Below are 144,179 nucleotides of genomic sequence, written 5' to 3' on the forward strand. Positions count from 1 at the left end.
AGAGTGTTCAGATCTGCTCAATCAAAAGTATGGTTTAACTCTGTTAGCTGAATGCACAGATCAGAAAGAAGTTTCACAGAATTATTCTGTGTAGTTTATATTTGGAGACATTCCTTTTTCCACTATTACCCTCTTAGCGCTCCGAATCTCCACTTGCATTTTCTACAGAAAGAGTGTTCAGATCTGCTCAATCAAAAGTATGGTTTAACTCTGTTAGCTGAATGCACAGTTCAGAAAGAAGTTTCACAGAATGATTCTGTGTAGTTTATATTTGGAGACATTCCTTTTTCCACTATTACCCTCTTAGCGCTCCGTATCTCCACTTGCATTTTCTACAGAAAGAGTGTTTCAGAACGGCTCTATCAAAACTAAGGTTCAACTCTTTTAGTTGAACAAACAGAACAGAAAGAAGTTTCACACAATTCTTCTGTGTAGTTTTTATTTGTAGACATTCTTTTTCCCAATATAGGCCTCTTAGGGCTCAGAATGTCCAATTGCAGTTTCTACAGAAAGAGTGTTTCAGAACGGCTCAATCAAAAGTAAGGTTCAACTCTGTTAGTTGAATGCACAGAACAGAAAGAAGTTTCATACAATGCTTCTGTGTAGTTTATATTTGAACATATTCTTTTTTCCACTATTACCCACTTAGCGCTACGAATGTCCAGTTGCATTTTCTACAGACAGAGTGTTTCAAAACTGCTCAATCAAAAGTATGGTTTAACTCTGTTAGCTGAATGCTCAGATCAGAAAGAAGTTTCACAGAATGCTTCTGTGTAGTTTATATTTGAATATATTCCTTTTTCCACTACTACGCTCTTAGCGCTCCTAATGTCCAGTTGCATTTTCTACAGAAAGAGTGTTCAGATCTGCTCAATCAAAAGTATGGTTTAATTCTGTTAGCTGAATGCACAGATCAGAAATAAGTTTCACAGAATGATTCTGTGTAGTTTATATTTGGAGACATTCCTTTTTCCACTATTACCCTCTTAGCGCTCCGAATCTCCACTTGCATTTTCTAAAGAAAGAGTGTTTCAGAACGGCTCAATCAAAACAAAGGTTCAACTCTTTTAGTTTAACAAACAGAACAGAAAGAAGTTTCACACAATTCTTCTGTGTAGTTTTTATTTGTAGACATTCTTTTTCCCAATATAGGCCTCTTAGCGCTCAGAATGTCCAATTGCAGTTTCTACAGAAAGAGTGTTTCAGAACGTCTCAATCAAAAGTAAGGTTCAACTCTGTTAGTTGAATGCACAGAACAGAAAGAAGTTTCATACAATGCTTCTGTGTAGTTTATATTTGGACATATCATTTTTCCCCTATTACCCACTTAGTGCTACGAATGTCCAGTTGCATTTTCTACAGACAGAGTGTTTCAAAACTGCTCAATCAAAAGTATGGTTTAACTCTGTTAGCTGAATGCTCAGATCAGAAAGAAGTTTCACAGAATTATTCTGTGTAGTTTATATTTGGAGACATTCCTTTTTCCACTATTACCCTCTTAGCGCTCCGAATCTCCACTTGCATTTTCTACAGAAAGAGTGTTCAGATCTGCTCAATCAAAAGTATGGTTTAACTCTGTTAGCTGAATGCACAGTTCAGAAAGAATTTTCACAGAATGATTCTGTGTAGTTTATATTTGGAGACATTCCTTTTTCCACTATTACCGTCATAGCGCTCCGAATCTCCACTTGCATTTTCTACAGAAAGAGTGTTTCAGAACGGCTCAATCAAAAGTAAGGTTCAAATCTTTTATTTGAACAAACAGAACAGAAAGAAGTTTCACACAATTCTTCTGTGTAGTTTTTATTTGTAGACATTCTTTTTCCCAATATAGGCCTCTTAGCGCTCAGAATGTCCAATTGCAGTTTCTACAGAAAGAGTGTTTCAGAACGGCTCAATCAAAAGTAAGGTTCAACTCTGTTAGTTGAATGCACAGAACAGAAAGAAGTTTCATACAATGCTTCTGTGTAGTTTATATTTGAACATATCCTTTTTTCCACTATTACCCACTTAGCGCTACGAATGTCCAGTTGCATTTTCTACAGACAGAGTGTTTCAAAACTGCTCAATCAAAAGTATGGTTTAACTCTGTTAGCTGAATGCTCAGATCAGAAAGAAGTTTCACAGAATGCTTCTGTGTAGTTTATATTTGAATATATTCCTTTTTCCACTACTACGCTCTTAGCGCTCCTAATGTCCAGTTGCATTTTCTACAGAAAGAGTGTTCAGATCTGCTCAATCAAAAGTATGGTTTAACTCTGTTAGCTGAATGCACAGATCAGAAAGAAGTTTCACAGAATGATTCTGTGTAGTTTATATTTGGAGATATTCCTTTTTCCACTATTACCCTCTTAGCGCTCCGAATCTCCACTTGCATTTTCTAAAGAAAGAGTGTTTCAGAACGGCTCAATCAAAACTAAGGTTCAACTCTTTTAGTTGAACAAACAGAACAGAAAGAAGTTTCACACAATTCTTCTGTGTAGTTTTTATTTGTAGACATTCTTTTTCCCAATATAGGCCTCTTAGCGCTCAGAATGTCCAATTGCAGTTTCTACAGAAAGAGTGTTTCAGAACGGCTCAATCAAAAGTAAGGTTCAACTCTGTTAGTTGAATGCACAGAACAGAAAGAAGTTTCATACAATGCTTCTGTGTAGTTTATATTTGAACATATCCTTTTTTCCACTATTACCCACTTAGCGCTACGAATGTCCAGTTGCATTTTCTACAGACAGAGTGTTTCAAAACTGCTCAATCAAAAGTATGGTTTAACTCTGTTAGCTGAATGCTCAGATCAGAAAGAAGTTTCACAGAATGCTTCTGTGTAGTTTATATTTGAATATATTCCTTTTTCCACTACTACGCTCTTAGCGCTGCTAATGTCCAGTTGCATTTTCTACAGAAAGAGTGTTCAGATCTGCTCAATCAAAAGTATGTTTTAATTCTGTTAGCTGAATGCACAGATCAGAAAGATGTTTCACAGAATGATTCTGTGTAGTTTATATTTGGAGACATTCCTTTTTCCACTATTACCCTCTTAGCGCTCCGAATCTCCACTTGCATTTTCTAAAGAAAGAGTGTTTCAGAACGGCTCAATCAAAACTAAGGTTCAACTCTTTTAGTTGAACAAACAGAACAGAAAGAAGTTTCACACAATTCTTCTGTGTAGTTTTTATTTGTAGACATTCTTTTTTCCAATATAGGCCTCTTAGCGCTCAGAATGTCCAATTGCAGTTTCTACAGAAAGAGTGTTTCAGAACGGCTCAATCAAAAGTAAGGTTCAACTCTGTTAGTTGAATGCACAGAACAGAAAGAAGTTTCATACAATGCTTCTGTGTAGTTTATATTTGGACATATCCTTTTTTCCCCTATTACCCACTTAGTGCTACGAATGTCCAGTTGCATTTTCTACAGACAGAGTGTTTCAAAACTGCTCAATCAAAAGTATGGTTTAACTCTGTTAGCTGAATGCTCAGATCAGAAAGAAGTTTCACAGAATGCTTCTGTGTAGTTTATATTTGAATATATTCCTTTTTCCACTACTACTCTCTTAGCGCTCCAAATGTCCAGTTGCATTTTCTACAGAAAGAGTGTTCAGATCTGCTCAATCAAAAGTATGGTTTAACTCTGTTAGCTGAATGCACAGATCAGAAAGAAGTTTCACAGAATTATTCTGTGTAGTTTATATTTGGAGACATTCCTTTTTCCACTATTACCCTCTTAGCGCTCCGAATCTCCACTTGCATTTTCTACAGAAAGAGTGTTCAGATCTGCTCAATCAAAAGTATGGTTTAACCCTGTTAGCTGAATGCACAGTTCAGAAAGAAGTTTCACAGAATGATTCTGTGTAGTTTATATTTGGAGACATTCCTTTTTCCACTATTACCCTCTTAGCGCTCCGTATCTCCACTTGCATTTTCTACAGAAAGAGTGTTTCAGAACGGCTCAATCAAAACTAAGGTTCAACTCTTTTAGTTGAACAAACAGAACAGAAAGAAGTTTCACACAATTCTTCTGTGTAGTTTTTATTTGTAGACATTCTTTTTCCCAATATAGGCCTCTTAGCGCTCAGAATGTCCAATTGCAGTTTCTACAGAAAGAGTGTTTCAGAACGGCTCAATCAAAAGTAAGGTTCAACTCTGTTAGTTGAATGCACAGAACAGAAAGAAGTTTCATACAATGCTTCTGTGTAGTTTATATTTGAACATATCCTTTTTTCCACTATTACCCACTTAGCGCTACGAATGTCCAGTTGCATTTTCTACAGACAGAGTGTTTCAAAACTGCTCAATCAAAAGTATGGTTTAACTCTGTTAGCTGAATGCTCAGATCAGAAAGAAGTTTCACAGAATGCTTCTGTGTAGTTTATATTTGAATATATTCCTTTTTCCACTACTACGCTCTTAGCGCTCATAATGTCCAGTTGCATTTTCTACAGAAAGAGTGTTCAGATCTGCTCAATCAAAAGTATGGTTTAATTCTGTTAGCTGAATGCACAGATCAGAAATAAGTTTCACAGAATGATTCTGTGTAGTTTATATTTGGAGACATTCCTTTTTCCACTATTACCCTCTTAGCGCTCCGAATCTCCACTTGCATTTTCTAAAGAAAGAGTGTTTCAGAACGGCTCAATCAAAACTAAGGTTCAACTCTTTTAGTTGAACAAACAGAACAGAAAGAAGTTTCACACAATTCTTCTGTGTAGTTTTTATTTGTAGACATTCTTTTTCCCAATATAGGCCTCTTAGCGCTCAGAATGTCCAATTGCAGTTTCTACAGAAAGAGTGTTTCAGAACGGCTCAATCAAAAGTAAGGTTCAACTCTGTTAGTTGAATGCACAGAACAGAAAGAAGTTTCATACAATGCTTCTGTGTAGTTGATATTTGGACATATCCTTTTTTCCACTATTACCCACTTAGTGCTACGAATGTCCAGTTGCATTTTCTACAGACAGAGTGTTTCAAAACTGCTCAATCAAAAGTATGGTTTAACTCTGTTAGCTGAATGCTCAGATCAGAAAGAAGTTTCACAGAATGCTTCTGTGTAGTTTATATTTGAATATATTCCTTTTTCCACTACTACTCTCTTAGCGCTCCAAATGTCCAGTTGCATATTCTACAGAAAGAGTGTTCAGATCTGCTCAATCAAAAGTATGGTTTAACTCTGTTAGCTGAATGCCCAGATCAGAAAGAAGTTTCACAGAATGATTCTGTGTAGTTTATATTTGGAGACATTCCTTTTTCCACTATTACCCTCTTAGCGCTCCGAATCTCCACTTGCATTTTCTACAGAAAGAGTGTTCAGATCTGCTCAATCAAAAGTATGGTTTAACTCTGTTAGCTGAATGCACAGTTCAGAAAGAAGTTTCACAGAATGATTCTGTGTAGTTTATATTTGGAGACATTCCTTTTTCCACTATTACCCTCTTAGCGCTCCGAATCTCCACTTGCATTTTCTACAGAAAGAGTGTTTCAGAACGGCACAATCAAAACTAAGGTTCAACTCTTTTAGTTGAACAAACAGAACAGAAAGAAGTTTCACACAATTCTTCTGTGTAGTTTTTATTTGTAGACATTCTTTTTCCCAATATATGCCTCTTAGCGCTCAGAATGTCCAATTGCAGTTTCTACAGAAAGAGTGATTCAGAACGGCTCAATCAAATGTAAGGTTCAACTCTGTTAGTTGAATGCACAGAACAGAAAGAAGTTTCATACAATGCTTTTGTGTAGTTTATATTTGAACATATCCTTTTTTCCACTATTACCCACTTAGCGCTACGAATGTCCAGTTGCATTTTCTACAGACAGAGTGTTTCAAAACTGCTCAATCAAAAGTATGGTTTAACTCTGTTAGCTGAATGCTCAGATCAGAAAGAAGTTTCACAGAATGCTTCTGTGTAGTTTATATTTGAATATATTCCTTTTTCCACCACTACGCTCTTAGCGCTCCTAATGTCCAGTTGCATTTTCTACAGAAAGAGTGTTCAGATCTGCTCAATCAAAAGTATGTTTTAATTCTGTTAGCTGAATGCACAGATCAGAAAGAAGTTTCACAGAATGATTCTGTGTAGTTTATATTTGGAGACATTCCTTTTTCCACTATTACCCTCTTAGCGCTCCGAATCTCCACTTGCATTTTCTAAAGAAAGAGTGTTTCAGAACGGCTCAATCAAAACTAAGGTTCAACTCTTTTAGTTGAACAAACAGAACAGAAAGAAGTTTCACACAATTCTTCTGTGTAGTTTTTATTTGTAGACATTCTTTTTCCCAATATAGGCCTCTTAGCGCTCAGAATGTCCAATTGCAGTTTCTACAGAAAGAGTGTTTCAGAACGGCTCAATCAAAAGTAAGGTTCAACTCTGTTAGTTGAATGCACAGAACAGAAAGAAGTTTCATACAATGCTTCTGTGTAGTTTATATTTGGACAAATCCTTTTTTCCACTATTACCCACTTAGTGCTACGAATGTCCAGTTGCATTTTCTACAGACAGAGTGTTTCAAAACTGCTCAATCAAAAGTATGGTTTAACTCTGTTAGCTGAATGCTCAGATCAGAAAGAAGTTTCACAGAATGCTTCTGTGTAGTTTATATTTGAATATATTCCTTTTTCCACTACTAATCTCTTAGCGCTCCAAATGTCCAGTTGCATTTTCTACAGAAAGAGTGTTCAGATCTGCTCAATCAAAAGTATGGTTTAACTCTGTTAGCTGAATGCACAGATCAGAAAGTAGTTTCACAGAATTATTCTGTGTAGTTTATATTTGGAGACATTCCTTTTTCCACTATTACCCTCTTAGCGCTCCGAATCTCCACTTGCATTTTCTACAGAAAGAGTGTTCAGATCTGCTCAATCAAAAGTATGGTTTAACTCTGTTAGCTGAATGCACAGTTCAGAAAGAAGTTTCACAGAATGATTCTGTGTAGTTTATATTTGGAGACATTCCTTTTTCCACTATTACCCTCTTAGCGCTCCGAATCTCCACTTGCATTTTCTACAGAAAGAGTTTTTCAGAACGGCTCAATCAAAACTAAGGTTCAACCCTTTTAGTTGAACAAACAGAACAGAAAGAAGTTTCACACAATTCTTCTGTGTAGTTTTTATTTGTAGACATTCTTTTTCCCAATATAGGCCTCTTAGCGCTCAGAATGTCCAATTGCAGTTTCTACAGAAAGAGTGTTTCAGAACGGCTCAATCAAAAGTAAGGTTCAAATCTGTTAGTTGAATGCACAGAACAGAAAGAAGTTTCATACAATGCTTCTGTGTAGTTTATATTTGAATATATCATTTTTCCACTATTACCCACTTAGCGCTACGAATGTCCAGTTGCATTTTCTACAGACAGAGTGTTTCAAAACTGCTCAATCAAAAGTATGGTTTAACTCTGTTAGCTGAATGCTCAGATCAGAAAGAAGTTTCACAGAATGCTTCTGTGTAGTTTATATTTGAATATATTCCTTTTTCCACTACTACTCTCTTAGCGCTCCAAATGTCCAGTTGCATTTTCTACAGAAAGAGTGTTCAGATCTGCTCAATCAAAAGTATGGTTTAACTCTGTTAGCTGAATGCACAGATCAGAAAGAAGTTTCACAGAATTATTCTGTGTAGTTTATATTTGGAGACATTCCTTTTTCCACTATTACCCTCTTAGCGCTCCGAATCTCCACTTGCATTTTCTACAGAAAGAGTGTTCAGATCTGCTCAATCAAAAGTATGGTTTAACTCTGTTAGCTGAATGCACAGTTCAGAAAGAAGTTTCACAGAATGATTCTGTGTAGTTTATATTTGGAGACATTCCTTTTTCCACTATTACCCTCTTAGCGCTCCGAATCTCCACTTGCATTTTCTACAGAAAGAGTGTTTCAGAACGGCTCAATCAAAAGTAAGGTTCAACTCTTTTAGTTGAACAAACAGAACAGAAAGAAGTTTCACACAATTCTTCTGTGTAGTTTTTATTTGTAGACATTCTTTTTCCCAATATAGGCCTCTTAGCGCTCAGAATGTCCAATTGCAGTTTCTACAGAAAGAGTGTTTCAGAACGGCTCAATCAAAAGTAAGGTTCAACTCTGTTAGTTGAATGCACAGAACAGAAAGAAGTTTCATACAATGCTTCTGTGTAGTTTATATTTGGACAAATCCTTTTTTCCACTATTACCCACTTAGTGCTACGAATGTCCAGTTGCATTTTCTACAGACAGAGTGTTTCAAAACTGCTCAATCAAAAGTATGGTTTAACTCTGTTAGCTGAATGCTCAGATCAGAAAGAAGTTTCACAGAATGCTTCTGTGTAGTTTATATTTGAATATATTCCTTTTTCCACTACTAATCTCTTAGCGCTCCAAATGTCCAGTTGCATTTTCTACAGAAAGAGTGTTCAGATCTGCTCAATCAAAAGTATGGTTTAACTCTGTTAGCTGAATGCACAGATCAGAAAGTAGTTTCACAGAATTATTCTGTGTAGTTTATATTTGGAGACATTCCTTTTTCCACTATTACCCTCTTAGCGCTCCGAATCTCCACTTGCATTTTCTACAGAAAGAGTGTTCAGATCTGCTCAATCAAAAGTATGGTTTAACTCTGTTAGCTGAATGCACAGTTCAGAAAGAAGTTTCACAGAATGTTTCTGTGTAGTTTATATTTGGAGACATTCCTTTTTCCACTATTACCCTCTTAGCGCTCCGAATCTCCACTTGCATTTTCTACAGAAAGAGTGTTTCAGAACGGCTCAATCAAAACTAAGGTTCAACTCTTTTAGTTGAACAAACAGAACAGAAAGAAGTTTCACACAATTCTTCTGTGTAGTTTTTATTTGTAGACATTCTTTTTCCCAATATAGGCCTCTTAGCGCTCAGAATGTCCAATTGCAGTTTCTACAGAAAGAGTGTTTCAGAACGGCTCAATCAAAAGTAAGGTTCAAATCTGTTAGTTGAATGCACAGAACAGAAAGAAGTTTCATACAATGCTTCTGTGTAGTTTATATTTGAATATATCATTTTTCCACTATTACCCACTTAGCGCTACGAATGTCCAGTTGCATTTTCTACAGACAGAGTGTTTCAAAACTGCACAATCAAAAGTATGGTTTAACTCTGTTAGCTGAATGCTCAGATCAGAAAGAAGTTTCACAGAATGCTTCTGTGTAGTTTATATTTGAATATATTCCTTTTTCCACTATTACGCTCTTAGCGCTCCAAATGTCCAGTTGCATTTTCTACAGAAAGAGTGTTCAGATCTGCTCAATCAAAAGTATGGTTTAATTCTGTTAGCTGAATGCACAGATCAGAAAGAAGTTTCACAGAATGATTCTGTGTAGTTTATATTTGGAGACATTCCTTTTTCCACTATTACCCTCTTAGCGCTCCGAATCTCCACTTGCATTTTCTAAAGAAATAGTGTTTCAGAACGGCTCAATCAAAACTATGGTTCAACTCTTTTAGTTGAACAAACAGAAGAGAAAGAAGTTTCAAATAATTCTTCTGTGTAGTTTTTATTTGTAGACATTCTTTTTCCCAATATAGGCCTCTTAGCGCTCAGAATGTCCAATTGCAGTTTCTACAGAAAGAGTGTTTCAGAACGGCTCAATCAAAAGTAAGGTTCAACTCTGTTAGTTGAATGCACAGAACAGAAAGATGTTTCATACAATGCTTCTGTGTAGTTTATATTTGGACATATCCTTTTTTCCACTATTACCCACTTAGCGCTACGAATGTCCAGTTGCATTTTCTACAGACAGAGTGTTTCAAAACTGCCCAATCAAAAGTATGGTTTAACTCTGTTAGCTGAATGCTCAGATCAGAAAGAAGTTTCACAGAATGCTTCTGTGTAGTTTATATTTGAATATATTCCTTTTTCCACTGCTACGCTGTTAGCGCTCCAAATGTCCAGTTGCATTTTCTACAGAAAGAGTGTTCAGATCTGCTCAATCAAAAGTATGGTTTAACTCTGTTAGCTGAATGCTCAGTTCAGAAAGAAGTTTCACAGAATGCTTCTGTGTAGTTTATATTTGAGTATATTCCTTTTTCCACCACTACGCTCTTAGCGCTCCTAATGTCCAGTTGCATTTTCTACAGAAAGAGTGTTCAGATCTGCTCAATCAAAAGTATGTTTTAATTCTGTTAGCTGAATGCACAGATCAGAAAGAAGTTTCACAGAATGATTCTGTGTAGTTTATATTTGGAGACATTCCTTTTTCCACTATTACCCTCTTAGCGCTCCGAATCTCCACTTGCATTTTCTAAAGAAATAGTGTTTCAGAACGGCTCAATCAAAACTAAGGTTCAACTCTTTTAGTTGAACAAACAGAACAGAAAGAAGTTTCACACAATTCTTCTGTGTAGTTTTTATTTGTAGACATTCTTTTTCCCAATATAGGCCTCTTAGCGCTCAGAATGTCCAATTGCAGTTTCTACAGAAAGAGTGTTTCAGAACGGCTCAATCAAAAGTAAGGTTCAACTCTGTTAGTTGAATGCACAGAACAGAAAGAAGTTTCATACAATGCTTCTGTGTAGTTTATATTTGGACAAATCCTTTTTTCCACTATTACCCACTTAGTGCTACGAATGTCCAGTTGCATTTTCTACAGACAGAGTGTTTCAAAACTGCTCAATCAAAAGTATGGTTTAACTCTGTTAGCTGAATGCTCAGATCAGAAAGAAGTTTCACAGAATGCTTCTGTGTAGTTTATATTTGAATATATTCCTTTTTCCACTACTAATCTCTTAGCGCTCCAAATGTCCAGTTGCATTTTCTACAGAAAGAGTGTTCAGATCTGCTCAATCAAAAGTATGGTTTAACTCTGTTAGCTGAATGCACAGATCAGAAAGTAGTTTCACAGAATTATTCTGTGTAGTTTATATTTGGAGACATTCCTTTTTCCACTATTACCCTCTTAGCGCTCCGAATCTCCACTTGCATTTTCTACAGAAAGAGTGTTCAGATCTGCTCAATCAAAAGTATGGTTTAACTCTGTTAGCTGAATGCACAGTTCAGAAAGAAGTTTCACAGAATGATTCTGTGTAGTTTATATTTGGAGACATTCCTTTTTCCACTATTACCCTCTTAGCGCTCCGAATCTCCACTTGCATTTTCTACAGAAAGAGTGTTTCAGAACGGCTCAATCAAAACTAAGGTTCAACTCTTTTAGTTGAACAAACAGAACAGAAAGAAGTTTCACACAATTCTTCTGTGTAGTTTTTATTTGTAGACATTCTTTTTCCCAATATAGGCCTCTTAGCGCTTAGAATGTCCAATTGCAGTTTCTACAGAAAGAGTGTTTCAGAACGGCTCAATCAAAAGTAAGGTTCAAATCTGTTAGTTGAATGCACAGAACAGAAAGAAGTTTCATACAATGCTTCTGTGTAGTTTATATTTGAATATATCATTTTTCCACTATTACCCACTTAGCGCTACGAATGTCCAGTTGCATTTTCTACAGACAGAGTGTTTCAAAACTGCACAATCAAAAGTATGGTTTAACTCTGTTAGCTGAATGCTCAGATCAGAAAGAAGTTTCACAGAATGCTTCTGTGTAGTTTATATTTGAATATATTCCTTTTTCCACTACTACTCTCTTAGCGCTCCAAATGTCCAGTTGCATTTTCTACAGAAAGAGTGTTCAGATCTGCTCAATCAAAAGTATGGTTTAACTCTGTTAGCTGAATGCACAGATCAGAAAGAAGTTTCACAGAATTATTCTGTGTAGTTTATATTTGGAGACATTCCTTTTTCCACTATTACCCTCTTAGCGCTCCGAATCTCCACTTGCATTTTCTACAGAAAGAGTGTTCAGATCTGCTCAATCAAAAGTATGGTTTAACTCTGTTAGCTGAATGCACAGTTCAGAAAGAAGTTTCACAGAATGATTCTGTGTAGTTTATATTTGGAGACATTCCTTTTTCCACTATTACCCTCTTAGCGCTCCGAATCTCCACTTGCATTTTCTACAGAAAGAGTGTTTCAGAACGGCTCAATCAAAACTAAGGTTCAACTCTTTTAGTTGAACAAACAGAACAGAAAGAAGTTTCACACAATTCTTCTGTGTAGTTTTTATTTGTAGACATTCTTTTTCCCAATATAGGCCTCTTAGCGCTCAGAATGTCCAATTGCAGTTTCTACAGAAAGAGTGTTTCAGAACGGCTCAATCAAAAGTAAGGTTCAACTGTGTTAGTTGAATGCACAAAACAGAAAGAAGTTTCATACAATGCTTCTGTGTAGTTTATATTTGGACATATCCTTTTTTCCACTATTACCCACTTAGCGCTACGAATGTCCAGTTGCATTTTCTACAGACAGAGTGTTTCAAAACTGCCCAATCAAAAGTATGATTTAACTCTGTTAGCTGAATGCTCAGATCAGAAAGAAGTTTCACAGAATGCTTCTGTGTAGTTTATATTTGAATATATTCCTTTTTCCACTACTACGCTCTTAGCGCTCCAAATGTCCAGTTGCATTTTCTACAGAAAGAGTGTTCAGATCTGCTCAATCAAAAGTATGGTTTAACTCTGTTAGCTGAATGCACAGATCAGAAAGAAGTTTCACAGAATGATTCTGTGTAGTTTATATTTGGAGACATTCCTTTTTCCACTATTACCCTCTTAGCGCTCCGAATCTCCACTTGCATTTTCTACAGAAAGAGTGTTTCAGAACGGCTCAATCAAAACTAAGGTTCAACTCTTTTAGTTGAACAAACAGAACAGAAAGAAGTTTCACACAATTCTTCTGTGTCGTTTTTATTTGTAGACATTCTTTTTCCCAATATAGGGCTCTTAGCGCTCAGAATGTCCAATTGCAGTTTCTACAGAAAGAGTGTTTCAGAACGGCTCAATCAAAAGTAAGGTTCAACTCTGTTAGTTGAATGCACAGAACAGAAAGAAGTTTCATACAATGCTTCTGTGTAGTTTATATTTGAAAATATTCTTTTTTCCACTATTACCCACTTAGCGCTACGAATGTCCAGTTGCATTTTCTACAGACAGAGTGTTTCAAAACTGCTCAATCAAAAGTATGGTTTAACTCTGTTAGCTGAATGCTCAGATAAGAAAGAAGTTTCACAGATTGCTTCTGTGTAGTTTATATTTGAATATATTCCTTTATCCACTACTACGCTCTTAGCGCTCCAAATGTCCAGTGGCATTTTCTACAGAAAGAGTGTTCAGATCTGCTCAATCAAAAGTATGGTTTAACTCTGTTAGCTGAATGCACAGATCAGAAAGAAGTTTCCCCGAATGATTCTGTTTAGTTTATATTTGAAGATATTCCTTTTTCCACTATTAGCCTCTTAGCGCTCTGAATCTCCACTTGCATTTTCTACAAAAAGAGTGTTTCATAACTGCTCAATCAAAAGTATGTTTTATCTCTGTTAACTGAATTTACAGATCAGAAATAAGTTTCACAGAATGCATCTGTGTAGTTTTTATTTGAAGATATTCTTTTTCCCAATATAGGCCTCTTAGCGCTTAGCATGTCCAATTGCAGTTTCTACAGAAAGAGTGTTTCAGAACGGCTCAATCAAAAGTAAGGTTCAACTCTGTTAGTTGAATGCACAGAACAGAAAGAATTTTCACAGAATGCTACTGTGTAGTTTATATTTGAATATATTCCTTTTTCCACTATTACCCTCTTAGCGCTCCGAATGTCCACTTGCATTTTCTACAGAAAGAGTGTTCAGAACTGCGCAATCAAAAGTATGGTTTAACTCTGTTAGCTTAATGAACATATCAGAAATAAGTTTCACACAATGCTTCTGTGTAGTTTTTATTTGAAGATATTATTTTTCCCAATAGAGGCCTCTTAGCGCTCAGAATGTCCAATTGCAGTTTCTACAGAAAGAGTGTTTCAGAAAGGCTCAATCAAAAGTAAGGTTCAACTCTGTTAGTTGAATGCACAGAACAGAAAGAAGTTTCATACAATGATTCTGTGTAGTTTATATTTGAACATATTCTTTTTTCCACTATTACCCACTTAGCGCTACGAATGTCCAGTTGCATTTTCTACAGACAGAGTGTTTCAAAACTGCTCAATCAAAAGTATGGTTTAACTCTGTTAGCTGAATGCTCAGATCAGAAAGAAGTTTCACAGAATGCTTCTGTGTAGTTTATATTTGAATATATTCCTTTTTCCACTTCTACTCTCTTAGCGCTCCAAATGTCCAGTTGCATTTTCTACAGAAAGAGTGTTCAGATCTGCTCTATCCAAAGTATGGTTTAACTCTGTTAGCTGAATGCACAGATCAGAAAGAAGTTTCACAGAATGATTCTGTGTAGTTTATATTTGGAGACATTCCTTTTTCCACTATTACCCTCTTAGCGCTCCAAATCTCCACTTGCATTTTCTACAGAAAGAGTGTTTCAGAACGGCTCAATCAAAACTAAGGTTCAACTCTTTTAGTTGAACAAACAGAACAGAAAGAAGTTTCACACAATTCTTCTGTGTAGTTTTTATTTGTAGACATTCTTTTTCCCAATATAGGCCTCTTAGCGCTCAGAATGTCCAATTGCAGTTTCTACAGAAAGAGTGTTTCAGAACGGCTCAATCAAAAGTAAGGTTCAACTCTGTTAGTTGAATGCACAGAACAGAAAGAAGTTTCATACAATGCTTCTGTGTAGTTTATATTTGAACATATTCTTTTTTCCACTATTACCCACTTAGCGCTACGAATGTCCAGTTGCATTTTCTACAGACAGAGTGTTTCAAAACTGCTCAATCAAAAGTATGGTTTAACTCTGTTAGCTGAATGCTCAGATAAGAAAGAAGTTTCACAGATTGCTTCTGTGTAGTTTATATTTGAATATATTCCTTTTTCCACTACTACGCTCTTAGCGCTCCAAATGTCCAGTTGCATTTTCTACAGAAAGAGTGTTCAGATCTGCTCAATCAAAAGTATGGTTTAACTCTGTTAGCTGAATGCACAGATCAGAAAGAAGTTTCACAGAATGATTCTGTGTAGTTTATATTTGGAGACATTCCTTTTTCCACTATTACCCTCTTAGCGCTCCGAATCTCCACTTGCATTTTCTACAGAAAGAGTGTTTCAGAACGGCTCAATCAAAACTAAGGTTCAACTCTTTTAGTTGAACAAACAGAACAGAAAGAAGTTTCACACAATTCTTCTGTGTAGTTTTTATTTGTAGACATTCTTTTTCCCAATATAGGCCTCTTAGCGCTCAGAATGTCCAATTGCAGTTTCTACAGAAAGAGTGTTTCAGAACGGCTCAATCAAAAGTAAGGTTCAACTCTGTTAGTTGAATGCACAGAACAGAAAGAAGTTTCATACAATGCTTCTGTGTAGTTTATATTTGAAAATATTCTTTTTTCCACTATTACCCACTTAGCGCTACGAATGTCCAGTTGCATTTTCTACAGACAGAGTGTTTCAAAACTGCTCAATCAAAAGTATGGTTTAACTCTGTTAGCTGAATGCTCAGATAAGAAAGAAGTTTCACAGATTGCTTCTGTGTAGTTTATATTTGAATATATTCCTTTTTCCACTACTACGCTCTTAGCGCTCCAAATGTCCAGTTGCATTTTCTACAGAAAGAGTGTTCAGATCTGCTCAATCAAAAGTATGGTTTAACTCTGTTAGCTGAATGCACAGATCAGAAAGAAGTTTCCCCGAATGATTCTGTTTAGTTTATATTTGAAGATATTCCTTTTTCCACTATTAGCCCCTTAGCGCTCTGAATCTCCACTTGCATTTTCTACAAAAAGAGTGTTTCATAACTGCTCAATCAAAAATATGTTTTATCTCTGTTAACTGAATTTACAGATCAGAAATAAGTTTCACAGAATGCATCTGTGTAGTTTTTATTTGAAGATATTCTTTTTCCCAATATAGGCCTCTTAGCGCTTAGCATGTCCAATTGCAGTTTCTACAGAAAGAGTGTTTCAGAACGGCTCAATCAAAAGTAAGGTTCAACTCTGTTAGTTGAATGCACAGAACAGAAAGAATTTTCACAGAATGCTACTGTGTAGTTTATATTTGAATATATTCCTTTTTCCACTATTACACTCTTAGCGCTCCGAATGTCCACTTGCATTTTCTACCGAAAGAGTGTTCAGAACTGCGCAATCAAAAGTATGGTTTAACTCTGTTAGCTTAATGAACATATCAGAAATAAGTTTCACACAATGCTTCTGTGTAGTTTTTATTTGAAGATATTATTTTTCCCAATAGAGGCCTCTTAGCGCTCAGAATGTCCAATTGCAGTTTCTACAGAAAGAGTGTTTCAGAAAGGCTCAATCAAAAGTAAGGTTCAACTCTGTTAGTTGAATGCACAGAACAGAAAGAAGTTTCATACAATGCTTCTGTGTAGTTTATATTTGCACATATTCTTTTTTCCACTATTACCCACTTAGCGCTACGAATGTCCAGTTGCATTTTCTACAGACAGAGTGTTTCAAAACTGCTCAATCAAAAGTATGGTTTAACTCGGTTAGCTGAATGCTCAGATCAGAAAGAAGTTTCACAGAATGCTTCTGTGTAGTTTATATTTGAATATATTCCTTTTTCCACTTCTACTCTCTTAGCGCTCCAAATGTCCAGTTGCATTTTCTACAGAAAGAGTGTTCAGATCTGCTCTATCCAAAGTATGGTTTAACTCTGTTAGCTGAATGCACAGATCAGAAAGAAGTTTCACAGAATGATTCTGTGTAGTTTATATTTGGAGACATTCCTTTTTCCACTATTACCCTCTTAGCGCTCCAAATCTCCACTTGCATTTTCTACAGAAAGAGTGTTTCAGAACGGCTCAATCAAAACTAAGGTTCAACTCTTTTAGTTGAACAAACAGAACAGAAAGAAGTTTCACACAATTCTTCTGTGTAGTTTTTATTTGTAGACATTCTTTTTCCCAATATAGGCCTCTTAGCGCTCAGAATGTCCAATTGCAGTTTCTACAGAAAGAGTGTTTCAGAACGGCTCAATCAAAAGTAAGGTTCAACTCTGTTAGTTGAATGCACAGAACAGAAAGAAGTTTCATACAATGCTTCTGTGTAGTTTATATTTGAACATATTCTTTTTTCCACTATTACCCACTTAGCGCTACGAATGTCCAGTTGCATTTTCTACAGACAGAGTGTTTCAAAACTGCTCAATCAAAAGTATGGTTTAACTCTGTTAGCTGAATGCTCAGATAAGAAAGAAGTTTCACAGATTGCTTCTGTGTAGTTTATATTTGAATATATTCCTTTTTCCGCTACTACGCTCTTAGCGCTCCAAATGTCCAGTTGCATTTTCTACAGAAAGAGTGTTCAGATCTGCTCAATCAAAAGTATGGTTTAACTCTGTTAGCTGAATGCACAGATCAGAAAGAAGTTTCACAGAATGATTCTGTGTAGTTTATATTTGGAGACATTCCTTTTTCCACTATTACCCTCTTAGCGCTCCGAATCTCCACTTGCATTTTCTACAGAAAGAGTGTTTCAGAACGGCTCAATCAAAACTAAGGTTCAACTCTTTTAGTTGAACAAACAGAACAGAAAGAAGTTTCACACAATTCTTCTGTGTCGTTTTTATTTGTAGACATTCTTTTTCCCAATATAGGGCTCTTAGCGCTCAGAATGTCCAATTGCAGTTTCTACAGAAAGAGTGTTTCAGAACGGCTCAATCAAAAGTAAGGTTCAACTCTGTTAGTTGAATGCACAGAACAGAAAGAAGTTTCATACAATGCTTCTGTGTAGTTTATATTTGAAAATATTCTTTTTTCCACTATTACCCACTTAGCGCTACGAATGTCCAGTTGCATTTTCTACAGACAGAGTGTTTCAAAACTGCTCAATCAAAAGTATGGTTTAACTCTGTTAGCTGAATGCTCAGATAAGAAAGAAGTTTCACAGATTGCTTCTGTGTAGTTTATATTTGAATATATTCCTTTATCCACTACTACGCTCTTAGCGCTCCAAATGTCCAGTTGCATTTTCTACAGAAAGAGTGTTCAGATCTGCTCAATCAAAAGTATGGTTTAACTCTGTTAGCTGAATGCACAGATCAGAAAGAAGTTTCCCCGAATGATTCTGTTTAGTTTATATTTGAAGATATTCCTTTTTCCACTATTAGCCTCTTAGCGCTCTGAATCTCCACTTGCATTTTCTACAAAAAGAGTGTTTCATAACTGCTCAATCAAAAATATGTTTTATCTCTGTTAACTGAATTTACAGATCAGAAATAAGTTTCACAGAATGCATCTGTGTAGTTTTTATTTGAAGATAATCTTTTTCCCAATATAGGCCTCTTAGCGCTTAGCATGTCCAATTGCAGTTTCTACAGAAAGAGTGTTTCAGAACGGCTCAATCAAAAGTAAGGTTCAACTCTGTTAGTTGAATGCACAGAACAGAAAGAATTTTCACAGAATGCTACTGTGTAGTTTATATTTGAATATATTCCTTTTTCCACTATTACCCTCTTAGCGCTCCGAATGTCCACTTGCATTTTCTACAGAAAGAGTGTTCAGAACTGCGCAATCAAAAGTATGGTTTAACTCTGTTAGCTTAATGAACATATCAGAAATAAGTTTCACACAATGCTTCTGTGTAGTTTTTATTTGAAGATATTATTTTTCCCAATAGAGGCCTCTTAGCGCTCAGAATGTCCAATTGCAGTTTCTACAGAAAGAGTGTTTCAGAAAGGCTCAATCAAAAGTAAGGTTCAACTCTGTTAGTTGAATGCACAGAACAGAAAGAAGTTTCATACAATGATTCTGTGTAGTTTATATTTGAACATATTCTTTTTTCCACTATTACCCACTTAGCGCTACGAATGTCCAGTTGCATTTTCTACAGACAGAGTGTTTCAAAACTGCTCAATCAAAAGTATGGTTTAACTCTGTTAGCTGAATGCTCAGATCAGAAAGAAGTTTCACAGAATGCTTCTGTGTAGTTTATATTTGAATATATTCCTTTTTCCACTTCTACTCTCTTAGCGCTCCAAATGTCCAGTTGCATTTTCTACAGAAAGAGTGTTCAGATCTGCTCTATCCAAAGTATGGTTTAACTCTGTTAGCTGAATGCACAGATCAGAAAGAAGTTTCACAGAATGATTCTGTGTAGTTTATATTTGGAGACATTCCTTTTTCCACTATTACCCTCTTAGCGCTCCAAATCTCCACTTGCATTTTCTACAGAAAGAGTGTTTCAGAACGGCTCAATGAAAACTAAGGTTCAACTCTTTTAGTTGAACAAACAGAACAGAAAGAAGTTTCACACAATTCTTCTGTGTAGTTTTTATTTGTAGACATTCTTTTTCCCAATATAGGCCTCTTAGCGCTCAGAATGTCCAATTGCAGTTTCTACAGAAAGAGTGTTTCAGAACGGCTCAATCAAAAGTAAGGTTCAACTCTGTTAGTTGAATGCACAGAACAGAAAGAAGTTTCATACAATGCTTCTGTGTAGTTTATATTTGAACATATTCTTTTTTCCACTATTACCCACTTAGCGCTACGAATGTCCAGTTGCATTTTCTACAGACAGAGTGTTTCAAAACTGCTCAATCAAAAGTATGGTTTAACTCTGTTAGCTGAATGCTCAGATAAGAAAGAAGTTTCACAGATTGCTTCTGTGTAGTTTATATTTGAATATATTCCTTTTTCCACTACTACGCTCTTAGCGCTCCAAATGTCCAGTTGCATTTTCTACAGAAAGAGTGTTCAGATCTGCTCAATCAAAAGTATGGTTTAACTCTGTTAGCTGAATGCACAGATCAGAAAGAAGTTTCACAGAATGATTCTGTGTAGTTTATATTTGGAGACATTCCTTTTTCCACTATTACCCTCTTAGCGCTCCGAATCTCCACTTGCATTTTCTACAGAAAGAGTGTTTCAGAACGGCTCAATCAAAACTAAGGTTCAACTCTTTTAGTTGAACAAACAGAACAGAAAGAAGTTTCACACAATTCTTCTGTGTAGTTTTTATTTGTAGACATTCTTTTTCCCAATATAGGCCTCTTAGCGCTCAGAATGTCCAATTGCAGTTTCTACAGAAAGAGTGTTTCAGAACGGCTCAATCAAAAGTAAGGTTCAACTCTGTTAGTTGAATGCACAGAACAGAAAGAAGTTTCATACAATGCTTCTGTGTAGTTTATATTTGAAAATATTCTTTTTTCCACTATTACCCACTTAGCGCTACGAATGTCCAGTTGCATTTTCTACAGACAGAGTGTTTCAAAACTGCTCAATCAAAAGTATGGTTTAACTCTGTTAGCTGAATGCTCAGATAAGAAAGAAGTTTCACAGATTGCTTCTGTGTAGTTTATATTTGAATATATTCCTTTTTCCACTACTACGCTCTTAGCGCTCCAAATGTCCAGTTGCATTTTCTACAGAAAGAGTGTTCAGATCTGCTCAATCAAAAGTATGGTTTAACTCTGTTAGCTGAATGCACAGATCAGAAAGAAGTTTCCCCGAATGATTCTGTTTAGTTTATATTTGAAGATATTCCTTTTTCCACTATTAGCCTCTTAGCGCTCTGAATCTCCACTTGCATTTTCTACAAAAAGAGTGTTTCATAACTGCTCAATCAAAAATATGTTTTATCTCTGTTAACTGAATTTACAGATCAGAAATAAGTTTCACAGAATGCATCTGTGTAGTTTTTATTTGAAGATATTCTTTTTCCCAATATAGGCCTCTTAGCGCTTAGCATGTCCAATTGCAGTTTCTACAGAAAGAGTGTTTCAGAACGGCTCAATCAAAAGTAAGGTTCAACTCTGTTAGTTGAATGCACAGAACAGAAAGAATTTTCACAGAATGCTACTGTGTAGTTTATATTTGAATATATTCCTTTTTCCACTATTACACTCTTAGCGCTCCGAATGTCCACTTGCATTTTCTACCGAAAGAGTGTTCAGAACTGCGCAATCAAAAGTATGGTTTAACTCTGTTAGCTTAATGAACATATCAGAAATAAGTTTCACACAATGCTTCTGTGTAGTTTTTATTTGAAGATATTATTTTTCCCAATAGAGGCCTCTTAGCGCTCAGAATGTCCAATTGCAGTTTCTACAGAAAGAGTGTTTCAGAAAGGCTCAATCAAAAGTAAGGTTCAACTCTGTTAGTTGAATGCACAGAACAGAAAGAAGTTTCATACAATGCTTCTGTGTAGTTTATATTTGAACATATTCTTTTTTCCACTATTACCCACTTAGCGCTACGAATGTCCAGTTGCATTTTCTACAGACAGAGTGTTTCAAAACTGCTCAATCAAAAGTATGGTTTAACTCTGTTAGCTGAATGCTCAGATCAGAAAGAAGTTTCACAGAATGCTTCTGTGTAGTTTATATTTGAATATATTCCTTTTTCCACTTCTACTCTCTTAGCGCTCCAAATGTCCAGTTGCATTTTCTACAGAAAGAGTGTTCAGATCTGCTCTATCCAAAGTATGGTTTAACTCTGTTAGCTGAATGCACAGATCAGAAAGAAGTTTCACAGAATGATTCTGTGTAGTTTATATTTGGAGACATTCCTTTTTCCACTATTACCCTCTTAGCGCTCCAAATCTCCACTTGCATTTTCTACAGAAAGAGTGTTTCAGAACGGCTCAATCAAAACTAAGGTTCAACTCTTTTAGTTGAACAAACAGAACAGAAAGAAGTTTCACACAATTCTTCTGTGTAGTTTTTATTTGTAGACATTCTTTTTCCCAATATAGGCCTCTTAGCGCTCAGAATGTCCAATTGCAGTTTCTACAGAAAGAGTGTTTCAGAACGGCTCAATCAAAAGTAAGGTTCAACTCTGTTAGTTGAATGCACAGAACAGAAAGAAGTTTCATACAATGCTTCTGTGTAGTTTATATTTGAACATATTCTTTTTTCCACTATTACCCACTTAGCGCTACGAATGTCCAGTTGCATTTTCTACAGACAGAGTGTTTCAAAACTGCTCAATCAAAAGTATGGTTTAACTCTGTTAGCTGAATGCTCAGATAAGAAAGAAGTTTCACAGATTGCTTCTGTGTAGTTTATATTTGAATATATTCCTTTTTCCGCTACTACGCTCTTAGCGCTCCAAATGTCCAGTTGCATTTTCTACAGAAAGAGTGTTCAGATCTGCTCAATCAAAAGTATGGTTTAACTCTGTTAGCTGAATGCACAGATCAGAAAGAAGTTTCACAGAATGATTCTGTGTAGTTTATATTTGGAGACATTCCTTTTTCCACTATTACCCTCTTAGCGCTCCGAATCTCCACTTGCATTTTCTACAGAAAGAGTGTTTCAGAACGGCTCAATCAAAACTAAGGTTCAACTCTTTTAGTTGAACAAACAGAACAGAAAGGAGTTTCACACAATTCTTCTGTGTCGTTTTTATTTGTAGACATTCTTTTTCCCAATATAGGGCTCTTAGCGCTCAGAATGTCCAATTGCAGTTTCTACAGAAAGAGTGTTTCAGAACGGCTCAATCAAAAGTAAGGTTCAACTCTGTTAGTTGAATGCACAGAACAGAAAGAAGTTTCATACAATGCTTCTGTGTAGTTTATATTTGAACATATTCTTTTTTCCACTATTACCCACTTAGCGCTACGAATGTCCAGTTGCATTTTCTACAGACAGAGTGTTTCAAAACTGCTCAATCAAAAGTATGGTTTAACTCTGTTAGCTGAATGCTCAGATCAGAAAGAAGTTTCACAGAATGCTTCTGTGTAGTTTATATTTGAATATATTCCTTTTTCCACTTCTACTCTCTTAGCGCTCCAAATGTCCAGTTGCATTTTCTACAGAAAGAGTGTTCAGATCTGCTCTATCTAAAGTATGGTTTAACTCTGTTAGCTGAATGCACAGATCAGAAAGAAGTTTCACAGAATGATTCTGTGTAGTTTATATTTGGAGACATTCCTTTTTCCACTATTACCCTCTTAGCGCTCCAAATCTCCACTTGCATTTTCTACAGAAAGAGTGTTTCAGAACAGCTCAATCAAAACTAAGGTTCAACTCTTTTAGTTGAACAAACAGAACAGAAAGAAGTTTCACACAATTCTTCTGTGTAGTTTTTATTTGTAGACATTCTTTTTCCCAATATAGGCCTCTTAGCGCTCAGAATGTCCAATTGCAGTTTCTACAGAAAGAGTGTTTCAGAACGGCTCAATCAAAAGTAAGGTTCAACTCTGTTAGTTGAATGCACAGAACAGAAAGAAGTTTCATACAATGCTTCTGTGTAGTTTATATTTGAACATATTCTTTTTTCCACTATTACCCACTTAGCGCTACGAATGTCCAGTTGCATTTTCTACAGACAGAGTGTTTCAAAACTGCTCAATCAAAAGTATGGTTTAACTCTGTTAGCTGAATGCTCAGATAAGTAAGAAGTTTCACAGATTGCTTCTGTGTAGTTTATATTTGAATATATTCCTTTTTCCACTACTACGCTCTTAGCGCTCCAAATGTCCAGTTGCCTTTTCTACAGAAAGAGTGTTCAGATCTGCTCAATCAAAAGTATGGTTTAACTCTGTTAGCTGAATGCACAGATCAGAAAGAAGTTTCCCCGAATGATTCTGTTTAGTTTATATTTGAAGATATTCCTTTTTCCACTATTAGCCTCTTAGCGCTGTGAATCTCCACTTGCATTTTCTACAAAAAGAGTGTTTCATAACTGCTCAATCAAAAATATGTTTTATCTCTGTTAACTGAATTTACAGATCAGAAATAAGTTTCACAGAATGCATCTGTGTAGTTTTTATTTGAAGATATTCTTTTTCCCAATGTAGGCCTCTTAGCGCTTAGCATGTCCAATTGCAGTTTCTACAGAAAGAGTGTTTCAGAACGGCTCAATCAAAAGTAAGGTTCAACTCTGTTAGTTGAATGCACAGAACAGAAAGAATTTTCACAGAATGCTACTGTGTAGTTTATATTTGAATATATTCCTTTTTCCACTATTACCCTCTTAGCGCTCCGAATGTCCACTTGCATTTTCTACAGAAAGAGTGTTCAGAACTGCGCAATCAAAAGTATGGTTTAACTCTGTTAGCTTAATGAACATATCAGAAATAAGTTTCACACAATGCTTCTGTGTAGTTTTTATTTGAAGATATTATTTTTCCCAATAGAGGCCTCTTAGCGCTCAGAATGTCCAATTGCAGTTTCTACAGAAAGAGTGTTTCAGAAAGGCTCAATCAAAAGTAAGGTTCAACTCTGTTAGTTGAATGCACAGAAAAGAAAGAAGTTTCATACAATGCTTCTGTGTAGTTTATATTTGAACATATTCTTTTTTCCACTATTACCCACTTAGCGCTACGAATGTCCAGTTGCATTTTCTACAGACAGAGTGTTTCAAAACTGCTCAATCAAAAGTATGGTTTAACTCTGTTAGCTGAATGCTCAGATCAGAAAGAAGTTTCACAGAATGCTTCTGTGTAGTTTATATTTGAATATATTCCTTTTTCCACTTCTACTCTGTTAGCGCTCCAAATGTCCAGTTGCATTTTCTACAGAAAGAGTGTTCAGATCTGCTCTATCCAAAGTATGGTTTAACTCTGTTAGCTGAATGCACAGATCAGAAAGAAGTTTCACAGAATGATTCTGTGTAGTTTATATTTGGAGACATTCCTTTTTCCACTATTACCCTCTTAGCGCTCCGAATCTCCACTTGCATTTTCTACAGAAAGAGTGTTTCAGAACGGCTCAATCAAAACTAAGGTTCAACTCTTTTAGTTGAACAAACAGAACAGAAAGAAGTTTCACACAATTCTTCTGTGTCGTTTTTATTTGTAGACATTCTTTTTCCCAATATAGGGCTCTTAGCGCTCAGAATGTCCAATTGCAGTTTCTACAGAAAGAGTGTTTCAGAATGGCTCAATCAAAAGTAAGGTTCAACTCTGTTAGTTGAATGCACAGAACAGAAAGAAGTTTCATACAATGCTTCTGTGTAGTTTATATTTGAAAATATTCTTTTTTCCACTATTACCCACTTTGCGCTACGAATGTTCAGTTGCATTTTCTACAGACAGAGTGTTTCAAAACTGCTCAATCAAAAGTATGGTTTAACTCTGTTAGCTGAATGCTCAGATAAGAAAGAAGTTTCACAGATTGCTTCTGTGTAGTTTATATTTGAATATATTCCTTTTTCCACTACTACGCTCTTAGCGCTCCAAATGTCCAGTTGCATTTTCTACAGAAAGAGTGTTCAGATCTGCTCAATCAAAAGTATGGTTTAACTCTGTTAGCTGAATGCACAGATCAGAAAGAAGTTTCCCCGAATGATTCTGTTTAGTTTATATTTGAAGATATTCCTTTTTCCACTATTAGCCTCTTAGCGCTCTGAATCTCCACTTGCATTTTCTACAAAAAGAGTGTTTCATAACTGCTCAATCAAAAATATGTTTTATCTCTGTTAACTGAATTTACAGATCAGAAATAAGTTTCACAGAATGCATCTGTGTAGTTTTTATTTGAAGATATTCTTTTTCCCAATATAGGCCTCTTAGCGCTTAGCATGTCCAATTGCAGTTTCTACAGAAAGAGTGTTTCAGAACGGCTCAATCAAAAGTAAGGTTCAACTCTGTTAGTTGAATGCACAGAACAGAAAGAATTTTCACAGAATGCTACTGTGTAGTTTATATTTGAATATATTCCTTTTTCCACTATTACCCTCTTAGCGCTCCGAATGTCCACTTGCATTTTCTACAGAAAGAGTGTTCAGAACTGCGCAATCAAAAGTATGGTTTAACTCTGTTAGCTTAATGAACATATCAGAAATAAGTTTCACACAATGCTTCTGTGTAGTTTTTATTTGAAGATATTATTTTTCCCAATAGAGGCCTCTTAGCGCTCAGAATGTCCAATTGCAGTTTCTACAGAAAGAGTGTTTCAGAAAGGCTCAATCAAAAGTAAGGTTCAACTCTGTTAGTTGAATGCACAGAACAGAAAGAAGTTTCATACAATGCTTCTGTGTAGTTTATATTTGAACATATTCTTTTTTCCACTATTACCCACTTAGCGCTACGAATGTCCAGTTGCATTTTCTACAGACAGAGTGTTTCAAAACTGCTCAATCAAAAGTATGGTTTAACTCTGTTAGCTGAATGCTCAGATCAGAAAGAAGTTTCACAGAATGCTTCTGTGTAGTTTATATTTGAATATATTCCTTTTTCCACTTCTACTCTCTTAGCGCTCCAAATGTCCAGTTGCATTTTCTACAGAAAGAGTGTTCAGATCTGCTCTATCTAAAGTATGGTTTAACTCTGTTAGCTGAATGCACAGATCAGAAAGAAGTTTCACAGAATGATTCTGTGTAGTTTATATTTGGAGACATTCCTTTTTCCACTATTACCCTCTTAGCGCTCCAAATCTCCACTTGCATTTTCTACAGAAAGAGTGTTTCAGAACAGCTCAATCAAAACTAAGGTTCAACTCTTTTAGTTGAACAAACAGAACAGAAAGAAGTTTCACACAATTCTTCTGTGTAGTTTTTATTTGTAGACATTCTTTTTCCCAATATAGGCCTCTTAGCGCTCAGAATGTCCAATTGCAGTTTCTACAGAAAGAGTGTTTCAGAACGGCTCAATCAAAAGTAAGGTTCAACTCTGTTAGTTGAATGCACAGAACAGAAAGAAGTTTCATACAATGCTTCTGTGTAGTTTATATTTGAACATATTCTTTTTTCCACTATTACCCACTTAGCGCTACGAATGTCCAGTTGCATTTTCTACAGACAGAGTGTTTCAAAACTGCTCAATCAAAAGTATGGTTTAACTCTGTTAGCTGAATGCTCAGATAAGAAAGAAGTTTAACAGATTGCTTCTGTGTAGTTTATATTTGAATATATTCCTTTTTCCACTACTACGCTCTTAGCGCTCCAAATGTCCAGTTGCATTTTCTACAGAAAGAGTGTTCAGATCTGCTCAATCAAAAGTATGGTTTAACTCTGTTAGCTGAATGCACAGATCAGAAAGAAGTTTCCCCGAATGATTCTGTTTAGTTTATATTTGAAGATATTCCTTTTTCCACTATTAGCCTCTTAGCGCTGTTAATCTCCACTTGCATTTTCTACAAAAAGGGTGTTTCATAACTGCTCAATCAAAAATATGTTTTATCTCTGTTAACTGAATTTACAGATCAGAAATAAGTTTCACAGAATGCATCTGTGTAGTTTTTATTTGAGGATATTCTTTTTCCCAATGTAGGCCTCTTAGCGCTTAGCATGTCCAATTGCAGTTTCTACAGAAAGAGTGTTTCAGAACGGCTCAATCAAAAGTAAGGTTCAACTCTGTTAGTTGAATGCACAGAACAGAAAGAATTTTCACAGAATGCTACTGTGTAGTTTATATTTGAATATATTCCTTTTTCCACTATTACCCTCTTAGCGCTCCGAATGTCCACTTGCATTTTCTACAGAAAGAGTGTTCAGAACTGCGCAATCAAAAGTATGGTTTAACTCTGTTAGCTTAGTGAACATATCAGAAATAAGTTTCACACAATGCTTCTGTGTAGTTTTTATTTGAAGATATTATTTTTCCCAATAGAGGCCTCTTAGCGCTCAGAATGTCCAATTGCAGTTTCTACAGAAAGAGTGTTTCAGAAAGGCTCAATCAAAAGTAAGGTTCAACTCTGTTAGTTGAATGCACAGAAAAGAAAGAAGTTTCATACAATGCTTCTGTGTAGTTTATATTTGAACATATTCTTTTTTCCACTATTACCCACTTAGCGCTACGAATGTCCAGTTGCATTTTCTACAGACAGAGTGTTTCAAAACTGCTCAATCAAAAGTATGGTTTAACTCTGTTAGCTGAATGCTCAGATCAGAAAGAAGTTTCACAGAATGCTTCTGTGTAGTTTATATTTGAATATATTCCTTTTTCCACTTCTACTCTCTTAGCGCTCCAAATGTCCAGTTGCATTTTCTACAGAAAGAGTGTTCAGATCTGCTCTATCCAAAGTATGGTTTAACTCTGTTAGCTGAATGCACAGATCAGAAAGAAGTTTCACAGAATGATTCTGTGTAGTTTATATTTGGAGACATTCCTTTTTCCACTATTACCCTCTTAGCGCTCCAAATCTCCACTTGCATTTTCTACAGAAAGAGTGTTTCAGAATGGCTCAATCAAAACTAAGGTTCAACTCTTTTAGTTGAACAAACAGAACAGAAAGAAGTTTCACACAATTCTTCTGTGTAGTTTTTATTTGTAGACATTCTTTTTCCCAATATAGGCCTCTTAGCGCTCAGAATGTCCAATTGCAGTTTCTACAGAAAGAGTGTTTCAGAACGGCTCAATCAAAAGTAAGGTTCAACTCTGTTAGTTGAATGCACAGAACAGAAAGAAGTTTCATACAATGCTTCTGTGTAGTTTATATTTGAATATATTCTTTTTTCCACTATTACCCACTTAGCACTACGAATGTCCAGTTGCATTTTCTACAGACAGAGTGTTTCAAAACTGCTCAATCAAAAGTATGGTTTAACTCTGTTAGCTGAATGCTCAGATCAGAAAGGAGTTTCACAGAATGCTTCTGTGTAGTTTATATTTGAATATATTCCTTTTTCCACTACTACGCTCTTAGCGCTCCAAATGTCCAGTTGCATTTTCTACAGAAAGAGTGTTCAGATCTGCTCAATCAAAAGTATGGTTTAACTCTGTTAGCTGAATGCACAGATCAGAAAGAAGTTTCACCGAATGATTCCGTGTAGTTTATATTTGAAGACAGTCCTTTTTCCACTATTACCCTCTTAGCGCTCCGAATCACCACTTGCATTTTCTACAAAAAGAGTGTTTCATAACTGCTCAATCAAAAATATGTTTTATCTCTGTTAACTGAATTTACAGATCAGAAATACGTTTCACAGAATGCATCTGTGTAGTTTTTATTTGAAGATATTCTTTTTCCCAATGTAGGCCTCTTAGCGCTTAGCATGTCCAATTGCAGTTTCTACAGAAAGAGTGTTTCAGAACGGCTCAATCAAAATTAAGGTTCAACACTGTTAGTTGAATGCACAGAACAGAAAGAATTTTCACAGAATGCTACTGTGTAGTTTATATTTGAATATATTCCTTTTTCCACTATTACCCTCTTAGCGCTCCGAATGTCCACTTGCATTTTCTACAGAAAGAGTGTTCAGAACTGCGCAATCAAAAGTATGGTTTAACTCTGTTAGCTTAATGAACATATCAGAAATAAGTTTCACACAATGCTTCTGTGTAGTTTTTATTTGAAGATATTATTTTTCCCAATATAAGCCTCTTAGCGCTCAGAATGTCCAATTGCAGTTTCTACAGAAAGAGTGTTTCAGAAAGGCTCAGTCAAAAGTAAGGTTCAACTCTGTTAGTTGAATGCACAGAACAGAAAGAAGTTTCATACAATGCTTCTGTGTAGTTTATATTTGAACATATTCTTTTTTCCACTATTACCCACTTAGCGCTACGAATGTCCAGTTGCATTTTCTACAGACAGAGTGTTTCAAAACTGCTCAATCAAAAGTATGGTTTAACTCTGTTAGCTGAATGCTCAGATCAGAAAAAAGTTTCACAGAATGCTTCTGTGTAGTTTATATTTGAATATATTCCTTTTTCCACTACTACGCTCTTAGCGCTCCAAATGTCCAGTTGCATTTTCTACAGAAAGTGTGTTCAGATCTGCTCAATCAAAAGTATGGTTTAACTCTGTTAGCTGAATGCACAGATCAGAAAGAAGTTTCACAGAATTATTCTGTGTAGTTTATATTTGGAGACATTCCTTTTTCCACTATTACCCTCTTAGCGCTCCGAATCTCCACTTGAATTTTCTACAGAAAGAGTGTTTCAGAACGGCTCAATCAAAACTAAGGTTCAACTCTTTTAGTTGAACAAACAGAACAGAAAGAAGTTTCACACAATTCTTCTGTGTAGTTTTTATTTGTAGACATTCTTTTTCCCAATATAGGCCTCTTAGCGCTCAGAATGTCCAATTGCAGTTTCTACAGAAAGAGTGTTTCAGAACGGCTCAATCAAAAGTAAGGTTCAACTCTGTTAGTTGAATGCACAGAACAGAAAGATGTTTCATACAATGCTTCTGTGTAGTTTATATTTGAACATATTCTTTTTTCCACTATTACCCACTTAGCGCTACGAATGTCCAGTTGCATTTTCTACAGACAGAGTGTTTCAAAACTGCTCAATCAAAAGTATGGTTTAACTCTGTTAGCTGAATGCTCAGATCAGAAAGAAGTTTCACAGAATGCTTCTGTGTAGTTTATATTTGAATATATTCCTTTTTCCACTACTACGCTCTTAGCGCTCCAAATGTCCAGTTGCATTTTCTACAGAAAGAGTGTTCAGATCTGCTCAATCAAAAGTATGGTTTAACTCTGTTAGCTGAATGCACAGATCAGAAAGAAGTTTCACCGAATGATTCCGTGTCGTTTATATTTGAAGACATTCCTTTTTCCACTATTACCCACTTAGCGCTCCGAATCTCCACTTGCATTTTCTACAAAAAGAGTTTTTCATAACTGCTCAATCAAAAATATGTTTTATCTCTGTTAACTGAATTTACAGATCAGAAATATGTTTCACAGAATGCATCTGTGTAGTTTTTATTTGAAGATATTCTTTTTCCCAATGTAGGCCTCTTAGCGCTTAGCTTGTCCAATTGCAGTTTCTACAGAAAGAGTGTTTCAGAACGGCTCAATCAAAAGTAAGGTTCAACTCTGTTAGTTGAATGCACAGAACAGAAATAATTTTCACAGAATGCTACTGTGTAGTTTATATTTGAATATATTCCTTTTTCCACTATTACCCTATTAGCGCTCCGAATGTCCACTTGCATTTTCTACAGAAAGAGTGTTCAGAACTGCGCAATCAAAAGAATGGTTTAACTCTGTTAGCTTAATGAACATATCAGAAATAAGTTTCACACAATGCTTCTGTGTAGTTTTTATTTGAAGATATTATTTTTCCCAATAGAGGCGTCTTAGCGCACAGAATGCACAATTGCACTTTCTACAGAAAGAGTGTTTCAGAAAGGCTCAATCAAAAGTAAGGTTCAACTCTGTTAGTTGAATGCACAGAACAGAAAGAAGTTTCATACAATGCTTCTGTGTAGTTTATATTTGAACATATTCTTTTTTCCACTATTACCCACTTAGCGCTACGAATGTCCAGTTGCATTTTCTACAGACAGAGTGTTTCAAAACTGCTCAATCAAAAGTATGGTTTAACTCTGTTAGCTGAATGCTCAGATCAGAAAGAAGTTTCACAGAATGCTTCTGTGTAGTTTATATTTGAATATATTCCTTTTTCCACTACTACTCCCTTAGAGCTCCAAATGTCCAGTTGCATTTTCTACAGAAAGAGTGTTCAGATCTGCTCAATCAAAAGTATGGTTTAACTCTGTTAGCTGAATGCACAGATCAGAAAGAAGTTTCACAGAATGATTCTGTGTAGTTTATATTTGGAGACATTCCTTTTTCCACTATTACCCTCTTAGCGCTCCGAATCTCCACTTGCATTTTCTACAGAAAGAGTGTTTCAGAATGGCTCAATCAAAACTAATTTTCAACTCTTTTAGTTGAACAAACAGAACAGAAAGTAGTTTCACACAATTCTTCTGTGTAGTTTTTATTTGTAGACATTCTTTTTCCCAATATAGGCCTCTTAGCGCTCAGAATGTCCAATTGCAGTTTCTACAGAAAGTGTGTTTCAGAACGGCTCAACCAAAAGTAAGGTTCAACTCTGTTAGTTGAATGCACAGAACAGAAAGAAGTTTCATACAATGCTTCTGTGTAGTTTATATTTGAACATATTCTTTTTTCCACTATTACCCACTTAGTGCTGCGAATGTCCAGTTGCATTTTCTACAGACAGAGTGTTTCAAAACTGCTCAATCAAAAGTATGGTTTAACTCTGTTAGCTGAATGCTCAGATCAGAAAGAAGTTTCACAGAATGCTTCTGTGTAGTTTATATTTGAATATATTCCTTTTTCCACTACTACGCTCTTAGCGCTCCAAATGTCCAGTTGCATTTTCTACAGAAAGAGTGTTCAGATCTGCTCAATCAAAAGTATGGTTTAACTCTGTTAGCTGAATGCACAGATCAGAAAGAAGTTTCACAGAATGATTCTGTGTAGTTTATATTTGGAGACATTCCTTTTTCCACTATTACCCTCTTAGCGCTCCGAAAACCACTTGCATTTTCTACAGAAAGAGTGTTTCAGAACGGCTCAATCAAAACTAAGGTTCAACTCTTTTAGTTGAACAAACAGAACAGAAAGAAGTTTCACACAATTCTTCTGTGTAGTTTTTATTTGTAGACATTTTTTTCCCAATATAGGCCTCTTAGCGCTCAGAATGTCCAATTGCAGTTTCTACAGAAAGAGTGTTTCAGAACGGCTCAATCAAAAGTAAGGTTCAACTCTGTTAGTTGAATGCACAGAACAGAAAGGAGTTTCATACAATGCTTCTGTGTAGTTTATATTTGAACATATTCTTTTTTCCACTATTACCCACTTAGCGCTACGAATGTCCAGTTGCATTTTCTACAGACAGAGTTTTTCAAAACTGCTCAATCAAAAGTATGGTTTAACTCTGTTAGCTGAAGGCTCAGATCAGAAAGAAGTTTCACAGATTGCTTCTGTGTAGTTTATATTTGAATATACTCCTTTTTCCACTACTACGCTCTTAGCGCTCCAAATGTCCAGTTGCATTTTCTACAGAAAGAGTGTTCAGATCTGCTCAATCAAAAGTATGGTTTAACTCTGTTAGCTGAATGCACAGATCACAATGAAGTTTCACCGAATGATTCTGTGTAGTTTATATTTGAAGACATTCCTTTTTCCACTATTACCCACTTAGCGCTCCGAATCTCCACTTGCATTTTCTACAAAAAGAGTGTTTCATAACTGCTCAATGAAAAATATGTTTTATCTCTGTTAACTGAATTTACAGATCAGAAATAAGTTTCACAGAATGCATCTGTGTTTTTTTTATTTGAAGATATTCTTTTTCCCAATGTAGGCCTCTTAGCGCTTAGCATGTCCAATTGCAGTTTCTACAGAAAGAGTGTTTCAGAACGGCTCAATCAAAAGTAAGGTTCAACTCTGTTAGTTGAATGCACAGAACAGAATTTTCACAGAATGCTACTGTGTAGTACATATTTGAATATATTCCTTTTTCCACTATTACCCTCTTAGCGCTCCGAATGTCCACTTGCATTTTCTACAGAAATAGTGTTCAGAACTGCGCAATCAAAAGTATGGTTTAACTCTGTTAGCTTAATGAACATATCAGAAATAAGTTTCACACAATGCTTCTGTGTAGTTTTTATTTGAAGATATTATTTTTCCCAATATAGTCCTCTTAGCGCTCAGAATGTCCAATTGCAGTTTCTACAGAAAGAGTGTTTCAGAAAGGCTCAATCAAAAGTATGGTTTAACTCTGTTAGCTGAATGCTCAGATCAGAAAGTAGTTTCACAGAATGCTTCTGTGTAGTTTATATTTGAATATATTCCTTTTTCCACTACTACGCTCTTAGCGCTCCAAATGTCCAGTTGCATTTTCTACAGAAAGAGTGTTCAGATCTGCTCAATCAAAAGTATGGTTTAACTCTGTTAGCAGAATGCACAGATCAGAAAGAAGTTTCACCGAATGATTCTGTGTAGTTTATATTTGAAGACATTCCTTTTTCCACTATTACCCACTTAGCGCTCCGAATCTCCACTTGCATTTTCTACAAAAAGAATGTTTCATAACTGCTCAGTCAAAAATATGTTTTATCTCTGTTAACTGAATTTACAGATCAGAAATAAATTTCACAGAATGCATCTGTGTAGTTTTTATTTGAAGATATTCTTTTTCCCAATGTAGGCCTCTTAGCGCTTAGCATGTCCAATTGCAGTTTATACAGAAAGAGTGTTTCAGAACGGCTCAATCAAAAGTAAGGTTCAACTCTGTTAGTTGAATGCACAGAACAGAAAGAATTTTCACAGAATGCTACTGTATAGTTTATATTTGAATATATTCCTTTTTCCACTATTACCCTCTTAGCGCTCCGAATGTCCACTTGCATTTTCTACAGAAAGAGTGTTCAGAACTGCGCATTCAAAAGTATGGTTTAACTCTGTTAGCTTAATGAACATATCAGAAATAAGTTTCACACAATGCTTCTGTGTAGTTTTTATTTGAAGATATTATTTTTCCCAATAGAGGCCTCTTAGCGCTCAGAATGTCCAATTGCAGTTTCTACAGAGAGAGTGTTTCAGAAAGGCTCAATCAAAACTAAGGTTCAACTCTGTTAGTTGAATGCACAGAACAGAAAGAAGTTTCATACAATGCTTCTGTGTAGTTTATATTTGAACATATTGTTTTTTCCACTATTACCCACTTAGCGCTACGAATGACCAGTTGCATTTTCTACAGACAGAGTGTTTCAAAACTGCTCAATCAAATGTATGGTTTAACTCTGTTAGCTGAATGCTCAGATCAGAAAGAAGTTTCACAGAATGCTTCTGTGTAGTTTATATTTGAATATATTCCTTTTTCCACTACTACTCTCTTAGCGCTCCAAATGTCCAGTTGCATTTTCTACAGAAAGAGTGTTCAGATCTGCTCAATCAAAAGTATGGTTTAACTCTGTTAGCTGAATGCACAGATCAGAAAGAAGTTTCACAGAATGATTCTGTGTAGTTTATATTTGGAGACATTCCTTTTTCCACTATTACCCTCTTAGCGCTCCGAATCTCCACTTGCATTTTCTACAGAAAGAGTGTTTCAGAACGGCTCAATCAAAACTAAGGTTCAATTCTTTTAGTTGAACAAACAGAACAGAAAGAAGTTTCACACAATTCTTCTGTGTAGTTTTTATTTGTAGACATTCTTTTTCCCAATATAGGCCTCCTAGCGCTCAGAATGTCCAATTGCAGTTTCTACAGAAAGAGTGTTTCAGAACGGCTCAATCAAAAGTAAGGTTCAACTCTGTTAGTTGAATGCACAGAACAGAAAGAAGTTTCATACAATGCTTCTGTGTAGTTTATATTTGAACATATTCTTTTTTCCACTATTACCCACTTAGCGCTACGAATGACCAGCTGCATTTTCTACAGACAGAGTGTTTCAAAACTGCTCAATCAAATGTATGGTTTAACTCTGTTAGCTGAATGCTCAGATTAGAAAGAAGTTTCACAGAATGCTTCCGTGTAGTTTATATTTGAATATATTCCTTTTTCCACTACTACTCTCTTAGCGCTCCAAATGTCCAGTTGCATTTTCTACAGAAAGAGTGTTCAGATCTGCTCAATCAAAAGTATGTTTTAACTCTGTTAGCTGAATGCACAGATCAGAAAGAAGTTTCACCGTATGATTCTGTGTAGTTTATATTTGAAGACATTCCTTTTTCCACTATTACCCTCTTAGCGCTCCGAATCTCCACTTGCATTTTCTACAAAAAGAGTGTTTCATAACTGCTCAGTCAAAAATATGTTTTATCCCTGTTAACTGAATTTACAGATCAGAAATAAATTTCACAGAATGCATCTGTGTAGTTTTTATTTGAAGATATTCTTTTTCCCAATGTAGGCCTCTTAGCGCTTAGCATGTCCAATTGCAGTTTCTACAGAAAGAGTGTTTCAGAACGGCTCAATCAAAAGTAAGGTTCAACTCTGTTAGTTGAATGCACAGAACAGAAAGAATTTTCACAGAATGCTACTGTGTAGTTTATATTTGAATATATTCCTTTTTCCACTATTACCCTCTTAGCGCTCCGAATGTCCACTTGCATTTTCTACAGAAAGAGTGTTCAGAACTGCGCAATCAAAAGTATGGTTTAACTCTGTTATCTTAATGAACATATCAGAAATAAGTTTCACACAATGCTTCTGTGTAGTTTTTATTTGAAGATATTATTTTTCCCAATAGAGGCCTCTTAGCGCTCAGAATGTCCAATTGCAGTTTCTACAGAAAGAGTGTTTCAGAAAGGCTCAATCAAAAGTAAGGTTCAACTCTGTTAGTTGAATGCACAGAACAGAAAGAAGTTTCATACAATGCTTCTGTGTAGTTTATATTTGAACATATTCTTTTTTCCACTATTACCCACTTAGCGCTACGAATGACCAGTTGCATTTTCTACAGACAGAGTGTTTCAAAACTGCTCAATCAAATGTATGGTTTAACTCTGTTAGCTGAATGCTCAGATCAGAAAGAAGTTTCACAGAATGCTTCCGTGTAGTTTATATTTGAATATATTGCTTTTTCCACTACTACTCTCTTAGCGCTCCAAATGTCCAGTTGCATTTTCTTCAGAAAGAGTGTTCAGATCTGCTCAATCAAAAGTATGGTTTAACTCTGTTAGCTGAATGCACAGATCAGAAATAAGTTTCACCGAATGATTCTGTGTAGTTTATATTTGAAGACATTCCTTTTTCCACTATTACCATCTTAGCGCTCCGAACCTCCACTTGCATTTTCTACAAAAAGAGTGTTTCATAACTGCTCAATCAAAAATATGTTTTATCTCTGTTAACTGAATTTACAGATCAGAAATAAGTTTCACAGAATGCATCTGTGTAGTTTTTATTTGAAGATATTCTTTTTCCCAATGTAGGCCTCTTAGCGCTTAGCATGTCCAATTGCAGTTTCTACAGAAAGAGTGTTTCAGAACGGCTCAATCAAAAGTAAGTTTCAACTCTGTTAGTTGAATGCACAGAACAGAATTTTCACAGAATGCTACTGTGTAGTACATATTTGAATATATTCCTTTTTCCACTATTACCCTCTTAGCGCTCCGAATGTCCACTTGCATTTTCTACAGAAATAGTGTTCAGAACTGCGCAATCAAAAGTATGGTTTAACTCTGTTAGCTTAATGAACATATCAGAAATAAGTTTCACACAATGCTTCTGTGTAGTTTTTATTTGAAGATATTATTTTTCCCAATATAGTCCTCTTAGCGCTCAGAATGTCCAATTGCAGTTTCTACAGAAAGAGTGTTTCAGAAAGGCTCAATCAAATGTATGGTTTAACTCTGTTAGCTGAATGCTCAGATCACAAAGTAGTTTCACAGAATGCTTCTGTGTAGTTTATATTTGAATATATTCCTTTTTCCACTACTACGCTCTTAGCGCTCCAAATGTCCAGTTGCATTTTCTACAGAAAGAGTGTTCAGATCTGCTCAATCAAAAGTATGGTTTAACTCTGTTAGCAGAATGCACAGATCAGAAAGAAGTTTCACCGAATGATTCTGTGTAGTTTATATTTGAAGACATTCCTTTTTCCACTATTACCCACTTAGCGCTCCGAATCTCCACTTGCATTTTCTACAAAAAGAATGTTTCATAACTGCTCAGTCAAAAATATGTTTTATCTCTGTTAACTGAATTTACAGATCAGAAATAAATTTCACAGAATGCATCTGTGTAGTTTTTATTTGAAGATATTCTTTTTCCCAATGTAGGCCTCTTAGCGCTTAGCATGTCCAATTGCAGTTTCTACAGAAAGAGTGTTTCAGAACGGCTCAATCAAAAGTAAGGTTCAACTCTGTTAGTTGAATGCACAGAACAGAAAGAATTTTCACAGAATGCTACTGTGTAGTTTATATTTGAATATATTCCTTTTTCCACTATTACCCTCTTAGCGCTCCGAATGTCCACTTGCATTTTCTACAGAAAGAGTGTTCAGAACTGCGCAATCAAAAGTGTGGTTTAACTCTGTTAGCTTAATGAACATATCAGAAATAAGTTTCACACAATGCTTCTGTGTAGTTTTTATTTGAAGTTATTATTTTTCCCAATAGAGGCCTCTTAGCGCTCAGAATGTCCAATTGCAGTTTCTACAGAGAGAGTGTTTCAGAAAGGCTCAATCAAAACTAAGGTTCAACTCTGTTAGTTGAATGCACAGAACAGAAAGAAGTTTCATACAATGCTTCTGTGTAGTTTATATTTGAACATATTGTTTTTCCCACTATTACCCACTTAGCGCTAAGAATGACCAGTTGCATTTTCTACAGACAGAGTGTTTCAAAACTGCTCAATCAAATGTATGGTTTAACTCTGTTAGCTGAATGCTCAGATCAGAAAGAAGTTTCACAGAATGCTTCCGTGTAGTTTATATTTGAATATATTCCTTTTTCCACTACTACTCTCTTAGCGCTCCAAATGTCCAGTTGCATTTTCTACAGAAAGAGTGTTCAGATCTGCTCAATCAAAAGTATGGTTTAACTCTGTTAGCTGAATGCACAGATCAGAAAGAAGTTTCACCGAATGATTCTGCGTAGTTTATATTTGAAGACATTCCTTTTTCCACTATTACCATCTTAGCGCTCCGAACCTCCACTTGCATTTTCTACAAAAAGAGTGTTTCATAACTGCTCAATCAAAAATATGTTTTATCTCTGTTAACTGAATTTACAGATCAGAAATAAGTTTCACAGAATGCATCTGTGTAGTTTTTATTTGAAGATATTCTTTTTCCCAATGTAGGCCTCTTAGCGCTTAGCATGTCCAATTGCAGTTTCTACAGAAAGAGTGTTTCAGAACGGCTCAATCAAAAGTAAGGTTCAACTCTGTTAGTTGAATGCACAGAACAGAATTTTCACAGAATGCTACTGTGTAGTACATATTTGAATATATTCCTTTTTCCACTATTACCCTCTTAGCGCTCCGAATGTCCACTTGCATTTTCTACAGAAATAGTGTTCAGAACTGCGCAATCAAAAGTATGTTTTAACTCTGTTAGCTTAATGAACATATCAGAAATAAGTTTCACACAATGCTTCTGTGTAGTTTTTATTTGAAGATATTATTTTTCCCAATATAGTCCTCTTAGCGCTCAGAATGTCCAATTGCAGTTTCTACAGAAAGAGTGTTTCAGAAAGGCTCAATCAAATGTATGGTTTAACTCTGTTAGCTGAATGCTCAGATCAGAAAGTAGTTTCACAGAATGCTTCTGTGTAGTTTATATTTGAATATATTCCTTTTTCCACTACTACGCCCTTAGCGCTCCAAATGTCCAGTTGCATTTTCTACAGAAAGAGTGTTCAGATCTGCTCAATCAAAAGTATGGTTTAACTCTGTTAGCAGAATGCACAGATCAGAAAGAAGTTTCACCGAATGATTCTGTGTAGTTTATATTTGAAGACATTCCTTTTTCCACTATTACCCACTTAGCGCTCCGAATCTCCACTTGCATTTTCTACAAAAAGAATGTTTCATAACTGCTCAGTCAAAAATATGTTTTATCTCTGTTAACTGAATTTACAGATCAGAAATAAATTTCACAGAATGCATCTGTGTAGTTTTTATTTGAAGATATTCTTTTTCCCAATGTAGGCCTCTTAGGGCTTAGCATGTCCAATTGCAGTTTCTACAGAAAGAGTGTTTCAGAACGGCTCAATCAAAAGTAAGGTTCAACTCTGTTAGTTGAATGCACAGAACAGAAAGAATTTTCACAGAATGCTACTGTGTAGTTTATATTTGAATATATTCCTTTTTCCACTATTACCCTCTTAGCGCTCCGAATGTCCACTTGCATTTTCTACAGAAAGAGTGTTCAGAACTGCGCAATCAAAAGTATGGTTTAACTCTGTTAGCTTAATGAACATATCAGAAATAAGTTTCACACAATGCTTCTGTGTAGTTTTTATTTGAAGATATTATTTTTCCCAATAGAGGCCTCTTAGCGCTCAGAATGTCCAATTGCAGTTTCTACAGAGAGAGTGTTTCAGAAAGGCTCAATCAAAACTAAGGTTCAACTCTGTTAGTTGAATGCACAGAACAGAAAGAAGTTTCATACAATGTTTCTGTGTAGTTTATATTTGAACATATTGTTTTTTCCACTATTACCCACTTAGCGCTAAGAATGACCAGTTGCATTTTCTACAGACAGAGTGTTTCAAAACTGCTCAATCAAATGTATGGTTTAACTCTGTTAGCTGAATGCTCAGATCAGAAAGAAGTTTCACAGAATGCTTCCGTGTAGTTTATATTTGAATATATTCCTTTTTCCACTACTACTCTCTTAGCGCTCCAAATGTCCAGTTGCATTTTCTACAGAAAGAGTGTTCAGATCTGCTCAATCAAAAGTATGGTTTAACTCTGTTAGCTGAATGCACAGATCAGAAAGAAGTTTCACCGAATGATTCTGTGTAGTTTATATTTGAAGACATTCCTTTTTCCACTATTACCCTCTTAGCGCTCCGAATCTCCACTTGCATTTTCTATAAAAAGAGTGTTTCATAACTGCTCAATCAAAAATATGTTTTATCTCTGTTAACTGAATTTACAGATCAGAAATAAGTTTCACAGAATGCATCTGTGTAGTTTTTATTTGAAGATATTCTTTTTCCCAATGTAGGCCTCTTAGCGCTTAGCATGTCCAATTGCAGTTTCTACAGAAAGAGTGTTTCAGAACAGCTCAATCAAAAGTAAGGTTCAACTCTGTTAGTTGAATGCACAGAACAGAATTTTCACAGAATGCTACTGTGTAGTATATATTTGAATATATTCCTTTTTCCACTATTACCCTCTTAGCGCTCCGAATGTCCACTTGCATTTTCTACAGAAATAGTGTTCAGAACTGCGCAATCAAAAGTATGGTTTAACTCTGCTAGCTTAATTAACATATCAGAAATAAGTTTCACACAATGCTTCTGTGTAGTTTTTATTTGAAGACATTCTTTTTCCCAATATAGTCCTCTTAGCGCTCAGAATGTACAATTGCAGTTTCTACAGAAAGAGTGTTTCAGAAAGGCTCAATCAAAAGTAAGGTTCAACTCTGTTAGTTGAATGCACAGAACAGAAAGAAGTTTCATACAATGATTCTGTGTAGTTTATATTTGAACATATTCTTTTTTCCACTATTACCCACTTAGCCCTACGAATGTCCAGTTGCATTTTCTACAGACAGAGTGTTTCAAAGCTGCTCAATCAAAAGTATGGTTTAACTCTGTTAGCTGAATGCTCAGATCAGAAAGAAGTTTCACAGAATGCTTCCGTGTAATTTATATTTGAATATATTCCTTTTTCCACTACTACTCTCTTAGCGCTCCAAATGTCCAGTTGCATTTTCTACAGAAAGAGTGTTCAGATCTGCTCAATCAAAAGTATGGTTTAACTCTGTTAGCTGAATGCACAGATCAGAAAGAAGTTTCACAGAATGATTCTGTGTAGTTTATATTTGGAGACATTCCTTTTTCCACTATTACCCTCTTAGCGCTCCGAATCTCCACTTGCATTTTCTACAGAAAGAGTGTTTCAGAACGGCTCAATCAAAACTAAGGTTCAACTCTTTTAGTTGAACAAACAGAACAGAAAGAAGTTTCACACAATTCTTCTGTGTAGTTTTTATTTGTAGACATTCTTTTTCCCAATATAGGCCTCCTAGCGCTCAGAATGTCCAATTGCAGTTTCTACAGAAAGAGTGTTTCAGAACGGCTCAATCAAAAGTAAGGTTCAACTCTGTTAGTTGAATGCACAGAACAGAAAGAAGTTTCATACAATGCTTCTGTGTAGTTTATATTTGAACATATTCTTTTTTCCACTATTACCCACTTAGCGCTACGAATGTCCAGTTGCATTTTCTACAGACAGAGTGTTTCAAAACTGCTCAATCAAAAGTATGGTTTAACTCTGTTAGCTGAATGCTCAGATCAGAAAGAAGTTTCACAGAATGCTTCTGTGTAGTTTATATTTGAATATATTCCTTTTTCCACTACTACGCTCTTAGCGCTCCAAATGTCCAGTTGCATTTTCTACAGAAAGAGTGTTCAGATCTGCTCAATCAAAAGTATGGTTTAACTCTGTTAGCAGAATGCACAGATCAGAAAGAAGTTTCACCGAATGATTCTGTGTAGTTTATATTTGAAGACATTCCTTTTTCCACTATTACCCTCTTAGCGCTCCGAATCTCCACTTGCATTTTCTACAAAAAGAGTGTTTCATAACTGCTCAATCAAAAATATGTTTTATCTCTGTTAACTGAATTTACAGATCAGAAATAAGTTTCACAGAATGCATCTGTGTAGTTTTTATTTGAAGATATTCTTTTTCCCAATGTAGGCCTCTTAGCACTTAGCATGTCCAATTGCAGTTTCTACAGAAAGTGTGTTTCACAACGGCTCAATCAAAAGTAAGGTTCAACTCTGTTAGTTGAATGCACAGAACAGAAAGAATTTTCACAGAATGCTACTGTGTAGTTTATATTTGAATATATTCCTTTTTCCACTACTACGCTCTTAGCGCTCCAAATGTCCAGTTGCATTTTCTACAGAAAGAGTGTTCAGAACTGCGCAATCAAAAGTATGTTTTAACTCTGTTAGCTTAATGAACATATCAGAAATAAGTTTCACACAATGCATCTGTGTAGTTTTTATTTGAAGATATTATTTTTCCCAATAGAGGCCTCTTAGCGCTCAGAATGTCCAATTGCAGTTTCTACAGAAACAGTGCTTCAGAAAAGCTCAATCAAAAGTAAGGTTCAACTCTGTTATTTGAATGCACAGAACAGAAAGTAGTTTCATACAATGCTTCTGTGTAGTTTATATTTGAACATATTCTTTTTTCCACTATTACCCACTTAGCGCTACGAATGTCCAGTTGCATTTTCTACAGACAGAGTGTTTCAAAACTGCTCAATCAAAAGTATGGTTTAAATCTGTTAGCTGAATGCTCAGATCAGAAAGAAGTTTCACAGAATGCTTCTGTGTAGTTTATATTTGAATATATTCCTTTTTCCACTACTACGCTCTTAGCGTTCCAAATGTTCAGTTGCATTTTCTACAGAAAGAGTGTTCAGATCTGCTCAATCAAAAGTATGGTTTAACTCTGTTAGCTGAATGCACAGATCAGAAAGAAGTTTCACAGAATGATTCTGTGTAGTTTATATTTGGAGACATTCCTTTTTCCACTATTACCCTCTTAGCGCTCCGAATCTCCCCTTGCATTTTCTACAGAAAGAGTGTTTCAGAACGGCTCAATCAAAACTAAGGTTCAACTCTTTTAGTTGAACAAACAGAACAGAAAGAAGTTTCACACAATTCTTCTGTGTAGTTTTTATTTGTAGACATTCTTTTTCCCAATATAGGCCTCTTAGCGCTCAGAATGTCCAATTCCAGTTTCTACAGAAAGAGTGTTTCAGAACGGCTCAATCAAAAGTAAGGTTCAACTCTGTTAGTTGAATGCACAGAACAGAAAGAAGTTTCATACAATGCTTCTGTGTAGTTTATATTTGAACATATTCTTTTTTCCACTATTACCCACTTAGCGCTACGAATGTCCAGTTGCATTTTCTACAGACAGAGTGTTTCAAAACTGCTCAATCAAAAGTATGGTTTAACTCTGTTAGCTGAATGCTCAGATCAGAAAGAAGTTTCACAGAATGCTTCTGTGTAGTTTATATTTGAATATATTGCTTTTTCCACTACTACGCTCTTAGCGCTCCAAATGTCCAGTTGAATTTTCTACAGAAAGTGTGTTCAGATCTGCTCAATCAAAAGTATGGTTTAACTCTGTTAGCAGAATGCACAGATCAGAAAGAAGTTTCACCGAATGATTCTGTGTAGTTTATATTTGAAGACATTCCTTTTTCCACTATTACCCTCTTAGCGCTCCGAATCTCCACTTGCATTTTCTACAAAAAGAGTGTTTCATAACTGCTCAATCAAAAATATGTTTTATCTCTGTTAACTGAATTTACAGATCAGAAATAAGTTTCACAGAATGCATCTGTGTAGTTTTTATTTGAAGATATTCTTTTTCCCAATGTAGGCCTCTTAGCGCTTAGCATGTCCAATTGCAGTTTCTACAGAAAGAGTGTTTCAGAACGGCTCAATCAAAAGTAAGGTTCAACTCTGTTAGTTGAATGCACAGAACAGAAAGAATTTTCACAGAATGCTACTGTGTAGTTTATATTTGAATATATTCCTTTTTCCACTATTACCCTCTTAGCGCTCCGAATGTCCACTTGCATTTTCTACAGAAAGAGTGTTCAGAACTGCGCAATCAAAAGTATGTTTTAACTCTGTTAGCTTAATGAACATATCAGAAATAAGGTTCACACAATCCTTCTGTGTAGTTTTTATTTGAAGATATTATTTTTCCCAGTAGAGGCCTCTTAGCGATCAGAATGTCCAATTGCAGTTTCTACAGAAAGAGTGTTTCAGAAAGGCTCAATCAAAAGTAAGGTTCAACTCTGTTAGTTGAATGCACAGAACAGAACGAAGTTTCATACAATGCTTCTGTGTAGTTTATATTTGAACATATTCTTTTTTCCACTATTACCCACTTAGCGCTACGAATGTCCAGTTGCATTTTCTACAGACAGAGTGTTTCAAAACTGCTCAATCAAAAGTATGGTTTAACTCTGTTAGCTGAATGCTCAGATCAGAAAGAAGTTTCACAGAATGCTTCTGTGTAGTTTATATTTGAATATATTCCTTTTTCCACTATTACTCTCTTAGCGCTCCAAATGTCCAGTTGCATTTTCTACAGAAAGAGTGTTCAGATCTTCTCAATCAAAAGTATGTTTTAACTCTGTTTGCTGAATGCACAGATCAGAAAGAAGTTTCACAGAATGATTCTGTGTAGCTTATATTTGGAGACATTCCTTTTTCCACTATTACCCTCTTAGCGCTCCGAATCTCCACTTGCATTTTCTACAGAAAGAGTGTTTCAGAACGGCTCAATCAAAACTAAGGTTCAACTCTTTTAGTTGAACAAACAGAACAGAAAGAAGTTTCACACAATTCTTCTGTGTAGTTTTTATTAGTAGACATTCTTTTTCCCAATATAGGCCTCTTAGCGCTCAGAATGTCCAATTGCAGTTTCTACAGAAAGAGTGTTTCAGAACGGCTCAATCAAAAGTAAGGTTCAACTCTGTTAGTTGAATGCACAGAACAGAAAGTAGTTTCATACAATGCTTCTGTGTAGTTTATATTTGTACATATTCTTTTTTCCACTATTACCCACTTAGCGCTACGAATGTCCAGTTGCATTTTCTACAGACAGAGTGTTTCAAAACTGCTCAATCAAAAGTATGGTTTAACTCTGTTAGCTGAATGCTCAGATCAGAAAGAAGTTTCACAGAATGCTTCTGTGTAGTTTATATTTGAATATATTCCTTTTTCCACTACTACGCTCTTAGCGCTCCAAATGTCCAGTTGCATTTTCTACAGAAAGTGTGTTCAGATCTGCTCAATCAAAAGTATGGTTTAACTCTGTTAGCAGAATGCACAGATCAGAAAGAAGTTTCACCGAATGATTCTGTGTAGTTTATATTTGAAGACATTCCTTTTTCCACTATTACCCTCTTAGCGCTCCGAATCTCCACTTGCATTTTCTACAAAAAGAGTGTTTCATAACTGCTCAATCAAAAATATGTTTTATCTCTGTTAACTGAATTTACAGATCAGAAATAAGTTTCACAGAATGCATCTGTGTAGTTTTTATTTGAAGATATTCTTTTTCCCAATGTAGGCCTCTTAGCGCTTAGCATGTCCGATTGCAGTTTCTACAGAAAGAGTGTTTCAGAACGGCTCAATCAAAAGTAAGGTTCAACTCTGTTAGTTGAATGCACAGAACAGAAAGAATTTTCACAGAATGCTACTGTGTAGTTTATATTTGAATATATTCTTTTTCCACTATTACCCTCTTAGCGCTCCGAATGTCCACTTGCATTTTCTACAGAAAGAGTGTTCAGAACTGCGCAATCAAAAGTATGGTTTAACTCTGTTAGCTTAATGAACATATCAGAAATAAGTTTCACACAATGCTTCTGTGTAGTTTTTATTTGAAGATATTATTTTTCCCAATAGAGGCCTCTTAGCGCTCAGAATGTCCAATTGCAGTTTCTACAGAAAGAGTGTTTCAGAAAGGCTCAATCAAAAGTAAGGTTCAACTCTGTTAGTTGAATGCACAGAACAGAAAGAAGTTTCATACAATGATTCTGTGTAGTTTATATTTGAACATATTCTTTTTTCCACTTTTACCCACTTAGCGCTACGAATGTCCAGTTGCATTTTCTACAGACAGAGTGTTTCAAAACTGCTCAATCAAAAGTATGGTTTAACTCTGTTAGCTGAATGCTCAGATCAGAAAGAAGTTTCACAGAATGCTTCTGTGTAGTTTATATTTGAATATATTCCTTTTTCCACTACTACTCTCTTAGCGCTCCAAATGTCCAGTTGCATTTTCTACAGAAAGAGTGTTCAGAACTGCTCAATCAAAAGTATGGTTTAACTCTGTTAGCTGAATGCACAGATCAGAAAGAAGTTTCACAGAATGATTCTGTGTAGTTTATATTTGGAGACATTCCTTTTTCCACTATTACCCTCTTAGCTCTCCGAATATCCACTTGCATTTTCTACAGAAAGAGTGTTTCAGAACGGCTCAATCAAAACTAAGGTTCAACTCTTTTAGTTGAACAAACAGAACAGAAAGAAGTTTCACACAATTCTTCTGTGTAGTTTTTATTTGTAGACATTCTTTTTCCCAATATATGCCTCCTAGCGCTCAGAATGTCCAATTGCAGTTTCTACAGAAAGAGTGTTTCAGAACGGCTCAATCAAAAGTAAGGTTCAACTCTGTTAGTTGAATGCACAGAACAGAAAGAAGTTTCATACAATGCTTCTGTGTAGTTTATATTTGAACATATTCTTTTTTCCACTATTACCCACTTAGCGCTACGAATGTCCAGTTGCATTTTCTACAGACAGAGTGTTTCAAAACTGCTCAATCAAAAGTATGGTTTAACTCTGTTAGCTGAATGCTCAGATCAGAAAGAAGTTTCACAGAATGCTTCTGTGTAGTTTATATTTGAATATATTCCTTTTTCCACTACTACGCTCTTAGCGCTCCAAATGTCCAGTTGCATTTTCTACAGAAAGAGTGTTCAGATCTGCTCAATCAAAAGTATGGTTTAACTCTGTTAGCAGAATGCACAGATCAGAAAGAAGTTTCACCGAATGATTCTGTGTAGTTTATATTTGAAGACATTCCTTTTTCCACTATTACCCCCTTAGCGCTCCGAATCTCCACTTGCATTTTCTACAAAAAGAGTGTTTCATAACTGCTCAATCAAAAATATGTTTTATCTCTGTTAACTGAATTTACAGATAAGAAATAAGTTTCACAGAATGCATCTGTGTAGTTTTTATTTGAAGATATTCTTTTTCCCAATGTAGGCCTCTTAGCGCTTAGCATGTCCAATTGCAGTTTCTACAGAAAGAGTGTTTCACAACGGCTCAATCAAAAGTAAGGTTCAACTCTGTTAGTTGAATGCACAGAACAGAAAGCATTTTCACAGAATGCTACTGTGTAGTTTATATTTGAATATATTCCTTTTTCCACTATTACACTCTTAGCGCTCCGAATGTCCACTTGCATTTTCTACAGAAAGAGTGTTCAGAACTGCGCAATCAAAACTATGTTTTAACTCTGTTAGCTTAATGAACACATCAGAAGTAAGTTTCACACAATGCTTCTGTGTAGTTTTTATTTGAAGATATTATTTTTCCCAATAGAGGCCTCTTAGCGCTCAGAATGTCCAATTGCAGTTTCTACAGAAAGAGTGTTTCAGAAAGGCTCAATCAAAAGTAAGGTTCAACTCTGTTATTTGAATGCACAGAACAGAAAGTAGTTTCATACAATGCTTCTGTGTAGTTTATATTTGAACATATTCTTTTTTCCACTATTACCCACTTAGCGCTACGAATGTCCAGTTGCATTTTCTACAGACAGAGTGTTTCAAAACTGCTCAATCAAAAGTATGGTTTAAATCTGTTAGCTGAATGCTCAGATCAGAAAGAAGTTTCACAGAATGCTTCTGTGTAGTTTATATTTGAATATATTCCTTTTTCCACTACTACGCTCTTAGCGTTCCAAATGTCCAGTTGCATTTTCTACAGAAAGAGTGTTCAGATCTGCTCAATCAAAAGTATGGTTTAAATCTGTTAGCTGAATGCACAGATCAGAAAGAAGTTTCACAGAATGATTCTGTGTAGTTTATATTTGGAGACATTCCTTTTTCCACTATTACCCTCTTAGCGCTCCGAATCTCCCCTTGCATTTTCTACAGAAAGAGTGTTTCAGAACGGCTCAATCAAAACTAAGGTTCAACTCTTTTAGTTGAACAAACAGAACAGAAAGAAGTTTCACACAATTCTTCTGTGTAGTTTTTATTTGTAGACATTCTTTTTCCCAATATAGGCCTCCTAGCGCTCAGAATGTCCAATTGCAGTTTCTACAGAAAGAGTGTTTCAGAACGGCTCAATCAAAAGTAAGGTTCAACTCTGTTAGTTGAATGCACAGAACAGAAAGAAGTTTCATACAATGCTTCTGTGTAGTTTATATTTGAACATATTCTTTTTTCCACTATTACCCACTTAGCGCTACGAATGTCCAGTTGCATTTTCTACAGACAGAGTGTTTCAAAACTGCTCAATCAAAAGTATGGTTTAACTCTGTTAGCTGAATGCTCAGATCAGAAAGAAGTTTCACAGAATGCTTCTGTGTAGTTTATATTTGAATATATTCCTTTTTCCACTACTACGCTCTTAGCGCTCCAAATGTCCAGTTGCATTTTCTACAGAAAGAGTGTTCAGATCTGCTCAATCAAAAGTATGGTTTAACTCTGTTAGCAGAATGCACAGATCAGAAAGAAGTTTCACCGAATGATTCTGTGTAGTTTATATTTGAAGACATTCCTTTTTCCACTATTACCCCCTTAGCGCTCCGAATCTCCACTTGCATTTTCTACAAAAAGAGTGTTTCATAACTGCTCAATCAAAAATATGTTTTATCTCTGTTAACTGAATTTACAGATAAGAAATAAGTTTCACAGAATGCATCTGTGTAGTTTTTATTTGAAGATATTCTTTTTCCCAATGTAGGCCTCTTAGCGCTTAGCATGTCCAATTGCAGTTTCTACAGAAAGAGTGTTTCACAACGGCTCAATCAAAAGTAAGGTTCAACTCTGTTAGTTGAATGCACAGAACAGAAAGCATTTTCACAGAATGCTACTGTGTAGTTTATATTTGAATATATTCCTTTTTCCACTATTACACTCTTAGCGCTCCGAATGTCCACTTGCATTTTCTACAGAAAGAGTGTTCAGAACTGCGCAATCAAAACTATGTTTTAACTCTGTTAGCTTAATGAACACATCAGAAGTAAGTTTCACACAATGCTTCTGTGTAGTTTTTATTTGAAGATATTATTTTTCCCAATAGAGGCCTCTTAGCGCTCAGAATGTCCAATTGCAGTTTCTACAGAAAGAGTGTTTCAGAAAGGCTCAATCAAAAGTAAGGTTCAACTCTGTTATTTGAATGCACAGAACAGAAAGTAGTTTCATACAATGCTTCTGTGTAGTTTATATTTGAACATATTCTTTTTTCCACTATTACCCACTTAGCGCTACGAATGTCCAGTTGCATTTTCTACAGACAGAGTGTTTCAAAACTGCTCAATCAAAAGTATGGTTTATATCTGTTAGCTGAATGCTCAGATCAGAAAGAAGTTTCACAGAATGCTTCTGTGTAGTTTATATTTGAATATATTCCTTTTTCCACTACTACGCTCTTAGCGTTCCAAATGTCCAGTTGCATTTTCTACAGAAAGAGTGTTCAGATCTGCTCAATCAAAAGTATGGTTTAAATCTGTTAGCTGAATGCACAGATCAGAAAGAAGTTTCACAGAATGATTCTGTGTAGTTTATATTTGGAGACATTCCTTTTTCCACTATTACCCTCTTAGCGCTCCGAATCTCCCCTTGCATTTTCTACAGAAAGAGTGTTTCAGAACGGCTCAATCAAAACTAAGGTTCAACTCTTTTAGTTGAACAAACAGAACAGAAAGAAGTTTCACACAATTCTTCTGTGTAGTTTTTATTTGTAGACATTCTTTTTCCCAATATAGGCCTCTTAGCGCTCAGAATGTCCAATTGCAGTTTCTACAGAAAGAGTGTTTCAGAACGGCTCAATCAAAAGTAAGGTTCAACTCTGTTAGTTGAATGCACAGAACAGAAAGAAGTTTCATACAATGCTTCTGTGTAGTTTATATTTGAACATATTCTTTTTTCCACTATTACCCACTTAGCGCTACGAATGTCCAGTTGCATTTTCTACAGACAGAGTGTTTCAAAACTGCTCAATCAAAAGTATGGTTTAACTCTGTTAGCTGAATGCTCAGATCAGAAAGAAGTTTCACAGAATGCTTCTGTGTAGTTTATATTTGAATATATTCCTTTTTCCACTACTACGCTCTTAGCGCTCCAAATGTCCAGTTGCATTTTCTACAGAAAGTGTGTTCAGATCTGCTCAATCAAAAGTATGTTTTAACTCTGTTAGCAGAATGCACAGATCAGAAAGAAGTTTCACCGAATGATTCTGTGTAGTTTATATTTGAAGACATTCCTTTTTCCACTATTACCCTCTTAGCGCTCCGAATCTCCACTTGCATTTTCTACAAAAAGAGTGTTTCATAACTGCTCAATCAAAAATATGTTTTATCTCTGTTAACTGAATTTACAGATCAGAAATAAGTTTCACAGAATGCATCTGTGTAGTTTTTATTTGAAGATATTCTTTTTCCCAATGTAGGCCTCTTAGCGCTTAGCATGTCAAATTTCAGTTTCTACAGAAAGAGTGTTTCAGAACGGCTCAATCAAAAGTAAGGTTCAACTTTGTTAGTTGAATGCACAGAACAGAAAGAATTTTCACAGAATCCTACCGTGTAGTTTATATTTGAATATATTCCTTTTTCCACTATTACCCTCTTAGCGCTCCGAATGTCCACTTGCATTTTCTACAGAAAGAGTGTTCAGAACTGCGCAATCAAAAGTATGTTTTAACTCTGTTAGCTTAATGAACATATCAGAAATAAGTTTCACACAATGCTTCTGTGTAGTTTTTATTTGAAGATATTATTTTTCCCAGTAGAGGCCTCTTAGCACTCAGAATGTCCAATTGCAGTTTCTACAGAAAGAGTGTTTCAGAAAGGCTCAATCAAAAGTAAGGTTCAACTCTGTTAGTTGAATGCACAGAACAGAACGAAGTTTCATACAATGCTTCTGTGTAATTTATATTTGAACATATTCTTTTTTCCACTATTACCCACTTAGCGCTACGAATGTCCAGTTGCATTTTCTACAGACAGAGTGTTTCAAAACTGCTCAATCAAAAGTATGGTTTAACTCTGTTAGCTGAATGCTCAGATCAGAAAGAAGTTTCACAGAATGCTTCTGTGTAGTTTATATTTGAATATATTCCTTTTTCCACTATTACTCTCTTAGCGCTCCAAATGTCCAGTTGCATTTTCTACAGAAAGAGTGTTCAGATCTTCTCAATCAAAAGTATGTTTTAACTCTGTTAGCTGAATGCACAGATCAGAAAGAAGTTTCACCGAATGATTCTGTGTAGTTTATATTTGGAGACATTCCTTTTTCCACTATTACCCTCTTAGCGCTCCGAATCTCCACTTGCATTTTCTTCAGAAAGAGTGTTTCAGAACGGCTCAATCAAAACTAAGGTTCAACTCTTTTAGTTGAACAAAGAGAACAGAAAGAAGTTTCACACAATTCTTCTGTGTAGTTTTTATTAGTAGACATTCTTTTTCCCAATATAGGCCTCTTAGCGCTCAGAATGTCCAATTGCAGTTTCTACAGAAAGAGTGTTTCAGAACGGCTCAATCAAAAGTAAGGTTCAACTCTGTTAGTTGAATGCACAGAACAGAAAGAAGTTTCATACAATGCTTCTGTGTAGTTTATATTTGTACATATTCTTTTTTCCACTATTACCCACTTAGCGCTACGAATGTCCAGTTGCATTTTCTACAGACAGAGTGTTTCAAAACTGCTCAATCAAAAGTATGGTTTAACTCTGTTAGCTGAATGCTCAGATCAGAAAGAAGTTTCACAGAATGCTTCTGTGTAGTTTATATTTGAATATATTCCTTTTTCCACTACTACGCTCTTAGCGCTCCAAATGTCCAGTTGCATTTTCTACAGAAAGTGTGTTCAGATCTGCTCAATCAAAAGTATGGTTTAACTCTGTTAGCAGAATGCACAGATCAGAAAGAAGTTTCACCGAATGATTCTGTGTAGTTTATATTTGAAGACATTCCTTTTTCCACTATTACCCTCTTAGCGCTCCGAATCTCCACTTGCATTTTCTACAAAAAGAGTGTTTCATAACTGCTCAATCAAAAATATGTTTTATCTCTGTTAACTGAATTTACAGATCAGAAATAAGTTTCACAGAATGCATCTGTGTAGTTTTTATTTGAAGATATTCTTTTTCCCAATGTAGGCCTCTTAGCGCTTAGCATGTCCGATTGCAGTTTCTACAGAAAGAGTGTTTCAGAACGGCTCAATCAAAAGTAAGGTTCAACTCTGTTAGTTGAATGCACAGAACAGAAAGAATTTTCACAGAATGCTACTGTGTAGTTTATATTTGAATATATTCTTTTTCCACTATTACCCTCTTAGCGCTCCGAATGTCCACTTGCATTTTCTACAGAAAGAGTGTTCAGAACTGCGCAATCAAAAGTATGGTTTAACTCTGTTAGCTTAATGAACATATCAGAAATAAGTTTCACACAATGCTTCTGTGTAGTTTTTATTTGAAGATATTATTTTTCCCAATAGAGGCCTCTTAGCGCTCAGAATGTCCAATTGCAGTTTCTACAGAAAGAGTGTTTCAGAAAGGCTCAATCAAAAGTAAGATTCAACTCTGTTAGTTGAATGCACAGAACAGAAAGAAGTTTCATACAATGATTCTGTGTAGTTTATATTTGAACATATTCTTTTTTCCACTTTTACCCACTTAGCGCTACGAATGTCCAGTTGCATTTTCTACAGACAGAGTGTTTCAAAACTGCTCAATCAAAAGTATGGTTTAACTCTGTTAGCTGAATGCTCAGATCAGAAAGAAGTTTCACAGAATGCTTCTGTGTAGTTTATATTTGAATATATTCCTTTTTCCACTACTACTCTCTTAGCGCTCCAAATGTCCAGTTGCATTTTCTACAGAAAGAGTGTTCAGAACTGCTCAATCAAAAGTATGGTTTAACTCTGTTAGCTGAATGCACAGATCAGAAAGAAGTTTCACAGAATGATTCTGTGTAGTTTATATTTGGAGACATTCCTTTTTCCACTATTACCCTCTTAGCGCTCCGAATCTCCACTTGCATTTTCTACAGAAAGAGTGTTTCAGAACGGCTCAATCAAAACTAAGGTTCAACTCTTTTAGTTGAACAAACAGAACAGAAAGAAATTTCACACAATTCTTCTGTGTAGTTTTTATTTGTAGACATTCTTTTTCCCAATATAGGCCTCCTAGCGCTCAGAATGTCCAATTGCAGTTTCTACAGAAAGAGTGTTTCAGAACGGCTCAATCAAAAGTAAGGTTCAACTCTGTTAGTTGAATGCACAGAACAGAAAGAAGTTTCATACAATGCTTCTGTGTAGTTTATATTTGAACATATTCTTTTTTCCACTATTACCCACTTAGCGCTACGAATGTCCAGTTGCATTTTCTACAGACAGAGTGTTTCAAAACTGCTCAATCAAAAGTATGGTTTAACTCTGTTAGCTGAATGCTCAGATCAGAAAGAAGTTTCACAGAATGCTTCTGTGTAGTTTATATTTGAATATATTCCTTTTTCCACTACTACGCTCTTAGCGCTCCAAATGTCCAGTTGCATTTTCTACAGAAAGAGTGTTCAGATCTGCTCAATCAAAAGTATGGTTTAACTCTGTTAGCAGAATGCACAGATCAGAAAGAAGTTTCACCGAATGATTCTGTGTAGTTTATATTTGAAGACATTCCTTTTTCCACTATTACCCTCTTAGCGCTCCGAATCTCCACTTGCATTTTCTACAAAAAGAGTGTTTCATAACTGCTCAATCAAAAATATGTTTTATCTCTGTTAACTGAATTTACAGATAAGAAATATGTTTCACAGAATGCATCTGTGTAGTTTTTATTTGAAGATATTCTTTTTCCCAATGTAGGCCTCTTAGCGCTTAGCATGTCCAATTGCAGTTTCTACAGAAAGAGTGTTTCACAACGGCTCAATCAAAAGTAAGGTTCAACTCTGTTAGTTGAATGCACAGAACAGAAAGCATTTTCACAGAATGCTACTGTGTAGTTTATATTTGAATATATTCCTTTTTCCACTATTACACTCTTAGCGCTCCGAATGTCCACTTGCATTTTCTACAGAAAGAGTGTTCAGAACTGCGCAATCAAAAGTATGTTTTAACTCTGTTAGCTTAATGAACATATCAGAAGTAAGTTTCACACAATGCTTCTGTGTAGTTTTTATTTGAAGATATTATTTTTCCCAATAGAGGCCTCTTAGCGCTCAGAATGTCCAATTGCAGTTTCTACAGAAAGAGTGTTTCAGAAAGGCTCAATCAAAAGTAAGGTTCAACTCTGTTATTTGAATGCACAGAACAGAAAGTAGTTTCATACAATGCTTCTGTGTAGTTTATATTTGAACATATTCTTTTTTCCACTATTACCCACTTAGCGCTACGAATGTCCAGTTGCATTTTCTACAGACAGAGTGTTTCAAAACTGCTCAATCAAAAGTATGGTTTAAATCTGTTAGCTGAATGCTCAGATCAGAAAGAAGTTTCACAGAATGCTTCTGTGTAGTTTATATTTGAATATATTCCTTTTTCCACTACTACGCTCTTAGCGTTCCAAATGTCCAGTTGCATTTTCTACAGAAAGAGTGTTCAGATCTGCTCAATCAAAAGTATGGTTTAAATCTGTTAGCTGAATGCACAGATCAGAAAGAAGTTTCACAGAATGATTCTGTGTAGTTTATATTTGGAGACATTCCTTTTTCCACTATTACCCTCTTAGCGCTCCGAATCTCCCCTTGCATTTTCTACAGAAAGAGTGTTTCAGAACGGCTCAATCAAAACTAAGGTTCAACTCTTTTAGTTGAACAAACAGAACAGAAAGAAGTTTCACACAATTCTTCTGTGTAGTTTTTATTTGTAGACATTCTTTTTCCCAATATAGGCCTCTTAGAGCTCAGAATGTCCAATTGCAGTTTCTACAGAAAGAGTGTTTCAGAACGGCTCAATCAAAAGTAAGGTTCAACTCTGTTAGTTGAATGCACAGAACAGAAAGAAGTTTCATACAATGCTTCTGTGTAGTTTATATTTGAACATATTCTTTTTTCCACTATTACCCACTTAGCGCTACGAATGTCCAGTTGCATTTTCTACAGACAGAGTGTTTCAAAACTGCTCAATCAAAAGTATGGTTTAACTCTGTTAGCTGAATGCACAGATCAGAAAGAAGTTTCACAGAATGATTCTGTGTAGTTTATATTTGGAGACATTCCTTTTTCCACTATTACCCTCTTAGCTCTCCGAATATCCACTTGCATTTTCTACAGAAAGAGTGTTTCAGAACGGCTCAATCAAAACTAAGGTTCAACTCTTTTAGTTGAACAAACAGAACAGAAAGAAGTTTCACACAATTCTTCTGTGTAGTTTTTATTTGTAGACATTCTTTTTCCCAATATATGCCTCCTAGCGCTCAGAATGTCCAATTGCAGTTTCTACAGAAAGAGTGTTTCAGAACGGCTCAATCAAAAGTAAGGTTCAACTCTGTTAGTTGAATGCACAGAACAGAAAGAAGTTTCATACAATGCTTCTGTGTAGTTTATATTTGAACATATTCTTTTTTCCACTATTACCCACTTAGCGCTACGAATGTCCAGTTGCATTTTCTACAGACAGAGTGTTTCAAAACTGCTCAATCAAAAGTATGGTTTAACTCTGTTAGCTGAATGCTCAGATCAGAAAGAAGTTTCACAGAATGCTTCTGTGTAGTTTATATTTGAATATATTCCTTTTTCCACTACTACGCTCTTAGCGCTCCAAATGTCCAGTTGCATTTTCTACAGAAAGAGTGTTCAGATCTGCTCAATCAAAAGTATGGTTTAACTCTGTTAGCAGAATGCACAGATCAGAAAGAAGTTTCACCGAATGATTCTGTGTAGTTTATATTTGAAGACATTCCTTTTTCCACTATTACCCCCTTAGCGCTCCGAATCTCCACTTGCATTTTCTACAAAAAGAGTGTTTCATAACTGCTCAATCAAAAATATGTTTTATCTCTGTTAACTGAATTTACAGATAAGAAATAAGTTTCACAGAATGCATCTGTGTAGTTTTTATTTGAAGATATTCTTTTTCCCAATGTAGGCCTCTTAGCGCTTAGCATGTCCAATTGCAGTTTCTACAGAAAGAGTGTTTCACAACGGCTCAATCAAAAGTAAGGTTCAACTCTGTTAGTTGAATGCACAGAACAGAAAGCATTTTCACAGAATGCTACTGTGTAGTTTATATTTGAATATATTCCTTTTTCCACTATTACACTCTTAGCGCTCCGAATGTCCACTTGCATTTTCTACAGAAAGAGTGTTCAGAACTGCGCAATCAAAACTATGTTTTAACTCTGTTAGCTTAATGAACACATCAGAAGTAAGTTTCACACAATGCTTCTGTGTAGTTTTTATTTGAAGATATTATTTTTCCCAATAGAGGCCTCTTAGCGCTCAGAATGTCCAATTGCAGTTTCTACAGAAAGAGTGTTTCAGAAAGGCTCAATCAAAAGTAAGGTTCAACTCTGTTATTTGAATGCACAGAACAGAAAGTAGTTTCATACAATGCTTCTGTGTAGTTTATATTTGAACATATTCTTTTTTCCACTATTACCCACTTAGCGCTACGAATGTCCAGTTGCATTTTCTACAGACAGAGTGTTTCAAAACTGCTCAATCAAAAGTATGGTTTAAATCTGTTAGCTGAATGCTCAGATCAGAAAGAAGTTTCACAGAATGCTTCTGTGTAGTTTATATTTGAATATATTCCTTTTTCCACTACTACGCTCTTAGCGTTCCAAATGTCCAGTTGCATTTTCTACAGAAAGAGTGTTCAGATCTGCTCAATCAAAAGTATGGTTTAAATCTGTTAGCTGAATGCACAGATCAGAAAGAAGTTTCACAGAATGATTCTGTGTAGTTTATATTTGGAGACATTCCTTTTTCCACTATTACCCTCTTAGCGCTCCGAATCTCCCCTTGCATTTTCTACAGAAAGAGTGTTTCAGAACGGCTCAATCAAAACTAAGGTTCAACTCTTTTAGTTGAACAAACAGAACAGAAAGAAGTTTCACACAATTCTTCTGTGTAGTTTTTATTTGTAGACATTCTTTTTCCCAATATAGGCCTCCTAGCGCTCAGAATGTCCAATTGCAGTTTCTACAGAAAGAGTGTTTCAGAACGGCTCAATCAAAAGTAAGGTTCAACTCTGTTAGTTGAATGCACAGAACAGAAAGAAGTTTCATACAATGCTTCTGTGTAGTTTATATTTGAACATATTCTTTTTTCCACTATTACCCACTTAGCGCTACGAATGTCCAGTTGCATTTTCTACAGACAGAGTGTTTCAAAACTGCTCAATCAAAAGTATGGTTTAACTCTGTTAGCTGAATGCTCAGATCAGAAAGAAGTTTCACAGAATGCTTCTGTGTAGTTTATATTTGAATATATTCCTTTTTCCACTACTACGCTCTTAGCGCTCCAAATGTCCAGTTGCATTTTCTACAGAAAGAGTGTTCAGATCTGCTCAATCAAAAGTATGGTTTAACTCTGTTAGCAGAATGCACAGATCAGAAAGAAGTTTCACCGAATGATTCTGTGTAGTTTATATTTGAAGACATTCCTTTTTCCACTATTACCCCCTTAGCGCTCCGAATCTCCACTTGCATTTTCTACAAAAAGAGTGTTTCATAACTGCTCAATCAAAAATATGTTTTATCTCTGTTAACTGAATTTACAGATAAGAAATAAGTTTCACAGAATGCATCTGTGTAGTTTTTATTTGAAGATATTCTTTTTCCCAATGTAGGCCTCTTAGCGCTTAGCATGTCCAATTGCAGTTTCTACAGAAAGAGTGTTTCACAACGGCTCAATCAAAAGTAAGGTTCAACTCTGTTAGTTGAATGCACAGAACAGAAAGCATTTTCACAGAATGCTACTGTGTAGTTTATATTTGAATATATTCCTTTTTCCACTATTACACTCTTAGCGCTCCGAATGTCCACTTGCATTTTCTACAGAAAGAGTGTTCAGAACTGCGCAATCAAAACTATGTTTTAACTCTGTTAGCTTAATGAACACATCAGAAGTAAGTTTCACACAATGCTTCTGTGTAGTTTTTATTTGAAGATATTATTTTTCCCAATAGAGGCCTCTTAGCGCTCAGAATGTCCAATTGCAGTTTCTACAGAAAGAGTGTTTCAGAAAGGCTCAATCAAAAGTAAGGTTCAACTCTGTTATTTGAATGCACAGAACAGAAAGTAGTTTCATACAATGCTTCTGTGTAGTTTATATTTGAACATATTCTTTTTTCCACTATTACCCACTTAGCGCTACGAATGTCCAGTTGCATTTTCTACAGACAGAGTGTTTCAAAACTGCTCAATCAAAAGTATGGTTTAAATCTGTTAGCTGAATGCTCAGATCAGAAAGAAGTTTCACAGAATGCTTCTGTGTAGTTTATATTTGAATATATTCCTTTTTCCACTACTACGCTCTTAGCGTTCCAAATGTCCAGTTGCATTTTCTACAGAAAGAGTGTTCAGATCTGCTCAATCAAAAGTATGGTTTAAATCTGTTAGCTGAATGCACAGATCAGAAAGAAGTTTCACAGAATGATTCTGTGTAGTTTATATTTGGAGACATTCCTTTTTCCACTATTACCCTCTTAGCGCTCCGAATCTCCCCTTGCATTTTCTACAGAAAGAGTGTTTCAGAACGGCTCAATCAAAACTAAGGTTCAACTCTTTTAGTTGAACAAACAGAACAGAAAGAAGTTTCACACAATTCTTCTGTGTAGTTTTTATTTGTAGACATTCTTTTTCCCAATATAGGCCTCTTAGCGCTCAGAATGTCCAATTGCAGTTTCTACAGAAAGAGTGTTTCAGAACGGCTCAATCAAAAGTAAGGTTCAACTCTGTTAGTTGAATGCACAGAACAGAAAGAAGTTTCATACAATGCTTCTGTGTAGTTTATATTTGAAAATATTCTTTTTTCCACTATTACCCACTTAGCGCTACGAATGTCCAGTTGCATTTTCTACAGACAGAGTGTTTCAAAACTGCTCAATCAAAAGTATGGTTTAACTCTGTTAGCTGAATGCTCAGATCAGAAAGAAGTTTCACAGAATGCTTCTGTGTAGTTTATATTTGAATATATTCCTTTTTCCACTACTACGCTCTTAGCGCTCCAAATGTCCAGTTGCATTTTCTACAGAAAGTGTGTTCAGATCTGCTCAATCAAAAGTATGTTTTAACTCTGTTAGCAGAATGCACAGATCAGAAAGAAGTTTCACCGAATGATTCTGTGTAGTTTATATTTGAAGACATTCCTTTTTCCACTATTACCCTCTTAGCGCTCCGAATCTCCACTTGCATTTTCTACAAAAAGAGTGTTTCATAACTGCTCAATCAAAAATATGTTTTATCTCTGTTAACTGAATTTACAGATCAGAAATAAGTTTCACAGAATGCATCTGTGTAGTTTTTATTTGAAGATATTCTTTTTCCCAATGTAGGCCTCTTAGCGCTTAGCATGTCAAATTTCAGTTTCTACAGAAAGAGTGTTTCAGAACGGCTCAATCAAAAGTAAGGTTCAACTTTGTTAGTTGAATGCACAGAACAGAAAGAATTTTCACAGAATCCTACCGTGTAGTTTATATTTGAATATATTCCTTTTTCCACTATTACCCTCTTAGCGCTCCGAATGTCCACTTGCATTTTCTACAGAAAGAGTGTTCAGAACTGCGCAATCAAAAGTATGTTTTAACTCTGTTAGCTTAATGAACATATCAGAAATAAGTTTCACACAATGCTTCTGTGTAGTTTTTATTTGAAGATATTATTTTTCCCAGTAGAGGCCTCTTAGCACTCAGAATGTCCAATTGCAGTTTCTACAGAAAGAGTGTTTCAGAAAGGCTCAATCAAAAGTAAGGTTCAACTCTGTTAGTTGAATGCACAGAACAGAACGAAGTTTCATACAATGCTTCTGTGTAATTTATATTTGAACATATTCTTTTTTCCACTATTACCCACTTAGCGCTACGAATGTCCAGTTGCATTTTCTACAGACAGAGTGTTTCAAAACTGCTCAATCAAAAGTATGGTTTAACTCTGTTAGCTGAATGCTCAGATCAGAAAGAAGTTTCACAGAATGCTTCTGTGTAGTTTATATTTGAATATATTCCTTTTTCCACTATTACTCTCTTAGCGCTCCAAATGTCCAGTTGCATTTTCTACAGAAAGAGTGTTCAGATCTTCTCAATCAAAAGTATGTTTTAACTCTGTTAGCTGAATGCACAGATCAGAAAGAAGTTTCACCGAATGATTCTGTGTAGTTTATATTTGGAGACATTCCTTTTTCCACTATTACCCTCTTAGCGCTCCGAATCTCCACTTGCATTTTCTTCAGAAAGAGTGTTTCAGAACGGCTCAATCAAAACTAAGGTTCAACTCTTTTAGTTGAACAAAGAGAACAGAAAGAAGTTTCACACAATTCTTCTGTGTAGTTTTTATTAGTAGACATTCTTTTTCCCAATATAGGCCTCTTAGCGCTCAGAATGTCCAATTGCAGTTTCTACAGAAAGAGTGTTTCAGAACGGCTCAATCAAAAGTAAGGTTCAACTCTGTTAGTTGAATGCACAGAACAGAAAGAAGTTTCATACAATGCTTCTGTGTAGTTTATATTTGTACATATTCTTTTTTCCACTATTACCCACTTAGCGCTACGAATGTCCAGTTGCATTTTCTACAGACAGAGTGTTTCAAAACTGCTCAATCAAAAGTATGGTTTAACTCTGTTAGCTGAATGCTCAGATCAGAAAGAAGTTTCACAGAATGCTTCTGTGTAGTTTATATTTGAATATATTCCTTTTTCCACTACTACGCTCTTAGCGCTCCAAATGTCCAGTTGCATTTTCTACAGAAAGTGTGTTCAGATCTGCTCAATCAAAAGTATGGTTTAACTCTGTTAGCAGAATGCACAGATCAGAAAGAAGTTTCACCGAATGATTCTGTGTAGTTTATATTTGAAGACATTCCTTTTTCCACTATTACCCTCTTAGCGCTCCGAATCTCCACTTGCATTTTCTACAAAAAGAGTGTTTCATAACTGCTCAATCAAAAATATGTTTTATCTCTGTTAACTGAATTTACAGATCAGAAATAAGTTTCACAGAATGCATCTGTGTAGTTTTTATTTGAAGATATTCTTTTTCCCAATGTAGGCCTCTTAGCGCTTAGCATGTCCGATTGCAGTTTCTACAGAAAGAGTGTTTCAGAACGGCTCAATCAAAAGTAAGGTTCAACTCTGTTAGTTGAATGCACAGAACAGAAAGAATTTTCACAGAATGCTACTGTGTAGTTTATATTTGAATATATTCTTTTTCCACTATTACCCTCTTAGCGCTCCGAATGTCCACTTGCATTTTCTACAGAAAGAGTGTTCAGAACTGCGCAATCAAAAGTATGGTTTAACTCTGTTAGCTTAATGAACATATCAGAAATAAGTTTCACACAATGCTTCTGTGTAGTTTTTATTTGAAGATATTATTTTTCCCAATAGAGGCCTCTTAGCGCTCAGAATGTCCAATTGCAGTTTCTACAGAAAGAGTGTTTCAGAAAGGCTCAATCAAAAGTAAGATTCAACTCTGTTAGTTGAATGCACAGAACAGAAAGAAGTTTCATACAATGATTCTGTGTAGTTTATATTTGAACATATTCTTTTTTCCACTTTTACCCACTTAGCGCTACGAATGTCCAGTTGCATTTTCTACAGACAGAGTGTTTCAAAACTGCTCAATCAAAAGTATGGTTTAACTCTGTTAGCTGAATGCTCAGATCAGAAAGAAGTTTCACAGAATGCTTCTGTGTAGTTTATATTTGAATATATTCCTTTTTCCACTACTACTCTCTTAGCGCTCCAAATGTCCAGTTGCATTTTCTACAGAAAGAGTGTTCAGAACTGCTCAATCAAAAGTATGGTTTAACTCTGTTAGCTGAATGCACAGATCAGAAAGAAGTTTCACAGAATGATTCTGTGTAGTTTATATTTGGAGACATTCCTTTTTCCACTATTACCCTCTTAGCGCTCCGAATCTCCACTTGCATTTTCTACAGAAAGAGTGTTTCAGAACGGCTCAATCAAAACTAAGGTTCAACTCTTTTAGTTGAACAAACAGAACAGAAAGAAATTTCACACAATTCTTCTGTGTAGTTTTTATTTGTAGACATTCTTTTTCCCAATATAGGCCTCCTAGCGCTCAGAATGTCCAATTGCAGTTTCTACAGAAAGAGTGTTTCAGAACGGCTCAATCAAAAGTAAGGTTCAACTCTGTTAGTTGAATGCACAGAACAGAAAGAAGTTTCATACAATGCTTCTGTGTAGTTTATATTTGAACATATTCTTTTTTCCACTATTACCCACTTAGCGCTACGAATGTCCAGTTGCATTTTCTACAGACAGAGTGTTTCAAAACTGCTCAATCAAAAGTATGGTTTAACTCTGTTAGCTGAATGCTCAGATCAGAAAGAAGTTTCACAGAATGCTTCTGTGTAGTTTATATTTGAATATATTCCTTTTTCCACTACTACGCTCTTAGCGCTCCAAATGTCCAGTTGCATTTTCTACAGAAAGAGTGTTCAGATCTGCTCAATCAAAAGTATGGTTTAACTCTGTTAGCAGAATGCACAGATCAGAAAGAAGTTTCACCGAATGATTCTGTGTAGTTTATATTTGAAGACATTCCTTTTTCCACTATTACCCTCTTAGCGCTCCGAATCTCCACTTGCATTTTCTACAAAAAGAGTGTTTCATAACTGCTCAATCAAAAATATGTTTTATCTCTGTTAACTGAATTTACAGATAAGAAATAAGTTTCACAGAATGCATCTGTGTAGTTTTTATTTGAAGATATTCTTTTTCCCAATGTAGGCCTCTTAGCGCTTAGCATGTCCAATTGCAGTTTCTACAGAAAGAGTGTTTCACAACGGCTCAATCAAAAGTAAGGTTCAACTCTGTTAGTTGAATGCACAGAACAGAAAGCATTTTCACAGAATGCTACTGTGTAGTTTATATTTGAATATATTCCTTTTTCCACTATTACACTCTTAGCGCTCCGAATGTCCACTTGCATTTTCTACAGAAAGAGTGTTCAGAACTGCGCAATCAAAAGTATGTTTTAACTCTGTTAGCTTAATGAACATATCAGAAGTAAGTTTCACACAATGCTTCTGTGTAGTTTTTATTTGAAGATATTATTTTTCCCAATAGAGGCCTCTTAGCGCTCAGAATGTCCAATTGCAGTTTCTACAGAAAGAGTGTTTCAGAAAGGCTCAATCAAAAGTAAGGTTCAACTCTGTTATTTGAATGCACAGAACAGAAAGTAGTTTCATACAATGCTTCTGTGTAGTTTATATTTGAACATATTCTTTTTTCCACTATTACCCACTTAGCGCTACGAATGTCCAGTTGCATTTTCTACAGACAGAGTGTTTCAAAACTGCTCAATCAAAAGTATGGTTTAAATCTGTTAGCTGAATGCTCAGATCAGAAAGAAGTTTCACAGAATGCTTCTGTGTAGTTTATATTTGAATATATTCCTTTTTCCACTACTACGCTCTTAGCGTTCCAAATGTCCAGTTGCATTTTCTACAGAAAGAGTGTTCAGATCTGCTCAATCAAAAGTATGGTTTAAATCTGTTAGCTGAATGCACAGATCAGAAAGAAGTTTCACAGAATGATTCTGTGTAGTTTATATTTGGAGACATTCCTTTTTCCACTATTACCCTCTTAGCGCTCCGAATCTCCCCTTGCATTTTCTACAGAAAGAGTGTTTCAGAACGGCTCAATCAAAACTAAGGTTCAACTCTTTTAGTTGAACAAACAGAACAGAAAGAAGTTTCACACAATTCTTCTGTGTAGTTTTTATTTGTAGACATTCTTTTTCCCAATATAGGCCTCTTAGAGCTCAGAATGTCCAATTGCAGTTTCTACAGAAAGAGTGTTTCAGAACGGCTCAATCAAAAGTAAGGTTCAACTCTGTTAGTTGAATGCACAGAACAGAAAGAAGTTTCATACAATGCTTCTGTGTAGTTTATATTTGAACATATTCTTTTTTCCACTATTACCCACTTAGCGCTACGAATGTCCAGTTGCATTTTCTACAGACAGAGTGTTTCAAAACTGCTCAATCAAAAGTATGGTTTAACTCTGTTAGCTGAATGCTCAGATCAGAAAGAAGTTTCACAGAATGCTTCTGTGTAGTTTATATTTGAATATATTCCTTTTTCCACTACTACGCTCTTAGCGCTCCAAATGTCCAGTTGCATTTTCTACAGAAAGTGTGTTCAGATCTGCTCAATCAAAAGTATGTTTTAACTCTGTTAGCAGAATGCACAGATCAGAAAGAAGTTTCACCGAATGATTCTGTGTAGTTTATATTTGAAGACATTCCTTTTTCCACTATTACCCTCTTAGCGCTCCGAATCTCCACTTGCATTTTCTACAAAAAGAGTGTTTCATAACTGCTCAATCAAAAATATGTTTTATCTCTGTTAACTGAATTTACAGATCAGAAATAAGTTTCACAGAATGCATCTGTGTAGTTTTTATTTGAAGATATTCTTTTTCCCAATGTAGGCCTCTTAGCGCTTAGCATGTCAAATTTCAGTTTCTACAGAAAGAGTGTTTCAGAACGGCTCAATCAAAAGTAAGGTTCAACTTTGTTAGTTGAATGCACAGAACAGAAAGAATTTTCACAGAATCCTACCGTGTAGTTTATATTTGAATATATTCCTTTTTCCACTATTACCCTCTTAGCGCTCCGAATGTCCACTTGCATTTTCTACAGAAAGAGTGTTCAGAACTGCGCAATCAAAAGTATGTTTTAACTCTGTTAGCTTAATGAACATATCAGAAATAAGTTTCACACAATGCTTCTGTGTAGTTTTTATTTGAAGATATTATTTTTCCCAGTAGAGGCCTCTTAGCACTCAGAATGTCCAATTGCAGTTTCTACAGAAAGAGTGTTTCAGAAAGGCTCAATCAAAAGTAAGGTTCAACTCTGTTAGTTGAATGCACAGAACAGAACGAAGTTTCATACAATGCTTCTGTGTAATTTATATTTGAACATATTCTTTTTTCCACTATTACCCACTTAGCGCTACGAATGTCCAGTTGCATTTTCTACAGACAGAGTGTTTCAAAACTGCTCAATCAAAAGTATGGTTTAACTCTGTTAGCTGAATGCTCAGATCAGAAAGAAGTTTCACAGAATGCTTCTGTGTAGTTTATATTTGAATATATTCCTTTTTCCACTATTACTCTCTTAGCGCTCCAAATGTCCAGTTGCATTTTCTACAGAAAGAGTGTTCAGATCTTCTCAATCAAAAGTATGTTTTAACTCTGTTAGCTGAATGCACAGATCAGAAAGAAGTTTCACCGAATGATTCTGTGTAGTTTATATTTGGAGACATTCCTTTTTCCACTATTACCCTCTTAGCGCTCCGAATCTCCACTTGCATTTTCTTCAGAAAGAGTGTTTCAGAACGGCTCAATCAAAACTAAGGTTCAACTCTTTTAGTTGAACAAAGAGAACAGAAAGAAGTTTCACACAATTCTTCTGTGTAGTTTTTATTAGTAGACATTCTTTTTCCCAATATAGGCCTCTTAGCGCTCAGAATGTCCAATTGCAGTTTCTACAGAAAGAGTGTTTCAGAACGGCTCAATCAAAAGTAAGGTTCAACTCTGTTAGTTGAATGCACAGAACAGAAAGAAGTTTCATACAATGCTTCTGTGTAGTTTATATTTGTACATATTCTTTTTTCCACTATTACCCACTTAGCGCTACGAATGTCCAGTTGCATTTTCTACAGACAGAGTGTTTCAAAACTGCTCAATCAAAAGTATGGTTTAACTCTGTTAGCTGAATGCTCAGATCAGAAAGAAGTTTCACAGAATGCTTCTGTGTAGTTTATATTTGAATATATTCCTTTTTCCACTACTACGCTCTTAGCGCTCCAAATGTCCAGTTGCATTTTCTACAGAAAGTGTGTTCAGATCTGCTCAATCAAAAGTATGGTTTAACTCTGTTAGCAGAATGCACAGATCAGAAAGAAGTTTCACCGAATGATTCTGTGTAGTTTATATTTGAAGACATTCCTTTTTCCACTATTACCCTCTTAGCGCTCCGAATCTCCACTTGCATTTTCTACAAAAAGAGTGTTTCATAACTGCTCAATCAAAAATATGTTTTATCTCTGTTAACTGAATTTACAGATCAGAAATAAGTTTCACAGAATGCATCTGTGTAGTTTTTATTTGAAGATATTCTTTTTCCCAATGTAGGCCTCTTAGCGCTTAGCATGTCCGATTGCAGTTTCTACAGAAAGAGTGTTTCAGAACGGCTCAATCAAAAGTAAGGTTCAACTCTGTTAGTTGAATGCACAGAACAGAAAGAATTTTCACAGAATGCTACTGTGTAGTTTATATTTGAATATATTCTTTTTCCACTATTACCCTCTTAGCGCTCCGAATGTCCACTTGCATTTTCTACAGAAAGAGTGTTCAGAACTGCGCAATCAAAAGTATGGTTTAACTCTGTTAGCTTAATGAACATATCAGAAATAAGTTTCACACAATGCTTCTGTGTAGTTTTTATTTGAAGATATTATTTTTCCCAATAGAGGCCTCTTAGCGCTCAGAATGTCCAATTGCAGTTTCTACAGAAAGAGTGTTTCAGAAAGGCTCAATCAAAAGTAAGATTCAACTCTGTTAGTTGAATGCACAGAACAGAAAGAAGTTTCATACAATGATTCTGTGTAGTTTATATTTGAACATATTCTTTTTTCCACTTTTACCCACTTAGCGCTACGAATGTCCAGTTGCATTTTCTACAGACAGAGTGTTTCAAAACTGCTCAATCAAAAGTATGGTTTAACTCTGTTAGCTGAATGCTCAGATCAGAAAGAAGTTTCACAGAATGCTTCTGTGTAGTTTATATTTGAATATATTCCTTTTTCCACTACTACTCTCTTAGCGCTCCAAATGTCCAGTTGCATTTTCTACAGAAAGAGTGTTCAGAACTGCTCAATCAAAAGTATGGTTTAACTCTGTTAGCTGAATGCACAGATCAGAAAGAAGTTTCACAGAATGATTCTGTGTAGTTTATATTTGGAGACATTCCTTTTTCCACTATTACCCTCTTAGCGCTCCGAATCTCCACTTGCATTTTCTACAGAAAGAGTGTTTCAGAACGGCTCAATCAAAACTAAGGTTCAACTCTTTTAGTTGAACAAACAGAACAGAAAGAAATTTCACACAATTCTTCTGTGTAGTTTTTATTTGTAGACATTCTTTTTCCCAATATAGGCCTCCTAGCGCTCAGAATGTCCAATTGCAGTTTCTACAGAAAGAGTGTTTCAGAACGGCTCAATCAAAAGTAAGGTTCAACTCTGTTAGTTGAATGCACAGAACAGAAAGAAGTTTCATACAATGCTTCTGTGTAGTTTATATTTGAACATATTCTTTTTTCCACTATTACCCACTTAGCGCTACGAATGTCCAGTTGCATTTTCTACAGACAGAGTGTTTCAAAACTGCTCAATCAAAAGTATGGTTTAACTCTGTTAGCTGAATGCTCAGATCAGAAAGAAGTTTCACAGAATGCTTCTGTGTAGTTTATATTTGAATATATTCCTTTTTCCACTACTACGCTCTTAGCGCTCCAAATGTCCAGTTGCATTTTCTACAGAAAGAGTGTTCAGATCTGCTCAATCAAAAGTATGGTTTAACTCTGTTAGCAGAATGCACAGATCAGAAAGAAGTTTCACCGAATGATTCTGTGTAGTTTATATTTGAAGACATTCCTTTTTCCACTATTACCCTCTTAGCGCTCCGAATCTCCACTTGCATTTTCTACAAAAAGAGTGTTTCATAACTGCTCAATCAAAAATATGTTTTATCTCTGTTAACTGAATTTACAGATAAGAAATAAGTTTCACAGAATGCATCTGTGTAGTTTTTATTTGAAGATATTCTTTTTCCCAATGTAGGCCTCTTAGCGCTTAGCATGTCCAATTGCAGTTTCTACAGAAAGAGTGTTTCACAACGGCTCAATCAAAAGTAAGGTTCAACTCTGTTAGTTGAATGCACAGAACAGAAAGCATTTTCACAGAATGCTACTGTGTAGTTTATATTTGAATATATTCCTTTTTCCACTATTACACTCTTAGCGCTCCGAATGTCCACTTGCATTTTCTACAGAAAGAGTGTTCAGAACTGCGCAATCAAAAGTATGTTTTAACTCTGTTAGCTTAATGAACATATCAGAAGTAAGTTTCACACAATGCTTCTGTGTAGTTTTTATTTGAAGATATTATTTTTCCCAATAGAGGCCTCTTAGCGCTCAGAATGTCCAATTGCAGTTTCTACAGAAAGAGTGTTTCAGAAAGGCTCAATCAAAAGTAAGGTTCAACTCTGTTATTTGAATGCACAGAACAGAAAGTAGTTTCATACAATGCTTCTGTGTAGTTTATATTTGAACATATTCTTTTTTCCACTATTACCCACTTAGCGCTACGAATGTCCAGTTGCATTTTCTACAGACAGAGTGTTTCAAAACTGCTCAATCAAAAGTATGGTTTAAATCTGTTAGCTGAATGCTCAGATCAGAAAGAAGTTTCACAGAATGCTTCTGTGTAGTTTATATTTGAATATATTCCTTTTTCCACTACTACGCTCTTAGCGTTCCAAATGTCCAGTTGCATTTTCTACAGAAAGAGTGTTCAGATCTGCTCAATCAAAAGTATGGTTTAAATCTGTTAGCTGAATGCACAGATCAGAAAGAAGTTTCACAGAATGATTCTGTGTAGTTTATATTTGGAGACATTCCTTTTTCCACTATTACCCTCTTAGCGCTCCGAATCTCCCCTTGCATTTTCTACAGAAAGAGTGTTTCAGAACGGCTCAATCAAAACTAAGGTTCAACTCTTTTAGTTGAACAAACAGAACAGAAAGAAGTTTCACACAATTCTTCTGTGTAGTTTTTATTTGTAGACATTCTTTTTCCCAATATAGGCCTCTTAGAGCTCAGAATGTCCAATTGCAGTTTCTACAGAAAGAGTGTTTCAGAACGGCTCAATCAAAAGTAAGGTTCAACTCTGTTAGTTGAATGCACAGAACAGAAAGAAGTTTCATACAATGCTTCTGTGTAGTTTATATTTGAACATATTCTTTTTTCCACTATTACCCACTTAGCGCTACGAATGTCCAGTTGCATTTTCTACAGACAGAGTGTTTCAAAACTGCTCAATCAAAAGTATGGTTTAACTCTGTTAGCTGAATGCTCAGATCAGAAAGAAGTTTCACAGAATGCTTCTGTGTAGTTTATATTTGAATATATTCCTTTTTCCACTACTACGCTCTTAGCGCTCCAAATGTCCAGTTGCATTTTCTACAGAAAGTGTGTTCAGATCTGCTCAATCAAAAGTATGTTTTAACTCTGTTAGCAGAATGCACAGATCAGAAAGAAGTTTCACCGAATGATTCTGTGTAGTTTATATTTGAAGACATTCCTTTTTCCACTATTACCCTCTTAGCGCTCCGAATCTCCACTTGCATTTTCTACAAAAAGAGTGTTTCATAACTGCTCAATCAAAAATATGTTTTATCTCTGTTAACTGAATTTACAGATCAGAAATAAGTTTCACAGAATGCATCTGTGTAGTTTTTATTTGAAGATATTCTTTTTCCCAATGTAGGCCTCTTAGCGCTTAGCATGTCAAATTGCAGTTTCTACAGAAAGAGTGTTTCAGAACGGCTCAATCAAAAGTAAGGTTCAACTTTGTTAGTTGAATGCACAGAACAGAAAGAATTTTCACAGAATGCTACCGTGTAGTTTATATTTGAATATATTCCTTTTTCCACTATTACCCTCTTAGCGCTCCGAATGTCCACTTGCATTTTCTACAGAAAGAGTGTTCAGAACTGCGCAATCAAAAGTATGTTTTAACTCTGTTAACTTAATGAACATATCAGAAATAAGTTTCACACAATGCTTCTGTGTAGTTTTTATTTGAAGATATTATTTTTCCCAGTAGAGGTCTCTTAGCGCTCAGAATGTCCAATTGCAGTTTCTACAGAAAGAGTGTTTCAGAAAGGCTCAATCAAAAGTAAGGTTCAACTCTGTTAGTTGAATGCACAGAACAGAACGAAGTTTCATACAATGCTTCTGTGTAGTTTATATTTGAACATATTCTTTTTTCCACTATTACCCACTTAGCGCTACGAATGTCCAGTTGCATTTTCTACAGACAGAGTGTTTCAAAACTGCTCAATCAAAAGTATGGTTTAACTCTGTTAGCTGAATGCTCAGATCAGAAAGAAGTTTCACAGAATGCTTCTGTGTAGTTTATATTTGAATATATTCCTTTTTCCACTATTACTCTCTTAGCGCTCCAAATGTCCAGTTGCATTTTCTACAGAAAGAGTGTTCAGATCTTCTCAATCAAAAGTATGTTTTAACTCTGTTAGCTGAATGCACAGATCAGAAAGAAGTTTCACAGAATGATTCTGTGTAGTTTATATTTGGAGACATTCCTTTTTCCACTATTACCCTCTTAGCGCTCCGAATCTCCACTTGCATTTTCTTCAGAAAGAGTGTTTCAGAACGGCTCAATCAAAACTAAGGTTCAACTCTTTTAGTTGAACAAACAGAACAGAAAGAAGTTTCACACAATTCTTCTGTGTAGTTTTTATTAGTAGACATTCTTTTTCCCAATATAGGCCTCTTCGCGCTCAGAATGTCCAATTGCAGTTTCTACAGAAAGAGTGTTTCAGAACGGCTCAATCAAAAGTAAGGTTCAACTCTGTTAGTTGAATGCACAGAACAGAAAGAAGTTTCATACAATGCTTCTGTGTAGTTTATATTTGTACATATTCTTTTTTCCACTATTACCCACTTAGCGCTACGAATGTCCAGTTGCATTTTCTACAGACAGAGTGTTTCAAAACTGCTCAATCAAAAGTATGGTTTAACTCTGTTAGCTGAATGCTCAGATCAGAAAGAAATTTCACAGAATGCTTCTGTGTAGTTTATATTTGAATATATTCCTTTTTCCACTACTACGCTCTTAGCGCTCCAAATGTCCAGTTGCATTTTCTACAGAAAGTGTGTTCAGATCTGCTCAATCAAAAGTATGGTTTAACTCTGTTAGCAGAATGCACAGATCAGAAAGAAATTTCACCGAATGATTCTGTGTAGTTTATATTTGAAGACATTCCTTTTTCCACTATTACCCACTTAGCGCTCCGAATCTCCACTTGCATTTTCTACAAAAAGAGTGTTTCATAACTGCTCAATCAAAAATATGTTTTATCTCTGTTAACTGAATTTACAGATCAGAAATAAGTTTCACAGAATGCATCTGTGTAGTTTTTATTTGAAGATATTCTTTTTCCCAATGTAGGCCTCTTAGCGCTTAGCATGTCAAATTGCAGTTTCTACAGATAGAGTGTTTCAGAACGGCTCAATCAAAAGTAAGGTTCAACTCTGTTAGTTAAATGCACAGAACAGAAAGAATTTTCACAGAATGCTACTGTGTAGTTTATATTTGAATATATTCCTTTTTCCACTATTACCCTCTTAGCGCTCCGAATGTCCACTTGCATTTTCTACAGAAAGAGTGTTCAGAACTGCGCAATCAAAAGTATGGTTTAAATCTGTTAGCTTAATGAACATATCAGAAATAAGTTTCACACAATGCTTCTGTGTAGTTTTTATTTGAAGATAGTATTTTTCCCAATAGAGGCCTCTTAGCGCTCAGAATGTCCAATTGCAGTTTCTACAGAAAGAGTGTTTCAGAAAGGCTCAATCAAAAGTAAGGTTCAACTCTGTTAGTTGAATGCACAGAACAGAAAGAAGTTTCATACAATGCTTCGGTGTAGTTTATATTTGAACATATTCTTTTTTCCACTATTACCCACTTAGCGCTACGAATGTCCAGTTGCATTTTCTACAGACAGAGTGTTTCAAAACTGCTCAATCAAAAGTATGGTTTAACTCTGTTAGCTGAATGCTCAGATCAGAAAGAAGTTTCACAGAATGCTTCTGTGTAGTTTATATTTGAATATATTCCTTTTTCCACTACTACTCTCTTAGCGCTCCAAATGTCCAGTTGCATTTTCTACAGAAAGAGTGTTCAGATCTGCTCAATCAAAAGTATGGTTTAACTCTGTTAGCTGAATGCACAGATCAGAAAGAAGTTTCACAGAATGATTCTGTGTAGTTTATATTTGGAGACATTCCTTTTTCCACAATTACCCTCTTAGCGCTCCGAATCTCCACTTGCATTTTCTACAGAAAGAGTGTTTCAGAACGGCTCAATCAAAACTAAGGTTCAACTCTTTTAGTTGAACAAACAGAACAGAAAGAAGTTTCACACAATTCTTCTGTGTAGTTTTTATTAGTAGACATTCTTTTTCCCAATATAGGCCTCTTAGCGCTCAGAATGTCCAATTGCAGTTTCTACAGAAAGAGTGTTTCAGAACGGCTCAATCAAAAGTAAGGTTCAACTCTGTTAGTTGAATGCACAGAACAGAAAGAAGTTTCATACAATGCTTCTGTGTAGTTTATATTTGTACATATTCTTTTTTCCACTATTACCCACTTAGCGCTACGAATGTCCAGTTGCATTTTCTACAGACAGAGTGTTTCAAAACTGCTCAATCAAAAGTATGGTTTAACTCTGTTAGCTGAATGCTCAGATCAGAAAGAAGTTTCACAGAATGCTTCTGTGTAGTTTATATTTGAATATATTCCTTTTTCCACTACTACGCTCTTAGCGCTCCAAATGTCCAGTTGCATTTTCTACAGAAAGTGTGTTCAGATCTGCTCAATCAAAAGTATGTTTTAACTCTGTTAGCAGAATGCACAGATCAGAAAGAATTTTCACCGAATGATTCTGTGTAGTTTATATTTGAAGACATTCCTTTTTCCACTATTACCCTCTTAGCGCTCCGAATCTCCACTTGCATTTTCTACAAAAAGAGTGTTTCATAACTGCTCAATCAAAAATATGTTTTATCTCTGTTAACTGAATTTACAGATCAGAAATAAGTTTCACAGAATGCATCTGTGTAGTTTTTATTTGAAGATATTCTTTTTCCCAATGTAGGCCTCTTAGCGCTTAGCATGTCAAATTGCAGTTTCTACAGAAAGAGTGTTTCAGAACGGCTCAATCAAAAGTAAGGTTCAAATTTGTTAGTTGAATGCACAGAACAGAAAGAATTTTCACAGAATGCTACCGTGTAGTTTATATTTGAATATATTCCTTTTTCCACTATTACCCTCTTAGAGTTCCGAATGTCCACTTGCATTTTCTACAGAAAGAGTGTTCAGAACTGCGCAATCAAAAGTATGTTTTAACTCTGTTAGCTTAATGAACATATCAGAAATAAGTTTCACACAATGCTTCTGTGTAGTTTTTATTTGAAGATATTATTTTTCCCAGTAGAGGCCTCTTAGCGCTCAGAATGTCCAATTGCAGTTTCTACAGAAAGAGTGTTTCAGAAAGGCTCAATCAAAAGTAAGGTTCAACTCTGTTAGTTGAATGCACAGAAAAGAACGAAGTTTCATACAATGCTTCTGTGTAGTTTATATTTGAACATATTCTTTTTTCCACTATTACCCACTTAGCGCTACGAATGTCCAGTTGCATTTTCTACAGACAGAGTGTTTCAAAACTGCTCAATCAAAAGTATGGTTTAACTCTGTTAGCTGAATGCTCAGATCAGAAAGAAGTTTCACAGAATGCTTCTGTGTAGTTTATATTTGAATATATTCCTTTTTCCTCTATTACTCTCTTAGCGCTCCAAATGTCCAGTTGCATTTTCTACAGAAAGAGTGTTCAGATCTTCTCAATCAAAAGTATGTTTTAAATCTGTTAGCTGAATGCACAGATCAGAAAGAAGTTTCACAGAATGATTCTGTGTAGTTTATATTTGGAGACATTCCTTTTTCCACTATTACCCTCTTAGCGCTCCGAATCTCCACTTGCATTTTCTTCAGAAAGAGTGTTTCAGAACGGCTCAATCAAAACTAAGGTTCAACTCTTTTAGTTGAACAAACAGAACAGAAAGAAGTTTCACACAATTCTTCTGTGTAGTTTTTATTAGTAGACATTCTTTTTCCCAATATAGGCCTCTTAGCGCTCAGAATGTCCAATTGCAGTTTCTACAGAAAGAGTGTTTCAGAACGGCTCAATCAAAAGTAAGGTTCAACTCTGTTAGTTGAATGCACAGAACAGAAAGAAGTTTCATACAATGCTTCGGTGTAGTTTATATTTGAACATATTCTTTTTTCCACTATTACCCACTTAGCGCTACGAATGTCCAGTTGCATTTTCTACAGACAGAGTGTTTCAAAACTGCTCAATCAAAAGTATGGTTTAACTCTGTTAGCTGAATGCTCAGATCAGAAAGAAGTTTCACAGAATGCTTCTGTGTAGTTTATATTTGAATATATTCCTTTTTCCACTACTACTCTCTTAGCGCTCCAAATGTCCAGTTGCATTTTCTACAGAAAGAGTGTTCAGATCTGCTCAATCAAAAGTATGGTTTAACTCTGTTAGCTGAATGCACAGATCAGAAAGAAGTTTCACAGAATGATTCTGTGTAGTTTATATTTGGAGACATTCCTTTTTCCACAATTACCCTCTTAGCGCTCCGAATCTCCACTTGCATTTTCTACAGAAAGAGTGTTTCAGAACGGCTCAATCAAAACTAAGGTTCAACTCTTTTAGTTGAACAAACAGAACCGAAAGAAGTTTCACACAATTTTTCTGTGTAGTTTTTATTTGTAGACATTCTTTTTCCCAATATAGGCCTCTTAGCGCTCAGAATGTCCAATTGCAGTTTCTATAGAAAGAGTGTTTCAGAAAGGCTCAATCAAAAGTAAGGTTCAAATCTGTTAGTTGAATGCACAGAACAGGAAGAAGTCTCATACAATGCTTCGGTGTAGTTTATATTTGAACATATTCTTTTTTCCACTATTACCCACTTAGCGCTACGAATGTCCAGTTGCATTTTCTACAGACAGAGTGTTTCAAAACTGCTCAATCAAAAGTATGGTTTAACTCTGTTAGCTGAATGCTCAGATCAGAAAGAAGTTTCACAGAATGCTTCTGTGTAGTTTATATTTGAATATATTCCTTTTTCCACTACTACGCTCTTAGCGCTCCAAATGTCCAGATGCATTTTCTACAGAAAGAGTGTTCAGATCTGCTCAATCAAAAGTATGGTTTAACTCTGTTAGCTGAATGCACAGATCAGAAAGAAGTTTCACCGAATGATTCTGTGTAGTTTATATTTGAAGACATTCCTTTTTCCACTATTACCCTCTTAGCGCTCCGAATGTCCACTTGCATTTTCTACAGAAAGTGTGTTCAGAACTGCGCAATCAAAAGTATGGTTTAACTCTGTTAGCTTAATGAACATATCAGAAATAAGTTTCACACAATGCTTCTGTGTAGTTTTTATTTGTAGACATTCTTTTTCCCAATATATGCCTCTTAGCGCTCAGAATGTCCAATTGCAGTTTCTACAGAAAGAGTGTTTCAGAACGGCTCAATCAAAAGTAAGGTTCAACTCTGTTAGTTGAATGCACAGAACAGAAACAAGTTTCATACAATGCTTCTGTGTAGTTTATATTTGAACATATTCTTTTTTCCACTATTACCCACTTAGCGCTACGAATGTCCAGTTGCATTTTCTAAAGACAGAGTGTTTCAAAACTGCTCAATCAAAAGTATGGTTTAACTCTGTTAGCTGAATGCTCAGATCAGAAAGAAGTTTCACAGAATGCTTCTGTGTAGTTTTTATTTGAAGATATTATTTTTCCCAATAGAGGCCTCTTAGCGCTCAGAATGTCCAATTGCAGTTTCTACAGAAAGAGTGTTTCAGAAAGGCTCAATCAAAAGTAAGGTTCAACTCTGTTAGTTGAATGCACAGAACAGAACGAAGTTTCATACAATGCTTCTGTGTAGTTTATATTTGAACATATTCTTTTTTCCACTATTACCCACTTAGCGCTACGAATGTCCAGTTGCATTTTCTACAGACAGAGTGTTTCAAAACTGCCCCATCAAAAGTATGGTTTAACTCTGTTAGCTGAATGCTCAGATCAGAAAGATGTTTCACAGAATGCTTCTGTGTAGTTTATCTTTGAATATATACCTTTTCCCACTACTACTCTCTTAGCGCTCCAAATGTCCAGTTGCATTTTCTACAGAAAGAGTGTTGAGATCTGCTCAATCAAAAGTATGGTTTAACTCTGTTAGCTGAATGCACAGATCAGAAAGAAGTTTCACAGAATGATTCTGTGTAGTTTATATTTGGAGACATTCCTTTTTCCACTATTACCCTCTTAGCGCTCCGAATCTCCACTTGCATTTTCTAAAGAAAGAGTGTTTCAGAACGGCTCAATCAAAACTAAGGTTCAACTATTTTAGTTGAACAAACAGAACAGAAAGAAGTTTCACACAACTCTTCTGTGTAGTTTTTATTTGTAGACATTCTTTTTCCCAATATAGGCCTCTTAGCGCTCAGAATGTCCAATTGCAGTTTCTACAGAAAGAGTGTTTCAGAACGGCTCAATCAAAAGTAAGGTTCAACTCTGTTAGTTGAATGCACAGAACAGAAAGAAGTTTCATACAATGCTTCTGTGTAGTTTATATTTGAACATATTCTTATTTCCACTATTACCCACTTAGCGCTACGAATGTCCAGTTGCATTTTCTACAGACAGAGTGTTTCAAAACTGCTCAATCAAAAGTATGGTTTAACTCTGTTAGCTGAATGCTCAGATCAGAAAGAAGTTTCACAGAATGCTTCTGTGTAGTTTATATTTGAATATATTCCTTTTTCCACTACTAATCTCTTAGCGCTTAAAATGTCCAGTTGCATTTTCTACAGAAAGAGTGTTCAGATCTTCTCAATCAAAAGTATGGTTTAACTCTGTTAGCTGAATGCACAGATCAGAAAGAAGTTTCACAGAATGATTCTGTGTAGTTTATATTTGGAGACATTCCTTTTTCCACTATTACCCTCTTAGCGCTCGGAATTTCCACTTGCATTTTCTACAGAAAGAGTGTTTCAAAACGGCTCAATCAAAACTAAGGTTCAACTCTTTTAGTTGAACAAACAGAACAGAAAGAAGTTTCACACAATTCTTCTGTGTAGTTTTTATATGTAGACATTCTTTTTCCCAATATAGGCCTCTTAGCGCTCAGAATGTCCAATTGCAGTTTCTACAGAAAGAGTGTTTCAGAACGGCTCAATCAAAAGTAAGGTTCAACTCTGTTAGTTGAATGCACAGAACAGAAAGAAGTTTCATACAATGCTTCTGTGTAGTTTATATTTGAACATATTTTTTTCCACTATTACCCACTTAGCGCTACGAATGTCCAGTTGCATTTTCTACAGACAGAGTGTTTCAAAACTGCTCAATCAAAAGTATGGTTTAACTCTGTTAGCTGAATGCTCAGATCAGAAAGAAATTTCACAGAATGCTTCTGTGTAGTTTATATTTGAATATATTCCTTTTTCCACTACTACGCTCTTAGCGCTCCAAATGTCCAGTTGCATTTTCTACAGAAAGAGTGTTCAGATCTGCTCAATCAAAAGTATGGTTTAACTCCGTTAGCAGAATGCACAGATCAGAAAGAAGTTTCACCGAATGATTCTGTGTAGTTTATATGTGAAGACATTCCTTTTTCCACTATTACCCTATTAGCGCTCAGAATCTCCACTTGCATTTTCTACAAAAAGAGTGTTTCATAACTGTTCAATCAAAAATATGTTTTATCTCTGTTAACTGAATTTACAGATCAGAAATAAGTTTCACAGAATGCATCTGTGTAGTTTTTATTTGAAGATATTCTTTTTCCCAATGTAGGCCTCTTAGCGCTTAGCATGTCCAATTGCAGTTTCTACAGAAAGAGTGTTTCAGAACGGCTCAATCAAAAGTAAGGTTCAACTCTGTTAGTTGAATGCACAGAACAGAAATAATTTTCACAGAATGCTACTGTTTAGTTTATATTTGAATATATTCCTTTTTCCACTATTACCCTCTTAGCGCTCCGAATGTCCACTTGCATTTTCTACAGAAAGAGTGTTCAGAACTGCGCAAACAAAAGTATGGTTTAACTCTGTTAGCTTAATGAACATTTCAGAAATAAGTTTCACACAATGCTTCTGTGTAGTTTTTATTTGAAGATATTATTTTTCCCAATAGAGGCCTCTTAGCGCTCAGAATGTCCAATTGCAGTTTCTACAGAAAGAGTGTTTCAGAAAGGCTCAATCAAAAGTAAGGTTCAACTCTGTTAGTTGAATGCACAGAACAGAAAGAAGTTTCATACAATGCTTCTGTGTAGTTTATATTTGAATATATTCCTTTTTCCGCTACTACTCTCTTAGCGCTCCAAATGTCCAGTTGCATTTTCTACAGAAAGAGTGTTTAGATCTGCTCAATGAAAAGTATGGTTTAACTCTGTTAGCTGAATGCACAGATCAGAAAGAAGTTTCACAGAATGATTCTGTGTAGTTTATATTTGGAGACATTCCTTTTTCCACTATTACCCTCTTAGCGCTCCGAATCTCCACTTGCATTTTCTACAGAAAGAGTGTTTCAGAACGACTCAATCAAAGCTAAGGTTCAACTCTTTTAGTTGAAAAAACAGAACAGAAAGAAGTTTCACACAATTCTTCTGTGAAGTTTTTATTTGTAGACATTCTTTTTCCCAATATAGGCCTCTTAGCGCTCAGAATGTCCAATTGCAGTTTCTACAGAAAGAGTGTTTCAGAACGGCTCAATCAAAAGTAAGGTTCAACTCTGTTAGTTGAATGCACAGAACAGAAAGAAGTTTCATACAATGCTTCTGTGTAGTTTATATTTGAACATATTCTCTTTTCCACTATTACCCACTTAGCGCTACGAATGTCCAGTTGCATTTTCTACAGACAGAGTGTTTCAAAACTGCTCAATCAAAAGTATGGTTTAACTCTGTTAGCTGAATGCTCAGATCAGAAAGAAGTTTCACAGAATGCTTCTATGTAGTTTATATTTGAATATATTACTTTTTCCACTACTACGCTTTTAGCGCTCCAAGTGTCCAGTTGCATTTTCTACAGAAAGAGTGTTCAGATCTGCTCAATCAAAAGTATGGTTTAACTCTGTTAGCAGAATGCACAATTCAGAAAGAAGTTTCACCGAATGATTCTGTGTAGTTTATATTTGAAGACATTCCTTTTTCCACTATTACCCTCTTAGCGCTCCGAATCTCCACTTGCATTTTCTACAAAAAGAGTGTTTCATAACTGCTCAATCAAAAATATGTTTTATCTCTGTTAACTGAATTTACAGATCAGAAATAAGTTTCACAGAATGCATCTGTGTAGTTTTTATTTGAAGATATTCTTTTTCCCAATGTAGGCCTCTTAGCGCTTAGCATGTCCAATTGCAGTTTCTACAGAAAGAGTGTTTCAGAACGGCTCAATCAAAAGTAAGGTTCAACTCTGTTAGTTGAATGCACAGAACAGAAAGAATTTTCACAGAATGCTACTGTGTAGTTTATATTTGAATATATTACTTTTTCCACTATTACCCTCTTAGCGCTCCGAATGTCCACTTGCATTTTCTGCAGAAAGAGTGTCCAGATCTGCGCAATCAAAAGTATGGTTTAACTCTATTAGCTTAATGAACATATCAGAAATAAGTTTCACACAATGCTTCTGTGTAGTTTTTATTTGAAGATATTATTTTTCCCAATAGAGGCCTCTTAGCGCTCAGAATATCCAATTGCAGTTTCTACAAAAAGAGTGTTTCAGAAAGGCTCAATCAAAAGTAAGGTTCAACTCTGTTAGTTGAATGCACAGAACAGAAAGAAGTTTCATACAATGCTTCTGTGTAGTTTATATTTGAACATATTCTTTTTTCCACTATTACCCACTTAGCGCTACGAATGTCCAGTTGCATTTTCTACAGACAGAGTGTTTCAAAACTGCTCATTCAAAAGTATGGTTTAACTCTGTTAGCTGAATGCTCAGATCAGAAAGAAGTTTCACAGAATGCTTCTGTGTAGTTTATATTTGAATATACTCCTTTTTCCACTACTACTCTCTTAGCGCTCCAAATGTCCAGTTGCATTTTCTACAGAAAGAGTGTTCAGATCTGCTCAATCAAAAGTATGGTTTAACTCTGTTAGCTGAATGCACAGATCAGAAAGAAGTTTCACAGAATGATTCTGTGTAGTTTATATTTGGAGACATTCCTTTTTCCACTATTACCCTCTTAGCGCTCCGAATCTCCACTTGCATTTTCTACAGAAAGAGTGTTTCAGAACGGCTCAATCAAAACTAAGGTTCAACTCTTTTAGTTGAACAAACAGAACAGAAAGAAGTTTCACACAATTCTTCTGTGTAGTTTTTATTTGTAGACATTCTTTTTCCCAATATAGGCCTCTTAGCGCTCAGAATGTCCAATTGCAGTTTCTACAGAAAGAGTGTTTCAGAACGGCTCAATCAAAAGTAAGGTTCAACTCTGTTAGTTGAATGCACAGAACAGAAAGAAGTTTCATACAATGCTTCTGTGTAGTTTATATTTGAACATATTCTTTTTTCCACTATTACCCACTTAGCGCTACGAATGTCCAGTTGCATTTTCTACAGACAGAGTGTTTCAAAACTGCTCAATCAAAAGTATGGTTTAACTCTGTTAGCTGAATGCTCAGATCAGAAAGAAGTTTCACAGAATGCTTCTGTGTAGTTTATATTTGAATATATTCCTTATTCCACTACTACGCTCTTAGCGCTCCAAATGTCCAGTTGCATTTTCTACAGAAAGAGTGTTCAGATCTGCTCAATCAAAAGTATGGTTTAACTCTGTTAGCAGAATGCACAGATCAGAAACAAGTTTCACCGAATGATTCTGTGTAGTTTATATTTGAAGACATTCCTTTTTCCACTATTACCCTCTTAGCGCTCCGAATCTCCACTTGCATTTCCTACAAAAAGAGTGTTTCATAACTGCTCAATCAAAAATATGTTTTATCTCTGTTAACTGAATTTACAGATCAGAAATAAGTTTCACAGAATGCATCTGTGTAGTTTTTATTTGAAGATATTCTTTTTCCCAATGTAGGCCTCTTAGCGCTTAGCATGTCCAATTGCAGTTTCTACAGAAAGAGTGTTTCAGAACGGCTCAATCAAAAGTAAGGTTCAACTCTGTTAGTTGAATGCACCGAACAGAAAGAATTTTCACAGAATGCTACTGTGTAGTTTATATTTGAATATATTCCTTTTTCCACTATTACCCTCTTAGCGCTCCGAATGTCCACTTGCATTTTCTACAGAAAGAGTGTTCAGAACTGCGCAATCAAAAGTATGGTTTAACTCTGTTAGCTTAATGAACATATCAGAAATAAGTTTAACACAATGCTTCTGTGTAGTTTTTATTTGAAGATATTATTTTTCCCAATAGAGGCCTCTTAGCGCTCAGAATGTCCAATTGCAGTTTCTACAGAAAGAGTGTTTCAGAAAGGCTCAATCAAAAGTAAGGTTCAACTCTGTTAGTTGAATGCACAGAACAGAAAGAAGTTTCATACAATGCTTCTGTGTAGTTTATATTTGAACATATTCTTTTTTCCACTATTACCCACTTAGCGCTACGAATGTCCAGTTGCATTTTCTACAGACAGAGTGTTTCAAAACTGCTCAATCAAAAGTATGGTTTAACTCTGTTAGCTGAATGCTCAGATCAGAAAGAAGTTTCACAGAATGCTTCTGTGTAGTTTATATTTGAATATACTCCTTTTTCCACTACTACTCTCTTAGCGCTCCAAATGTCCAGTTGCATTTTCTACAGAAAGAGTGTTCAGATCTGCTCAATCAAAAGTATGGTTTAACTCTGTTAGCTGAATGCACAGATCAGAAAGAATTTTCACAGAATGATTCTGTGTAGTTTATATTTGGAGACATTCCTTTTTCCACTATTACCCTCTTAGCGCTCCGAATCTCCACTTGCATTTTCTACAGAAAGAGTGTTTCAGAATGGCTCAATCAAAACCAAGGTTCAACTCTTTTAGTTGAACAAACAGAACAGAAAGAATTTTCACACAATTCTTCTGTGTAGTTTTTATTTGTAGACATTCGTTTTCCCAATATAGGCCTCTTAGCGCTCAGAATGTCCAATTGCAGTTTCTACAGAAAGAGTGTTTCAGAACGGCTCAATCAAAAGTAAGGTTCAACTCTGTTAGTTGAATGCACAGAACAGAAAGAAGTTTCATACAATGCTTCTGTGTAGTTTATATTTGAACATATTCTTTTTTCCACTATTACCCACTTAGCACTACGAATGTCCAGTTGCATTTTCTGCAGACAGAGTGTTTCATAACTGCTCAATCAAAAGTATGGTTTAACTCTGTTAGCTGAATGCTCAGATCAGAAAGAAGTTTCACAGAATGCTTCTGTGTAGTTTATATTTGAATATATTCCTTTTTCCACTATAACGCTCTAAGCGCTCCAAATGTCCAGTTGCATTTTCTACAGAAAGAGTGTTCAGATCTGCTCAATCAAAAGTATGGTTTTACTCTGTTAGCTGAATGCACAGATCAGAAAGAGGTTTCACCGAATGATTCTGTGTAGTTTATATTTGAAGACATTCCTTTTTCCACTATTACCCTCTTAGCGCTCCGAATCTCCACTTGCATTTTCTACAAAAAGAGTGTTTCATAACTGCTCAATCAAAAATATGTTTTATCTCTGTTAACTGAATTTACAGATCAGAAATAAGTTTCACAGAATGCATCTGTGTAGTTTTTATTTGAAGATATTCTTTTTCCCAATGTAGGCCTCTTAGCGCTTAGCATGTCCAATTGCAGATTCTACAGAAAGAGTGTTTCAGAACGGCTCAATCAAAAGTAAGGTTCAACTCTGTTAGTTGAATGCACAGAATAGAAAGAATTTTCACAGAATGCTACCGTGTAGTTTATATTTGAATATATTCCTTTTTCCACTATTACCCTCTTAGCGCTCCGAATGTCCACTTGCATTTTCTACAGAAAGAGTGTTCAGAACTGCGCAATCAAAAGTATGGTTTAACTCTGTTAGCTTAATGAACATATCAGAAATAAGTTTCACACAATGCTTCTGTGTAGTTTTTATTTGAAGATATTATTTTACCCAATAGAGGCCTCTTAGCGCTCAGAATGTCCAATTGCAGTTTCTACAGAAAGAGTGTTTCAGAAAGGCTCAATCAAATGTAAGGATCAACTCTGTTAGTTGAATGCACAGAACAGTACGAAGTTTCATACAATGCTTCTGTGTAGTTTATATTTGAACATATTCTTTTTTCCACTATTACCCACTTAGCGCTACGAATGTCCAGTTGCATTTTCTACAGACAGAGTGTTTCAAAACTGCTCAATCAAAAGTATGGTTTAACTCTGTTAGCTGAATGCTCAGATCAGAAAGAAGTTTCACAGAATGCTTCTGTGTAGTTTATATTTGAATATATTCCTTTTTCCACTGCTACTCTCTTAGCGCTCCAAATGTCCAGTTGCATTTTCTACAGAAAGAGTGTTCAGATCTGCTCAATCAAAAGTATGGTTTAACTCTATTAGCTGAATGCACAGATCAGAAAGAAGTTTCACAGAATGATTCTGTGTAGTTTATATTTGAAGACATTCCTTTTTCCACTATTACCCTCTTAGCGCTCCGAATCTCCACTTGCATTTTCTACAGAAAGAGTGTTTCAGAACGGCTCAATCAAAACTAAGGTTCAACTCTTTTAGTTGAACAAACAGAACAGAAAGAAGTTTCACACAATTCTTCTGTGTAGTTTTTATTTGTAGACATTTTTTTTCCCAATATAGGCCTCTTAGCGCTCAGAATGTCCAATTGCAGTTTCTACAGAAAGAGTGTTTCAGAACGGCTCAATCAAAAGTAAGGTTCAACTCTGTTAGTTGAATGCACAGAACAGAAAGAAGTTTCATACAATGCTTCTGTGTAGTTTATATTTGAACATATTCTTTTTTCCACTATTACCCACTTAGCGCTACGAATGTCCAGTTGCATTTTCTACAGACAGAGTGTTTCAAAACTGCTCAATCAAAAGTATTTTTTAACCTTGTTAGCTGAATGCTCAGATCAGAAAGAAGTTTCACAGAATGCTTCTGTGTAGTTTATATTTGAATATATTCCTTTTTCCACTACTACGCTCTTAGCGCTCCAAATGTCCAGTTGCATTTTCTACAGAAAGAGTGTTCAGATCTGCTCAATCAAAAGTATGGTTTTACTCTGTTAGCTGAATGCACAGATCAGAAAGAAGTTTCACCGAATGATTCTGTGTAGTTTATATTTGAAGACATTCCTTTTTCCACTATTACCCTCTTAGCGCTCCGAATCTCCACTTGCATTTTCTACAAAAAGAGTGTTTCATAACTGCTCAATCAAAAATATGTTTTATCTCTGTTAACTGAATTTACAGATCAGAAATAAGTTTCACAGAATGCATCTGTGTAGTTTTTATTTGAAGATATTCTTTTTCCCAATGTAGGCCTCTTAGCGCTTAGCATGTCCAAATGCAGATTCTACAGAAAGAGTGTTTCAGAACGGCTCAATCAAAAGTAAGGTTCAACTCCGTTAGTTGAATGCACAGAACAGAAAGAATTTTCACAGAATGCTACTGTGTAGTTTATATTTGAATATATACCTTTTTCCACTATTACCCTCTTAGCGCTCCGAATGTCCACTTGCATTTTCTACAGAAAGAGTGTTCAGAACTGCGCAATCAAAAGTATGGTTTAACTCTGTTAGCTTAATGAACATATCAGAAATAAGTTTCACACAATGCTTCTGTGTAGTTTTTATTTGAAGATATTATTTTTCCCAATAGAGGCCTCTTAGCGCTCAGAATGTCCAATTGCAGTTTCTACAGAAAGAGTGTTTCAGAAAGGCTCAATCAAAAGTAAGGTTCATCTCTTTTAGTTGAATGCACAGAACAGAAAGAAGTTTCATACAATGCTTCTGTGTAGTTTATATTTGAACATATTCTTTTTTCCACTATTGCCCACTTAGCGCTACGAATGTCCAGTTGCATTTTCTACAGACAGAGTGTTTCAAAACTGCTCAATCAAAAGTATGGTTTAACTCTGTTAGCTGAATGCTCAGATCAGAAAGAAGTTTCACAGAATGCTTCTGTGTAGTTTATATTTGAATATATTCCTTTTTCTACTACTACTCTCTTAGCGCTCCAAATGTCCAGTTGCATTTTCTACAGAAAGTGTGTTCAGATATGCTCAATCAAAAGTATGGTTTAACTCTGTTAGCTGAATGCACAGATCAGAAAGAAGTTTCACAGAATGATTCTGTGTAGTTTATATTTGGAGACATTCCTTTTTCCACTATTACCCTCTTAGCGCTCCGAATCTCCACTTGCATTTTCTACAGAAAGAGTGTTTCAGAACGGCTCAATCAAAACTAAGGTTCAAGTCTTTTAGTTGAACAAACAGAACAGAAAGAAGTTTCACACAATTCTTCTGTGTAGTTTTTATTTGTAGACATTCTTTTTCCCAATATAGGCCTCTTAGCGCTCAGAATGTCCAATTGCAGTTTCTACAGAAAGAGTGTTTCAGAAAGGCTCAATCAAAAGTAAGGTTCAACTCTGTTAGTTGAATGCACAGAACAGAAAGAAGTTTCATACAATGCTTCTGTGTAGTTTATATTTGAACATATTCTTTTTTCCACTATTACCCACTTAGCGCTACGAATGTCCAGTTGCATTTCCTACAGACAGAGTGTTTCAAAACTGCTCAATCAAAAGTATGGTTTAACTCTGTTAGCTGAATGCTCAGATCAGAAATAAGTTTCACAGAATGCTTCTGTGTAGTTTATATTTGAATATATTCCTATTTCCACTAATACGCTCTTAGCGCTCCAAATGTCCAGTTGCATTTTCTACAGAAAGAGTGTTCAGATCTGCTCAATCAAAAGTATGGTTTAACTCTGTTAGCAGAATGCACAGATCAGAAAGAAGTTTCACCGAATTATTCTGTGTAGTTTATATTTGAAGACATTCCTTTTTCCACTATTACCCTCTTAGCGCTCCGAATCTCCACTTGCATTTTCTACAAAAAGAGTGTTTCATAACTGCTCCATCAAAAATATGTTTTATCTCTGTTAACTGAATTTACAGATCAGAAATAAGTTTCACAGAATGCATCTGTGTAGTTTTTATTTGAAGATATTCTTTTTCCCAATGTAGGCCTCTTAGCGCTTAGCATGTCCAATTGCAGTTTCTAGAGAAAGAGTGTTTCAGAACGGCTCAATCAAAAGTAAGGTTCAACTCTGTTAGTTGAATGCACAGAACAGAAAGTATTTTCACAGAATGCTACTGTGTAGTTTATATTTGAATATATTCCTTTTTCCACTATTACCCTCTTAGCGCTCCGAATGTCCACTTGCATTTTCTACAGAAAGAGTGTTCAGAACTGCGCAATCCAAAGTATGGTTTAACTCTGTTAGCTTAATGAACATATCAGAAATAAGTTTCACACAATGCTTCTGTGTAGTTTTTATTTGAAGATATTATTTTTCCCAATAGAGGCCTCTTAGCGCTCAGAATGTCCAATTGCAGTTTCTACAGAAAGAGTGTTTCAGAAAGGCTCAATCAAAAGTAAGGTTCAACTCTGTTAGTTGAATGCACAGAACAGAACGAAGTTTCATACAATGCTTCTGTGTAGTTTATATTTGAACATATTCTTTTTTCCACTATTAACCACTTAGCGCTACGAATGTCCAGTTGCATTTTCTACAGACAGAGTGTTTCAAAACTGCTCAATCAAAAGTATGGTTTAACTCTGTTAGCTGAATGCTCAGATCAGAAAGAAGTTTCACAGAATGCTTCTGTGTAGTTTATATTTGAATATATTCCTTTTTCCACTACTACGCTCTTAGCGCTCCAAATGTCCAGTTGCATTTTCTACAGAAAGAGTGTTCAGATCTGCTCAATCAAAAGTATGGTTTAACTCTGTTAGCTGAATGCACAGATCAGAAAGAAGTTTCACAGAATGATTCTGTGTAGTTTATATTTGGAGACATTCCTTTTTCCACTATTACCCTCTTAGTGCTCCGAATCTCCACTTGCATTTTCCACAGAAAGAGTGTTTCAGAACGGCTCAATCAAAACTAAGGTTCAACTCTTTTAGTTGAACAAACAGAACAGAAAGAAGTTTCACACAATTCTTCTGTGTAGTTTTTATTTGTAGACATCTTTTTCCCAATATAGGCCTCTTAGCGCTCAGAATGTCCAATTGCAGTTTCTACAGAAAGAGAGTTTCAGAACGGCTCATTTAAAAGTAAGGTTCAACTCTGTTAGTTGAATGCACAGAACAGAAAGAAGTTTCATACAATGCTTCTGTGTAGTTTATATTTGAACATATTCTTTTTTCCACTATTACCCACTTAGCGCTACGAATGTCCAGTTGCATTTTCTACAGACAGAGTGTTTCAAAACTGCTTAATCAAAAGTATGGTTTAACTCTGTTAGCTGAATGCTCAGATCAGAAAGAAGTTTCACAGAATGCTTCTGTGTAGTTTATATTTGAATATATTCCTTTTTCCACTACTACGCTCTTAGCGCTCCAAATGTCCAGTTGCATTTTCTACAGAAAGAGTGTTCAGATCTGCTCAATCAAAAGTATGGTTTTACTCTGTTAGCTGAATGCACAGATCAGAAAGAAGTTTCACCGAATGATTCTGTGTAGTTTATATTTGAAGACATTCCTTTTTCCACTATTACCCTCTTAGCGCTCCGAATCTCCACTTGCATTTTCTACAAAAAGAGTGTTTCATAACTGCTCAATCAAAAATATGTTTTATCTCTGTTAACTGAATTTACAGATCAGAAATAATTTTCACAAAATGCATCTGTGTAGTTTGTATTTGAAGATATTCTTTTTCCCAATGTAGGCCTCTTAGCGCTTAGCATGTCCAATTGCAGTTTCTACAGAAAGAGTGTTTCAGAATGGCTCAATCAAAAGTAAGGTTCAACTCTGTTAGTTGAATGCACAGAACAGAAAGCATTTTCACAGAATGCTACTGTGTAGTTTATATTTGAATATATTCCTTTTTCCACTATTACCCTCTTAGCGCTCCGAATGTCCACTTGCATTTTCTACAGAAAGAGTGTTCAGAACTGCGCAATCAAAAGTATGGTTTAACTCTGTTAGCTTAATGAACATATCAGAAATAAGTTTCACACAATGCTTCTGTGTAGTTTTTATTTGAAGATATTATTTTTCCCAATAGAGGCCTCTTAGCGCTCAGAATGTCCAATTGCAGTTTCTACAGAAAGAGTGTTTCAGAAAGGCTCAATCAAAAGTAAGGTGCAACTCTGTTAGTTGAATGCACAGAACAGAAAGAAGTTTCATACAATGCTTCTGTGTAGTTTATATTTGAACATATTCTTTTTTCCACTATTACCCACTTAGTGCTACGAATGTCCAGTTGCATTTTCTACAGACAGAGTGTTTCAAAACTGCTCAATCAAAAGTATGGTTTAACTCTGTTAGCTGAATGCTCAGATCAGAAAGAAGTTTCACAGAATGCTTCTGTGTAGTTTATATTTGAATATATTCCTGTTTCCACTACTACTCTCTTAGCGCTCCAAATGTCCAGTTGCATTTTCTACAGAAAGAGTGTTCAGATATGCTCAATCAAAAGTATGGTTTAACTCTGTTAGCTGAATGCTCAGATCAGAAAGAAGTTTCACAGAATGCTTCTGTGTAGTTTATATTTGAATATATTCCTTTTTCCACTACTACTCTCTTAGCACTCCAAATGTCCAGTTGCATTTTCTACAGAAAGAGTGTTCAGATCTGCTCAATCAAAAGTATGGTTTAACTCTGTTAGCTGAATGCACAGATCAGAAAGAAGTTTCACAGAATGATTCTGTGTAGTTTATATTTGGAGACATTCCTTTTTCCACTATTACCATCTTAGCGCTCCGAATCTCCACTTGCATTTTCTACAGAAAGAGTGTTTCAGAACGGCTCAATTAAAACTAAGGTTCAACTCTTTTAGTTGAACAAACAGAACAGAAAGAAGTTTCACACAATTCTTCTGTGTAGTTTTTAGTTGTAGACATTCATTTTCCCAATATAGGCCTCTTAGCGCTCAGAATGTCCAATTGCAGTTTCTACAGAAAGAGAGTTTCAGAACGGCTCAATCAAAAGTAAGGTTCAACTCTGTTAGTTGAATGCACAGAACAGAAAGAAGTTTCATACAATGCTTCTGTGTAGTGTATATTTGAACATATTCTTTTTTCCACTATTACCCACTTAGCGTTACGAATGTCCAGTTGCATTTTCTACAGACAGAGTGCTTCAAAACTGCTCAATAAAAAGTATGGTTTAACTCTGTTAGCTGAATGCTCAGATCAGAAAGAAGTTTCACAGAATGCTTCTGTGTAGTTTATATTTGAATATATTCCTTTTTCCACTACTACGCTCTTAGCGCTCCAAATGTCCAGTTGCATTTTCTACAGAAAGAGTGTTCAGATCTGCTCAATCAAAAGTATGGTTTTACTCTGTTAGCTGAATGCACAGATCAGAAAGAAGTTTCACCGAATGATTCTGTGTAGTTTATATTTGAAGACATTCCTTTTTCCACTATTACCCTCTTAGCGCTCCGAATCTCCACTTGCATTTTCTACAAAAAGAGTGTTTCATAACTGCTCAATCAAAAATATGTTTTATCTCTGTTAACTGAATTTACAGATCAGAAATAAGTTTCAGAGAATGCATCTGTGTAGTTTTTATTTGAAGATATTCTTTTTCCCAATGTAGGCCTCTTAGCGCTTAGCATGTCCAATTGCAGTTTCTACAGAAAGAGTGTTTCAGAACGGCTCAATCAAAAGTAAGGTTCAACTCTGTTAGTTGAATGCACAGAACAGAAAGAATTTTCACAGAATGCTACTGTGTAGTTTATATTTGAATATATTCCTTTTTCCACTATTACCCTCTTAGCGCTCCGAATGTCCACTTGCATTTTCTACAGAAAGAGTGTTCAGAACTGCGCAATCAAAAGTATGGTTTAACTCTGTTAGCTTAACGAACATATCAGAAATAAGTTTCACACAATGCTTCTGTGTAGTTTTTATTTGAAGATATTATTTTTCCCAATAGAGGCCTCTTAGCGCTCAGAATGTCCAATTGCAGTTTCTACAGAAAGAGTGTTTCAGAAAGGCTCAATCAAAAGTAAGGTTCAACTCTGTTAGTTGAATGCACAGAACAGAAAGAAGTTTCATACAATGCTTTTGTGTAGTTTATATATGAACATATTCTTTTTTCCACTATTACCCACTTAGCGCTACGAATGTCCAGTTGCATTTTCTACAGACAGAGTGTTTCAAAACTGCTCAATCAAAAGTATGGTTTAACTCTGTTAGCTGAATGCTCAGATCAGAAAGAAGTTTCACAGAATGCTTCTGTGTAGTTTATATTTGAATATATTCCTTTTTCCACTACTACTCTCTTAGCGCTCCAATTGTCCAGTTGCATTTTCTACAGAAAGAGTGTTCAGATATGCTCAATCAAAAGCATGGTTTAACTCTGTTAGCTGAAGGCTCAGATCAGAAAGAAGTTTCACAGAATTCTTCTGTGTAGTTTATATTTGAATATATTCCTTTTTCCACTACTACTCTCTTAGCGCTCCAAATGTCCAGTTGCATTTTCTACAGAAAGAGTGTTCAGATCTGCTCAATCAAAAGTATGGTTTAACTCTGTTAGCTGAATGCACAGATCAGAAAGAAGTTTCACAGAATGATTCTGTGTAGTTTATATTTGGAGACATTCCTTTTTCCACTATTACCCTCTTAGCGCTCCGAATCTCCACTTGCATTTTCTACAGAAAGAGTGTTTCAGAACGGCTCAATCAAAACTAAGTTTCAACTCTTTTAGTTGAACAAACAGAACAGAAAGAAGTTTCACACAATTCTTCTGTGTAGTTTTTATTTGTAGACATTCTTTTTCCCAATATAGGCTTCTTAGCGCTCAGAATGTCCAATTGCAGTTTCTACAGAAAGAGAGTTTCAGAACGGCTCAATGAAAAGTAATGTTCAACTCTGTTAGTTGAATGCAAAGAACAGAAAGAAGTTTCATACAATGCTTCTGTGTAGTTTATATTTGAACATATTCTTTTTTCCACTATTACCCACTTAGCGCTACGAATGTCCAGTTGCATTTTCTACAGACAGAGTGTTTCAAAACTGCTCAATCAAAAGTATGTTTTAACTCTGTTAGCTGAATGCTCAGATCAGAAAGAAGTTTCACAGAATGCTTCTGTGTAGTTTATATTTGAATATATTCCTTTTTCCACTACTACGCTCTTAACGCTCCAAATGTCCAGTTGCATTTTCTACAGAAAGAGTGTTCAGATCTGCTCCATCAAAAGTATGGTTTTACTCTGTTAGCTGAATGCACAGATCAGAAAGAAGTTTCACCGAATGATTCTGTGTAGTTTATATTTGAAGACATTCCTTCTTCCACTATTACCCTCTTAGCGCTCCGAATCTCCACTTGCATTTTCTACAAAAAGAGTGTTTCATAACTGCTCAATCAAAAATATGTTTTATCTCTGTTAACTGAATTTACAGATCAGAAATAAGTTTCACAGAATGCATCTGTATAGTTTTTATTTGAAGATATTCTTTTTCCCAATGTAGGCCTCTTAGCGCTTAGCATGTCCAATTGCAGTTTCTACAGAAAGAGTGTTTCAGAACGGCTCAATCAAAAGTAAGGTTCAACTCTGTTAGTTGAATGCACAGAACAGAAAGAATTTTCACAGAATGCTACTGTGTAGTTTATATTTGAATATATTCCTTTTTCCACTATTAACCTCTTAGCGCTCCGAATGTCCACTTGCATTTTCTACAGAAAGAGTGTTCAGAACTGCGCAATCAAAAGTATGGTTTAACTATGTTAGCTTAATGAACATATCAGAAATAAGTTTCACACAATGCTTCTTTGTAGTTTTTATTTGAAGATATTATTTTTCCCAATATAGGCCTCTTAGCGCTCAGAATGTCCAATTGCAGTTTCTACAGAAAGAGTGTTTCAGAAAGGCTAAATCAAAAGTAAGGTTCAACTCTGTTAGTTGAATGCACAGAACAGAAAGAAGTTTCATACAATGCTTCTGTGTAGTTTATATTTGAACATATTCTTTTTTCCACTATTACCCACTTAGCGCTACGAATGTCCAGTTGCATTTTCTACAGACAGAGTGTTTCAAAACTGCTCAATCAAAAGTATGGTTTAACTCTGTTAGCTGAATGCTCAGATCAGAAAGAAGTTTCACAGAATGCTTCTGTGTAGTTTATATTTGATTATATTCCTTTTTCCACTACTACTCTCTTAGCGCTCCAAATGTCCAGTTGCATTTTCTACAGAAAGAGTGTTCAGATCTGCTCAATCAAAAGTATGGTTTAACTCTGTTAGCTGAATGCAAAGATCAGAAAGAAGTTTCACAGAATGATTCTATGTAGTTTATATTTGGAGACATTCCTTTTTCCACTATTACCCTCTTAGCGCTCCGAATCTACACTTGCATTTTCTACAGAAAGAGTGTTTCAGAACGGCTCAATCAAAACTAAGGTTCAACTCTTTTAGTTGAACAAACAGAACAGAAAGAAGTTTCACACAATTCTTCTGTGTAGTTTTTATTTGTAGACATTCTTTTTCCCAATATAGGCCTCTTAGCGCTCAGAATGTCCAATTGCAGTTTCTACAGAAAGAGTGTTTCAGAACGGCTCAATCAAAAGTAAGTTTCAACTCTGTTAGTTGAATGCACAGAACAGAAAGAAGTTTCATACAATGCTTCTGTGTAGTTTATATTTGAACATATTCTTTTTTCCACTATTACCCACTTAGCGCTACGAATGTCCAGTTGCATTTTCTACAGACAGAGTGTTTCAAAACTGCTCAATCAAAAGTATTGTTTAACTCTGTTAGCTGAATGCTCAGATCAGAAAGAAGTTTCACAGAATGCTTCTGTGTAGTTTATATTTGAATATATTCCTTTTTCCACTACTACGCTCTTAGCGCTCCAAAGGTCCAGTTGCATTTTCTACAGAAAGAGTGTTCAGATCTGCTCAATCAAAAGTATGGTTTAACTCTGTTAGCTTAATGCACAGATCAGAAAGAAGTTTCACCGAATGATTCTGTGTAGTTTATATTTGAAGACATTCCTTTTTCCACTATTACCCTCTTAGCGCTCCGAATCTCCACTTGCATTTTCTACAAAAAGAGTGTTTCATAACTGCTCAATCAAAAATATGTTTTACCTCTGTTAACTGAATTTACAGATCAGAAATAAGTTTCACAGAATGCATCTGTGTAGTTTTTATTTGAAGATATTCTTTTTCCCAATGTAGGCCTCTTAGCGCTTAGCATGTCCAATTGCAGTTTCTACAGAAAGAGTGTTTCAGAACGGCTCAATCAAAAGTAAGGTTCAAATCTGTTAGTTGAATGCACAGAACAGAAAGAATTTTCACAGAATGCTACTGTGTAGTTTATATTTGAATATATTCCTTTTTCCACTATTACCCTCTTAGCGCTCCGAATGTCCACTTGCATTTTCTACAGAAAGAGTGTTCAGAACTGCACAATCAAAAGTATGGTTTAACTCTGTTAGCTTAATGAACATATCAGATATAAGTTTCACACAATGCTACTGTGTAGTTTTTATTTGAAGATATTATTTTTCCCAATAGAGTCCTCTTAGTGCTCAGAATGTCCAATTGCAGTTTCTACAGAAAGAGTGTTTCAGAAAGGCTCAATCAAAAGTAAGGTTCAACTCTGTTAGTTGAATGCACAGAACAGAAAGAAGTGTCATACAATGCTTCTGTGTAGTTTATATTTGAACATATTCTTTTTTCCACTATTACCCACTTAGCGCTACGAATGTCCAGTTGCATTTTCTACAGATAGAGGGTTTCAAAACTGCTCAATCAAAAGTATGGTTTAACTCTGTTAGCTGAATGCTCAGATCAGAAAGAAGTTTCACAGAATGCTTCTGTGTAGTTTATATTTGAATATATTCCTTTTTCCACTACTACTCTCTTAGCGCTCCAAATGTCCAGTTGCATTTTCTACAGAAAGACTGTTCAGATCTGCTCAATCAAAAGTATGGTTTAACTCTGTTAGCTGAATGCAAAGATCAGAAAGAAGTTTCACAGAATGATTCTGTGTAGTTTATATTTGGAGACATTCCTTTTTCCACTATTACCCTCTTAGCGCTCCGAATCTCCACTTGCATTTTCTACAGAAAGAGTGTTTCAGAACGGCTCAATCAAAACTAAGGTTCAACTCTTTTAGTTGAACAAACAGAACAGAAAGAAGTTTCACACAATTCTTCTGTGTAGTTTTTATTTGTAGACATTCTTTTTCCCAATATAGGCCTCTTAGCGCTCAGAATGTCCAATTGCAGTTTCTACAGAAAGAGTGTTTCAGAACGGCTCAATCAAAAGTAAGGTTCAACTCTGTTAGTTGAATGCACAGAACAGAAAGAAGTTTCATACAATGCTTCTGTGTAGTTTATATTTGAACATATTCTTTTTTCCACTATTACCCACTTAGCGCTACGAATGTCCAGTTGCATTTTCTACAGACAGAGTGTTTCAAAACTGCTCAATCAAAAGTATGGTTTAACTCTGTTAGCTGAATGCTCAGATCAGAAAGAAGTTTCACAGAATGCTTCTGTGTAGTTTATATTTGAATATATTCCTTATTCCACTACTACGCTCTTAGCGCTCCAAATGTCCAGTTGCATTTTCTACAGAAAGAGTGTTCAGATCTGCTCAATCAAAAGTATGGTTTAACTCTGTTAGCAGAATGCACAGATCAGAAACAAGTTTCACCGAATGATTCTGTGTAGTTTATATTTGAAGACATTCCTTTTTCCACTATTACCCTCTTAGCGCTCCCAATCTCCACTTGCATTTCCTACAAAAAGAGTGTTTCATAACTGCTCAATCAAAAATATGTTTTATCTCTGTTAACTGAATTTACAGATCAGAAATAAGTTTCACAGAATGCATCTGTGTAGTTTTTATTTGAAGATATTCTTTTTCCCAATGTAGGCCTCTTAGCGCTTAGCATGTCCAATTGCAGTTTCTACAGAAAGAGTGTTTCAGAACGGCTCAATCAAAAGTAAGGTTCAACTCTGTTAGTTGAATGCACCGAACAGAAAGAATTTTCACAGAATGCTACTGTGTAGTTTATATTTGAATATATTCCTTTTTCCACTATTACCCTCTTAGCGCTCCGAATGTCCACTTGCATTTTCTACAGAAAGAGTGTTCAGAACTGCGCAATCAAAAGTATGGTTTAACTCTGTTAGCTTAATGAACATATCAGAAATAAGTTTAACACAATGCTTCTGTGTAGTTTTTATTTGAAGATATTATTTTTCCCAATAGAGGCCTCTTAGCGCTCAGAATGTCCAATTGCAGTTTCTACAGAAAGAGTGTTTCAGAAAGGCTCAATCAAAAGTAAGGTTCAACTCTGTTAGTTGAATGCACAGAACAGAAAGAAGTTTCATACAATGCTTCTGTGTAGTTTATATTTGAACATATTCTTTTTTCCACTATTACCCACTTAGCGCTACGAATGTCCAGTTGCATTTTCTACAGACAGAGTGTTTCAAAACTGCTCAATCAAAAGTATGGTTTAACTCTGTTAGCTGAATGCTCAGATCAGAAAGAAGTTTCACAGAATGCTTCTGTGTAGTTTATATTTGAATATACTCCTTTTTCCACTACTACTCTCTTAGCGCTCCAAATGTCCAGTTGCATTTTCTACAGAAAGAGTGTTCAGATCTGCTCAATCAAAAGTATGGTTTAACTCTGTTAGCTGAATGCACAGATCAGAAAGAATTTTCACAGAATGATTCTGTGTAGTTTATATTTGGAGACATTCCTTTTTCCACTATTACCCTCTTAGCGCTCCGAATCTCCACTTGCATTTTCTACAGAAAGAGTGTTTCAGAATGGCTCAATCAAAACCAAGGTTCAACTCTTTTAGTTGAACAAACAGAACAGAAAGAATTTTCACACAATTCTTCTGTGTAGTTTTTATTTGTAGACATTCGTTTTCCCAATATAGGCCTCTTAGCGCTCAGAATGTCCAATTGCAGTTTCTACAGAAAGAGTGTTTCAGAACGGCTCAATCAACAGTAAGGTTCAACTCTGTTAGTTGAATGCACAGAACAGAAAGAAGTTTCATACAATGCTTCTGTGTAGTTTATATTTGAACATATTCTTTTTTCCACTATTACCCACTTAGCGCTACGAATGTCCAGTTGCATTTTCTGCAGACAGAGTGTTTCATAACTGCTCAATCAAAAGTATGGTTTAACTCTGTTAGCTGAATGCTCAGATCAGAAAGAAGTTTCACAGAATGCTTCTGTGTAGTTTATATTTGAATATATTCCTTTTTCCACTATAACGCTCTAAGCGCTCCAAATGTCCAGTTGCATTTTCTACAGAAAGAGTGTTCAGATCTGCTCAATCAAAAGTATGGTTTTACTCTGTTAGCTGAATGCACAGATCAGAAAGAGGTTTCACCGAATGATTCTGTGTAGTTTATATTTGAAGACATTCCTTTTTCCACTATTACCCTCTTAGCGCTCCGAATCTCCACTTGCATTTTCTACAAAAAGAGTGTTTCATAACTGCTCAATCAAAAATATGTTTTATCTCTGTTAACTGAATTTACAGATCAGAAATAAGTTTCACAGAATGCATCTGTGTAGTTTTTATTTGAAGATATTCTTTTTCCCAATGTAGGCCTCTTAGCGCTTAGCATGTCCAATTGCAGATTCTACAGAAAGAGTGTTTCAGAACGGCTCAATCAAAAGTAAGGTTCAACTCTGTTAGTTGAATGCACAGAATAGAAAGAATTTTCACAGAATTCTACCGTGTAGTTTATATTTGAATATATTCCTTTTTCCACTATTACCCTCTTAGCGCTCCGAATGTCCACTTGCATTTTCTACAGAAAGAGTGTTCAGAACTGCGCAATCAAAAGTATGGTTTAACTCTGTTAGCTTAATGAACATATCAGAAATAAGTTTCACACAATGCTTCTGTGTAGTTTTTATTTGAAGATATTATTTTACCCAATAGAGTCCTCTTAGCGCTCAGAATGTCCAATTGCAGTTTCTACAGAAAGAGTGTTTCAGAAAGGCTCAATCAAATGTAAGGATCAACTCTGTTAGTTGAATGCACAGAACAGTACGAAGTTTCATACAATGCTTCTGTGTAGTTTATATTTGAACATATTCTTTTTTCCACTATTACCCACTTAGCGCTACGAATGTCCAGTTGCATTTTCTACAGACAGAGTGTTTCAAAACTGCTCAATCAAAAGTATGGTTTAACTCTGTTAGCTGAATGCTCAGATCAGAAAGAAGTTTCACAGAATGCTTCTGTGTAGTTTATATTTGAATATATTCCTTTTTCCACTGCTACTCTCTTAGCGCTCCAAATGTCCAGTTGCATTTTCTACAGAAAGAGTGTTCAGATCTGCTCAATCAAAAGTATGGTTTAACTCTGTTAGCTGAATGCACAGATCAGAAAGAAGTTTCACAGAATGATTCTGTGTAGTTTATATTTGAAGACATTCCTTTTTCCACTATTACCCTCTTAGCGCTCCGAATCTCCACTTGCATTTTCTACAGAAAGAGTGTTTCAGAACGGCTCAATCAAAACTAAGGTTCAACTCTTTTAGTTGAACAAACAGAACAGAAAGAAGTTTCACACAATTCTTCTGTGTAGTTTTTATTTGTAGACATTTTTTTTCCCAATATAGGCCTCTTAGCGCTCAGAATGTCCAATTGCAGTTTCTACAGAAAGAGTGTTTCAGAACGGCTCAATCAAAAGTAAGGTTCAACTCTGTTAGTTGAATGCACAGAACAGAAAGAAGTTTCATACAATGCTTCTGTGTAGTTTATATTTGAACATATTCTTTTTTCCACTATTACCCACTTAGCGCTACGAATGTCCAGTTGCATTTTCTACAGACAGAGTGTTTCAAAACTGCTCAATCAAAAGTATTTTTTAACCTTGTTAGCTGAATGCTCAGATCAGAAAGAAGTTTCACAGAATGCTTCTGTGTAGTTTATATTTGAATATATTCCTTTTTCCACTACTACGCTCTTAGCGCTCCAAATGTCCAGTTGCATTTTCTACAGAAAGAGTGTTCAGATCTGCTCAATCAAAAGTATGGTTTTACTCTGTTAGCTGAATGCACAGATCAGAAAGAAGTTTCACCGAATGATTCTGTGTAGTTTATATTTGAAGACATTCCTTTTTCCACTATTACCCTCTTAGCGCTCCGAATCTCCACTTGCATTTTCTACAAAAAGAGTGTTTCATAACTGCTCAATCAAAAATATGTTTTATCTCTGTTAACTGAATTTACAGATCAGAAATAAGTTTCACAGAATGCATCTGTGTAGTTTTTATTTGAAGATATTCTTTTTCCCAATGTAGGCCTCTTAGCGCTTAGCATGTCCAAATGCAGTTTCTACAGAAAGAGTGTTTCAGAACGGCTCAATCAAAAGTAAGGTTCAACTCCGTTAGTTGAATGCACAGAACAGAAAGAATTTTCACAGAATGCTACTGTGTAGTTTATATTTGAATATATACCTTTTTCCACTATTACCCTCTTAGCGCTCCGAATGTCCACTTGCATTTTCTACAGAAAGAGTGTTCAGAACTGCGCAATCAAAAGTATGGTTTAACTCTGTTAGCTTAATGAACATATCAGAAATAAGTTTCACACAATGCTTCTGTGTAGTTTTTATTTGAAGATATTATTTTTCCCAATAGAGGCCTCTTAGCGCTCAGAATGTCCAATTGCAGTTTCTACAGAAAGAGTGTTTCAGAAAGGCTCAATCAAAAGTAAGGTTCATCTCTTTTAGTTGAATGCACAGAACAGAAAGAAGTTTCATACAATGCTTCTGTGTAGTTTATATTTGAACATATTCTTTTTTCCACTATTACCCACTTAGCGCTACGAATGTCCAGTTGCATTTTCTACAGACAGAGTGTTTCAAAACTGCTCAATCAAAAGTATGGTTTAACTCTGTTAGCTGAATGCTCAGATCAGAAAGAAGTTTCACAGAATGCTTCTGTGTAGTTTATATTTGAATATATTCCTTTTTCTACTACTACTCTCTTAGCGCTCCAAATGTCCAGTTGCATTTTCTACAGAAAGTGTGTTCAGATATGCTCAATCAAAAGTATGGTTTAACTCTGTTAGCTGAATGCACAGATCAGAAAGAAGTTTCACAGAATGATTCTGTGTAGTTTATATTTGGAGACATTCCTTTTTCCACTATTACCCTCTTAGCGCTCCGAATCTCCACTTGCATTTTCTACAGAAAGAGTGTTTCAGAACGGCTCAATCAAAACTAAGGTTCAAGTCTTTTAGTTGAACAAACAGAACAGAAAGAAGTTTCACACAATTCTTCTGTGTAGTTTTTATTTGTAGACATTCTTTTTCCCAATATAGGCCTCTTAGCGCTCAGAATGTCCAATTGCAGTTTCTACAGAAAGAGTGTTTCAGAAAGGCTCAATCAAAAGTAAGGTTCAACTCTGTTAGTTGAATGCACAGAACAGAAAGAAGTTTCATACAATGCTTCTGTGTAGTTTATATTTGAACATATTCTTTTTTCCACTATTACCCACTTAGCGCTACGAATGTCCAGTTGCATTTCCTACAGACAGAGTGTTTCAAAACTGCTCAATCAAAAGTATGGTTTAACTCTGTTAGCTGAATGCTCAGATCAGAAATAAGTTTCACAGAATGCTTCTGTGTAGTTTATATTTGAATATATTCCTATTTCCACTAATACGCTCTTAGCGCTCCAAATGTCCAGTTGCATTTTCTACAGAAAGAGTGTTCAGATCTGCTCAATCAAAAGTATGGTTTAACTCTGTTAGCAGAATGCACAGATCAGAAAGAAGTTTCACCGAATTATTCTGTGTAGTTTATATTTGAAGACATTCCTTTTTCCACTATTACCCTCTTAGCGCTCCGAATCTCCACTTGCATTTTCTACAAAAAGAGTGTTTCATAACTGCTCCATCAAAAATATGTTTTATCTCTGTTAACTGAATTTACAGATCAGAAATAAGTTTCACAGAATGCATCTGTGTAGTTTTTATTTGAAGATATTCTTTTTCCCAATGTAGGCCTCTTAGCGCTTAGCATGTCCAATTGCAGTTTCTAGAGAAAGAGTGTTTCAGAACGGCTCAATCAAAAGTAAGGTTCAACTCTGTTAGTTGAATGCACAGAACAGAAAGTATTTTCACAGAATGCTACTGTGTAGTTTATATTTGAATATATTCCTTTTTCCACTATTACCCTCTTAGCGCTCCGAATGTCCACTTGCATTTTCTACAGAAAGAGTGTTCAGAACTGCGCAATCCAAAGTATGGTTTAACTCTGTTAGCTTAATGAACATATCAGAAATAAGTTTCACACAATGCTTCTGTGTAGTTTTTATTTGAAGATATTATTTTTCCCAATAGAGGCCTCTTAGCGCTCAGAATGTCCAATTGCAGTTTCTACAGAAAGAGTGTTTCAGAAAGGCTCAATCAAAAGTAAGGTTCAACTCTGTTAGTTGAATGCACAGAACAGAACGAAGTTTCATACAATGCTTCTGTGTAGTTTATATTTGAACATATTCTTTTTTCCACTATTACCCACTTAGCGCTACGAATGTCCAGTTGCATTTTCTACAGACAGAGTGTTTCAAAACTGCTCAATCAAAAGTATGGTTTAACTCTGTTAGCTGAATGCTCAGATCAGAAAGAAGTTTCACAGAATGCTTCTGTGTAGTTTATATTTGAATATATTCCTTTTTCCACTACTACGCTCTTAGCGCTCCAAATGTCCAGTTGCATTTTCTACAGAAAGAGTGTTCAGATCTGCTCAATCAAAAGTATGGTTTAACTCTGTTAGCTGAATGCACAGATCAGAAAGAAGTTTCACAGAATGATTCTGTGTAGTTTATATTTGGAGACATTCCTTTTTCCACTATTACCCTCTTAGTGCTCCGAATCTCCACTTGCATTTTCCACAGAAAGAGTGTTTCAGAACGGCTCAATCAAAACTAAGGTTCAACTCTTTTAGTTGAACAAACAGAACAGAAAGAAGTTTCACACAATTCTTCTGTGTAGTTTTTATTTGTAGACATTCTTTTTCCCAATATAGGCCTCTTAGCGCTCAGAATGTCCAATTGCAGTTTCTACAGAAAGAGAGTTTCAGAACGGCTCATTTAAAAGTAAGGTTCAACTCTGTTAGTTGAATGCACAGAACAGAAAGAAGTTTCATACAATGCTTCTGTGTAGTTTATATTTGAACATATTCTTTTTTCCACTATTACCCACTTAGCGCTACGAATGTCCAGTTGCATTTTCTACAGACAGAGTGTTTCAAAACTGCTTAATCAAAAGTATGGTTTAACTCTGTTAGCTGAATGCTCAGATCAGAAAGAAGTTTCACAGAATGCTTCTGTGTAGTTTATATTTGAATATATTCCTTTTTCCACTACTACGCTCTTAGCGCTCCAAATGTCCAGTTGCATTTTCTACAGAAAGAGTGTTCAGATCTGCTCAATCAAAAGTATGGTTTTACTCTGTTAGCTGAATGCACAGATCAGAAAGAAGTTTCACCGAATGATTCTGTGTAGTTTATATTTGAAGACATTCCTTTTTCCACTATTACCCTCTTAGCGCTCCGAATCTCCACTTGCATTTTCTACAAAAAGAGTGTTTCATAACTGCTCAATCAAAAATATGTTTTATCTCTGTTAACTGAATTTACAGATCAGAAATAATTTTCACAAAATGCATCTGTGTAGTTTGTATTTGAAGATATTCTTTTTCCCAATGTAGGCCTCTTAGCGCTTAGCATGTCCAATTGCAGTTTCTACAGAAAGAGTGTTTCAGAATGGCTCAATCAAAAGTAAGGTTCAACTCTGTTAGTTGAATGCACAGAACAGAAAGCATTTTCACAGAATGCTACTGTGTAGTTTATATTTGAATATATTCCTTTTTCCACTATTACCCTCTTAGCGCTCCGAATGTCCACTTGCATTTTCTACAGAAAGAGTGTTCAGAACTGCGCAATCAAAAGTATGGTTTAACTCTGTTAGCTTAATGAACATATCAGAAATAAGTTTCACACAATGCTTCTGTGTAGTTTTTATTTGAAGATATTATTTTTCCCAATAGAGGCCTCTTAGCGCTCAGAATGTCCAATTGCAGTTTCTACAGAAAGAGTGTTTCAGAAAGGCTCAATCAAAAGTAAGGTGCAACTCTGTTAGTTGAATGCACAGAACAGAAAGAAGTTTCATACAATGCTTCTGTGTAGTTTATATTTGAACATATTCTTTTTTCCACTATTACGCACTTAGTGCTACGAATGTCCAGTTGCATTTTCTACAGACAGAGTGTTTCAAAACTGCTCAATCAAAAGTATGGTTTAACTCTGTTAGCTGAATGCTCAGATCAGAAAGAAGTTTCACAGAATGCTTCTGTGTAGTTTATATTTGAATATATTCCTGTTTCCACTACTACTCTCTTAGCGCTCCAAATGTCCAGTTGCATTTTCTACAGAAAGAGTGTTCAGATATGCTCAATCAAAAGTATGGTTTAACTCTGTTAGCTGAATGCTCAGATCAGAAAGAAGTTTCACAGAATGCTTCTGTGTAGTTTATATTTGAATATATTCCTTTTTCCACTACTACTCTCTTAGCACTCCAAATGTCCAGTTGCATTTTCTACAGAAAGAGTGTTCAGATCTGCTCAATCAAAAGTATGGTTTAACTCTGTTAGCTGAATGCACAGATCAGAAAGAAGTTTCACAGAATGCTTCTGTGTAGTTTATATTTGAATATATTCCTTTTTCCACTACTACTCTCTTAGCGCTCCAAATGTCCCGTTGCATTTTCTACAAAAAGAGTGTTCAGATCTGCTCAATCAAAAGTATGGTTTTACTCTGTTAGCTGAATGCACAGATCAGAAAGAAGTTTCACCGAATGATTCTGTGTAGTTTATATTTGAAGACATTCCTTTTTCCACTATTACCCTCTTAGCGCTCCGAATCTCCACTTGCATTTTCTACAAAAAGAGTGTTTCATAACTGCTCAATCAAAAATATGTTTTATCTCTGTTAACTGAATTTACAGATCAGAAATAATTTTCACAAAATGCATCTGTGTAGTTTGTATTTGAAGATATTCTTTTTCCCAATGTAGGCCTCTTAGCGCTTAGCATGTCCAATTGCAGTTTCTACAGAAAGAGTGTTTCAGAATGGCTCAATCAAAAGTAAGGTTCAACTCTGTTAGTTGAATGCACAGAACAGAAAGCATTTTCACAGAATGCTACTGTGTAGTTTATATTTGAATATATTCCTTTTTCCACTATTACCCTCTTAGCGCTCCGAATGTCCACTTGCATTTTCTACAGAAAGAGTGTTCAGAACTGCGCAATCAAAAGTATGGTTTAACTCTGTTAGCTTAATGAACATATCAGAAATAAGTTTCACACAATGCTTCTGTGTAGTTTTTATTTGAAGATATTATTTTTCCCAATAGAGGCCTCTTAGCGCTCAGAATGTCCAATTGCAGTTTCTACAGAAAGAGTGTTTCAGAAAGGCTCAATCAAAAGTAAGGTGCAACTCTGTTAGTTGAATGCACAGAACAGAAAGAAGTTTCATACAATGCTTCTGTGTAGTTTATATTTGAACATATTCTTTTTTCCACTATTACGCACTTAGTGCTACGAATGTCCAGTTGCATTTTCTACAGACAGAGTGTTTCAAAACTGCTCAATCAAAAGTATGGTTTAACTCTGTTAGCTGAATGCTCAGATCAGAAAGAAGTTTCACAGAATGCTTCTGTGTAGTTTATATTTGAATATATTCCTGTTTCCACTACTACTCTCTTAGCGCTCCAAATGTCCAGTTGCATTTTCTACAGAAAGAGTGTTCAGATATGCTCAATCAAAAGTATGGTTTAACTCTGTTAGCTGAATGCTCAGATCAGAAAGAAGTTTCACAGAATGCTTCTGTGTAGTTTATATTTGAATATATTCCTTTTTCCACTACTACTCTCTTAGCACTCCAAATGTCCAGTTGCATTTTCTACAGAAAGAGTGTTCAGATCTGCTCAATCAAAAGTATGGTTTAACTCTGTTAGCTGAATGCACAGATCAGAAAGAAGTTTCACAGAATGATTCTGTGTAGTTTATATTTGGAGACATTCCTTTTTCCACTATTACCATCTTAGCGCTCCGAATCTCCACTTGCATTTTCTACAGAAAGAGTGTTTCAGAACGGCTCAATTAAAACTAAGGTTCAACTCTTTTAGTTGAACAAACAGAACAGAAAGATGTTTCACACAATTCTTCTGTGTAGTTTTTAGTTGTAGACATTCATTTTCCCAATATAGGCCTCTTAGCGCTCAGAATGTCCAATTGCAGTTTCTACAGAAAGAGAGTTTCAGAACGGCTCAATCAAAAGTAAGGTTCAACTCTGTTAGTTGAATGCACAGAACAGAAAGAAGTTTCATACAATGCTTCTGTGTAGTGTATATTTGAACATATTCTTTTTTCCACTATTACCCACTTAGCGTTACGAATGTCCAGTTGCATTTTCTACAGACAGAGTGTTTCAAAACTGCTCAATCAAAAGTATGGTTTAACTCTGTTAGCTGAATGCTCAGATCAGAAAGAAGTTTCACAGAATGCTTCTGTGTAGTTTATATTTGAATATATTCCTTTTTCCACTACTACGCTCTTAGCGCTCCAAATGTCCAGTTGCATTTTCTACAGAAAGAGTGTTCAGATCTGCTCAATCAAAAGTATGGTTTTACTCTGCTGGCTGAATGCACAGATCAGAAAGAAGTTTCACCGAATGATTCTGTGTAGTTTATATTTGAAGACATTCCTTTTTCCACTATTACCCTCTTAGCGCTCCGAATCTCCACTTGCATTTTCTACAAAAAGAGTGTTTCATAACTGCTCAATCAAAAATATGTTTTATCTCTGTTAACTGAATTTACAGATCAGAAAGAAGTTTCACAGAATGCATCTGTGTAGTTTTTATTTGAAGATATTCTTTTTCCCAATGTAGGCCTCTTAGCGCTTAGCATGTCCAATTGCAGTTTCTACAGAAAGAGTGTTTCAGAACGGCTCAATCAAAAGTAAGGTTCAACTCTGTTAGTTGAATGCACAGAACAGAAAGAATTTTCACAGAATGCTACTGTGTAGTTTATATTTGAATATATTCCTTTTTCCACTATTACCCTCTTAGCGCTCCGAATGTCCACTTGCATTTTCTACAGAAAGAGTGTTCAGAACTGCGCAATCAAAAGTATGGTTTAACTCTGTTAGCTTAACGAACATATCAGAAATAAGTTTCACACAATGCTTCTGTGTAGTTTTTATTTGAAGATATTATTTTTCCCAATAGAGGCCTCTTAGCGCTCAGAATGTCCAATTGCAGTTTCTACAGAAAGAGTGTTTCAGAAAGGCTCAATCAAAAGTAAGGTTCAACTCTGTTAGTTGAATGCACAGAACAGAAAGAAGTTTCATACAATGCTTTTGTGTAGTTTATATATGAACATATTCTTTTTTCCACTATTACCCACTTAGCGCTACGAATGTCCAGTTGCATTTTCTACAGACAGAGTGTTTCAAAACTGCTCAATCAAAAGTATGGTTTAACTCTGTTAGCTGAATGCTCAGATCAGAAAGAAGTTTCACAGAATGCTTCTGTGTAGTTTATATTTGAATATATTCCTTTTTCCACTACTACTCTCTTAGCGCTCCAATTGTCCAGTTGCATTTTCTACAGAAAGAGTGTTCAGATATGCTCAATCAAAAGCATGGTTTAACTCTGTTAGCTGAAGGCTCAGATCAGAAAGAAGTTTCACAGAATTCTTCTGTGTAGTTTATATTTGAATATATTCCTTTTTCCACTACTACTCTCTTAGCGCTCCAAATGTCCAGTTGCATTTTCTACAGAAAGAGTGTTCAGATCTGCTCAATCAAAAGTATGGTTTAACTCTGTTAGCTGAATGCACAGATCAGAAAGAAGTTTCACAGAATGATTCTGTGTAGTTTATATTTGGAGACATTCCTTTTTCCACTATTACCCTCTTAGCGCTCCGAATCTCCACTTGCATTTTCTACAGAAAGAGTGTTTCAGAACGGCTCAATCAAAACTAAGGTTCAACTCTTTTAGTTGAACAAACAGAACAGAAAGAAGTTTCACACAATTCTTCTCTGTAGTTTTTATTTGTAGACATTCTTTTTCCCAATATAGGCCTCTTAGCGCTCAGAATGTCCAATTGCAGTTTCTACAGAAAGAGTGTTTCAGAACGGCTGAATCAAAAGTAAGGTTCAACTCCGTTAGTTGAATGCACAGAACAGAAAGAAGTTTCATACAATGCTTCTGTGTAGTTTATATTTGAACATATTCTTTTTTCCACTATTACCCACTTAGCGCTACGAATGTCCAGTTGCATTTTCTGCAGACAGAGTGTTTCAAAACTGCTCAATCAAAAGTATGGTTTAACTCTGTTAGCTGAATGCTCAGATCAGAAAGAAGTTTCACAGAATGCTTCTGTGTAGTTTATATTTGAATATATTCCTTTTTCCACTACTACTCTCTTAGCGCTCCAAATGTCCAGTTGCATTTTCTACAGAAAGAGTGTTCAGATCTACTCAATCAAAAGTATGGTTTTACTCTGTTAGCTGAATGCACAGATCAGAAAGATGTTTCACCGAATGATTCTGTGTAGTTTATATTTGAAGACATTCCTTTTTCCACTATTACCCTCTTAGCGCTCCGAATCTCCACTTGCATTTTCTACAAAAAGAGTGTTTCCTAACTGCTCAATCAAAAATAGGTTTTATCTCTGTTAACTGAATTTACAGATCAGAAATAAGTTTCACAGAATGCATCTGTGTAGTTTTTATTTGAAGATATTCTTTTTCCCAATGTAGGCCTCTTAGCGCTTAGCATGTCCAATTGCAGTTTCTACAGAAAGAGTGTTTCAGAACGGCTCAATCAAAAGTAAGGTTCAACTCTGTTAGTTGAATGCACAGAACAGAAAGAATTTTCACAGAATGCTACTGTGTAGTTTATATTTGAATATATTCCTTTTTCCACTATTACCCTCTTAGCGCTCCGAATGTCCACTTGCATTTTCTACAGAAAGAGTGTTCAGAACTGCGCAATCAAAAGTATGGTTTAACTCTGTTAGCTTAATGAACATATCAGAAATAAGTTTCACACAATGCTTCTGTGTAGTTTTTATTTGAAGATACTAGTTTTCCCCATAGAGGCCTCTTAGCGCTCAGAATGTCCAATTGCAGTTTCTACAGAAAGAGTGTTTCAGAAAGGCTCAATCAAAAGTAAGGTTCAACTCTGTTAGTTGAATGCACAGAACAGAACGAAGTTTCATACAATGCTTCTGTGTAGTTTATATTTGAACATATTCTTTTTTCCACTATTACCCACTTAGCGCTACGAATGTCCAGTTGCATTTTCTACAGACAGAGTGTTTCAAAACTGCTCAATCAAAAGTATGGTTTAACTCTGTTAGCTGAATGCTCAGATCAGAAAGAAGTTTCACAGAATGCTTCTGTGTAGTTTATATTTGAATATATTCCTTTTTCCACTACTACTCTCTTAGCGCTCCAAATGTCCAGTTGCATTTTCTACAGAAAGAGTGTTCAGATCTGCTCAATCAAAAGTATGGTTTAACTCTGTTAGCTGAATGCACAGATCAGAAAGAAGTTTCACAGAATGATTCTGTGTAGTTTATATTTGGGGACATTCCTTTTTCCACTATTACCCTCTTAGCGCTCCGAATCTCCACTTGCATTTTCTACAGAAAGAGTGTTTCAGAACGGCTCAATCAAAACTAAGGTTCAACTCTTTTAGTTGAACAAACAGAACAGAAAGAAGTTTCACACAATTCTTCTGTGTAGTTTTTATTTGTAGACATTCTTTTTCCCAATATAGGCCTCTTAGCGCTCAGAATGTCCAATTGCAGTTTCTACAGAAAGAGTGTTTCAGAACGGCTCAATCAAAAGTAAGGTTCAACTCTGTTAGTTGAATGCACAGAACAGAAAGAAGTTTCATACAATGCTTCTGTGTATTTTATATTTGAACATATTCTTTTTTCCACTATTACCCACCTAGCGCTACGAATGTCCAGTTGCATTTTCTACAGACAGAGTGTTTCAAAACTGCTCAATCAAAAGTATGGTTTAACTCTGTTAGCTGAATGCTCAGATCAGAAAGTAGTTTCACAGAATGCTTCTCTGTAGTTTATATTTGAATATATTCCTTTTTCCACTACTACGCTCTTAGCGCTCCAAAGGTCCAGTTGCATTTTCTACAGAAAGAGTGTTCAGATCTGCTCAATCAAAAGTATGGTTTAACTCTGTTAGCTGAATGCACAGATGAGAAAGAAGTTTCACCGAATGATTCTGTGTAGTTTATATTTGAAGACATTCCTTTTTCCACTATTACCCTCTTAGCGCTCCGAATCTCCACTTGCATTTTCTACAAAAAGAGTGTTTCATAACTGCTCAATCAAAAATATGTTTTACCTCTGTTAACTGAATTTACAGATCAGAAATAAGTTTCACAGAATGCATCTGTGTAGTTTTTATTTGAAGATATTCTTTTTCCCAATGTAGGCCTCTTAGCGCTTAGCATGTCCAATTGCAGTTTCTACAGAAAGAGTGTTTCAGAACGGCTCAATCAAAAGTAAGGTTCAACTCTGTTAGTTGAATGCACAGAACAGAAAGAATTTTCACAGAATGCTACTGTGTAGTTTATATTTGAATATATTCCTTTTTCCACTATTACCCTCTTAGTGCTCCGAATGTCCACTTGCATTTTCTACAGAAAGAGTGTTCAGAACTGCGCAATCAAAAGTATGGTTTAACTCTGTTAGCTTAATGAACATATCAGATATAAGTTTCACACAATGCTTCTGTGTAGTTTTTATTTGAAGATATTATTTTTCCCAATAGAGTCCTCTTAGCGCTCAGAAGGTCCAATTGCAGTTTCTACAGAAAGAGTGTTTCAGAAAGGCTCAATGAAAAGTAAGGTTCAACTCTGTTAGTTGAATGCACAGAACAGAAAAAAGTTTCATACAATGCTTCTGTGTAGTTTATATTTGAACATATTCTTTTTTCCACTATTACCCACTTAGCGCTACGAATGTCCAGTTGCATTTTCTACAGACAGAGTGTTTCAAAACTGCTCAATCAAAAGTATGGTTTAACTCTGTTAGCTGAATGCTCAGATCAGAAAGAAGTTTCACAGAATGCTTCTGTGTAGTTTATATTTGAATATATTCCTTTTTCCACTACTACTCTCTTAGCGCTCCAAATGTCCAGTTGCATTTTCTACAGAAAGAGTGTTCAGATCTGCTCAATCAAAAGTATGGTTTAACTCTGTTAGCTGAATGCAAAGATCAGAAAGAAGTTTCACAGAATGATTCTGTGTAGTTTATATTTGGAGACATTCCTTTTTAAACTATTACCCTCTTAGCGCTCCGAATCTCCACTTGCATTTTCTACAGAAAGAGTGTTTCAGAACGGCTCAATCAAAACTAAGGTTCAACTCTTTTAGTTGAACAAAGAGAACAGAAAGAAGTTTCACACAATTCTTCTGTGTAGTTTTTATTTGTAGACATTCTTTTTCCCAATATAGGCCTCTTAGCGCTCAGAATGTCCAATTGCAGTTTCTACAGAAAGAGTGTTTCAGAACGGCTGAATCAAAAGTAAGGTTCAAGTCTGTTAGTTGAATGCACAGAACAGAAAGAAGTTTCATACAATGCTTCTGTGTAGTTTATATTTGAACATATTCTTTTTTCCACTATTACCCACTTAGCGCTACGAATGTCCAGTTGCATTTTCTACAGACAGAGTGTTTCAAAACTGCTCAATCAAAAGAAAGGTTCAACTCTGTTAGTTGAATGCACAGAACAGAAAGAAGTTTCATACAATGCTTCTGTGTAGTTTATATTTGAACATATTCTTTTTTCCACTATTACCCACTTAGCGCTACGAATGTCCAGTTGCATTTTCTACAGACAGAGTGTTTCAAAACTGCTCAATCAAAAGTATGGTTTAACTCTGTTAGCTGAATGCTCAGATCAGAAAGAAGTTTCACCGAATGATTCTGTGTAGTTTATATTTGAAGACATTCCTTTTTCCACTATTACCCTCTTAGCGCTCCGAATCTCCACTTGCATTTTCTACAAAAAGAGTGTTTCATAACTGCTCAATCAAAAATATGTTTTACCTCTGTTAACTGAATTTACAGATCAGAAATAAGTTTCACAGAATGCATCTGTGTAGTTTTTATTTGAAGATATTCTTTTTCCCAATGTAGGCCTCTTAGCGCTTAGCATGTCCAATTGCAGTTTATACAGAAAGAGTGTTTCAGAACGGCTCAATCAAAAGTAAGGTTCAACTCTGTTAGTTGAATGCACAGAACAGAAAGAATTTTCACAGAATGCTACTGTGTAGTTTATATTTGAATATATTCCTTTTTCCACTATTACCCTCTTAGTGCTCCGAATGTCCACTTGCATTTTCTACAGAAAGAGTGTTCAGAACTGCGCAATCAAAAGTATGGTTTAACTCTGTTAGCTTAATGAACATATCAGATATAAGTTTCACACAATGCTTCTGTGTAGTTTTTATTTGAAGATATTATTTTTCCCAATAGAGTCCTCTTAGCGCTCAGAAGGTCCAATTGCAGTTTCTACAGAAAGAGTGTTTCAGAAAGGCTCAATGAAAAGTAAGGTTCAACTCTGTTAGTTGAATGCACAGAACAGAAAAAAGTTTCATACAATGCTTCTGTGTAGTTTATATTTGAACATATTCTTTTTTCCACTATTTCCCACTTAGCGCTACGAATGTCCAGTTGCATTTTCTACAGACAGAGTGTTTCAAAACTGCTCAATCAAAAGTATGGTTTAACTCTGTTAGCTGAATGCTCAGATCAGAAAGAAGTTTCACAGAATGCTTCTGTGTAGTTTATATTTGAATATATTCCTTTTTCCACTACTACTCTCTTAGCGCTCCAAATGTCCAGTTGCATTTTCTACAGATAGAGTGTTCAGATCTGCTCAATCAAAAGTATGGTTTAACTCTGTTAGCTGAATGCAAAGATCAGAAAGAAGTTTCACAGAATGATTCTGTGTAGTTTATATTTGGAGACATTCCTTTTTAAACTATTACCCTCTTAGCGCTCCGAATCTCCACTTGCATTTTCTACAGAAAGAGTGTTTCAGAACGGCTCAATCAAAACTAAGGTTCAACTCTTTTAGTTGAACAAAGAGAACAGAAAGAAGTTTCACACAATTCTTCTGTGTAGTTTTTATTTGTAGACATTCTTTTTCCCAATATAGGCCTCTTAGCGCTCAGAATGTCCAATTGCAGTTTCTACAGAAAGAGTGTTTCAGAACGGCTGAATCAAAAGTAAGGTTCAAGTCTGTTAGTTGAATGCACAGAACAGAAAGAAGTTTCATACAATGCTTCTGTGTAGTTTATATTTGAACATATTCTTTTTTCCACTATTACCCACTTAGCGCTACGAATGTCCAGTTGCATTTTCTACAGACAGAGTGTTTCAAAACTGCTCAATCAAAAGAAAGGTTCAACTCTGTTAGTTGAATGCACAGAACAGAAAGAAGTTTCATACAATGCTTCTGTGTAGTTTATATTTGAACATATTCTTTTTTCCACTATTACCCACTTAGCGCTACGAATGTCCAGTTGCATTTTCTACAGACAGAGTGTTTCAAAACTGCTCAATCAAAAGTATGGTTTAACTCTGTTAGCTGAATGCTCAGATCAGAAAGAAGTTTCACCGAATGATTCTGTGTAGTTTATATTTGAAGACATTCCTTTTTCCACTATTACCCTCTTAGCGCTCCGAATCTCCACTTGCATTTTCTACAAAAAGAGTGTTTCATAACTGCTCAATCAAAAATATGTTTTATCTCTGTTAACTGAATTTACAGATCAGAAATAAGTTTCACAGAATGCATCTGTGTAGTTTTTATTTGAAGATATTCTTTTTCCCAATGTAGGCCTCTTAGCCCTTAGCATGTCCAATTGCAGTTTCTACAGAAAGAGTGTTTCAGAACGGCTCAATCAAAAGTAAGGTTCAACTCTGTTAGTTGAATGCACAGAACAGAAAGAATTTTCACAGAATGCTACTGTGTAGTTTATATTTGAATATATTCCTTTTTCCACTATTACCCTCTTAGCGCTCCGAATGTCCACTTGCATTTTCTACAGAAAGAGTGTTCAGAACTGCGCAATCAAAAGTATGGTTTAACTCTGTTAGCTTAATGAACATATCAGAAATAAGTTTCACACAATGCTTCTGTGTAGTTTTTATTTGAAGATATTATTTTTCCCAATATAGGCCTCTTAGCGCTCAGAATGTCCAATTGCAGTTTCTACAGAAAGAGTGTTTCAGAAAGGCTCAATCAAAAGTAAGGTTCAACTCTGTTAGTTGAATGCACAGAACAGAAAGAAGTTTCATACAATGCTTCTGTGTAGTTCATATTTGAACATATTCTTTTTTCCACTATTACCCACTTAGCGCTACGAATGTCCAGTTGCATTTTCTACAGACAGAGTGTTTCAAAACTGCTCAATCAAAAGTATGGTTTAACTCTGTTAGCTGAATTCTCAGATCAGAAAGAAGTTTCACAGAATGCTTCTGTGTAGTTTATATTTGAATATATTCCTTTTTCCACTACTACTCTCTTAGCGCTCCAAATGTCTAGTTGCATTTTCTACAGAAAGAGTGTTCAGATCTGCTCAATCAAAAGTATGGTTTAACTCTGTTAGCTGAATGCACAGATCAGAAAGAAGTTTCACAGAATGATTCTGTGTAGTTTATATTTGAAGACATTCCTTTTTCCACTATTACCCTCTTAGCGCTCCGAATCTCCACTTGCATTTTCTACAAAAAGAGTGTTTCATAACTGCTCAATCAAAAATATGTTTTATCTCTGTTAACTGAATTTACAGATCAGAAATAAGTTTCACAGAATGCATCTGTGTAGTTTTTATTTGAATATATTCTTTTTCCCAATGTAGGCCTCTTAGCGCTTAGCATGTCCAATTGCAGTTTCTACAGAAATAGTGTTTCAGAACGGCTCAATCAAAATTAAGGTTCAACTCTGTTAGTTGAATGCACAGAACAGAAAGAATTTTCACAGAATGCTACTGTGTAGTTTATATTTGAATATAATCCTTTTTCCACTATTACCCTCTTAGCGCTCCGAAAGTCCACTTGCATTTTCTACAGAAAGAGTGTTCAGAACTGCGCAATCAAAAGTATGGTTTAACTCTGTTAGCTTAATGAACATATCAGAAATAAGTTTCACACAATGCTTCTGTGTAGTTTTTATTTGAAGACATTCTTTTTCCCAATACAGGCCTCTTAGCGCTCAGAATGTCCAATTGCAGTTTCTACAGAAAGAGTGTTTCAGAACGGCTCAATCAAAAGTAAGGTTCAACTCTGTTAGTTGAATGCACAGAACAGAAAGAAGTTTCATACAATGCTTCTGTGTAGTTTATATTTGAACATATTCTTTTTTCCACTAATACCCACTTAGCGCTACGAATGTCCAGTTGCATTTTCTACAGACAGAGTGTTTCAAAACTGTTCAATCAAAAGTATGGTTTAATTCTGTTAGCTGAATGCTCAGATCAGAAAGAAGTTTCACAGAATGCTTCTGTGTAGTTTATATTTGAATATATTCCTTTTTCCACTACTACGCTCTTAGCGCTCCAAAGGTCCAGTTGCATTTTCTACAGAAAGTGTGTTCAGATCTGCTCAATCAAAAGTATGGTTTCACTCTGTTAGCTGAATGCACAGATCAGAAAGAAGTTTCACCGAATGATTCTGTGTAGTTTATATTTGAAGACATTCCTTTTTCCACTATTACCCTCTTAGCGCTCCGAATCTCCACTTGCATTTTCTACAAAAATAGTGTTTCATAACTGCTCAATCAAAAATATGTTTTATCTCTGTTAACTGAATTTACAGATCAGAAAGAATTTTCACAGAATGCTACTGTGTAGTTTATATTTGAATATATTCCTTTTTCCACTATTACCCTCTTAGCGCTCCGAATGTCCACTTGCATTTTTTACAGAAAGAGTGTTCAGAACTGCGCAGTCAAAAGTATGGTTTAACTCTGTTAGCTTAATGAACATATCAGATATAAGTTTCACACAATGCTTCTGTGTAGTTTTTATTTGAAGATATTATTTTTCCCAATAGAGTCCTCTTAGCGCTCAGAAGGTCCAATTGCAGTTTCTACAGAAAGAGTGTTTCAGAAAGGCTCAATGAAAAGTAAGGTTCAACTCTGTTAGTTGAATGCACAGAACAGAAAAAAGTTTCATACAATGCTTCTGTGTAGTTTATATTTGAACATATTCTTTTTTCCACTATTACCCACTTAGCGCTACGAATGTCCAGTTGCATTTTCTACAGACAGAGTGTTTCAAAACTGCTCAATCAAAAGTATGGTTTAACTCTGTTAGCTGAATGCTCAGATCAGAAAGAAGTTTCACAGAATGCTTCTGTGTAGTTTATATTTGAATATATTCCTTTTTCCACTACTACTCTCTTAGCGCTCCAAATGTCCAGTTGCATTTTCTACAGATAGAGTGTTCAGATCTGCTCAATCAAAAGTATGGTTTAACTCTGTTAGCTGAATGCAAAGATCAGAAAGAAGTTTCACAGAATGATTCTGTGTAGTTTATATTTGGAGACATTCCTTTTTAAACTATTACCCTCTTAGCGCTCCGAATCTCCACTTGCATTTTCTACAGAAAGAGTGTTTCAGAACGGCTCAATCAAAACTAAGGTTCAACTCTTTTAGTTGAACAAAGAGAACAGAAAGAAGTTTCACACAATTCTTCTGTGTAGTTTTTATTTGTAGACATTCTTTTTCCCAATATAGGCCTCTTAGCGCTCAGAATGTCCAATTGCAGTTTCTACAGAAAGAGTGTTTCAGAACGGCTGAATCAAAAGTAAGGTTCAAGTCTGTTAGTTGAATGCACAGAACAGAAAGAAGTTTCATACAATGCTTCTGTGTAGTTTATATTTGAACATATTCTTTTTTCCACTATTACCCACTTAGCGCTACGAATGTCCAGTTGCATTTTCTACAGACAGAGTGTTTCAAAACTGCTCAATCAAAAGAAAGGTTCAACTCTGTTAGTTGAATGCACAGAACAGAAAGAAGTTTCATACAATGCTTCTGTGTAGTTTATATTTGAACATATTCTTTTTTCCACTATTACCCACTTAGCGCTACGAATGTCCAGTTGCATTTTCTACAGACAGAGTGTTTCAAAACTGCTCAATCAAAAGTATGGTTTAACTCTGTTAGCTGAATGCTCAGATCAGAAAGAAGTTTCACCGAATGATTCTGTGTAGTTTATATTTGAAGACATTCCTTTTTCCACTATTACCCTCTTAGCGCTCCGAATCTCCACTTGCATTTTCTACAAAAAGAGTGTTTCATAACTGCTCAATCAAAAATATGTTTTATCTCTGTTAACTGAATTTACAGATCAGAAATAAGTTTCACAGAATGCATCTGTGTAGTTTTTATTTGAAGATATTCTTTTTCCCAATGTAGGCCTCTTAGCCCTTAGCATGTCCAATTGCAGTTTCTACAGAAAGAGTGTTTCAGAACGGCTCAATCAAAAGTAAGGTTCAACTCTGTTAGTTGAATGCACAGAACAGAAAGAATTTTCACAGAATGCTACTGTGTAGTTTATATTTGAATATATTCCTTTTTCCACTATTACCCTCTTAGCGCTCCGAATGTCCACTTGCATTTTCTACAGAAAGAGTGTTCAGAACTGCGCAATCAAAAGTATGGTTTAACTCTGTTAGCTTAATGAACATATCAGAAATAAGTTTCACACAATGCTTCTGTGTAGTTTTTATTTGAAGATATTATTTTTCCCAATATAGGCCTCTTAGCGCTCAGAATGTCCAATTGCAGTTTCTACAGAAAGAGTGTTTCAGAAAGGCTCAATCAAAAGTAAGGTTCAACTCTGTTAGTTGAATGCACAGAACAGAAAGAAGTTTCATACAATGCTTCTGTGTAGTTCATATTTGAACATATTCTTTTTTCCACTATTACCCACTTAGCGCTACGAATGTCCAGTTGCATTTTCTACAGACAGAGTGTTTCAAAACTGCTCAATCAAAAGTATGGTTTAACTCTGTTAGCTGAATTCTCAGATCAGAAAGAAGTTTCACAGAATGCTTCTGTGTAGTTTATATTTGAATATATTCCTTTTTCCACTACTACTCTCTTAGCGCTCCAAATGTCTAGTTGCATTTTCTACAGAAAGAGTGTTCAGATCTGCTCAATCAAAAGTATGGTTTAACTCTGTTAGCTGAATGCACAGATCAGAAAGAAGTTTCACAGAATGATTCTGTGTAGTTTATATTTGAAGACATTCCTTTTTCCACTATTACCCTCTTAGCGCTCCGAATCTCCACTTGCATTTTCTACAAAAAGAGTGTTTCATAACTGCTCAATCAAAAATATGTTTTATCTCTGTTAACTGAATTTACAGATCAGAAATAAGTTTCACAGAATGCATCTGTGTAGTTTTTATTTGAATATATTCTTTTTCCCAATGTAGGCCTCTTAGCGCTTAGCATGTCCAATTGCAGTTTCTACAGAAATAGTGTTTCAGAACGGCTCAATCAAAATTAAGGTTCAACTCTGTTAGTTGAATGCACAGAACAGAAAGAATTTTCACAGAATGCTACTGTGTAGTTTATATTTGAATATAATCCTTTTTCCACTATTACCCTCTTAGCGCTCCGAAAGTCCACTTGCATTTTCTACAGAAAGAGTGTTCAGAACTGCGCAATCAAAAGTATGGTTTAACTCTGTTAGCTTAATGAACATATCAGAAATAAGTTTCACACAATGCTTCTGTGTAGTTTTTATTTGAAGACATTCTTTTTCCCAATACAGGCCTCTTAGCGCTCAGAATGTCCAATTGCAGTTTCTACAGAAAGAGTGTTTCAGAACGGCTCAATCAAAAGTAAGGTTCAACTCTGTTAGTTGAATGCACAGAACAGAAAGAAGTTTCATACAATGCTTCTGTGTAGTTTATATTTGAACATATTCTTTTTTCCACTAATACCCACTTAGCGCTACGAATGTCCAGTTGCATTTTCTACAGACAGAGTGTTTCAAAACTGCTCAATCAAAAGTATGGTTTAATTCTGTTAGCTGAATGCTCAGATCAGAAAGAAGTTTCACAGAATGCTTCTGTGTAGTTTATATTTGAATATATTCCTTTTTCCACTACTACGCTCTTAGCGCTCCAAAGGTCCAGTTGCATTTTCTACAGAAAGTGTGTTCAGATCTGCTCAATCAAAAGTATGGTTTCACTCTGTTAGCTGAATGCACAGATCAGAAAGAAGTTTCACCGAATGATTCTGTGTAGTTTATATTTGAAGACATTCCTTTTTCCACTATTACCCTCTTAGCGCTCCGAATCTCCACTTGCATTTTCTACAAAAATAGTGTTTCATAACTGCTCAATCAAAAATATGTTTTATCTCTGTTAACTGAATTTACAGATCAGAAAGAAGTTTCACAGAATGCATCTGTGTAGTTTTTATTTGAAGATATTCTTTTTCCCAATGTAGGCCTCTTAGCGCTTAGCATGTCCAATTGCAGTTTCTACAGAAAGAGTGTTTCAGAACGGCTCAATCAAAACTAAGGTTCAACTCTTTTAGTTGAACAAACAGAACAGAAAGAAGTTTCACACAATTCTTCTGTGTAGTTTTTATTTGTAGACATTCTTTTTCCCAATATAGGCCTCTTAGCGCTCAGAATGTCCAATTGCAGTTTCTACAGAAAGAGTGTTTCAGAACGGCTCAATCGAAAGTAAAGTTCAACTCTGTTAGTTGAATGCACAGAACAGAAAGAATTTTCACAGAATGCTACTGTGTAGTTTATATTTGAATATATTCCCTTTTCCACTATTACCCTCTTAGCGCTGCGAATGTCCACTTGCATTTTCTACAGAAAGAGTGTTCAGAACTGCGCAATCAAAAGTATGGTTTAACTCTGTTAGCTTAATGAACATATCAGAAATAAGTTTCACACAATGCTTCTGTGTAGTTTTTATTTGAAGATATTAGTTTTCCCAATAGAGGCCTCTTAGCACTCAGAATGTCCAATTGCAGTTTCTACAGAAAGAGTGTTTCAGAACGGCTCAATCAAAAGTAAGGTTCAACTCTGTTAGTTGAATGCACAGAACAGAAAGAAGTTTCATACAATGCTTCTGTGTAGTTTATATTTGAACATATTCTTTTTTCCACTATTACCCACTTAGCGCTACGAATGTCCAGTTGCATTTTCTACAGACAGAGTGTTTCAAGCTGCTCAATCAAAAGTATGTTTTAACTCTGTTAGCTGAATGCTCAGATCAGAAAGAAGTTTCACAGAATGCTTCTGTGTAGTTTATATTTGAATATATTCCTTTTTCCACTACTACTCTCTTAGCGCTCCAAATGTCCAGTTGCATTTTCTACAGAAAGAGTGTTCAGATCTGCTCAATCAAAAGAATGGTTTAACTCTGTTAGCTGAATGCACAGATCAGAAAGAAGTTTCACAGAATGATTCTGTGTAGTTTATATTTGGAGACATTCCTTTTTCCACTATTACCCTCTTAGCGCTCCGAATCTCCACTTGCATTTTCTACGGAAAGAGTGTTTCAGAACGGCTCAATCAAAACTGAGGTTCAAATCTTTTAGTTGAACAAACAGAACAGAAATAAGTTTCACACAATTCTTCTGTGTAGTTTTTATTTGTAGACATTCTTTTTCCCAATATAGGCCTCTTAGCGCTCAGAATGTCCAATTGCAGTTTCTACAGAAAGAGTGTTTCAGAACGGCTCAATCAAAAGTAAGGTTCAACTCTGTTAGTTGAATGCACAGAACAGAAAGAAGTTTCATACAATGCTTCTGTGTAGTTTATATTTGAACATATTCTTTTTTCCACTATTACCCAATTAGCGCTACGAATGTCCAGTTGCATTTTCTACAGACAGAGTGTTTCAAAACTGCTCAATCAAAAGTATGGTTTAACTCTGTTAGCTGAATGCTCAGATCAGAAAGAAGTTTCACAGAATGCTTCTGTGTAGTTTATATTTGAATATATTCCTTTTTCCACTACTACGCTCTTAGCGCTCCAAAGGTCCAGTTGCATTTTCTACAGAAAGTGTGTTCAGATCTGCTCAATCAAAAGTATGGTTTAACTCTGTTAGCTGAATGCACAGATCAGAAAGAAGTTTCACCGAATGATTCTGTGTAGTTTATATTTGAAGACATTCCTTTTTCTACTATTACCCTCTTAGCGCTCCGAATCTCCACTTGCATTTTCTACAAAAACAGTGTTTCATAACTGCTCAATCAAAAATATGTTTTATCTCTGTTAACTGAATTTACAGATCAGAAATAAGTTTCACAGAATGCATCTGTGTAGTTTTTATTTGAAGATATTCTTTTTCCCAATGTAGGCCTCTTAGCGCTTAGCATGTCCAATTGCAGTTTCTACAGAAAGAGTGTTTCAGAACGGCTCAATCAAAAGTAAGGTTCAACTCTGTTAGTTGAATGCACAGAACAGAAAGGATTTTCACAGAATGCTACTGTGTAGTTTATATTTGAATATATTCCTTTTTCCACTATTACCCTCTTAGCGCTCCGAATGTCCACTTGCATTTTCTACAGAAAGAGTGTTCAGAACTGCGCAATCAAAAGTATGGTTTAACTCTGTTAGCTTAATGAACATATCAGAAATAAGTTTCACACAATGCTTCTGTGTAGTTTTTATTTGAAGATATTTTTTTTCCCAATATAGGCCTCTTAGCGCTCAGAATGTCCTATTGCAGTTTCTACAGAAAGAGTGTTTCAGAAAGGCTCAATCAAAAGTAAGGTTCATCTCTGTTAGTTGAATGCACAGAACAGAAAGAAGTTTCATACAATGCTTCTGTGTAGTTTATATTTGAACATATTCTTTTTTCCACTATTACCCACTTAGCGCTACGAATGTCCAGTTGCATTTTCTACAGACAGAGTGTTTCAAAACTGCTCAATCAAAAGTATGGTTTAACTCTGTTAGCTGAATGCTCAGATCAGAAAGAAGTTTCACAGAATGCTTCTGTGTAGTTTATATTTGAATATATTCCTTTTTCCACTACAACTCTCTTAGCGCTCCAAATGTCCAGTTGCATTTTCTACAGAAAGAGTGTTCAGATCTGCTCAATCAAAAGTATGGTTTAACTCTGTTAGCTGAATGCACAGATCAGAAAGAAGTTTCACAGAATGATTCTGTGTAGTTTATATTTGGAGACATTCCTTTTTCCACTATTACCCTCTTAGCGCTCCGAATCTCCACTTGCATTTTCTACAGAAAGAGTGTTTCAGAACGGCTCAATCAAAACTAAGGTTCAACTCTTTTAGTTGAACAAACAGAACAGAAAGAAGTTTCACACAATTCTTCTGTGTAGTTTTTATTTGTAGACATTCTTTTTCCCAATATAGGCCTCTTAGCGCACAGAATGTCCAATTGCAGTTTCTACAGAAAGAGAGTTTCAGAACGGCTCAATCAAAAGTAAGGTTCAACTCTGTTAGTTGAATGCACAGAACAGAAAGAAGTTTCATACAATGCTTCTGTGTAGTTTCTATTTGAACATATTCTTTTTTCCACTATTACCCACTTAGCGCTACGAATGTCCAGTTGCATTTTCTACAGACAGAGTGTTTCAAAACTGCTCAATCAAAAGTATGGTTTAACTCTGTTAGCTGAATGCTCAGATCAGAAAGAAGTTTCACAGAATGCTTCTGTGTAGTTTATATTTGAATATATTCCTTTTTCCACTACTATGCTCTTAGCGCTCCAAATGTCCAGTTTCATTTTCTACAGAAAGAGTGTTCAGATCTGCTCAATCAAAAGTATGGTTTAACTCTGTTAGCTGAATGCACAGATCAGAAAGAAGTTTCACCGAATGATTCTGTGTAGTTTATATTTGAAGACATTCCTTTTTCCACTATTACCCTCTTAGCGCTCCGAATCTCCACTTGCAGTTTCTACAAAAAGAGTGTTTCATAACTGCTCAATCAAAAATATGTTTTATCTCTGTTAACTGAATTTACAGATCAGAAATAAGTTTCACAGAATGCATCTGTGTAGTTTTTATTTGAAGATATTCTTTTTCCCAATGTAGGCCTCTTGGCGCTTAGCATGTCCAATTGCAGTTTCTACAGAAAGAGTGTTTCAGAAAGGCTCAATCAAAAGTAAGGTTCAACTCTGTTAGTTGAATGCACAGAACAGAAAGAAGTTTCATACAATGCTTCTGTGTAGTTCATATTTGAACATATTCTTTTTTCCACTATAACCCACTTAGCGCTACGAATGTCCAGTTGCATTTTCTACAGACAGAGTGTTTCAAAACTGCTCAATCAAAAGTATGGTTTAACTCTGTAAGCTGAATTCTCAGATCAGAAAGAAGTTTCACAGAATGCTTCTGTGTAGTTTATATTTGAATATATTCCTTTTTCCACTACTACTCTCTTAGCGCTCCAAATGTCTAGTTGCATTTTCTACAGAAAGAGTGTTCAGATCTGCTCAATCAAAAGTATGGTTTAACTCTGTTAGCTGAATGCACAGATCAGAAAGAAGTTTCACAGAATGATTCTGTGTAGTTTATATTTGAAGACATTCCTTTTTCCACTATTACCCTCTTAGCGCTCCGAATCTCCACTTGCATTTTCTACAAAAAGAGTGTTTCATAACTGCTCAATCAAAAATATGTTTTATCTCTGTTAACTGAATTTACAGATCAGAAATAAGTTTCACAGAATGCATCTGTGTAGTTTTTATTTGAAGATATTCTTTTTCCCAATGTAGGCCTCTTAGCGCTTAGCATGTCCAATTGCAGTTTCTACAGAAATAGTGTTTCAGAACGGCTCAATCAAAATTAAGGTTCAACTCTGTTAGTTGAATGCACAGAACAGAAAGAATTTTCACAGAATGCTACTGTGTAGTTTATATTTGAATATAATCCTTTTTCCACTATTACCCTCTTAGCGCTCCGAATGTCCACTTGCATTTTCTACAGAAAGAGTGTTCAGAACTGCGCAATCAAAAGTATGGTTTAACTCTGTTAGCTTAATGAACATGTCAGAAATAAGTTTCACACAATGCTTCTGTGTAGTTTTTATTTGAAGACATTCTTTTTCCCAATACAGGCCTCTTAGCGCTCAGAATGTCCAATTGCAGTTTCTACAGAAAGAGTGTTTCAGAACGGCTCAATCAAAAGTACGGTTCAACTCTGTTAGTTGAATGCACAGAACAGAAAGAAGTTTCATACAATGCTTCTGTGTAGTTTATATTTGAACATATTCTTTTTTCCACTAATACCCACTTAGCGCTACGAATGTCCAGTTGCATTTTCTACAGACAGAGTGTTTCAAAACTGCTCAATCAAAAGTATGGTTTAACTCTGTTAGCTGAATGCTCAGATCAGAAAGAAGTTTCACAGAATGCTTCTGTGTAGTTTATATTTGAATATATTCCTTTTTCCACTACTACGCTCTTAGCGCTCCAAAGGTCCAGTTGCATTTTCTACAGAAAGTGTGTTCAGATCTGCTCAATCAAAAGTATGGTTTAACTCTGTTAGCTGAATGCACAGATCAGAAAGAAGTTTCACCGAATGATTCTGTGTAGTTTATATTTGAAGACATTCCTTTTTCCACTATTACCCTCTTAGCGCTCCGAATCTCCACTTGCATTTTCTACAAAAATAGTGTTTCATAACTGCTCAATCAAAAATATGTTTTATCTCTGTTAACTGAATTTACAGATCAGAAAGAAGTTTCACAGAATGCATCTGTGTAGTTTTTATTTGAAGATATTCTTTTTCCCAATGTAGGCCTCTTAGCGCTTAGCATGTCCAATTGCAGTTTCTACAGAAAGAGTGTTTCAGAACGGCTCAATCAAAACTAAGGTTCAACTCTTTTAGTTGAACAAACAGAACAGAAAGAAGTTTCACACAATTCTTCTGTGTAGTTTTTATTTGTAGACATTCTTTTTCCCAATATAGGCCTCTTAGCGCTCAGAATGTCCAATTGCAGTTTCTACAGAAAGAGAGTTTCAGAACGGCTCAATCAAAAGTAAGGTTCAACTCTGTTAGTTGAATGCACAGAACAGAAAGAAGTTTCATACAATGCTTCTGTGTAGTTTCTATTTGAACATATTCTTTTTTCCACTATTACCCACTTAGCGCTACGAATGTCCAGTTGCATTTTCTACAGACAGAGTGTTTCAAAACTGCTCAATCAAAAGTATGGTTTAACTCTGTTAGCTGAATGCTCAGATCAGAAAGAAGTTTCACAGAATGCTTCTGTGTAGTTTATATTTGAATATATTCCTTTTTCCACTACTAATCTCTTAGCGCTCCAAATGTCCAGTTGCATTTTCTACAGAAAGAGTGTTCAGATCTGCTCAATCAAAAGTATGGTTTAACTCTGTTAGCTGAATGCACAGATCAGAAAGAAGTTTCACCGAATGATTCTGTGTAGTTTATATTTGAAGACATTCCTTTTTCCACTATTACCCTCTTAGCGCTCCGAATCTCCACTTGCAGTTTCTACAAAAAGAGTGTTTCATAACTGCTCAATCAAAAATATGTTTTATCTCTGTTAACTGAATTTACAGATCAGAAATAAGTTTCACAGAATGCATCTGTGTAGTTTTTATTTGAAGATATTCTTTTTCCCAATGTAGGCCTCTTGGCGCTTAGCATGTCCAATTGCAGTTTCTACAGAAAGAGTGTTTCAGAACGGCTCAATCGAAAGTAAAGTTCAACTCTGTTAGTTGAATGCACAGAACAGAAAGAATTTTCACAGAATGCTACTGTGTAGTTTATATTTGAATATATTCCCTTTTCCACTATTACCCTCTTAGCGCTGCGAATGTCCACTTGCATTTTCTACAGAAAGAGTGTTCAGAACTGCGCAATCAAAAGTATGGTTTAACTCTGTTAGCTTAATGAACATATCAGAAATAAGTTTCACACAATGCTTCTGTGTAGTTTTTATTTGAAGATATTAGTTTTCCCAATAGAGGCCTCTTAGCACTCAGAATGTCCAATTGCAGTTTCTACAGAAAGAGTGTTTCAGAACGGCTCAATCAAAAGTAAGGTTCAACTCTGTTAGTTGAATGCACAGAACAGAAAGAAGTTTCATACACTGCTTCTGTGTAGTTTATATTTGAACATATTCTTTTTTCCACTATTACCCACTTAGCGCTACGAATGTCCAGTTGCATTTTCTACAGACAGAGTGTTTCAAAACTGCTCAATCAAAAGTATGGTTTAACTCTGTTAGCTGAATGCTCAGATCAGAAAGAAGTTTCACAGAATGCTTCTGTGTAGTTTATATTTGAATATATTCCTTTTTCCACTACTACTCTCTTAGCGCTCCAAATGTCCAGTTGCATTTTCTACAGAAAGAGTGTTCAGATCTGCTCAATCAAAAGTATGGTTTAACTCTGTTAGCTGAATGCACAGATCAGAAAGAAGTTTCACAGAATGATTCTGTGTAGTTTATATTTGGAGACATTCCTTTTTCCACTATTACCCTCTTAGCGCTCTGAATCTCCACTTGCATTTTCTACAGAAAGAGTGTTTCAGAACGGCTCAATCAAAACTAAGGTTCAACTCTTTTAGTTGAACAAACAGAACAGAAATAAGTTTCACACAATTCTTCTGTGTAGTTTTTATTTGTAGACATTCTTTTTCCCAATATAGGCCTCTTAGCGCTCAGAATGTCCAATTGCAGTTTCTACAGAAAGAGTGTTTCAGAACGGCTCAATCAAAAGTAAGGTTCAACTCTGTTAGTTGAATGCACAGAACAGAAAGAATTTTCATACAATGCTTCTGTGTAGTTTATATTTGAACATATTCCTTTTTCCACTATTACCCTCTTAGCGCTCCGAATGTCCACTTGCATTTTCTACAGAAAGAGTGTTCAGAACTGCGCAATCAAAAGTATGGTTTAACTCTGTTAGCTTAATGAACATATCAGAACTAAGTTTCACACAATGCTTCTGTGTAGTTTTTATTTGAAGATATTATTTTTCCCAATATAGGCCTCTTAGCGCTCAGAATGTCCTATTGCAGTTTCTACAGAAAGAGTGTTTCAGAAAGGCTCAATCAAAAGTAAGGTTCAACTCTGTTAGTTGAATGCACAGAACAGAAAGAAGTTTCATACAATGCTTCTGTGTAGTTTATATTTGAACATATTCTTTTTTCCACTATTACCCACTTAGCGCTACGAATGTCCAGTTGCATTTTCTACAGACAGAGTGTTTCAAAACTGCTCAATCAAAAGTATGGTTTAACTCTGTTAGCTGAATGCTCAGATCAGAAAGAAGTTTCACAGAATGCTTCTGTGTAGTTTTTTTTTTGAATATATTCCTTTTTCCACTACTACTCTCTTAGCGCTCCAAATGTCCAGTTGCATTTTCTACAGAAAGAGTGTTCAGATCTGCTCAATCAAAAGTATGGTTTAACTCTGTTAGCTGAATGCACAGATCAGAAAGAAGTTTCACAGAATGATTCTGTGTAGTTTATATTTGGAGACATTCCTTTTTCCACTATTACCCTCTTAGCGCTCCGAATCTCCACTTGCATTTTCTACAGAAAGAGTGTTTCAGAACGGCTCAATCAAAACTAAGGTTCAACTCTTTTAGTTGAACAAACAGAACAGAAAGAAGTTTCACACAATTCTTCTGTGTAGTTTTTATTTGTAGACATTCTTTTTCCCAATATAGGCCTCTTAGCGCACAGAATGTCCAATTGCAGTTTCTACAGAAAGAGAGTTTCAGAACGGCTCAATCAAAAGTAAGGTTCAACTCTGTTAGTTGAATGCACAGAACAGAAAGTAGTTTCATACAATGCTTCTGTGTAGTTTCTATTTGAACATATTCTTTTTTCCACTATTACCCACTTAGCGCTACGAATGTCCAGTTGCATTTTCTACAGACAGAGTGTTTCAAAACTGCTCAATCAAAAGTATGGTTTAACTCTGTTAGCTGAATGCTCAGATCAGAAAGAAGTTTCACAGAATGCTTCTGTGTAGTTTATATTTGAATATATTCCTTTTTCCACTACTAATCTCTTAGCGCTCCAAATGTCCAGTTGCATTTTCTACAGAAAGAGTGTTCAGATCTGCTCAATCAAAAGTATGGTTTAACTCTGTTAGCTGAATGCACAGATCAGAAAGAAGTTTCACCGAATGATTCTGTGTAGTTTATATTTGAAGACATTCCTTTTTCCACTATTACCCTCTTAGCGCTCCGAATCTCCACTTGCAGTTTCTACAAAAAGAGTGTTTCATAACTGCTCAATCAAAAATATGTTTTATCTCTGTTAACTGAATTTACAGATCAGAAATAAGTTTCACAGAATGCATCTGTGTAGTTTTTATTTGAAGATATTCTTTTTCCCAATGTAGGCCTCTTGGCGCTTAGCATGTCCAATTGCAGTTTCTACAGAAAGAGTGTTTCAGAACGGCTCAATCGAAAGTAAAGTTCAACTCTGTTAGTTGAATGCACAGAACAGAAAGAATTTTCACAGAATGCTACTGTGTAGTTTATATTTGAATATATTCCCTTTTCCACTATTACCCTCTTAGCGCTGCGAATGTCCACTTGCATTTTCTACAGAAAGAGTGTTCAGAACTGCGCAATCAAAAGTATGGTTTAACTCTGTTAGCTTAATGAACATATCAGAAATAAGTTTCACACAATGCTTCTGTGTAGTTTTTATTTGAAGATATTAGTTTTCCCAATAGAGGCCTCTTAGCACTCAGAATGTCCAATTGCAGTTTCTACAGAAAGAGTGTTTCAGAACGGCTCAATCAAAAGTAAGGTTCAACTCTGTTAGTTGAATGCACAGAACAGAAAGAAGTTTCATACAATGCTTCTGTGTAGTTTATATTTGAACATATTCTTTTTTCCACTATTACCCACTTAGCGCTACGAATGTCCAGTTGCATTTTCTACAGACAGAGTGTTTCAAAACTGCTCAATCAAAAGTATGGTTTAACTCTGTTACCTGAATGCTCAGATCAGAAAGAAGTTTCACAGAATGCTTCTGTGTAGTTTATATTTGAATATATTCCTTTTTCCACTACTACTCTCTTAGCGCTCCAAATGTCCAGTTGCATTTTCTACAGAAAGAGTGTTCAGATCTGCTCAATCAAAAGTATGGTTTAACTCTGTTAGCTGAATGCACAGATCAGAAAGAAGTTTCACAGAATGATTCTGTGTAGTTTATATTTGGAGACATTCCTTTTTCCACTATTACCCTCTTAGCGCTCTGAATCTCCACTTGCATTTTCTACAGAAAGAGTGTTTCAGAACGGCTCAATCAAAACTAAGGTTCAACTCTTTTAGTTGAACAAACAGAACAGAAATAAGTTTCACACAATTCTTCTGTGTAGTTTTTATTTGTAGACATTCTTTTTCCCAATATAGGCCTCTTAGCGCTCAGAATGTCCAATTGCAGTTTCTACAGAAAGAGTGTTTCAGAACGGCTCAATCAAAAGTAAGGTTCAACTCTGTTAGTTGAATGCACAGAACAGAAAGAATTTTCATACAATGCTTCTGTGTAGTTTATATTTGAACATATTCCTTTTTCCACTATTACCCTCTTAGCGCTCCGAATGTCCACTTGCATTTTCTACAGAAAGAGTGTTCAGAACTGCGCAATCAAAAGTATGGTTTAACTCTGTTAGCTTAATGAACATATCAGAACTAAGTTTCACACAATGCTTCTGTGTAGTTTTTATTTGAAGATATTATTTTTCCCAATATAGGCCTCTTAGCGCTCAGAATGTCCTATTGCAGTTTCTACAGAAAGAGTGTTTCAGAAAGGCTCAATCAAAAGTAAGGTTCAACTCTGTTAGTTGAATGCACAGAACAGAAAGAAGTTTCATACAATGCTTCTGTGTAGTTTATATTTGAACATATTATTTTTTCCACTATTACCCACTTAGCGCTACGAATGTCCAGTTGCATTTTCTACAGACAGAGTGTTTCAAAACTGCTCAATCAAAAGTATGGTTTAACTCTGTTAGCTGAATGCTCAGATCAGAAAGAAGTTTCACAGAATGCTTCTGTGTAGTTTTTTTTTTGAATATATTCCTTTTTCCACTACTACTCTCTTAGCGCTCCAAATGTCCAGTTGCATTTTCTACAGAAAGAGTGTTCAGATCTGCTCAATCAAAAGTATGGTTTAACTCTGTTAGCTGAATGCACAGATCAGAAAGAAGTTTCACAGAATGATTCTGTGTAGTTTATATTTGGAGACATTCCTTTTTCCACTATTACCCTCTTAGCGCTCCGAATCTCCACTTGCATTTTCTACAGAAAGAGTGTTTCAGAACGGCTCAATCAAAACTAAGGTTCAACTCTTTTAGTTGAACAAACAGAACAGAAAGAAGTTTCACACAATTCTTCTGTGTAGTTTTTATTTGTAGACATTCTTTTTCCCAATATAGGCCTCTTAGCGCACAGAATGTCCAATTGCAGTTTCTACAGAAAGAGAGTTTCAGAACGGCTCAATCAAAAGTAAGGTTCAACTCTGTTAGTTGAATGCACAGAACAGAAAGTAGTTTCATACAATGCTTCTGTGTAGTTTCTATTTGAACATATTCTTTTTTCCACTATTACCCACTTAGCGCTACGAATGTCCAGTTGCATTTTCTACAGACAGAGTGTTTCAAAACTGCTCAATCAAAAGTATGGTTTAACTCTGTTAGCTGAATGCTCAGATCAGAAAGAAGTTTCACAGAATGCTTCTGTGTAGTTTATATTTGAATATATTCCTTTTTCCACTACTACGCTCTTAGCGCTCCAAATGTCCAGTTGCATTTTCTACAGAAAGTGTGTTCAGATCTGCTCAATCAAAAGTATGGTTTAACTCTGTTAGCTGAATGCACAGATCAGAAAGAAGTTTCACCGAATGATTCTGTGTAGTTTATATTTGAAGACATTCCTTTTTCCACTATTACCCTCTTAGCGCTCCGAATCTCCACTTGCATTTTCTACAAAAAGAGTGTTTCATAACTGCACAATCAAAAATATGTTTTATCTCTCTTAACTGAATTTACAGATCAGAAATAAGTTTCACAGAATGCATCTGTGTAGTTTTTATTTGAAGATATTCTTTTTCCCAATGTAGGCCTCTTAGCGCTTAGCATGTCCAATTGCAGTTTCTACAGAAAGAGTGTTTCAGAACGGCTCAATCAAAAGTGAGGTTCAACTCTGTTAGTTGAATGCACAGAACAGAAAGAATTTTCACAGAATGCTACTGTGTAGTTTATATTTGAATATATTCCTTTTTCCACTATTACGCTCTTAGCGCTCCGAATGTCTACTTGCATTTTCTACAGAAAGAGTGTTCAGAACTGCGCAATCAAAAGTATGGTTTAACTCTGTTAGCTTAATGAACATATAGGAAATAAGTTTCACACAATGCTTCTGTGTAGTTTTTATTTGAAGATATTATTTTTCCCAATAGAGGCCTCTTAGCGCTCAGAATGTCCAATTGCAGTTTCTACAGAAAGAGTGTTTCAGAAAGGCTCAATCAAAAGTAAGGTTCAACTCTGTTAGTTGAATGCACAGAACAGAAAGAAGTTTCATACAATGCTTCTGTGTAGTTTATATTTGAACATATTCTTTTTTCCACTATTACCCACTTAGCGCTACGAATGTCCAGTTGCATTTTCTACAGACAGAGTGTTTCAAAACTGCTCAATCAAAAGTATGGTTTAACTCTGTTAGCTGAATGCTCAGATCAGAAAAAAGTTTCACAGAATGCTTCTGTGTAGTTTATATTTGAATATATTCCTTTTTCCACTACTACTCTCTTAGCGCTCCAAATGTCCAGTTGCATTTTCTACAGAAAGAGTGTTCAGATCTGCTCAATCAAAAGTATGGTTTAACTCTGTTAGCTGAATGCACAGATCAGAAAGAAGTTTCACAGAATGATTCTGTGTAGTTTATATTTGGAGACATTCCTTTTTCCACTATTACCCTCTTAGCGCTCCGAATCTCCACTTGCATTTTCTACAGAAAGAGTGTTTCAGAACGGCTCAATTAAAACTAAGGTTCAACTCTTTTAGTTGAACAAGCAGAACAGAAAGAAGTTTCACACAATTCTTCTGTGTAGTTTTTATTTGTAGACATTCTTTTTCCCAATATAGGCCTCCTAGCGCTCAGAATGTCCAATTGCAGTTTCTACAGAAAGAGTGTTTCAGAACGGCTCAATCAAAAGTAAGTTTCAACTCTGTTAGTTGAATGCACAGAACAGAAAGAAGTTTCATACAATGCTTCTGTGTAGTTTATATTTGAACATATTCTTTTTTCCACTATTACCCACTTAGCGCTACGAATGTCCAGTTGCATTTTCTACAGACAGAGTGTTTCAAAACTGCTCAATCAAAAGTATGGTTTAACTCTGTTGGCTGAATGCTCAGATCAGAAAGAAGTTTCACAGAATGCTTCTGTGTAGTTTATATTTGAATATATTCCTTTTTCCACTACTACGCTCTTAGCGCTCCAAATGTCCAGTTGCATTTTCTACAGAAAGAGTGTTCAGATCTGCTCAATCAAAAGTATGGTTTAACTCTGTTAGCTGAATGCACAGATCAGAAAGAAGTTTCACCGAATGATTCTGTGTAGTTTATATTTGAAGACATTCCTTTTTCCACTAGTACCCTCTTAGCGCTCCGAATCTCCACTTGCATTTTCTACAAAAAGAGTGTTTCATAACTGCTCAATCAAAAATCTGTTTTATCTCTGTTAACTGAATTTACAGATCAGAAATAAGTTTCACAGAATGCATCTGTGTAGTTTTTATTTGAAGATATTCTTTTTCCCAATGTAGGCCTCTTAGCGCTTAGCATGTCCAATTGCAGTTTCTACAGAAAGAGTGTTTCAGAACGGCTCAATCAAAAGTAAGGTTCAACTCTGTTAGTTGAATGCACAGAACAGAAAGAATTTTCACAGAATGCTACTGTGTAGTTTATATTTGAATATATTCCTTTTTCCACTATTACCCTCTTAGCGCTGCGAATGTCCACTTGCATTTTCTACAGAAAGAGTGTTCAGAACTGCGCAATAAAAAGTATGGTTTAACTCTGTTAGCTTAATGAACATATCAGAAATAAGTTTCACACAATGCTTCTGTGTAGTTTTTATTTGAAGATATTATTTTTCCCAATAGAGGCCTCTTAGCGCTCAGAATGTCCAATTGCAGTTACTACAGAAAGAGTGTTTCAGAAAGGCTCAATCAAAAGTAAGGTTCAACTCTGTTAGTTGAATGCACAGAACAGAAAGAAGTTTCATACAATGCTTCTGTGTAGTTTATATTTGAACATATTTTTTTTCCACTATTACCCACTTAGCGCTACGAATGTCCAGTTGCATTTTCTACAGACAGAGTGTTTCAAAACTGCTGAATCAAAAGTATGGTTTAATTCTGTTAGCTGAATGCTCAGATCAGAAAGAAGTTTCACAGAATGCTTCTGTGTAGTTTATATTTGAATATATTCCTTTTTCCACTACTACGCTCTTAGCGCTCCAAATGTCCAGTTGCATTTTCTACAGAAAGAGTGTTCAGATCTGCTCAATCAAAATTATGGTTTAACACTGTTAGCTGAATGCACAGATCAGAAAGAAGTTTCACCGAATGATTCTGTGTAGTTTATATTTGAAGACATTCCTTTTTCCACTATTACCCTCTTAGCGCTCCGAATCTCCACTTGCATTTTCTACAAAAAGAGTGTTTCATAACTGCTCAATCAAAAATATGTTTTATCTCTGTTAACTGAATTTACAGATCAGAAATAAGTTTCACAGAATGCATCTGTGTAGTTTTTATTTGAAGATATTCTTTTTCCCAATGTAGGCCTCTTAGCGCTTAGCATGTCCAATTGCAGTTTCTACAGAAAGAATGTTTCAGAACGGCTCAATCAAAAGTAAGGTTCAACTCTGTTAGTTGAATGCACAGAACAGAAAGAATTTTCACAGAATGCTACTGTGTAGTTTATATTTGAATATATTCCTTTTTCCACTATTACCCTCTTAGCGCTCCGAATGTCCACTTGCATTTTCTACAGAAAGAGTGTTCAGAACTGCGCAATCAAAAGTATGGTATAACTCTGTTAGCTTAATGAACATATCAGAAATAAGTTTCACACAATGCTTCTGTGTAGTTTTTATTTGAAGATATTATTTTTCCCAATTGAGGCCTCTTAGCGCTCAGAATGTCCAATTGCAGTTTCTACAGAAAGAGTGTTTCAGAACGGCTCAATCAAAAGTAAGGTTCAACTCTGTTAGTTGAATGCACAGAACAGAAAGAAGTTTCATACAATGCTTCTGTGTAGTTTATATTTGAACATATTATTTTTTCCACTATTAACCACTTAGCGCTACGAATGTCCAGTTGCATTTTCTACAGACAGAGTGTTTCAAAACTGCTCAATCAAAAGTATGGTTTAACTCTGTTAGCTGAATGCTCAGATCAGAAAGAAGTTTCACAGAATGCTTCTGTGTAGTTTATATTTGAATATATTCCTTTTTCCACTACTACTCTCTTAGCGCTCCAAATGTCCAGTTGCATTTTCTACAGAAAGAGTGGTCAGATCTGCTCAATCAAAAGTATGGTTTAACTCTGTTAGCTGAATGCACAGATCAGAAAGAAGTTTCACAGAATGATTCTGTGTAGTTTATATTTGGAGACATTCCTTTTTCCACTATTACCCTCTTAGCGCTCCAAATCTCCACTTGCATTTTCTACAGAAAGAGTGTTTCAGAACGGCTCAATCAAAACTAAGGTTCAACTCTTTTAGTTGAACAAACAGAACAGAAAGAAGTTTCACACAATTCTTCTGTGTAGTTTTTATTTGTAGGCATTCTTTTTCCCAATATAGGCCTCTTAGCGCTCAGAATGTCCAATTGCAGTTTCTACAGAAAGAGTGTTTCAGAACGGCTCAATCAAAAGTAAGGTTCAACTCTGTTAGTTGAATGCACAGAACAGAAAGAAGTTTCATACAATGCTTCTGTGTAGTTTATATTTGAATATATTCTTTTTTCCACTATTACCCACTTAGCGCTACGAATGTCCAGTTGCATTTTCTACAGACAGAGTGTTTCAAAACTGCTCAATCAAAAGTATGGTTTAACTCTGTTAGCTGAATGCTCAGATCAGAAAGAAGTTTCACAGAATGCTTCTGTGTAGTTTATATTTGAATATATTCCTTTTTCCACTACTACGCTCTTAGCGCTCCAAATGTCCAGTTGCATTTTCTACAGAAAGCGTGTTCAAATGTGCTCAATCAAAAGTATGGTTTAACTCTGTTAGCTGAATGCACAGATCAGAAAGAAGTTTCACCGAAAGATTCTCTGTAGTTTATATTTGAAGACATTCCTTTTTCCACTATTACCCTCTTAGCGCTCCGAATCTCCACTTGCATTTTCTACAAAAAGAGTGTTTCATAACTGCTCAATGAAAAATATGTTTTATCTCTGTTAACTGAATTTACAGATCAGAAATAAGTTTCACAGAATGCATCTGTGTAGTTTTTATTTGAAGATATTCTTTTTCCCAATGTAGGCCTCTTAGCGCTTAGCATGTCCAATTGCAGTTTCTACAGAAAGAGTGTTTCAGAACTGCTCAATCAAAAGTAAGGTTCAACTCTGTTAGTTGAATGCACAGAACAGAAAGAATTTTCACAGAATGCTGCTGTGTAGTTTATATTTGAATATATTCCTTTTTCCACTATTACCCTCTTAGCGCTCCGAATGTCCACTTGCATTTTCTACAGAAAGAGTGTTCAGAACTGCGCAATCAAAAGTATGGTTTAACTCTGTTAGGTTAATGAACATATCAGAAATAAGTTTCACACAATGCTTCTGTGTAGTTTTTATTTGAAGATATTATTTTTCCCAATAGAGGCCTCTTAGCGCTCAGAATGTCCAATTGCAGTTTCTACAGAAAGAGTGCTTCAGAAAGGCTCAATCAAAAGTCAGGTTCAACTCTGTTAGTTGAATGCACAGAACAGAAGGAAGTTTCATACAATGCTTCTGTGTAGTTTATATTTGAACATATTCTTTTTTCCACTATTACCCACTTAGCGCTACGAATGTCCAGTTGCATTTTCTACAGACAGAGTGTTTCAAAACTGCTCAATCAAAAGTATGGTTTAACTCTGTTAGCTGAATGCTCAGATCAGAAAGAAGTTTCACAGAATGCTTCTGTGTAGTTTATATTTGAATATATTCCTTTTTCCACTACTACGCTCTTAGCGCTCCAAATGTCCAGTTGCATTTTCTACAGAAAGAGTGTTCAGATCTGCTCAATCAAAAGTATGGTTTAACTCTGTTAGCTGAATGCACAGATCAGAAAGAAGTTTCACCGAATGATTCTGTGTAGTTTATATTTGAAGACATTCCTTTTTCCACTATTACCCTCTTAGCGCTCCGAATCTCCACTTGCATTTTCTTCAAAAAGAGTGTTTCATAACTGCTCAATCAAAAATATGTTTTATCTCTGTTAACTGAATTTACAGATCAGAAATAAGTTTCACAGAATGCATCTGTGTAGTTTTTATTTGAAGATATTCTTTTTCCCAATGTAGGCCTCTTAGCGCTTAGCATGTCCAATTGCAGTTTCTGCAGAAAGAATGTTTCAGAACGGCTCAATCAAAAGTAAGGTTCAAATCTGTTAGTTGAATGCACAGAACAGAAAGAATTTTCACAGAATGCTACTGTGTAGTTTATATTTGAATATATTCCTTTTTCCACTATTACCCTCTTAGCGCTCCGAATGTCCACTTGCATTTTTTACAGAAAGAGTGTTCAGAACTGCGCAATCAAAAATATGGTTTAACTCTGTTAGCTTAATGAACATATCAGAAATAAGTTTCACACAATGCTTCTGTGTAGTTTTTATTTGAAGATATTATTTTTCCCAATAGAGGCCTCTTAGCGCTCAGAATGTCCAATTGCAGTTTCTACAGAAAGAGTGTTTCAGAACGGCTCAATCAAAAGTAAGGTTCAACTCTGTTAGTTGAATGCACAGAACAGAAAGTAGTTTCATACAATGTTTCTGTGTAGTTTATATTTGAACATATTCTTTTTTCCACTATTACCCACTTAGCGCTACGAATGTCCAGTTGCATTTTCTACAGACAGAGTGTTTCAAAACTGCTCAATCAAAAGTATGGTTTAACTCTGTTAGCTGAATGCTCAGATTAGAAAGAAGTTTCACAGAATGCTTCTGTGTAGTTTATATTTGAATATATTCCTTTTTCCACTACTACTCTCTTAGCGCTCCAAATGTCCAGTTGCATTTTCTACAGAAAGAGTGTTCAGAACTGCTCAATCAAAAGTATGGTTTAACACTGTTAGCTGAATGCACAGATCAGAAAGAAGTTTCACAGAATGATTCTGTGTAGTTTATATTTGGAGACATTCCTTTTTGCACTATTACCCTCTTAGCGCTCCGAATCTCCACTTGCATTTTCTACAGAAAGAGTGTTTCAGAACGGCTCAATCAAAACTAAGGTTCAACTCTTTTAGTTGAACAAACAGAACAGAAAGAAGTTTCACACAATTCTTCTGTGTAGTTTTTATTTGTAGACATTCTTTTTCCCAATATAGGCCTCTTAGCTCTCAGAATGTCCAATTGCAGTTTCTACAGAAAGAGTGTTTCAGAACGGCTCAATCAAAAGTAAGGTTCAACTCTGTTAGTTGAATGCACAGAACAGAAAGAAGTTTCATACAATGCTTCTGTGTAGTTTATATTTGAACATATTCTTTTTTCCACTATTACCCACTTAGCGCTACGAATGTCCAGTTGCATTTTCTACAGACAGAGTGTTTCAAAACTGCTCAATCAAAAGTATGGTTTAACTCTGTTAGCTGAATGCTCAGATGAGAAAGAAGTTTCACAGAATGCTTCTGTGTAGTTTATATTTGAATATATTCCTTTTTCCACTACTACGCTCTTAGCGCTCCAAATGTCCAGTTGCATTTTCTACAGAAAGAGTGTTCAGATCTGCTCAATCAAAAGTATGGTTTAACTCTGTTAGCTGAATGCACAGATCAGAAAAAGTTTCACCGAATGATTCTGTGTAGTTTATATTTGAAGACATTCCTTTTTCCACTATTACCCTCTTAGCGCTCCGAATCTCCACTTGCATTTTCTACAAAAAGAGTGTTTCATAACTGCTCAATCAAAAATATGTTTTATCTCTGTTAACTGAATTTACAGATCAGAAATAATTTTCACAGAATGCATCTGTGTAGTTTTTATTTGAAGATATTCTTTTTCCCAATGTAGGCCTCTTAGCGCTTAGCATGTCCAATTGCAGTTTCTGCAGAAAGAGTGTTTCAGAACGGCTCAATCAAAAGTAAGGTTCAACTCTGTTAGTTGAATGCACAGAACAGAAAGAATTTTCACAGAATGCTACTGTGTAGTTTATATTTGAATATATTCCTTTTTCCACTATTACCCTCTTAGCGCTCCGAATGTCCACTTGCATTTTTTACAGAAAGAGTGTTCAGAACTGCGCAATCAAAAATATGGTTTAACTCTGTTAGCTTAATGAACATATCAGAAATAAGTTTCACACAATGCTTCTGTGTAGTTTTTATTTGAAGATATTATTTTTCCCAATAGAGGCCTCTTAGCGCTCAGAATGTGCAATTGCAGTTTCTACAGAAAGAGTGTTTCAGAACGGCTCAATCAAAAGTAAGGTTCAACTCTGTTAGTTGAATGCACAGAACAGAAATAAGTTTCATACAATGCTTCTGTGTAGTTTATATTTGAACATATTCTTTTTTCCACTATTACCCACTTAGCGCTACGAATGTCCAGTTGCATTTTCTACAGACAGAGTGTTTCAAAACTGCTCAATCAAAAGTATGGTTTAACTCTGTTAGCTGAATGCTCAGATCAGAAAGAAGTTTCACAGAATGCTTCTGTGTAGTTTATATTTGAATATATTCCTTTTTCCACTACTACGCTCTTAGCGCTCCAAATGTCCAGTTGCATTTTCTACAGAAAGAGTGTTCAGATCTGCTCAATCAAAAGTATGGTTTAACTCTGTTAGCTGAATGCACAGATCAGAAAGAAGTTTCACCGAATGATTCTCTGTAGTTTATATTTGAAGACATTCCTTTTTCCACTATTACCCTCTTAGCGCTCCGAATCTCCACTTGCATTTTCTACAAAAAGAGTGTTTCATAACTGCTCAATCAAAAATATGTTTTATCTCTGTTAACTGAATTTACAGATCAGAAATAAGTTTCACAGAATGCATCTGTGTAGTTTTTATTTGAAGATATTCTTTTTCCCAATGTAGGCCTCTTAGCGCTTAGCATGTCCAATTGCAGTTTCTACAGAAAGAGTGTTTCAGAACGGCTCAATCAAAAGTAAGGTTCAACTCTGTTAGTTGAATGCACAGAACAGAAAGAATTTTCACAGAATGCTACTGTGTAGTTTATATTTGAATATATTCCTTTTTCCACTATTACCCTCTTAGCGCTCCGAATGTCCACTTGCATTTTCTACAGAAAGAGTGTTCAGAACTGCGAAATCAAAGTATGGTTTAACTCTGTTAGCTTAATGAACATATCAGAAATAAGTTTCACACAATTCTTCTGTGTAGTTTTTATTTGAAGATATTATTTTTCCCAATAGAGGCCTCTTAGCGCTCAGAATGTCCAATTGCAGTTTCTACAGAAAGAGTGTTTCAGAACGGCTCAATCAAAAGTAAGGTTCAACTCTGTTAGTTGAATGCACAGAACAGAAAGAAGTTTCATACAATGCTTCTGTGTAGTTCATATTTGAACATATTCTTTTTTCCACTATTACCCACTTAGCGCTAGGAATGTCCAGTTGCATTTTCTACAGACAGAGTGTTTCAAAACTGCTCAATCAAAAGTATGGTTTAACTCTGTTAGCTGAATGCTCAGATCAGAAAGAAGTTTCACAGAATGCTTCTGTGTAGTTTATATTTGAATATATTCCTTTTTCCACTACTACTCTCTTAGCGCTCCAAATGTCCAGTTGCATTTTCTACAGAAAGAGTGTTCAGATCTGCTCAATCAAAAGTATGGTTTAACTCTGTTAGCTGAATGCACAGATCAGAAAGAAGTTTCACAGAATGATTCTGTGTAGTTTATATTTGGAGACATTCCTTTTTCCACTATTACCCGCTTAGCGCTCCAAATCTCCACTTGCATTTTCTACAGAAAGAGTGTTTCAGAACGGCTCAATCAAAACTAAGGTTCAACTCTTTTAGTTGAACAAACAGAACAGAAAGAAGTTTCACACAATTCTTCTGTGTAGTTTTTATTTGTAGGCATTCTTTTTCCCAATATAGGCCTCTTAGCGCTCAGAGTGTCCAATTGCATTTTCTACAGAAAGAGTGTTTCAGAACGGCTCAATCAAAAGTAAGGTTCAACTCTGTTAGTTGAATGCACAGAACAGAAAGAAGTTTCATACAATGCTTCTGTGTAGTTTATATTTGAACATAATCTTTTTTCCACTATTACCCACTTAGCGCTACGAATGTCCAGTTGCATTTTCTACAGACAGAGTGTTTCAAAACTGCTCAATCAAAAGTATGGTTTAACTCTGTTAGCTGAATGCTCAGATCAGAAAGAAGTTTCACAGAATGCTTCTGTGTAGTTTATATTTGAATATATTCCTTTTTCCACTACTACTCTCTTAGCGCTCCAAATGTCCAGTTGCATTTACTACAGAAAGAGTGTTCAGATCTGCTCAATCAAAATTATGGTTTAATTCTGTTAGCTGAATGCACAGATCAGAAAGAAGTTTCACCGAATGAATCTGTGTAGTTTATATTTGAAGACATTCCTTTTTCCACTATTACCCTCTTAGCGCTCCGAATCTCCACTTGCATTTTCTACAAAAAGTGTGTTTCATAACTGCTCAATGAAAAATATGTTTTATCTCTGTTAACTGAATTTACAGATCAGAAATAAGTTTCACAGAATGCATCTGTGTAGTTTTTATTTGAAGATATTCTTTTTCCCAATGTAGGCCTCTTAGCGCTTAGCATGTCCAATTGCAGTTTCTACAGAAAGAGTGTTTCAGAACTGCTCAATCAAAAGTAAGGTTCAACCCTGTTAGTTGAATGCACAGAACAGAAAGAATTTTCACAGAATGCTACTGTGTAGTTTATATTTGAATATATTCCTTTTTCCACTATTACCCTCTTAGCGCTCCGAATGTCCACTTGCATTTTCTACAGAAAGAGTGTTCAGAACTGCGCAATCAAAAGTATGGTTTAACTCTGTTAGCTTAATGAACATATCAGAAATAAGTTTCACACAATGCTTCTGTGTAGTTTTTATTTGAAGATATTATTTTTCCCAATAGAGGCCTCTTAGCGCTCAGAATGTGCAATTGCAGTTTCTACAGAAAGAGTGTTTCAGAACGGCTCAATCAAAAGTAAGGTTCAACTCTGTTAGTTGAATGCACAGAACAGAAATAAGTTTCATACAATGCTTCTGTGTAGTTTATATTTGAACATATTCTTTTTTCCACTATTACCCACTTAGCGCTACGAATGTCCAGTTGCATTTTCTACAGACAGAGTGTTTCAAAACTGCTCAATCAAAAGTATGGTTTAACTCTGTTAGCTGAATGCTCAGATCAGAAAGAAGTTTCACAGAATGCTTCTGTGTAGTTTATATTTGAATATATTCCTTTTTCCACTACTACGCTCTTAGCGCTCCAAATGTCCAGTTGCATTTTCTACAGAAAGAGTGTTCAGATCTGCTCAATCAAAAGTATGGTTTAACTCTGTTAGCTGAATGCACAGATCAGAAAGAAGTTTCACCGAATGATTCTCTGTAGTTTATATTTGAAGACATTCCTTTTTCCACTATTACCCTCTTAGCGCTCCGAATCTCCACTTGCATTTTCTACAAAAAGAGTGTTTCATAACTGCTCAATCAAAAATATGTTTTATCTCTGTTAACTGAATTTACAGATCAGAAATAAGTTTCACAGAATGCATCTGTGTAGTTTTTATTTGAAGATATTCTTTTTCCCAATGTAGGCCTCTTAGCGCTTAGCATGTCCAATTGCAGTTTCTACAGAAAGAGTGTTTCAGAACGGCTCAATCAAAAGTAAGGTTCAACTCTGTTAGTTGAATGCACAGAACAGAAAGAATTTTCACAGAATGCTACTGTGTAGTTTATATTTGAATATATTCCTTTTTCCACTATTACCCTCTTAGCGCTCCGAATGTCCACTTGCATTTTCTACAGAAAGAGTGTTCAGAACTGCGAAATCAAAGTATGGTTTAACTCTGTTAGCTTAATGAACATATCAGAAATAAGTTTCACACAATTCTTCTGTGTAGTTTTTATTTGAAGATATTATTTTTCCCAATAGAGGCCTCTTAGCGCTCAGAATGTCCAATTGCAGTTTCTACAGAAAGAGTGTTTCAGAACGGCTCAATCAAAAGTAAGGTTCAACTCTGTTAGTTGAATGCACAGAACAGAAAGAAGTTTCATACAATGCTTCTGTGTAGTTCATATTTGAACATATTCTTTTTTCCACTATTACCCACTTAGCGCTAGGAATGTCCAGTTGCATTTTCTACAGACAGAGTGTTTCAAAACTGCTCAATCAAAAGTATGGTTTAACTCTGTTAGCTGAATGCTCAGATCAGAAAGAAGTTTCACAGAATGCTTCTGTGTAGTTTATATTTGAATATATTCCTTTTTCCACTACTACTCTCTTAGCGCTCCAAATGTCCAGTTGCATTTTCTACAGAAAGAGTGTTCAGATCTGCTCAATCAAAAGTATGGTTTAACTCTGTTAGCTGAATGCACAGATCAGAAAGAAGTTTCACAGAATGATTCTGTGTAGTTTATATTTGGAGACATTCCTTTTTCCACTATTACCCGCTTAGCGCTCCAAATCTCCACTTGCATTTTCTACAGAAAGAGTGTTTCAGAACGGCTCAATCAAAACTAAGGTTCAACTCTTTTAGTTGAACAAACAGAACAGAAAGAAGTTTCACACAATTCTTCTGTGTAGTTTTTATTTGTAGGCATTCTTTTTCCCAATATAGGCCTCTTAGCGCTCAGAGTGTCCAATTGCATTTTCTACAGAAAGAGTGTTTCAGAACGGCTCAATCAAAAGTAAGGTTCAACTCTGTTAGTTGAATGCACAGAACAGAAAGAAGTTTCATACAATGCTTCTGTGTAGTTTATATTTGAACATAATCTTTTTTCCACTATTACCCACTTAGCGCTACGAATGTCCAGTTGCATTTTCTACAGACAGAGTGTTTCAAAACTGCTCAATCAAAAGTATGGTTTAACTCTGTTAGCTGAATGCTCAGATCAGAAAGAAGTTTCACAGAATGCTTCTGTGTAGTTTATATTTGAATATATTCCTTTTTCCACTACTACTCTCTTAGCGCTCCAAATGTCCAGTTGCATTTACTACAGAAAGAGTGTTCAGATCTGCTCAATCAAAATTATGGTTTAATTCTGTTAGCTGAATGCACAGATCAGAAAGAAGTTTCACCGAATGAATCTGTGTAGTTTATATTTGAAGACATTCCTTTTTCCACTATTACCCTCTTAGCGCTCCGAATCTCCACTTGCATTTTCTACAAAAAGTGTGTTTCATAACTGCTCAATGAAAAATATGTTTTATCTCTGTTAACTGAATTTACAGATCAGAAATAAGTTTCACAGAATGCATCTGTGTAGTTTTTATTTGAAGATATTCTTTTTCCCAATGTAGGCCTCTTAGCGCTTAGCATGTCCAATTGCAGTTTCTACAGAAAGAGTGTTTCAGAACTGCTCAATCAAAAGTAAGGTTCAACTCTGTTAGTTGAATGCACAGAACAGAAAGAATTTTCACAGAATGCTACTGTGTAGTTTATATTTGAATATATTCCTTTTTCCACTATTACCCTCTTAGCGCTCCGAATGTCCACTTGCATTTTCTACAGAAAGAGTGTTCAGAACTGCGCAATCAAAAGTATGGTTTAACTCTGTTAGCTTAATGAACATATCAGAAATAAGTTTCACACAATGCTTCTGTGTAGTTTTTATTTGAAGATATTATTTTTCCCAATAGAGGCCTCTTAGCGCTCAGAATGTCCAATTGCAGTTTCTACAGAAAGAGTGCTTCAGAAAGGCTCAATCAAAAGTCAGGTTCAACTCTGTTAGTTGAATGCACAGAACAGAAGGAAGTTTCATACAATGCTTCTGTGTAGTTTATATTTGAACATATTCTTTTTTCCACTATTACCCACTTAGCGCTACGAATGTCCAGTTGCATTTTCTACAGACAGAGTGTTTCAAAACTGCTCAATCAAAAGTATGGTTTAACTCTGTTAGCTGAATGCTCAGATCAGAAAGAAGTTTCACAGAATGCTTCTGTGTAGTTTATATTTGAATATATTCCTTTTTCCACTACTACGCACTTAGCGCTCCAAATGTCCAGTTGCATTTTCTACAGAAAGAGTGTTCAGATCTGCTCAATCAAAAGTATGGTTTAACTCTGTTAGCTGAATGCACAGATCAGAAAGAAGTTTCACCGAATGATTCTCTGTAGTTTATATTTGAAGACATTCCTTTTTCCACTATTACCCTCTTAGCGCTCCGAATCTCCACTTGCATTTTCTACAAAAAGAGTGTTTCATAACTGCTCAATCAAAAATATGTTTTATCTCTGTTAACTGAATTTACAGATCAGAAATAAGTTTCACAGAATGCATCTGTGTAGTTTTTATTTGAAGATATTCTTTTTCCCAATGTAGGCCTCTTAGCGCTTAGCATGTCCAATTGCAGTTTCTACAGAAAGAGTGTTTCAGAACGGCTCAATCAAAAGTAAGGTTCAACTCTGTTAGTTGAATGCACAGAACAGAAAGAATTTTCACAGAATGCTACTGTGTAGTTTATATTTGAATATATTCCTTTTTCCACTATTACCCTCTTAGCGCTCCGAATGTCCACTTGCATTTTCTACAGAAAGAGTGTTCAGAACTGCGAAATCAAAGTATGGTTTAACTCTGTTAGCTTAATGAACATATCAGAAATAAGTTTCACACAATGCTTCTGTGTAGTTTTTATTTGAAGATATTATTTTTCCCAATAGAGGCCTCTTAGCGCTCAGAATGTCCAATTGCAGTTTCTACAGAAAGAGTGTTTCAGAACGGCTCAATCAAAAGTAAGGTTCAACTCTGTTAGTTGAATGCACAGAACAGAAAGAAGTTTCATACAATGCTTCTGTGTAGTTCATATTTGAACATATTCTTTTTTCCACTATTACCCACTTAGCGCTAGGAATGTCCAGTTGCATTTTCTACAGACAGAGTGTTTCAAAACTGCTCAATCAAAAGTATGGTTTAACTCTGTTAGCTGAATGCTCAGATCAGAAAGAAGTTTCACAGAATGATTCTGTGTAGTTTATATTTGAATATATTCCTTTTTCCACTACTACTCTCTTAGCGCTCCAAATGTCCAGTTGCATTTTCTACAGAAAGAGTGTTCAGATCTGCTCAATCAAAAGTATGGTTTAACTCTGTTAGCTGAATGCACAGATCAGAAAGAAGTTTCACAGAATGATTCTGTGTAGTTTATATTTGGAGACATTCCTTTTTCCACTATTACCCTTTGGCGCTTCAAATCTCCACTTGCATTTTCTACAGAAAGAGTGTTTCAGAACGGCTCAATCAAAACTAAGGTTCAACTCTTTTAGTTGAACAAACAGAACAGAAAGAAGTTTCACACAATTCTTCTGTGTAGTTTTTATTTGTAGGCATTCTTTTTCCCAATATAGGCCTCTTAGCGCTCAGAGTG

This window comes from Symphalangus syndactylus, chromosome 12, assembly GCF_028878055.3.
Source record: "Symphalangus syndactylus isolate Jambi chromosome 12, NHGRI_mSymSyn1-v2.1_pri, whole genome shotgun sequence".
In the NCBI taxonomy this organism is placed as follows: domain Eukaryota; kingdom Metazoa; phylum Chordata; class Mammalia; order Primates; family Hylobatidae; genus Symphalangus; species Symphalangus syndactylus.